We start from the raw sequence: 141,880 nt of genomic DNA, 5'->3' as shown, positions 1-141,880 counted from the left end.
GAGGGGCAGAAGGAGAAGCATCCCCCCGGCTGAGCAGGGAGGCCTGGTGTGGAGCTGGACCCCAGGTCCCTGGGAATATGACCTGAGCCGAAGCAGACTGAGCCACCCAGGTGCTCCTCATCTCATCTTGTGAATTTCTTGAAGCCTGAGGTCACTGCCAGCTCCTGTGAAAACATCCATCCCCTAAGAAGGATTCATCTCGCCTACTCTGGCTGTTCTCAGCAGGTGTCTAGGACCACCTGTTTATGGGACTGTTCTCTCTATCAGACACGGGGACTGGCACTCTCCAACCTCGCCTGTACATCTCTGTGCCTTCCTTGAGGGCTCGGACATGCTCAATCCCTATTTTCCAGAAGGATGTTGATGACCCCAGAATCCTGGCTATGGCTCTTTTCTGCATTTATCAGACATGCCTGGGGGTCACAGTCATGGCAGTGGCTCCAAGAAGAGGGAGTTTGATGTTCTGTCTGCCCTCCCTGCTGTCAAAACTCCTCTGCCACCAAGCAGTTAAAGCTTGGGTAAGTAATCTACCCGCTCTGAGCCTGGGTTTCCTCATCAGGAAGATGGACAAGTGGGCCAAGCTCATCTCTAACATTTCACCTCAGGCTAAACAATCTCCCAGCAGGCTCTCATGGAAGTAAACCAATGAATCATGGTACATATATAATTGATAATACTGTACTATATATTTGAAAGTTGGTAAGAGCGATCTTAAATGTCAGCTAGAAAAGGAAAAGTTAATCATTTGACCTGATGGAGAGTTTTCTAACCCTATTGTGGTAATCACTTTGCAATATACAAGTGGATCAAATCAACACTTTGTACACCTTAAACTTGATAAAAAGTGTTGGTAAAACTTGAAAATTTATCAAGTTGATAAAACTTGATAAAAAGTGTTGATATGGCACGCCTGGGTGGGTCAGTGGGTTAAGCCTCTGCCTTTGGCTCAGGTCATGATCCCAGGGTGCTGGGATCGAGCCCTGCATTGAGCTCTCTGCTCAGCGGGGAGTCTGCTTCCCTTCCTCTCTCTCTGCCTGCCTCTCTGCCTACTTGTGATCTCTCTCTGTTCTGTCAAATAAATAAATAAAATCTTTAAAATAAAAAATGTTGGCAAAATCAACACTTGGTACACCTTATTTGACATATAACATGATGTTATATCTCCAGGAAGCTGGAAGAATATATCACGGTGGGTCAGTGTTCGGAAGATAGAGTTTCTAAGCACCTCGCCAGTCAACAAACAGTCAAGAATGAGCAGGTCGATGGGGGTGTTGACAATGTAGATAAGACCCATTATGATCATTCATTAGGTGTTGCTGTGAGCTAGGCACTGTGTATACTCTATCTGGGATCTTCCTGATGAACCTTTGAAAGAAGACCCACTTTACAGACCGGGAAACTGAGGCTCAGAGCGGCGATGTGACATTCCCTTTGTCCCCTCAGCAATGGCCATGGCACATCTTGGAGCTGGAGCCTCCAGGCTCCCTCCCGTCCTCCTCTGGTGCATTCCAGGCAGGGCCCAAGTGGCCGGAGCCAGCCCCGCCTGCCTCCCCTCCTGCCCTCTGCGGCTGTTTCGAATCCTGCTGGATTCCTGAGGTGTCAGGCCTCATTAGAGCCCAGGCTCCTGCGAGCGCCGAGAGGCAGTTGACAGGTATACAATCTGACCGCGGCTGCCTTCAAATCATCAAGCTGTCTTCAGGCAGGAACGTGCCGGGAAGCTGGGCTGCATAATCGGATGCACATTAAAAACATCTTTCGGACGCCTTTGCCTTGCTTCACGCTCATTCTCGCTCTCTGAGCTTCTCTTCTCCTTCCAACAAAAGCTGATGAAGTTAGCCAGCTCTGCGAGCTCTCCAGCCCAAGCAAGGGCTCGATGATCAGATGCCGACCCAGGGGTGGCTGTCGTCCTCGGGGTTTGGCTGGCATCTGGACGAGAGCACCCGGGACGTCAGGCTGCATCTGGGCAACTCTGGCCAGGGACTGGGAGTCAGCTCTATTCCCTCTGCGGTTCCCGGGAATGGGTGCAATGGTATTGCATCCCTCGGCATGAAGCCTGGGCTCACGAGCATCCCAAGTGGCCTTGAGGGAGTGCTCCGTTTGGGGGCTGAACACTTTTCTGGGTTTGAAGAGCTCCCCATCCCCTCCCCATCCCATGCATGGGGAGGGGGAGGAGAGCCAGCCCTGGGCCAAGAGAGCCAATCCTAGCTTTCCCAGGGGCCCTGACAACCGAGAGGGGCCATGTGACTGGAGCCACCCAATCACACCCTCCCGCACTTGATTGAGCCCCGGGGCTGCCAACGTCCTGTGGCAGGAACCCAAGGGACAGTGGGCAGCGACAGGCGCTGGGTGCACCGGCCTGGGGGAGGGATCTGGAAACTCTCGTTGGGTGGGTTCAGGGAGCGTGGCTTGCACTGTGGCTGCCAACTCTGCCTTCTCCTGACATTTTCTGGCCCTAGATTTCCAGCCTTCCTGATTGACTTTGTGAGTGGCTACTTTTCTACTTCAAGCAGCAGAAAGGCAACTTCTGTTGTTTCTAGCTAAGGTTCTAGGGCTAGAATTCATAGTCTAGCTTATATATCTCTTACAGCAACCCTTGAGCTAAGTTTCCCTTGTTAGCTTCATTTTACAGAGGAGGGAATGAAGGCACAGAGTGATTAAGTAAGTCAAGGGCACACAGTAGGAAATACAAGGCATGCATTCAAACCCAGGACTGTGGATGTTAGAGCCTGGGCTCCTTCACTGCTTCCAGAAAGATGGTCCACCAAAGATGGCCATGTCCTAATCCCCAGAACCTGGGAATATGTTATTTTCCAATGCAAAGGGGAATTCACAGATATTATTAAGGATCTTGAGATGGGGAGATTCTCCTGGACGATTTAGGTGGGCTGACCGTAATTGCAGGGATCCTTATAACAGAGAAAGATGTAAGGACAGAGCATGGGTCAGGGAGGAGAGAAGAGGCTACATTGCTGGTGTCGGTGGAGAAAGGGGCCAGGAGCTAAGGAATGCGGGCGGAACCTCTGGAAACTGACAAAGATGCAGAAACAGCTTGTCCCCTGAAGCCTCTGGAAGAAACAAGCCCTCCCGATCCCTTGACTTTAGCTAAGGGAGACTTATTTTGGATTTCAGACCTGCAAATCTGTATGATACTAGATCTATGTTGTTTTAAGACACTGTATTTGTGACCTCACACTGGTCAGAATGGCTAAAATTAACAAGCCAGGAAACAACATGTTGGCAGGGATGCGGAGAAAGGGGAATCCTCTTACCCTGTTGGTGGGAATGCAAGCTGGTGCAGCCACTTTGGAAAACAGCATGGAGGTTCCTCAAAAAGTTGAAAGTAGAGCTACCCTACGACCCAGCAATCGCACTACTGGGTATTTACCCTAAAGATACAGATATAGTGATCTGAAGGGGCACATGCACCTGAATGTTTATAGCAGCAATGTCCCCAATAGCCAAACTATGGAAAGAGCCCAGATGTCCATCAACAGCTGAACGGATAAAGCAGATGTTATACACACACATGCACGTGCGTGCACACGTGCACACACACATTGGAATATTACGCAACCATTGAAGATGAAATCTTGCCATTTGCAATGACATGGATGGAACTAGAGGGTATTACGCTAAGTGAAATAAGCCAATCAAAGAAAGACAATTATCAAACGATTTCACTCATGTGGAATTTAAGAAACAAAACGGTGGAGCATAGGGGAAGGGAGGGAAAAATAAAACAAGAAGAAATCAGAGAGGAAGACAAACCGTAAGAGACTCTTAATCATAGGAAACAAACCAAGGGTTGCTGGAAGGGGGGAGGGGGGCACTGGGTGAGGGGCTGTAAGGAGGGTGAGTGATGTCACGAGCACTGGGTGTTATACACAGGTGATGAATTGCTGACCTCTACCTCTGAAACTAATAATACACTGTATGTTAATTAATTGAATTTAAATAAATAAAAAGACACTGCATTCGTGGTAATTTGTTATGGTAGCGGTAGGCAAGTCTATGGGGTTACAAAAAGTTTTATATCCTTTGTAATTCTTGTTGAAGGTAGGCTACTGGGAGAACAGAGCTCCACGGGAAGCCCCCTCCATTGCCCAGCACAGTGCCTAGCTCAGGACTGCTGTTCAATGTATCATGTTGCATAAAAGGACAAATGAACACAGATTCCTTGATCCTCTGGCCTGGTCTGCCAGCTGGGAAGACGAGACCAGTAATACACTACAATAGCTAAGGCTTTGGCTCCAAGACTGAGGACAAGTCCCCAGAAGCCCAACAAAGATCCGTAAGTGGAGGTTGGGACTGGCCTGGGTGCAGAGTTGAGCAGGCTACCTCGCTACTCGTTGCCCCCAAGCCCAGGATCCTCTGTGGCTCACCACGCCCACGGTGAGCAAAGACCAAGATAGAAAAAGTGAGTCAAAGAGAAGAGCAGGAGTTCTTTCTTAGAAGAGGCTTCCCTGAACTTAGGACACCCTGGTTTGCCGCCGCCCTCCACAGATCCCCCACCTTCCTCCTGAACATACCTAACTGCACCCCAAGGCCGGGAACTCAACCTCAGCAGTCTTCCTGGGGTGTCCAATCCATGCCCACCTCATTCCAAGGATGCAGGGCTCAATCCCAGTTTGGAAAACTGTGCTCTTTCCTTCTTGAGCTTGCTTGTAAGATCCCTCACTTGGGCCCTCCATGCAGGAAACGGGCCCATGGACGTGGTCTTGGCCTCATTCCCCAATATTCACCTCTTCCTATAACCTCTCCGTGGGGTCAGAGCTGGGGCGGCATGTCTGGGAACAGTTATTAGGATGAACATCTTCCGTGGTCTCTTTCCTTTGTCTTCCTTCTGGGGAAATAACACATTCTTCAGGTATGTGTTCAAAAGTCCAGGTGCCTGCCCATCTAGTTCTACAAGGCCCAGAATCTCCCCTGCCTAGAGCTAGGCCCCGACGAACTTCTATTCATCCTTCAAAACTAAGCTGGCCAAATGCGACATGTTCTCCAGGATTAAGTGCTGGATTGGGAAAACTGGTGAAATCCGAATAAAGACTGTGGTTTAGTTAATAGGGTTGTACCAATGTTAAATTCTTAGTTTTGACAAATGGAGCGTGGTTGTGTAGGACGTTAATATCAGGGGAAGCCAGGGTAAGAGTATTTGAGAACTCTCCGTAATACCCTTGCAACTTTTCTCTACATCTAAAATTATACATCTAAAATTATTCCAAAATCAAAAATGTACTAGAGGGGCGCCTGGGTGGCTCAGTGGGTTAAAGCCTCTGCCTTCGGCTCAGGTCATGATCCCAGGGTCCTGGGATTGAGCCCCACATCGGGTTCTCTGCTCAGCAAGGAGCCTGCTTCCTCCTCTCTCTGCCTGCCTCTCTGCCTACTTGTGATCTCTATCTGTCAAATAAATAAAATCTTTAAAAAAAAATGTACTAGAAAACACAATGAAGTTGGCCCAGGCGTTGCCACGAGTGGGAGGTCCTAAGGCAGGTAAGTGTCCCTGCCATGTACACTTGTGTGCCCCTTTCTTTTCCCTTCTGTGGCTCAATTCATCCGACAACGTGACAATTGTTCCCATTAGACTGGAAGCTCACAAGGGGAGAGGCTGCGTTTTATTGCACTTTCTGCACCTGTCACAGCGCATTGATGTCATACCCAGTCACTGGGTGAAAACGATTTATGCGCTCTCCATCTATCAACTCCTTGAATGCACGTGGCAACCCTGGGGGTAGGCGCTATTGTTGTTCCCATGTCACAGATGAGCAAACGGAGGTCAATAGTGACACAAGTCACAAAGCGAGGAAGAGGCAGGGCTGGCACTGGGCTTCGAAGAGATCGGGCAACCTGGTTTCAGAATCAGGTGCTAACCCCTGGGGCCACAGGAAGCCTTGGGGCTTGAGGGCTGAGTAGACCATCGGCATCCTGTGAGCATCCCAGCTCTGCTAGCTGTGTGATCCCGGACACAGGACTCAACCTTTCTGAGTTCAGTTCCCTCCTCTGTGGAATGAAGAGGAGAATAAAAACTACTTTCACGAGGAGTAAATGGGACGTAGCAAGTGCTTGGCGTGGTGCTGGTCCCATAGCAACTGCACCAATGCCGATGTAGGTAAGTGGTAACCATGGTGATGGCACGCCTAGTATGGCGATGATGGGAACGGTGACTTAAAGCTTGGTGACTCAGCAAAAAATGCAGGAAGAAAAGGGGGTTATTATCAGTTTCCGCAAGAGTCTGGACACGATCAGCTGGGTGTTTGGGGGAAGAGCGAATGGCAGCCCACAGGTCAGGGACCATCGGTCCCGACACCAGGCGGGAGACAGTGGGGTAGGAGCTCTGGTGCCAGGGAATGTGGCCAGTGGAGGGAGGGAGAGTGGGGGGCAGAGAAAGCAGTCCCACCCCTAGACCAGAGGGACTCTTCTGACTCTTCGTGATGGTGGATGTTTCCACCATGGCCTCCTGTCCCGCTCCAGTCCTCGGAAAAAGCAAGCCAATCAGGCAGAGGCCCTGGGTATCCCTGTTTCTCCTCCTGCTAGAAGGGGCTTGGCCTGTTTGTTCCAGAATTAGAAACGGGCCTTGTCCCTGCTGGAGCAGGAAGCTTTTGCTTGGCAGGAGGGGGAAAAGCCAGGCTGCACCCTGAGGAGCCCCCAGTGCCACATGTTCTGACGTCCTCCTACCGCGCCTGCCAGCGCGCAGGTGGGCGTGGGGCCCTCGGAAGCCCTCGCCACCCAGCGAGCGGGGCTCCCGAGGCCTGGCACCACTGGGAGAGGTGGCAGCTGTCAGCACCGAGCAGAAGCACATTCCAGGGCCCAAGAATAGCCCGACCACAAGACAGGGAGAGGCTGTCTCTGCAGCATCGCCCTCCTCGCTGGAGCAGAAAAGACCATATGTTAGGAGACCCTGAGGTTTTCCTGGAACTGCTAGGAGCAGAGGCTGGACCCCAGGTAGACCGGTTTCCCTGGTGGAGCCCCAGAGCCTCACAGAAAGGGGTCCCTGTCTGTGCCTGCTCGCTTTCTCTTAGACACCCTCCTCCTGCAGCTGCTGGTGGTGACAGGGAGGCAACCCTCAAACAGCCACCATTGGAAGATGGTGATGCTTCTTTTGTTCCTGGGACATGCCGGGCCACAAGGAAGTGTTGGCAGAGCCTAGATCCCATGGCAAACCCCAGACACATGGGGAGACACTCGAGATAGCTCCAGTCACACTTCCTTGTGCAACTGATTGCTTGCTTGTTAAATAAGACTTGAGTGCCTTCTGGTCAGGCCCTCTTCTGGGAACAGGATGGTGGGGCAGGGTGGAATGGCAAACAGGACAGGGAGGACCAGAGACAATGAGCAAGGACATAAAGAAAGATAGCACATACTTCCAGATAGCAACAGATGCTGCAAAGACCTGAAGTGTGGTTATGGGATGGTGTTGTCTGGGCCTGGAGGCCTGGAGCAGCTGCTCCAACCAGGTGGTCAGGGAGGCTTCCTGGAGGAGGTGACGTGAGAATGGATCTCTCAGAGATGAGAAACAGCCAACCATGCAAAGGTCAGAGGGAAGGGTATTTTGAACAGAAAACCCATCAGACTTCAAAGTCCCCGAAGAAGGAGCAAGCAGGGAAGGGCAGAGTGGCTGGTGTGAACAGGGGAAAGGGGCACCAGATGTAGTTGGCGGGGTAGTAGTGGCTGCATAGACATGGAGCCAGATAAGTCAGGGTAGCCAAGGGGAATGGAAGCTACTAGAGAGCCATAAAGAGAGGCATGGTGTGATCCGGCTTTTGTGTTCCGAAGTCCACCAGCAGTAGGAGGAACGGGGGCTGTAGAAGGGCAGTGGGAGAAGCAGGAGACTTTGTGGGTCCATTTCAGTTCCATCCCGGGGGATGATGGCACGGACTAGGGAGGCAAAGCACTGTGCAGAGTCAGGCTCTATTCTGGAAGGTTGAGCTGCCCGTGGAATAGATGTAAGAGGATGGATAAGTAGAGGGTTCAGATTTGGGGCTTGAGCAGCAGGCTGAATGCTAATGTCCATTTGCTGCCTTGGGGGTGGAGGTCAATGTAGCACCACCTTCAAGGGGAAGCTAGACCTGAGGGCCAGACTCAGGTTTCCACAGAACACTAGGAAGCTGTATCAGGTTTACGGAGCTGCCACAAAATGTGGGGAGATTGTGGGAGAAATCAAACCCCAATTCAAACACTATTCCTCTTCTACTCCTCTTTTATGTTTTTTGTACCTAGAAATGATTTCCAGTGATTCGGGAGGAAAAAAAAAAAGGCACTGGTTGAACCTAGTGGTCAAGATTACAGCTGCTGACACCCGTATTCAGAGCGGCCTATTCACGGCAGCCAAAAGGAGGAAACAGCCCACGAGTCCATTCACAGATGAACGGGGTGTGTAAGTACAACGGAATATGATTCAGTCACTAGAAGCAAAGAAATTTTGAGGGCGCCTGGGTGGCTCGGTGGGTTAAGCCTCTGCCTTCAGCTCGGGTCATGATCTCAGGGTCCTGGGATCGAGCCCCGCATCGGGCTCTCTGTTCAGCAGGGAGCCTGCTTCCCCCTCTCTGCCTACTTCTGACCTGTGTCAGATAAATAAATAAAATCTTAAAAGAAAAGAAAAGAAATTTTGATAAAGGCTACAAAATGGGTGGGCCTTGGAAATGTTACCCTAAGTGAAATAAACCAGATACAGAAGGACAAATATTGCGTGATTCCATTAATACGAGGTACCTAAAATAAGCAAACTCATAAAGACAAAATGAAATCAATGTTAGTAGGGGTTGGGAGGAAGGGAACAGTGGGGATTTTTATTTAATGGGCCTGGAGTTTTTGTTTGGGATGATGAAAAAGGTTTGTTATAGATGGTGGTGATGGTCGCACCTGACTGTCTCGGTACCTGGCCCCGGGTGCAGGCAGATCTATACCACCAAGAAGAGCGCCCCCAGGGGGAGGGAGGTTCATCCGAATTCACTTCTTTGTCTCTACCTGTCTGCCAGATGCCTTCATGGGATGTCCCATGTGGTCTTGTCTTCGTTCCGGTTGCCGTAACCCAATACCATAGACTCGTTGGCTTAAACAAGAGTTATTTCTCAGAGTTCTGGAGTCTGGGAAGTTCAAGATCCAGGTATCAAGGGGCAGGTCCACCGGATGACTGGTGAGAACTCTCTCCCTGCCTTGCAGACCTTCTCGTTCTCATGTGGCAAAGGGAGAGAGAGTGGGGGGTGCTTTCTGGAAGGACACTAATCCTATAGGTTTGGGGCTCTGCCCTTAAGACCTCCTTGAACCTTCATTACTTCCTTACTCCAAATACAGCCACACTGGGATTAGGGCTTCAAAACATGTGAATTTTGAGGGTGGGGGGGGGTCACGGCTCAGTCCATAGTGGCTTGATCCAATCTGTCCCCTTGTCCCCAGGTCAGGACTTCCTCTTTACTTCTCTGTGCTACTGGTGGCAGCTCAGTGCTCCCATTCATTCCGTGGTGGTCCTCCCCATCCCTCATCCTCATGCCCCAGCTGTCTCCTGCTGTCAGAAGGGCCTTCCTAAAACACCACTCAGACCATACCTTCTCTATGCCCATCACCCATGTTCAAACACTCTCTGTGACTCCCTGATGCCAACCAGATAACATTTAAAACTTACACCCTCATTTTCAAGGCCATCCCACAAAATGGCCCAAACCTGTCTTTCTAAGTACTCCCCTGTTTTCTAGTCAACTATTATACTCTTCCAACCCTCAGTTTCTGCTCACACCCTCCCGTCCACCCGCAGTGCTCTGCCCCCTCCTATCTATAGGATTTACATCCCCCAAGTCAAGTTCAAGCTGGACATCCTCTGAGGTATCTCTTCTGGCTATTCCGGCTGAAAGAGACCTCTCCCTCCTTGACGACTTTTGTTCCTTGCATCAGTCAATGACACCTTCGATAACGAACAACAGAAATGCAGTTCATGTTAGTGTAAGCCCCCGAGGGGAGCTAATTGGCTCACGTGTCTGCAAAGTGCAGGCTGAGAGCAGGTCCCAGAAACGAACACATTAGGACTCTCTCGCCTTTCATCGCTACATCCTTGTCTTTGTGGGAGCTGTGCCCTTATTCTTTCCTGCTACAGGGGGAGTACCTCCATAGGGAGGTGTGGGGGGAAGAACTCACTCTCAGCAGCAGGTTCCCATCATCCCAACGTAGTGGCCCCATCTGAAAGAGCCTCGGGCTACGGCCCTAGGGAACGATTCTGATTGGCTGGGTTTGCATCATGTGCCGACCCAAACTGGATACTGAGACCAGGAGAATAGGGTCCAGTGATGGCCAGGCAAGCATCACATTACCATCTGTTAGACCAGAAACCTGGCATATTGTGATTTGTATCTTGTCCATAATGGAATAAGAGAGAAAGAAGCAGCTTCCCAAAGGACGCTCTGTGTGGCAGATGAAAAACTGAATGGGCTTATTACATACGTTTTCTATTTGTAATTCTCTTTGCACGTGTCTGTGTGCATCTCACACAGCAGAATTGAGACTTTGGGGGGACAATGGAATGTGTCTTGTTTTTCTCTAGAGTCCCGCACTTGGCCTAGGGTCTGACCCAGAAGTGCTCCTCAAATGCTGCTAGCTATGCACAGAATAGCCCTCTTCCCTGTCACTGACCTTTCAAATGGTCCTGGGTGGGGGAGGGGACACAGAGCAGGGGGCTGTGTTCTTCAAATAGTGGTACAGGGTCCCCAGAGTTCTGAGACACTTCCCAGACCCTCAGAAGGACAATGAATTATCAGGCCTCTGTGTTGTTCTGTTCCTGTTTTTATCTGCTCTGCATAAAATCTGTTAGATTTCTTACAGACAATAATTTGAAGAAAGCCTTCTCTGTCTTTTTAGAAGTTTGAAAACCACGGTGCAGGGGAAGTTTCCACGAACCGCTGTTTCTCTGAGCCGCCCTTCGCTGAAGCATTCCATGGTCGAATGAGCCTGGGAAACTATAGCCCCTTTTTGGAGATTAAAAAAACAAACAAACAAAACACATTAACGTATCAAATGCTCTGAAAAGTCCTGCAGTGAACATCTTGGATTGCTTAATTCACTGATTTTCAAGATGCTTGAAATCGTCATTTGGCTGGTAGTACCAGTGCGCCATAGAAGCCAAATTGGGAGCTCCTGAGCTGGGGATCCCTAAGGCCACTTCTGGCCCTGCCCTTCTTGGTTCTATATGAGGAGCAGCTGAAGGACTTGGGGACAAGGAGCCTGGAGAAGGGGATCCATGGTCACAGTCTCCAAATCCCTGAAATGCTGTCATGGGAAGAGGCGACTATTTTGTATGAATTCCATCCCCCCACCCAGTGATGCCTGCCTTGAAAACCCGAGCTCTCCTAACTCACCCGCGAATTGGGTCAACTTTTCTTCAGATCCTTTTAGCAACGTGCCTAAAATCTGAAAAAGATGGGCATCTTTCGTTCCAGCTCTTCCACTGCTGAAACTTTATCTGCAGGAAGTAATGGCACAAACACGCAGAGGGAATCTGAACGAGGATGTTCATCAACTATTGGTGATGACCTTGAGCATCATCAGAATGTCCAGCACTAAGACCTGGTAAACAAACACTGGGGAACACGGATGCCATGAAAGCGGGACGACCACTAGGCACAATGTGAGATGGTTAAGGGAGACCCAGTATGAAGACAGGACAGGGGACGGGATACAAAACAAGATGCTTCTTAAAATAATACCTATATGTGTGTCTCCCAAACTACCTAGGCTTGGAGGACCGCTTTGTCATTTCCATTCTGTTAACAAGTCAATACTTTTGGAAAACACAATAAATACAAATGCGGTGGCCACGTCAAATCGCAGTAGAAGCTTCTCTGTGCTCACTCGTGTTTCTCGCACTTCATGAAACAGTTGGCAGACCCCACTTGGCATTGCTCTGTTTTCTGTCTTATGTAAAAGTCTGGGAGGGAATGTAACCCAGGGTCAAAATTGATTTTCTTTAAATAGTGAGTTGGGATGATAATTCTTTTTCTTCCCTGTATTTTAGCTTTGCAATAATGCATATGCATGGCTTGAGTCATAAGAGAGAAGCTGTTCTGCCCCATTTGTAGGAGACACCCTGGGTCCGAAGCTTCCTGCAGCCACAGTGGCAGCGGCAAAAGGTTCCAGTTCTCTTGGCCCCCATCCCCGCTGTCTCTGCCACTCCATCCCCATCCCCGGGCACTGAATTTTCTGGAACCCCCAAGGAGCACGTGAGTCACCTGCTAGGCGCAGCTCCGCCTGCCAGTGCCAGGCCAGCAGACATCCCGTCGGCGCATCCAGACCGGAGGCTGAGCCGCGGAGGAGGCATCCTGAGTCCAGGAGCCCGCCAAGGCCCCGGGCACCGTCTACTGACTCCTCGGCTCCGAGAATTTTCCCAGGGACCTCCACCCTGCCAGCCGCCAGCCGGAGAAGGAGGGAGGGAAGGCAGGGGCTGTACAGTTGTGGTTAGCAGGGGAGGGGGGGCTGCGGAAAAGCTCTTCCCACCACCATTCCTGCGGGGCGGAGGCAGCACTGTCCCCCAGGACAGGAGTCCGTCTTTGTTGTTGTTGTTTCCTAAAGAAAAGAAAAGGCGGAGATGAGTTTCCACATCCCCAAATGGGGAAGAATGGAAAGCCCTGCTGGGATCACAAAGCCTCTTCTTCTGTGGTACCCAAGTCCTAGGGATGCCGGGAGCCAGGGCACCTCAGCGAACAAAGCTGGCCACCCAGAGCCACCGCTCATTCTGGCCCCCAGAGGGAAGGCAGGTGACGCTGGGTGACTGTCCTTCTCTCTGTGCCTCCCGGAGGCCAGGGCACAGATTCAAGTGTTCAGACCGTTCTGCAGTTTTACACTAACTCATTGGGACATGAGTTAGTGTTAGCCTAGTTTTACAAATGTGGAAACTGAGGCTCAGAGGGATGAAGCCGCAGAGCTGGGAAGTGACAGAGCCTGGCTCAGACCCAGGCCAGGCTGACTCCGAGACATCATGCTGTCCCTGCCAGGATGCTCTGTCTCCGAAGATAATAAAGCATGTGAAGTCTGATTCTGCTTTACGCCCACACTTCTTCCCAGACACCCTTGCTCCGTCCAGGGCCCTGAACTCCTGGCATACAGTCTCTGCTTCTCCCTGGCCTTCATCCTTGGTGGAAGGTGCCAAGAAGCTAGCTGTCAATGTATTCATTGCAGCAATTTAGAAAGCTTCCACCCCAGAAAGATTAGCATTTTCAGCGGTGGACTCTGGGAAATCTAAAATCTTTAAGACCCAAAGGAATAAATGTCTAATGGTGGAATTTCAGACATAGTGGCAGGTCTTTGATCATGGGATCCTTCCTGGGACTTTTCAAACTGTCCTCTGCCCTCCATATATCTAGCTCTGTTCCCACTGACCTGTCTTGAGCTGGATCAGAAGACCTAGATCCTCACCCAAGTTCTGAACCCCCTTAGCTGTGTGACATTAAAAAGTTACCTACCCTCTCTGAGCCTCAGGAAATCGAGGAGTGTGTACCAGAAAGTGATTTAGGGCCCACCTATATCAGAATCCTCTGTAAGTGTGATAATTGCAGGTTCTTATATCCCACCCAAGCCCTCATGGATGAGTCTGCCTGGACAGTGATGCCTGGGAATCTACCTTTTAAATAGACTCCTCTGGTAATTTTAACAGCAGAGGAGTTTGGTAATCATTGAGCTAGAGGACATCTGAGGTCAATTTTCAGGCTCTGCACGTGACCATGACCGTAAGGTGGCAAGCGTTATCGTTTCTCTTCCTGCTTCTCCGCCCCCCAGTCCCACCCTAGTTTCCTGGGCTGAGAACAGGCAACAGCAGAAGATCAGGCTTGCACGGAGCTGAGGCCATCCCAGCCGCTGCAGCAGGACAGCGTTGGGTGAAGGGCCGGAGCCTGGGTGGAGTTGGAGGGCTGCCCTGGGGCCTCTAGGCTGGATCTTTGCTCTCGACTGGCTGGCCCCGGCCCCAAGTCCTGAAGTCTATGAGGCCTGGAGCCTGGGCGGGGCCACTGCTTCAGCCCACACTGTCCTGGTCTGTTTCAGACACACCTCCCTGTGCCACAGCTCCAGCCAGGGCACCCGACCTCCCAGGCTCTGGAGGGCTTGCCATGGGCCCAGGTCTCCCTGACCAGGCTTAGCTGTGCTAAGCTAACCCAGTCCTCCTTCGGAGATGCTTCTGGATGCTGTCAAGGACCAGGTATGGGCCAGACAAGGGTAAAAGGCTAGGCTGGGCCATTTCTATCTGTCTCAAACTTGGGAAATCCAGTAGAGACCAAGAATTCTGGCTGGGTTACGGGAGTATCCTGGGATTCAGGTCAAGTCCTTGGAAAGACATCAGCAACAACATTCAAGGAGGGGCGGGGGGAAAGCATCTTATAAAATAAGATTTATAGAGCAGTCCCATCTTTGTAAACACATGCCTTTCAATGAGTGTTTATGTGTGTAATTCCATATCTCTATCCATACGGACCTGGAATGGAGCCAAGCCTCACAGCTAGAAGGCACAGTCCTCCACAGAACTGTCCTCCCTTCAGACACCAGCCTCTGGTGGTCCCCAAGGCCACCTGCACCTCAGACCAGTGGGCTACAAACCTGGAGGTCCCCTTGAACTCCCCCAGGTTCAGTAATTCTCTGGAAAGGCTCACAGAATGCAGAAAAGCACTGTCATTGCAATTACCATTTTATTGCTGCAGAAGGATGCAAGTTAGAAGAGATGCATGGGGCTCAGTCTGGGAAGGTCCCAAACCCAGCACTTCCGTCGTGCTTAGGACCACGGTACCCTCCTGGCATCAGGATGTGACAGAGTACTGCCAACCAGAAACCTCGCCAGAGCTTCAGCATCCAGAGTTTTTCATGAGACTTCACTCAGTTTCCATGATGGACTCAACTCAGACTCGAACCCCCTCCCCACCCCAGAAGTTGGGCAGATATCATGTGGCTTAAAGCCCTAACCCTCTAATCCCAGGGCTGGTCTTTCAGAGGAGGCCAGCCCCCATCCTGAGTCATCCTGTTAGCATAAACTCTCAGGGGTGGTCTGAGGGACACCCCGAGAATAGTAAAGTCACTCCTAGTACTCAGGAAATTCCAAGTGCATAGAGTTTGCATCCCGGGAATTAGAGACAAAGGCTAGCTGAATGGTCTATGACACAAAATGTACATGGCATAAAAAAACGAATAGAAGGGGGTTCCTCAAAACATGAATGGTTGTTCTCAGAGCACCCAAGTTCAGGATGCAGCAGACACTGCTGTGGGCTCACCAGGACCCAACCCTTCTTCCTAACACATAGTTAGACTACGTTTCCCATTCTCCCTTGCGATGGAGATGTGGCCATGTGACCAAATTCTGGCCAATGAAATGTGAGTAGAAATCCCGGGGGGGGGGGCGTTTCCAAGCCTAACCCATAAGACACGCTGCACAATCTTTACTCTTGTTTCCACAACCACTGGCTAGAGACAAAGCACGTGGGGCCCTAGAGGATGATGGACGCACACATATGAAGATCCTGGGTCCTGAATCATCAGGAGAAAGGCCACGTATCAAACGCTGTCGATGGACTTTTGCATGAGGAAAAATAATCTATTATGGTAAGCTGCTGAAATTTGGAGGTTTATTAACAGCAGGTGGCCTGCCCTCATTAACGCATGAGCAATCTTCTTTTATCCCCTTTGTGCAAATTTTCTTAACATTCTATAATAAATACTTATTCTTTTCGTAAGAAGCAGAAGTAAACACCAAAGTTATTTTTTAATGACAACATATAAAACATTAAAATAGATGGTTAGAGTGGGGGGCACCTGAATAATTTTCAAATGTTTTTGAAGACAAATTTTAGAGAAACATTTGATAGCCCAGAAAAAAAAGCTTTGTTTTTCTGGGATCCCTGAACCCTGAGGGGCTCTTCCCATCTCTCAGTGATCCAACCAGCAGGACTTAAAGTAGCTTTTCTCCAAAAGCTACCCGCCTCTCCCCGCCCCCATTAAAAATGTGTTCCCCAAGGGACTTTTCCCCAGCCTGATTCTTGGGTTACCTCCCTGGAGCTTCTTGTGCTCCTACCCAGTCCCCTCTGCCCCTCCGCCTGGCTCACTGTCCTGCCCAGCACCCCCTGCGGCATCCCCCCAGTGGGTGCTTTGGAAATGTTAGAGCCCTAGCCCTCGTTATGCCTTATATATGAGGAGACTGAGACTAGGGACATAGGCACCAACTCAGCGGAGGACCCCAGGCTTCTTTCCATCCACAGTGTTTCTCCACAAGGCATGTACTTGTGTGTAGAGAAAGGTCTAGGCTCCTTTCAGACATCTCACCAAATTCATTACTTTGATGTTTTCCCCAAGATGGAGCTTTCTTGCCTTCTGATGGATCTGCCATGGTTTCACAAAGTAACCAGACCCAGCTCTGCCCCTGCCCCCACACCCAACACTCCAAGCCTCCCCAGGGTCTGGGGCCCCAAGGGTCTACTGGATGCGCTTCCAGTTCTATTTGAAAGAACCTTGCTGAGGATGGCTTCTTTCTTATTTTTTGTCTCTTGAGGTGGCTGGCACTGGGCATACTTTTCTTTATCAATAAACACAGGATCTGTATAAGGGTTCTCTGGAGAAAGAGAACCAACATGTATATGTTCTATATAAATGACAGAGAGACAGATTTATTTTAAGGAATTGGTTCATGTAATTATGGAGGCCAACAAGTCCAAAAGCTACAACATTGTTCAGCAGGATAGAAGCCCAGGGAATAGCCATTCTTGCAGTTCAAGTGCAAAGGCTGTCTTGTGGCAGGATTTCCTCTTGCTTGGGGAAGAGCCGTCTTTTGTTGTATTCAGGCCTTCAACTAGTTGGACAAGGCCCACCGACCTTATAGAGGGCCATCTGCTTTAGTCAAACTCCACCAAATTAAATCTTGATTTCATCCAAAAACACCCTTACAGAAACAACCAGAATAATGTTTGGCCAAATATTTGGGCACTGTGGCCCAGTCAGTTGGACACATGCAATTAACCATCACAGGGTCCTTGAAGGCCCAGCCTTTAGATCCGTTTCTCTTGACACCTAAGACCTCATACCCCAGGGCAGTCTCGGCCCAGGGTAATCACAGCCATGGGGAACAGACTGGAAGGAGCAGCCACCTGCTGAGTGCTTCCACGTACTCCTCCGTCAGCATCACCGTGTTCCTGTTACCACCATTATTATTCCTCCTCGACTGAGCATGTGCCCAATGTTCACAGTGACGCTGTGACTCTTCCTTCCATTGCTGGGAGGAGAGAAAGTTTGACTTGAACTCAGACCTGGAACCCAAACCCATTACGCCGTGCTGTCTCTTTAAGCAAACATGGAAACGTCTACAACACAGTGTGGCACTGTTCTGGGCAGCGATAGCCACTGACCCCTGACATCCCTAGGATGCCGGTACCTCTAAGAGCCCATGTAACGGATGGGAAGAATAGAGCATGGGGGGGAGGGCAGGAAACCTGGCCCACGGCAGAGCCCATAGCTGGGCCACTGTGCTAGACAGCTTCTCTCCAGTGTCCCCCTATCCTCTCCATCCCACACACATTTTTAATTAATTAATTTATTTATTTTAAAGATTTCACTTGTTTTTTATTTATTTGAGAGAGGGAGTGTGAGTGAGGGGAGGCAGGAGGGGGGGTGGAAGCAAAGGGAAGGGAGGGAGGGGAAAAGTCTCAAGCAGAGGCCCTGCTGCGTGATGCAGGGCTCGATCCCATGACCCTGTCACCGGCCAGGTTCCTCATATCCATGGAGTCAACGTGCTGCCACCTCCGTGGCACAGTGTCTCCCGACTTGTGGATTTCCCCCAGTTGTTTGCCAGCTCCCCGAGATTGCTGGGAGGGGAGTCCCTAAGAGGGAGCATTTCCCAAGAGCCAACACCAGGCCAAGCCTGGGCTCCTCAGCCCCTCTAGTAACTCTGTGAGGCAGGTGCTTCAGCATCCCCATTACATAGATGAGGCAACCGAGGCACACAGACATTAGGGCCGTGGCCAAGGCCATGCAGCATCCCCACCCCCCTGAGTGTGGCCCAGCACAGGTCTGCCTGATTCGACAGTGGGAGCCAGTCCTGGAGCTTGCCAGGTGGACTTTTCGGAGACATGAGCTGAGCTCCTACTGTGTACCTGGTCTCAGTGTGCGCTGGGAACCCAGATGGGAGTGAGATGCCGGCCCTGCTCTCCTCCACTCGCAGTCCGGCCAGGCAGCGCACAAATATCTTATCTAACAAGCAAGCAGCTCGCCAGGACCCCACGACACAATCCCTGGCCAGCCTCCCGGTCGCAGCTTCCCAGCCTCAAGCTTGCCGCCCCGTGCCAAGGCCTGGCCTCCGCCACTGGCTGGTGGCATCTGCTTCTGCTTTGCTTGGGAAAACAGCTCCGTTTACAAATATTTGGACCATGGAGCTTCTATCCCCTCTCAGCCTCAGCTTGGGCCTCAAAAGGAAACCTTCCTGAAGGGGACCTGGGACCCTACAGACGGGGCTACAGACGGGGGAAAGGGGAGCTCTCCGCTGAAATCATCATTTTCCCTCATGGTAACTGCGCTCCCCAGCTCCCCAGCTAAGCAGGACTGCTGGTGGTCTGGAGCCCCAAGGCGGGGGGGGGGGTGTAATTTCCAGATAGCAGGGCTGTGCTGGTGGGGGTATGTCCACATTCAGACCCCGGACCTCTCCCCGTGGCACCTCAACAAAAGGCCTTCGACTCCCTTTTCCAGTAACTCCCTCCCTGTTCTCCCTCCCGCCCTCCTGGTTCTGGCAGCCATTTTGGCCCTCCCTGGAGCCCTGAGGCCTGGAGAGCAGGTGACCTGGGAGTAAGGGTCTAGCTGCATGGTGACCAGGATAGTTCTTCCGGAGGGGAGCACCAGCTGTGTCTCAGCCAGGAGTCTCCCTTGAAGACGCACAGGCAGGAGGCAGAGCAGTTCAAAGCTGCCAAGAGGCATTCATAGCCAATTATTGAGCTCCTATTCAGGGCCCGCTCAGAGCTAAGAGGTGGCGAGAAATCACACTGATGGGTGGGAATTAAAACCAAGAGAAGTACTGAGGAGAAGAGGAGTTTGATTCTATGATGCTTAAAACAAAGAACCAGATGGGAGTCTGGGAAGACTCCCTGGAGGAGGTGATGTGTCTAGCCTGTGTTCTGTCATATGAGTAGGAGTTAACCAAGAGTGAGAATCCCAGGTTTGAATGGGCAGGGAGATTTGGAAGAAGTGAATGAAGTTCTAGTTGATGAGAGGACAGGATCAGGGAGGATGGGCTAGAAAACCATGGAGGAGGGATGGGAGAGGCAGATCAGGCTTTGAAAGATGTGTTAAAGATCTGGGTCCTGACCACGGCAGGGCTCCCAAGCTCTTCATCTTGGGTCCCTGTGCCTATTGGGCAACTCGCCTAATGCCCAGTGTGTCTAATGTCCATTCCTCACTTTGACATCCACACAGACACATTATCTATTTAATTTTATTTTGGCCATTCTTTCAGTGTTCTAAGGAGATGTTAAATAATTTAGCCAAGTGGTGAAAGTTGTTGAAAAATAGAAAAATGTTTTAAAATACAACGATTTCTTAAAAGCCTATTGCTGAGAAAAGTTTAATTATGAAACCACTATTGAGTCTAAGAGCTCAGAACTGGCAAACTTGGGTTTGAATCCCAGGTCTGTCCCTGGTAAGCAGAGTGTCCACTTCCCCTTTTCCCAAGTTCTGTTCTCACCAGGAAATGGGAAAGTTCTATTTCACAGGATTATTGATAAATTAATGGAATGGATGTAAGCAAATACAAGTACATTGTGTTCAATTAACTGTAGTTACGGCTGTCATTGTTGTCATTCATGAACTTTCATTTCCCCCGCACCAAAAACATGTCCCGGCTTCTGTTATTTTTCATGTGGAAAAATAACCTCACCACTTAACTCATATTGTTCAAGCCAAAAATCCAGGAGTCACCAGTGAGTGTCTCCCCCTCCCCCCCTTTTTTTTGATAGCTCACTTCTTTACTCTCCAGGGCTGACCCATGTGCAAATGGCACCACTTCTTAAATCTGCCGCCATGTTGGCCCGCCATGTTGGCCTGCCATGTTGGCCATGTCGGCTTTCCTCCCCTCCTTCCAATTCTCCATCATCACCCCCTCAGCTTACCGCATGCTTCCTAAGAGGTCTCCAGCTTGCCCCTGTCCCCTACATCCCCCTCTCCATAGCATGGCCACAGTGAGCCCCCCTCCCCTCTCAACTCTGGCTCCTTCTTAACAACTGAGCATACCTTAAATTTCAGTCCCTCAGGTGAGCCTCTCCTAACCACCTGTCTTAAGTCACCCTTCCTAGGCCTCACTTTCTATCCCTTTATCTTATCTATAGCACTTTTGACTATTTGAAATGATCTTATTCATTTGTTTATTTGCTATTGTCTAGAATGTAAGTTCCTTTAGGGCAAGGACCCCTCTGGCTCACCCCCATCCCCAGCACAGGATAAGGGCTTGGTTTTCTTAAATGAAGGGATTAATGCCAATACTGGTCATATGGAATTAATTTGGAAATGCCTCAGATGTCACCTCCTCTCTGAAGCCATCCCTGAATTCCCAGGACATTTTGTGCTTGTGCCTCCCAGCTAGCTGCCCTGTGGTTGAACTGAGTTTAAGCAAGTAGGTCCAGAGCAGCTGGTAGGAGCTATAGGGTTTCTCTGAGAGAAGAGCTGAGCCCCGTTGCCTTAGGGGCCTGGAAATCCCACCCAGCAATAGGCCGACACAAGCAAGGAGCCTCCATCCCCACCTTGCAGCTGATGGACCAGGCAACAAGAGGTCAGGGCCAAAAACTAGCAACATTTTTCAAAAGAGGGAGAAAACTCCAACCACCAACCACAGTGTAATGAAATGAGAGAGCCACCCAGAGAAAATTTGCATTGTAAAAACTGCGACCTTCTAGGGTTTGGTCTTACCAACTCAGTGTCCGGCTTCCGACCCGTAACTCAACTCCTCACCCCATACTTGGAGCCTGCCCAGATGGCTCTGCCCTGCTGGTCTGATATCCTGAGGGCTGCCTGGAAAGTGGGAGCCCCTGACTTCCTGGGCTGGATGAGTCAAAGGAGATGCAAAAAAGAGAAGGCAAACTCGGGTGAATCTGGACTTGGGATTTGGAGGTTATTGCATGGGGTTTGGAAGAAGGAACGGATTTCTACTGGGTTTACTCCCATTGCTATGGGAGTAAATGGGCAATGGAGTAAATGGGCAATGGAGTATGAGGCACTGGATTCAAATCTTGGATCTCCCCACAATAGCTGTATGACTGTGGGTCAGTTGCTCAGGCTTTCTGTGTCTCAGTTTCTCCACCTGTGAAATGGGGCTGGCAATGGCACCCACTTCGCAGAGCTGCTGGAAAATTCAACGAGACAATGTATATAAAACACGTAGGACAGGATCTAGCCACAGTTTCCGTGCTTGCTTTAATACTGTCCTTTATCCACAAGGATGGATTTCCCACAATATGATCCTAAAGCAAATCATGACAAAATTTGATCTCAAGGAATTGCAGATTCATTTCACCACATTGCCATTGCAGCAGGCAGGCCATACTTCTGGGTTCTTGTCAGCTCATCTGAAAGTTTTCAGTCCTAACAGATTATAAGAAAGAAGACATACTTGATATACTAGCCCACTTAGGGCTAAGGCCCCACCCTGTGTCCCCATCTCTCCCACTCCAATTTTTCCTAAAGAACGATCTTTCCAAAGCATAGATCTGAGAGGCAAGAAGATTATTTTCATCCACCTACAAAGAGCAAGATAATTAATGGAAAACTGTTATAAACAATGGAACAACTTGGTACATTGTGTAGTTACAAACTAAATGTATAAAACTCAGTAGCTTTCTTAGATAGCAACAATAACCAGTATAATGGAAATTAAAAATCCGTTCACAAAGGTAAGAGTAACAATAATAATAAATGAAATGTTGGGAATAAATTCCATTAAAAACTTGCAGGTTTTTATGAAATGTGTATTTATATATTTATAATATATATACATACATATCTATAATATATATCATATATACATCTATGTATGTATATGTATAAATCTATACATATATTTATAAAATGTACATATATATTATACATATAAAATATGTAAATATACATATAAAATTATATATATTTATTATATATATACACGTACATATATAAAATCCCCAAAAGTATAGAAATGAGGACTTGAGTAAATAGACACATACAATATCTTGTTCTTATCCAGAAGGACACAAAATTGTATAAATGCCAATTTTCCTAAAATGTATTGAACAGTTCAACCCAATCCCAACCAAAATTCATGGTTGTTTATTTCTGGAGCTTGACAGAATGGTCCTGAATTTCATCCGGAAGAATAAAGAGGAGAGAACAAATATCTGGGGCAAAAAGAGGTGAGAGGGAGAAGTTACACTCACAGATGTTGAAACATATTACAGAGATGGAATAAAACGGATGCTTGCATATAGGATGGAAAACAGGCAGGTCAGTAGAATAGAGCAGAAAGTGTGGCTTCGTTCAGGAGCTCGGGACACTGGAAGAGACTTCTAATCAGAGGCAAGAGACATATAAATTAATAGATGATGTAGGCAACTAGCTAGCCAGTTGGGGGACAAAAAAGATGGATTCATACTTCTCTCGCCAGAATCAATTCCAGATGGAATAAAATTTAAATCTAACAACCCAAACCATAAAAATATTAGAAAAAAAACTATGGAAGAATATTTTATGAGGATAAAGCCTTTCTAAGTGGCAAATGAGACCCAGAAGCCATAATGGAAAAGATAAGCAGTTTGAGGTTTTACAGACTTTAGAGTAAAATACATTGCCAATGAAGTTGAAAGACAAGCTTCGCTTAGGAGAACATACAACAGAGGTAGGTTTACTCTCCACGAGATAGAAAGAGCTGCTCCAAATCGATGAGAAAAAAAAGTAAGGAGCCTGAACAGCATTCAAAAAGATGATCAATCTCTCTAATAATAAAGGAAATGAAAATTGGAACAATGAAATGTATTCTCCCCACATCACACTGACAGTTTGCAAAGATCAAATACTCAGAGTTGGCTAAGAGGTTGGGAAATCAGCATTTTCATACACTGCTGGTAGAAGTATAAATTGGTTCAAGCTTTTTGGAGAGGAATTTGGCAATATCAACAAACATTTTAAATGCGCAAAATGTGTAGAATACATTGCTGTTCTCTTTTAGGCTCTTAATACAGATCTTTTCATGTAAGAACAGCTGTGGCGTGGTGCGCGCTGCGGTGAACTGAACAGGGCTCCTTCCCGCTACTGAGAGGATTGACAGCTGGGGGCTCACGGCTGCCTCGTGCCCCCACCCAACCACCCAGGGATTGCTCTTGGCTGGAAAAAAACATCTTGCCTGAGGTCGTGCCTGCCTTCTGGGGCAGCCTATAGCCAATGACTGGTTAACGGAGGTACAAGAAGACCCAACCTTCTCACCCCAATCTGGAGCGACTCTGCAGGGTCGTTCTAGCTCCAGAACTCCTTGCGGGATGGTGTGTCTGCATTGTGGCCCACCCTCTCCCTGTGCTCACACATGCTTCCTACACACCCTCTCAGACCTTGATGTTGAGAACATACCCCAAGAAACCTGCTACAAGCACATCCCAGTCTCGGAGTCTGATTCCCAGGGCACCTGACTCGTGATATGGGGCGCCATGAGAGACCCAAGAAGGCAGACTTTCAAGTGGGGTTTGGAGTTGGATTCTTCACTGCCTGAATGGCAGCGGGGGGCCCATCACTGTTGGTTTGTGCAGTGCTGACAATCACTTGACCACGGTAGCAATGACATCACCAGTCTTTGGCTAGTGGTGAAATGAGAGGACTCGTGATTGGAAGGAAATGACGACTGGACCATGCAATGGGGACAAGTATGGGGAAAGTCGTAATTCTAAGGAAGATGGAATTCAATAACTGTTGCTAGGGGCAATAGATGGACTGGAGATAGACAAGGGTGGGCTGAGGGTGTTGAACCAGCAATGAAGAGCTAAGTGTGAAGAGCTAGTGTGAAAGCCAGAGGGCGTCTTTGGCAGCTTGAAGGCCAGAAGGAAGAAAAGCTGAGCATCTGGTCCAGAACATTTATGCTTAAGAGTAGAAGAGCTCCAGGAAAGGAATAACTATGGAAAGTCAGAGCTTTAAGAAGGAGTAGGACCCTGAGATATGAGATGGGGGTATCTGGGTTGATACACTTGAAAATCTTCTGTCTTCAGATGACCTTGATTTTCTGGTCGTTGCTTATAGACAATGCAGACTTATAGACATATAGACAATGTCTGACTTACAAGGCAATATATACCTTCCTTGGGATGTGCCTCTACCTACCCTCCTGACCATCAGACCGATAACTAGGACTGATTCACAACATAACTCAGGCAGGCAGGGGAGGGGTGCCGGCCCTGCCGAAGGAGGGCAGGGACTGAACTTTGAGGGACGAGAGCCAGCCAGAGTTGGCTAAGAGGAAACAGCATCCCTGGGGTTGGGTGGCCCACCACCAAGGGTATGTCTTAATCTACACCATTAAATTAAGTAATGAATAATCAGGAGTTGAAGAAAAACCACCTAAATAAAAAGCCACAATTCCTTGAGCAGTTTCTGATCCTGAGCCAGTTTCCAGATCTAGAGCCCACTGGCTGAAGAAGAGCCTGGGTGTCCAGGGGGAAGAAGCCTTTATTACCAGTGCAGGCAGATGTAATAAGGATTTCCCCAGTCCTTCCACCAGAGGGACCTACAGCCATGCACTGGGGTAACTGGACACCAGAGGAAAGGTTTGAAGACTAAACATTTTGAGGACTATGATGCCCAGGGCGTGACACTGACATTAATACTTGGGGACTCAGAGCATCATCATGGACTTTCCATTAGGGTGGGGACATGTGGGAGCCAGGTCCAGTCTACATGGGTCTATTGCCTTACTCAGATCATTTGCCTGGCCCCCACATTTATCATTAGAATGTCTATGCTTGGAAGTGGGCAGAACACTTTGGTTCCTTGGCCTATTGCGTAAGATCCAAGTGTAAACATCTGAAGCTGACCCCCTTACCCTGACCAAGATAGTAAATAGTAGTAGTAGTAATAATAATAATTATTATTTTATATATATATATATATATATATATATATATATATATATATATATATAAAATCTCAGTGTTGGGAAATGGGTGTGAGAGCTGGCAGCAATCAATTCCACTCTAAAAGTTCTGCCCCCACAGGAAAGCCAGGAAGACCCTGAAGGGTGACAAGTGCCACTGTGTTCTTCACCACATGATCGCTCCTGGTGCTGTGGTATCAGATGTGGCTTCTTTGTTAGAGCAGATCAGAGTGGGCTCCAGGAAATGATATATGACCATGGACCCAGTGAATGTGTTATTTTCCTTCTATTAAATAAGAAGGTCAGGAGCAGTTTGCATTCACTCAGAAGAAGCCACAGTCTACAGGCATTGCCTTGCCCTCTGGGCTATGTGAATGCTGCCATAGTAGAATCTGGAGGCACTGGGCCTCCTGCAGAGCCCTGCATCCATCATCCATGCTGATGGCATTGTGTTCATCACACTAGAGGTACACTAAGTAGCAAATAGCCTGGAAGCCTTGGTACAACAGGCACTCTGGGGAGCGGGAGGCAGTTTGAGAAAATTCAGGAGCCACACTAGTGAAGTTTGGGGGAGGCAGTCTGGTCCTGATCTACAGCATCCCAGGACATTCCCTCTTAAGTAGAAGTCACAGTATTGCGTCTTACACTTATCACCACTAAAACAGAAGTACAGGGTCCAGTGGGCCTCTTCAGGTTCTAGAGACAGCATATTTCACAGGTGTCCTAGCCCATATGTTCTGATGATAGGAAAAGTAGCCAGCCTGGAGCAGAGATGTATCTGCAACAGATCCAGACATTAGTGCAAGAAGCCCAGCTTCTTGGGCCATGCAACCGACAGACTCGTAGTGTTACTGGAGCTCTCCATGGTGGGAAAAAAAATGCTGTGTAGATTTTAGGGCAAGCTCCAGTAGGATACTCTCCTTGTAGACCACTTTGAAGTTCTGGAGTACGGTTGTGTTATCTGCAGTGGAAAACGATACACTTTTCAAAAACAGTGCCTGAAAGGATCCTGGGTGTTAATAGGGTTAGATCCCCTGACCGTGGACCATCAGGTCTCTGTGCAGCCAGAGCTGGCCATCGTCAGCTGAGTTCACACACTACTGCAAAGCCGTGAGCTTGGGTAGACCCAAAAGGGCCAGAGGGTCCAAATAAGCTGACCGAGCTGATAAATCAGATCCCCACATCAACTAACACTGTCCTACTGACTCTCACCTCTCACCCTATGTCTATATGTGGGATACCTTATACACAACTGACAGAGGAGGGAAAACATTCATAGCTGGGGTAGTTGGACGTGTGCAAGCCGCAGATAGATCCCATCTCCATGTGGCCTCACTCAGAGTTAGTGCTGAAAAACAGTGCTGAGGGGTATTCTCCCCTGGGCAGTTTTGGGCAGTGACCTGGGGATCCTCTCTGTGCAGAAAAAGCAATGGCCCATGGTGAGAATATACATGGACTCACAGGCAGTGGTGAATGACTTAACTGGTTGTCCAGGAGCCTGGAAGGAGAAAACTTGGAAGAGTGGGAACAAGGAAGTATAGGGAAGAGATATGGAGATGGATTTGAGGGCATAAAAGGTGAAGACCTTTCCATCCCGTGTTAATATCCACCAGAGAGCGTCCATTTCAGATGGAGCACTAAACAATCGAGCAGACAGAATGACTCAGCCAGATGATGTCAGCCAACATGGTATCAGCTCCCAAAGCACTTGACCAGAGTAGTCATGGTGGCAGGGCTGGAGGGTGTGCGTGGGAGGGACCCACTTCTCAAGGCTGAACCTAGCTATTGCCTCTGCTGAACAGCCAGCCTCCCAGCGATGGGGCCAGCGCTGAGTCCCTGATGAGGCACCGTCCCTCAAGGTGACCAGACAGCCACTCAGTGGAAGTGACTTCGTTGAATCCCTCTACCCAGGAATGAGCAGATCTGTCTTCACTGAAATTAGTCTGTCTATTCTGCCACAGGGCTTTGGCCAATACCTACGAGTCTGCAGATTCTAGCTGTGTGTTCGTGTACACCCCCCCCCCACAGGACCCAGCACACTACTGCATGGGACCAAGCAACCCACTTTACAGCAAAGGAAGTACACCCTCCTTCCTTCACTGCAGAGTACATCTGTCCTGTCTTTGTTTCCATCTTCACATTTCTCCAGCTCTGACCATCCCGCCTTCCTCTTGTGTGGACTTGAGATCACCTTGAGCCCACCTTGATAATCCAGGATTCTCCCCCCATTTCCAAATCCTTAAGGTAACCACATCTTCAAATTCCCCTTTGCCACATATGGCAATATATTCATGACAGCCAGGCATGAAACCCTGCCTATAGTTCTTTTACACACTGTGGTTTGCAATCTAGTGAACTGGTCTACTTGATCTTGGCCAAGAAAGAGGACAGAGCAAGGCCATGTTGAACTTTGAGCCATCGAAAGGCTGATGGTTTGATGAGAGCTGAGGGGCAGTGGTGGCGGTGATGCTGGGCAGGAAGGTTAGCCGAGGGTTTCTGCACAGGGTGGCGATGGAGACAGTGAGATGCAGAACCTGACAGGATGGAGCTGTTGTGTTGGTAAGACAGGCGTCAAGCCAGAGTCCGTAAATAGACCCCGGGTGCCTTGCTATCACAGTTAGAACACAGGAGAAACTGCTGCTTCCGAGACCAAGAGGTGCAGCAAGGGCCTCCTTAGCTGGAAGGAAGATGGGGTGATGCACATCCATGAAGGATAGGTATAAAGGGCATCACGTGGTGCCAGGCATGCAGCTGTGCTCAGGGAGCACCAGACACTGAGATGGGGACAGCCATCTTGTCAAGCCATCTTGACAAGCCATCTTGTCCACCAAGATTCATGCTGTCCTCCCGGAGTACACAGTCATGGTAGGCAAACAGCAGCCCAGCCACATCTCCCAGCCACCTTGCATCTATGTGCAGTCATGCCGTTGTTCTAGTCAATGGAATCTGGGGAGAAATGATGAGTTTCTTCCAGACTCAGCTCATACAATCCCTCTTCCATACTGTTTCTCTAGGGTCTGGTGGCTGAATGTTGAGGCCCAGCATGACCTTTGAACATAGGGGATGAAGATAGCAGGACCTCCATCCGCCTGAGTCCCTGAGCACAGAAGGTTAGCATCTTCTTGGTATCTCACTGCCATGTTTCTATTGTTAAACCACTAAGATCTTGGGGAGCACTCATTGTGTACCTTAACTGATATTGTTGACAGTGATTGTTTGGCCATCTGGTCATCCCGAAGATCCGACTCAAGATATAAACTTGGCATGAGGCTCAGAGAGAAGCCTCAACAGATCTGAAAATGAAGGAGGGAACAGTGCATTGATTACAACCTTCAGACCCCAGGACTGACCCTTCTGGGCAGTTTGGGGCACACAGGCTACATGCCGTGCCTGGGGTAGATGGACCTGTTCCTCATGGACAGATCCAAGCCATTAAGCACTTCTTATGTGCTGCTTCTCAGATGTTCTGTGATTTTCTAAAGGTTGCACTGCTGGAGAGCAGGGGAGCTGGGATTCAAGTCCAGGGCACCCTCCCTATGCCCAGACCCCCTCCATATTGAGCTGGTGGGAGCGAGTTGCTAGACTCATAAGGAGATTTCTAGTTTCAATCATGTCCAAGACATAGCTAAAGCCATCACATTAAGATGCTTAGAATCGGATCCGTATAATCAACAGAAAAGTCCTCAGGGGAGGGCTTTAGTTTATGATTCTGGGGCCAAGAAGTCTACAACATTTGGGTTAGAAGATCTAGAAAGAGAGAATGACCTGGCCTGTTTTTCCCCTCTCACTTCCTCTGTCTGGCCAACATCATTAATGTTTCTGGCATTTTTATTCTTGGCTCTTTACCTCAAACAAAACAAAACAAAACAATGAAGCTTATTTATTATATTTTAGATTTTGAGATTTATGGGTTCACAGTTAAATAATCTTATGGGGATTAGGACAAGGGTGAACTCTCATTACAAATGTCAATATCTTTGGGTCCCAGATCCCTTAAGAGTCATCTGAAAGAGTCTGCATTTCATAAGCAAGCATTAGGAATATGGCATATTAATATCTATATTTGTTATCTGTTGCCACAATAATGCTGAATTATGGCCACAAAGACCCAGGGGTACACACCAATAAGCGTGTATTTGGCTCAAGTATCTGTAGGGTTCTGCTGATCCGGGGCTTGGCTGGACTTGGCTGACCTTGGCTGCATTCACCCATGCCTGTGCGGCCAGGTGTGGGTTGTCTCGGTGGCTCTGCCGATCTTGGCTAGGTTTGCCCACCTATCTGCACTTGGCGAGCTCTCAGCTGATCTGGGATGTTCTTTTCCCTGATGGTGAACCGACTCAGCTCTGCTGCACAAAGCATGTGCTCCACTAGAATAGCTCAGACCTATCCTCATGGCAGGTGCAGAGGAGGAAGTAGAAATATGTAGACGCTTTTCTAAGTGTGCGTCTCTGTCACATCCGCTAACATCCCATTGGTCAAAGCGAGTCCTATGTCCAAGCCACCGGCAGAGAAGAAGGACACTAAAAATGTGTGTGTGTGTGTGTGTGTATGTATATATATATATATATATATATATATATATATATATATATATAGGGAGGGGTAAAGAATTTGGCAGTAGAGCATGGGGAGGAGATCTACCGCACATCTGACCATTATTGTGTAATTACTCTGAGCCAGGTCCCAAGTCAGGTCCTTTATACATATGACCTCCAATACTCAGGCGTATAATCATTCTGTCTCTTACAGCCTCAGAGAGGTGGAGTGACTTGCCCAGGGTCACACAGCTGGTGAAGAGCAGGGCTGAGACTGGGATTCCAGGTCTGCTGACCGCAGGAGGTGATCTTTCCAGAGAAGCCCATGGCTTGGGTCGAAGCCTTTTTTTTACTGATTTTGAGGATGTCTCACACCCTACCTGTCCAGATTTCTAAGTGAAGCAGAAGATCAATGTAGAGGGTTTGTGCCTTTGCTGGTTTGTTCGTGTGAACCCTGTGAATATAAAATTTTACTATAAAATGATTTCTCCCAAATAACAAGAATAACAATGGTTGTAATAAAAACCTAACGAGAACTTCCCGTGTGACAAGACCTAAGAACTGTCTGTACATTACACTTCATTCAGGCCTCATAATTACCTTATAACATCTATCGGTTCTCCCTCACTTCACAGATGCCAGTAAGAGGGAGGTCCTGGCTATAACACAGGTAGGATGGCTGGTTCCAACCGTCACGCTAAATGGCTTCCTTCCTCTGTTAGGTAGAACGCAATGTGTTTGGGGCCCCTTTGGGGACAGTCAGCCATGGCCGCACAAGCCGCTCTGCCTTCACGGTGCCCCTCTTTATCTCAGGTGATTGATCTGCTCAGGCAGGGATGGGCCAAACCCGGGGAGGGGGTCAGGGTGGGTGCAGGGGAAGTTTCCAAAGCTGCGGCCAGGAAATCGTGTGGGGGTGGGGGGAGGGGGGGCCTCTGCACCCAGCAAGCAGGCACTGGCCACCAGGACCTGGCTTCTTGGCAGTGCAGCCTCCAAGATGGATGGCCATGGCCTTCGGGGCTGGACACCCTCTTCTCAGGCCTTTGATGCCGAAAGCAGAACAAATGGGAGCCGGCCGCCCGGCCGCAGCTGCCTCTCATTAGGGCCCGCTTCCTGCGGCCCAGGACAAGGTGGACCCGCGCGGTGAGCCGGGGCAAACAGCAGATGTGTCTGCCGGCTGCAAAACCTTACTCTTGACTCCTCGCCCCCCGCCCCTCACCCAGTGGACCCCCAATTCTTCCAGCCAGGTTCTGAAGTCTGCCTGGCCCCTCCCTCCCTGCGACCCCCACTTTCTCCCACTCGTCCAACCCCGCGCCAGCTCCGCTTTCGAAATATGTCCCTGTCGAAACACTCTCTCCACCTCCACGTCCACTGACACCGCCTGAGCCAGGCCACATGCGATCTCTCCGGAATATTGCAGTAACCTCCTGTGATGGGTTGAAAAAGTCAATAATTTTAAATTCCTGTGTCGAAGCCCTAGCCCCCTCAGACCTCGGAATGTAACCCTTATTTGGGAGTAGGGTCATTGCAGATGTCATTCGTCATGATGCGGTCACCCTGGAGTAGGAGGGGCCCCGAATCCAATATGACTGGTGTCCTTATAAAAAAGGGAAATTTGGACTCGGGCAGGCACGCTGGGAGAGCACCTGGGGAAGAGGAGGCAGACATCAGGGAGGTTCTCTGTAAGCCACGGAATGCCCGAAGTCGCACGGGCAAACCACAGGAAGTTAGGGGAGAGGCACGGAACACGTGCTGCCTCCCAGCCTCAGAAGGAACCAGCCCTCCGACACCTTGATCTCGGCATTCCAGCCTCCGGGATGGCCAGACAGTCAATTTCTGTTGTCTGAGCCGCGGGCTGGTGCTCCTTTGCCATCACTAGCAAACCAGAACATCCCTGAATTGCATTCTCTGCTTTCTCTCTTGCTCCTCTCCTCCCCACCCACAGGTGCATCACACTCCAGAGAAGATGGATATTTTAGAATTCCAGTTTGGGCCCTGTCATGCTCCTGCTTGGCATTCTGCAACAGCCTCCCATGGCCTGCGAGGCCCTGGAAGACATGCACTTCCGGGCTTGGCGACTTCCTCTCTTCCCTCCTTCTCCCCGGCCCCCCACCCGCCACTCACGCCGGGCTCCACCATCAGTTTTGAGAGCACTGAGTCCCTCCAACTAAGGGATTTTGCACATACTGCACCTTCACCCCCATTCGGAGTCTTTGCATGGTCACCTCAGTTGAAAAGCCCCGGGGGGACATGGACACCAGATGCCATCATCATAAGGGGAGAGGAGGATGCCGATAGAGAAGGGGAAGGGGCAGGGAAGGTTTCCGATGGAAAGCTGTCCAGCTCATAGCTCTGAGAGGAGAGTTTCGTTTGCCAAGGATTTTCACCTTTTGATAGGAAGACCCAGACTCTTACCTCTTTTCTTCTCTAGGCACTTGTGTAACCTGGTGTAGTAAGTCTCTGGTGGAGTGGTGTGGCCTCAATTTACCCATCTGTAAAATGTATCTGCATATGACCTCATTTAATGCTCCCCCAGTGTTTGGTAGGTGGTATCTCCCTCAACAATCAATGCTCTTACTATATTCATTTGGAGGAAGATTGGAAAACAGGCTGAGAGTGACAAAGGAACTTGCCCAGCTCGAAGAAAGTCAGAGCTGGGATTTAAATCTGACTGTCTCTGGCTCCAGAGTTCACATCATTTGTCATGTTGCTTCAGGGCCTCCAAGAAGCTGGACTTCTGACTGTCCACATCTGTGAAATGGGCCAGTATCCCCAGAGGTGGGGTTATGAGGCACTGGGGATATCTGTCCTTGTGTGATTCCATGGAGTCTTTCTAAAAGGTCAACGCCCTGCAGGTATAACGTGAAGTGAAAAATCGCCCCACAAGGACCCTCAACGATAGATGATGTACACATGGGGCACACTGTGTGCTATCTACTCTGGGGCTTAAATAGGAGAGAATCCCAAGGGAACAAGTCACACGCTGTGGGCTGCCCCCAAAGGCAACAGTCACTGCTCTTAGGGAGGGAGAAGCGGCTGGAGTAATCCTCTGAGATGTTCATTAAGATGGGGATGTTGCCACTGGCACACCGGTTCCATGTTTGCAACCTTACACCAGGTCTGAGCTTAAAAAAAAAAAAAAATGCATAACCAATATCACAAAAAATCTATAATGCTGTAGCAAAATTTTAATCTATGTAAACAAGCTGTTCTTAAACATTCTTAATGCAGATTGCACATTATTAGTGGGAAGTCCCATCCATACGCAGCTTACCTGTCACATGAGTAGCAGTTACTGGCCAGAGCCCAGCCTGTGTGGAGGGCTGAGCTGGGGGCTAGGACCTTTACATGCGGGCTCCCCGCATGTTGCCCCCACACAACGGTCAGAGATAGATGGCAATGTTGCTGTACCCATTCTACAGAAAAGGAGACTGAGCTTCAGGGATGGTGGACAGAGGAGCCCGTGCTATTATCACACTGGGATTGTGGCAGGCTAAGAAGTGATGTCTTAAGTAACGTATTTTTCTTTAACTTGAATTTTCCTTAACTACGTAGTAACGTAGTGATCCGAAGGGACACGTGCACCCAAATGTTTATAGTAGCAATGTCCACAGTGGCCAAACTATGAAAGAGTTGGGATGTCCATTGACAGATGAATAGATAAAGAACATTTAGTATATACATATAGATATATATATATATATATATATATGATGGAATATCGCTCAGCCATCAAAAAGAATGAGATCTTGCCACTTGCAACGACGTGGATGGAACTAGAGGGTATTATGCTAAGTGAAATAAGTCAATCAGAGAAAGGCAATTATCATATGATCTCACTAATATGTGGAATTTAAGAAACAAGGCAGAAGACCATAGGGGTAGAGACGAAAAAATGAAACAAGATGAAACCAGAGAGGGAGACAAACCATAAGACACTCTTAATCATAGGAAACAAACTGAGGGCTGCTGGAGGGGAGGGAATGGGGAGATGGGGTGGCTGGGGAATGGACACTGGGGAGGGTCTGTGTTGTCATGAGCACTGGGTGTTATACGCAGCTGATGAATCGGTGACCGCTGCCTCTGAAACTAATAATACACTCTATGTTAATTAATTGAATTTAAATTAAAAAATAAATGAATGAAAGAAAAAATACATATTTTTCTATGTGTGACAGTGACCCGGGGCAGGGGGGCTGTGTCTACACCACACCCCCCCGCCCTGCCCCCAGCAAGCAAAGTTTGGAGCCAGGGCACAGAGCTAGGTGTATGCGGCGGGGCGGCGGGGGGCGGGGGTTGGGAGAGATGTCTGGCTTGGCCCAGAGTGTGGTGGCAGAGCTTCCAGGTGGGGATCTGTAGACACCTCCCCCTGCCTCCATGGGGCTCAAGTGGGTAAAATGACAGAAAGGTGGGGAGATTGGGAGAGCCCCAAGCTAAGGAGGGCCTGGCAAAGAGAGGCTGAAAGGAGGCTGAGCTGCCCCTACCAGCGGGAGGGGTTGAGCGCTGAGAGTTGCATCAGAAGGAAGGAAAGATGGGGGCCAGTGGCCAGAGCTGAGGAATCCCTGCTTCCCGCTTTAGCCCAGTAAGGGCCCCAGAAGCTCATTGCTATCGATGTGTGGGGGTGACGAAGTTTTATTGTGTCTGCAGAAAGAGGGCTCCTGGTAAATGAAAGTTTGTCCGGAAGAATAAATTTTCCTGTATTAGCACGTGGGGTTCATAGCCTGTAAAACTTAGACCTGCCGGGTTAGTTCATCTCGTGCTTTCAGTTGGTTCCTGCTAGAATGTCCAGCTCTCTGCACACCCACCCAACACACACACATACACACACACACACATATGCACACTCAGGAAGGTCTCTCCCTGACCCTGTGTGATGGGCAGAAAATGCTTCCCTCCCCACATAGGTCCATGTCCTAATTCCCAGACCCCGTGCTGTGTTATGTTCCGTGATGGGGAGAGTAAGGGTTGTCCTGGTTCAGGTTGTCACAGAAATGCCCTGGGCTGGGGGGCTTACACAACATGAACTTGTTTCTCACGGTTCTGGTGGCTGGCAAGTCCAAGTTCAAAGATCCTGTGGGTCCAGGATAGAAGGCTCAGGCCTTGGTGGCACTGTGAGTGTGAATATCTGAAAATAAAACTTGAACATAAAATGATGACTCCCAAATCAAAATAGTGATGGAAAACAAAAACAAAGACAAAAACAAAAACCACAAACCCAGCATATACCAAGAACTTACCGCGGGGACCGGTGCTGTGCTGAGAGCTTCCGGCTTCCCGACTTGGAGGCAGTCACCTTCCGCCGTATCTCACCCAGGGGCGAGGGACAGGGCTAGCTCTCTTTCCCTTTCCCTTTTTCTAGGAACACGGTCCTGTCGGGGGCTCCATCCTCAGGACCTAGTTGTGTCCCAAAGACCCCACTCTGAATGCCATCACGTTCTGGGGGATAAGACATTCCGCCTGTAACAGGGTTGCAGAAGGAATTAAAGGAGTTATGAATCTGCTAAATTTAGAGGGGGAGATTAGGCCGAATTATCCACGTGGGCTCACAGGAATCTCAGGGGACCTTGTAAGTGAAAGAGGGAGCTGGGAGAGTGAGCATCAGACTCCCGGAGACATCTGCGAGCAGGCTTGGACGGCTGCCTTTGAAGAGGGAGGAGGGCCCTGGGCCAAGGACTGTGGGACCTCTAGGTGCTAGAGAGGGCAAGGAAATCGAGCCCTGCCAACACTTGATTTTAGCCCAGTCAAACCCATTTTGGACTTCCGACTTCCAGAACCATAAAATAATCTGTGTTGCTCTAGCAGCCAACTTTGTAACGGCAGAGATAGGCAACTCGTAAACCTGCTTCCTTGGGGCATCCCTTTCCCTCTGCTTCCTTCCTCCCTGCTGCTGTTCCCCTCCTCCCATCTGACCACCATTCCCTTATTCTCCTGGGCCCCAAGACAATTGCTCTCCGTTCCTAGACCTCTAACCCAGCCTGGAGCGGGGCCCGCTCCCGGCACTGGGCAGATCCCCAGTTCTAGTTCCCATGGGGCGAGGTGGGAGTGAGACATCTGGGGCGGAGGCCTGGACCTTCCTGGGCCTCTGTAGTCTTTTCTGAGTCAGGGCCAATGGCCCCCACCCCGGCCAAGGGTGAGAGAGCAGACCGCGGCTCCTGCTGGAATGAATGGCTCAGTGTGGGCCCGGAGCAGGAAAGGGGGTTGGAGGGGCTGCTGGAGGTGAGTGGAGGGGGTGGGCAGGAGGGGGGAGGGAGGCCTTTCGAAGGTACCAGAGTGTATCACACCTCGTAAAGCAGTGCAAACCGGAGCGTGGAGAGGGACTGGCCTCGGGACTTTCATCTCCTGTCAGTAAAGCCTGATCAGCACTGAGCCGGGTTTTCGGCTCTTAATTCCAGATGTGGCCCAAGGCCCATCCACAGCAAGGGTCCTTTTCCACAGCCCTCTTCCCACCGAGGCCGAGCAGGGCAATACCGGGCTGGCTGGAGGGGGACGAAGGCCTTTCGGGACTGTGTTCTGGGCTTCTAGGAGCCAGGCCAGCCCGGCCAGGCTGATGGAACTTCATGGATGTGTAGGCAGCAATGAGGCCATGAGCAAGCTGGTACTGCCTCCCCCAAGACTGAGTCTGTCCGGGCTGAGATGTGGGGGGAGGGCACACTCTCGACTGGGTGCTTGGAGGCCGGGACTTTGGAGGTTCAGGTCCTTCTCCTGAATGGCGACCTTGGGCAAGTCAATTTCCTTTTCTGGTCTCAACCGTCTTGGTAAAATGAGGAACTAGCTCTAGCTCCCTGCATTAGTCAATGATTATACACGAAGCCTGTAGTGCAGGCTGCTTTCTGTTTAGTCTTGGGAGATGCAGGAGGACAAAGGGCAGGTCTCTCTGCTTGAACACATTACCTATTCTAGTGGGAAGAAGCAGGAATCCCAAATAAATACACAAAGAAACAAAATACTCAGACCATGAGAAATGCAGTGAAGAAAGGAAACGGGATGGTGTGACAGAAAACTTTAAAGGAAGGACCTTCATGAGGAAAGTGATCAGGGCCACTCTCTCTGAAGAGGGGATGTTTGCGTGGAGCCAATGAGACAACGCGGAGGAACAGCATTCCAGGCTCAAGGAACAGCAAGTGCAAAGTCTCCAAGTGGGGACAAGTTTGAAGCATCAGAGGAGCTGGAAAGCCACTAAAGCTGGCACGGAGTTAGGGAGAGGGAGAGGGATAGGAGGTGAGGACAAATGGATAGTCAGGAGTCAGATTCTCTAGTCTTAATAAAGATGAGGTCGGATGCATGGCAAAGTCTAGAAGTACATAGTTTGGAGCTGGTGTGACACTACACAGTGTCTGTCCCCAGCTCCTTCCATGTTGTTACTCCACATTCTCAGCACATGACGCACTTCTCATGATCCAAGATGGCTGCTGGAGCTCCAGACATCAAGGACACGTCCCAGTTATCCAGAAGGAGGAATTAAAAACAAAAAGAAGGCAGCCTTTCTTCTTTTTAGTGCACTGTGCAGTAGTTAACCTGACCTTTCCACTTACAACTTATTAACAGGAATGCTGGGAAATATACTCTTTATTCTAGGTGGTTACATGCCAACTAGGAATCAATGGAGGAAGAGGAGAGTAGGTATTGGCTTAGACAACAAACCACTCAACCACCTGCCTACAAGATAGAGAGTTCTCATCCAGAGTCCTCCAGCCCAGCTGCTTCTACCTCTCCAGCCCACATCCAATAATAAACTAATCACTTACCCCATCAACCCGGTCTTCCCCATCTTAGAAATTGGTACCATCCATCTGTTGCCCAAGACAGAAATTTGACAACTGTTCCCCCACCCCTCACTGAGACCCACATCCAATGTGTCACCAAGTTCTGCCCATTCACACCTCGGAATAGGTCCTGAATCCATCCTCTTCTTTCCAGCCCCCTTTCACCATCTTAATCAAAGTCTCAGCTCTTCCCTTGCCCACTGTAGTGGCCTCCAAATAGTCTTCCTGCTTTGCCACTATCATTTATCCACAGAGCAGACATAAACATCAATCTAAAAAGTCACTGGCTCTGTCCCAAGTCCTTCAGTGGCTTTCAGGATAAAAATAATGAAGTCCCAAATCCATGACATGATCCTGTGATGACCAGGCTCTTATCTTGTCTCGTCTCTCTCTCCCCCACAGTTTTCCTCTCCCCTCCTGTACAGTGGCCTTCTTTCAGTTCATCAAAGACCCCAAGCTCCTTTCTGTCACAGGGCCTTTGCACATACAGTTGCCTCTGCTGAGAGTACCTCTCCTGCCTCCATTTTCATCTGATTAAATCCCATGTAAGAGGGCCTTCTTACCACCACCCTACCCTAGAAGAGATCATTTGCTCCCACACTGCCCTGTGTATCTCACAAATAACATTCATCTCATTTGCAGATGACCTGTTGTTTCAAGGAGTCTCTCTGGCCAGAACATCCACTCCCAGGGGCAGGAAATGTGTCATGTTCACTAAAAGGGTGCACAGTAAACATGGGTTCAACGAATACATTGAAACTCTCCATCAAACTCTGCACTCAGTCTTGGGCCAGCTGAGTCCTCTCAGTTAAAGAGGGATCCCCAACATCCCGCCGTGGAGGAATGGTATGTAAGAGTAATGAGCATGTCGCTTCTACTCTGGGCCTGCCTCAGTTTCCCCATCCACGAGAAGGGGCTGAACTATTCAGAAGGTCCTGAGAGTCCTTGCTGTTACTTCTCATGTTAATAAAAAGAGGAGCCCTTGAGTAGCTCTGAAAAATGTAGGAGACTTACTGAAATGTGAATCTATTAAGAGAGGCTCGGCTATGCTGGGCGCTGATAAAGCCTGACATCTTGGTGGTGTACCGCATTAACAGTGTATTTCTCGCTTGCATAGTGCCTGCTGTGTGTTAGCTGTGTCATCTGGAACATGTGGCCGCTGAGGTCCAGAGCAGGGAAGAGAAAGACGAGGGAAGGCACAACGGCTCTAACTGCCTTTGCCTGGAAGGGACAGCACGGTTTCCATTCAGAGTCCACGGGCCCAAAGAGTCCTGTGGCCCCATCCCAGCTGCAAGGGAGTCTGGGAGATGGGAGGAGCCCTTTAACTATTTGGTGGGTTCCAACTGTCTCTGACACACTCCATGATGTGATGGTGTGTGTGTGTGGGGGGGGGACTTTGTATCACCCTCCCAGCGCAGGCCCCCAAGCAGGCACCCAAGCCCTCTCTCTCTGGCTCACATCCGCATTTCAGCTGACATTCAGAGACCCCGCCTCTGCTCTATACCCCTCACCCCTCCGCCGAACATCCAGCTCCTCTTCCAGAAACATCTGGAATTCCTCTTTCCCAGTGGGAGACCTGGAGCTGACCAGAGATGGTGTCTCGCCAATTCTGGGGCATCCTTGGTATGACTAAGGGGACATCTGTTCTCCCTTTGTCTCCCTTTGTATGGTCAACGTGAGTGAAAATGGAGAGTGGTCATTGCACCGATGAGAACACACTTGACATAGCTAACTTGCTCTGTCTGCCATTCATTCTCCTACCACAGAGCCCACGCCCCCATCCATTCAGTTGTTCCGGACTCATTCGTACCAGATCCTGCTATCCCTTTGGAGTGCAGAACCCCTAACATGTGCAGAGGAGAGCTGAGGACGCACGAGAGCACAGTATAAGGGACCCGCCCTCAGGAGCAAGTCTAACGGGCTTGGTGAGATGAAGAGTCGGGAAGTAACCATGACAATGACAAGAGTGCTGAAGACCATGGTGACAGCTGCCATTTCCTAAGCGGTTGTGTGCCAGGCACTGGGGCACTGTGCTGAGTGCCTGACTGATAGGATTGCCTTTGGGCCTCAAAACTATCCCAGGGTAATGAAAACTATTATCCCCACCCCACCCCCTTTCTCAAAGGCGGTTGGTCCAAAGGCAGTTGTGGTTTTGCTACGCAGGGAACGTGGTGGTGTCTCCACGGACCCGTAATACAGTGTGATTGAGAGTGTGGGTCCTCATGGCCTGGGCTCTGAGTCCGGCTCTCCAGCCCTTGTCTGTTTCGAGTAGCTCCGTTTGGTTTTTGTTGCTTGCCACCAGGAGCTCTGTGTAGTTGGCATCAGCCGGTGGGTAAATGGGCCAGTGAATACAGGGGGAAACCCACCAGTCCTCCCACGGTGCCGACTTTTCCTTCCCCTCTGCCTCTGCCTGGATCCAAGGCCACATCAACTCTCCCTGGCTTATTGAGATGGTCCCCTATATGGTCTCCTGGGAGGCTCCTCTGGCCATCATTCATATGGCCAGCAGAGGGCGCTTTCCCACGTGGATGACCCTCCCACCCCAGCTTCCTTGGGTGGTAACCTGTAGGACCAAGGCTCCCTCCACCACCAGCCTTCCCGGCCCTTCAGATCCGCCACGGCTTGATGCGGCCCCGGCTCCAGCCCTGCCTTCTCCTGACACCTCCGGACTGTTTTCCAAATGTGCCGCTGACCCTCAGAACTCTGAGACCTTCTTCACCCTGCCCTACCCAGGAGATAGTTGAATATGGAGCCCATGGCAGTCTTGTCTGCATCTCCAGGGTCTACCCAGTACCCGGCAGGTACCGAGTCCCTGGGAAATGGTCGTTGAATTAACTGAATTAAAATGGGACGGGACCCTGAATGATCATCTCATTGAAGTTTCCAAGCGGGTGGTCCGCAGGCTGGGTTCAGCCAGCATCATTTAAAATTCAATTTGAAGCAGCTGTCTGCATTTTTAAAGCAGGAGATCGCTCTCAGGAGTGAACCCCAGTTTCTGACTTCTCTTCAATAAGCAGAAGAGCTGCCCCCCACCCCCTTCCCAGGACCAACTCTGACAACGATCAGTGGTTGGAGCTGGGTGGCGGCTGCTTCCTACACACGAGGCGAATGCTCTCCGTTCTTCTGCAGCTCCTACCTAGCTTACTTCTGTCATTTAGGCAAAATGTGTCCTGGGCTTCTGTGGGCCCTGACATCTTCAGTCCCTAACCCATTTTACAAAAAGACACAGGTGCCTGCCGGGGGTGATGCCCGGTGACATTTAGTGGCAGAGGGGGGCTAGGTCGCAACCCCTCACCTCACCTTCTCTGGGCACTGCTCCCGGTGCAGCGCAACTGGCCCAGCATGCACCCCCCATGTGCTTAGAATCTCCGTTTTGGATTTGCCTTAAGCTCCTTTTGCTACAAGTTTGGGATGTTTCAGAGCCCTCCTAAGTCTACCTCGGCTCCTCCCATTACCACCCCCAACGAGATGCTCCGTGCCCCTGAGCTGGGCGTCCAGAGCCGCATCCATCACGGACACTGGGCTGTCAGCACGGACACGTGCCCCACTCAAAGGCCTGAATCTAGAATGGATTTATCCCGGGGGGAGCCCTGGATGCTTTTATGTCTTCAATCCATTAGATTTTCTGTCAGCAGCATAAATCAGGGCTGGACCCTCTTCTCACACACTCGGGAATGGGGAAGACACGCAGGGAACCGATACGAAACGCCCAGAGGGCTGGACGTGGCAGATGGTGATTTTACAACTTTTCTATTTATCCCTTCGGTTTTTTCTTTTTTTTTTTTTTCTTTTTTTAAACCGGAAAGAGATCTTAAAGAGATCCTTTGGGGGGACAAAGACGGGGAGGATGGTTGAGGAGACTGAGATTGGAATTGTTCCTTTTTCATAATTCCACTAGATTGCCCCTAGTTTCTTCCAATTCCGTAGTCAAAAAAATCTCCCTTTTTATTCTGCTCAAGTGCTCCTAAGAGAAGTGGTCATCAAAATACAAACAAACAAATAAACAAAAGCCAAAATCATATTCAAGTCATGAGTTTTCCTCACTGCAATTAGTACAAAATCCAAACTCCGTACCCAAGTCAAGCAGGACCTTAGTAGTCTGAGCCTCTCCCTCTCTCCATCTCATCATGTACACACCTGCCGCCTTTGCTTCATAAGCTACAAAAACACTTTCATTCAATGAATGTTTAATGTGTACTTGCTAGGTGTCAGATACTTTTTTTCTTTTTAGATTTTATTATTTATTTGGGATAGAGAGTGAGAGCATGAGCCGGGAGACAGAAGGAGAGGGAGAAGCAGGCTCCCCACTGAGTAGGGAGCCCCACCCGAGGCTCAATCCCAGGACCCTGGGATCATGACTTGAGCTGAAGGCAGCCACTCAAGCAACTGAGCCACTCAGGTGCCCCAGGTGTCAGACACTTTTATAAGCTCTTGGATTAAAGGAGGGAACAAACAGACAAAAACTCCTCCCCTTACAGAGCTTACATTTTTAGTGGGAAAGAGGTGATACTACAAATAAACAACCACATATAATATGTCAGTCTGTTGTAAGTGTTATAAAAAGAAAATGAAATAAGGGATAGAGCATGAAAGGGGAGACTATTTCAGATGGGACGACCCAAGGAGACCCAAGGAGGCAGTGCCATTTGGGTAGATACCGGAGTAAAATGAGGACATGAGCCAGCAAGACAGAAGGAGGGAGAGCTCTCCAGGAAGCCATACAGCAAGTGCAAAGGCCCTGTGGTAGGACCACGCAAGTTGTTCAAATAAGTACAAGAAGGCCCATGGGGCAAAAGTGAAGTTGGAAGAGGTGGCCAGAAGCTCATGCAGGGGCTGTTGGCCATGGTAGGGACTCTGGGCATATTCTGAGTGTGATGGGAGCTCTGGGGGTTTCGGCTGGGGAGTGACATACTCATCCTTACATTTTAAGAGAGTTACTCCATGTGCTAGCTTCTGATGGGACAAACCATGGGAGGCCTGAGGGAGTAATCTGGGCAGGACCTATGCTAGGGAAGGGAGACTGGGGAGGGAGGAGTGGGTGGGGGATTCTTGGCATCAGAAGAATGGAGAAGGCAGGCCCCCCTCACCTCCAGCACCTTCACCCAGAGCTTCACCATCCCATCCTTCCCAGATTCATATGTTGAAGCTCTAACCCGCAGTGTGGCTGTATTCAGAGTCAGGGCTTTTAGGAGGTAATTAAGGTTAAAGGAGGTCAGGAGGATGAGGTCCTAATTCAATAAGGTGGGTGGCCTTATAAGAGGGGAAGAGACTGAGCCAGCTCTCTCTTCCCTGCCCCACCCCCACCACAGGCACACAAGGCCATGTGAAGACTCAAGGAGAAGGCAGGTGTCTGCAAGCCAGGAAGAGAGCTCTCACCAGGAACTATATTGCCAGCACCTTGACCTTGGACTCCTCAGCCTCCAGGACCGTGAGAAATAGACATCCGCTGTTTAAGCCCCCTATCTATGGGGTTTTGTTAGGGTGGCCCAAGCAGGCTGGAACAAGGGGTCTCTTAACTCTTGATCACGTACCTCTCCCCAGCAGTAGAAACGCTGGGCATTACCTCTTGCCCCCGTGATGTATAGCTACTTAGAAATGTCATACATATGACCCATACTCCACCATCAGTCTGTATATTAAATATACAGAAAATGTCAGTTTCTCATTTTTAAGATGGAGAAACAAAAATAAATCGAAGTTTTGCTCATCTCCTCTCAGACCCCATTGGATCCTCTTGACCCCACTTTGGAGAGATTACTTTAGAACTCAACCCCTGTTCTTCAGGAAAGCCTTTTCTGACCTACAACTCATTCATCCATCCATCCATCCATCCACTCACCGAACAAATACTCATCCAGGACCTACTAGGAACAGAGTCAACACACGGGCACATCAAACAGGGTTCCGCTCCTGGTAAGCCTCCCGGTAAGGCAGTCTCTTCTGTAATGGGCTGTAATTGTTTAATTACCTGTTTACAAGACAAGACATCCACCTCCCCTAGCAGAGGACAGAGGCTGTGACTGTCCTCACTCACTGTGGCCCCTCTTCGGGGCTTGACATAGAGTGAGCCTTCGGTAAACAGCGCATGGATGAACCATGAATGAACCACCGGAGGAAAAGTGAATGACGGAGTTCACTCTCCCTTTTTGCTCCCTTTCCTCCGGTTGGTCCTGCCCTGAAAGCACGGTAGAGTAGCTCTGGGGCAGGGGGGCCAGCCAGCGGAGTGGGAGAAGGGAGGGGAGAGAGATCTGCGAGCGGGAGGCCAGGTTAGCAATGGTTCTATTACATCCCATTAAGCATATGGTCATGATTATAATAAGCGCATGAGTTATGGCGAGTGACATATGTTTCTTAAAAAGGGGGGAAAAAAAAAGGAGCCAGGAGGAAGAGAGAAAGAAACACGGGAAGCCCCAGAAGCTGCCTGGCCGGCTGGGCAGGAGAATGGCCGGGAGGGGGCCTGCTTCGCCCTGGGTTTTAACCCCTTCACATCCTGGGCGTGGTGCACAGGGAAAGAGGGACTCCTGGGGGCCAGTGAGGGTTGAGGGCCTCCAAAGGGGATCTTGCCCACTTGACTGAGAGCCCCCAGAGGATGGGGATGTGGTCAGCTCAGCGGGGTGGCCCCAGGATCTGGGGCGGGGCTTGACCCCAGTAGACATTTGGTGTGGGTGTGTGTGGCAGGAGAGAGGGAGAATGGACAAAGGAGAGGAAGGAGGAGGAAAGGAAGGAAGGGAAGAGGGAGGGGAGGGAGGAGAATGGAGTTTCTCAGCTTTTGAATGTTCCTTCAGCAGCAAAGCTCCATGCTATACTTGGCATGGGGTAGCTGGGGAGCCCGGGGCCACGGTCCTCCCCGGGGTTCACCAGACACATCCTGTGTGGTCATGGGAAAGTCCCTTTCCTTCTCTTCATCTCACTGGTCTAGGGAGGTGGTCACTCAAGTGTCTCCTGGCTCTGACCTTGTGAGGGCTGCAAACCCCTGGGGAGATGGAGGAAAGTCGCCCTCCTCCTGTCCCAGAAGTCGCCCTCCTCCTGTCCCAGAAGTCGCCCTCCTCCTGTCTCAGCTTTCGGAAGCGGCACACCCAGTCCTTAACTGGGCAGGTCCTAAAAGTCACCTAATTGCCTTCTTTCTCACCCATTTTTCAGGAACAATGACCTGGTGTCTGTGCTGCTTGACAATGAACCTATGAGTTTTCTTCCACCTCTCTTTCCTACCTTCCCCTTGCCCCAAGGTCAAAGGGGATTATAACCAGAGAATCACAGACCCAAGCATCTTTAAGCCCATCTTCTGAGACAGAGGAGAATTCCACATCTGGGCAGCACAGAGGACAAAGGCTCCTGTTCTGGAAAGCTCCACCTCAGACACCGGTGGCTGTTGATGGAGGGTATGGGACTGGGGACCTTGATCACCCCAAACCTGGGCTGCCAAGAAGTGCCAAACCCCGTCTCTGAAAACGTGCCCACAAGCCAGCTCTCCCCTTCAGAACTGCTCCTAGACTCACTCAAATGGTTTCATATCCTCTTGCCAGACGGGGAGGGGAGTGTCACAGCAGCAGGAGGCAAAACCAGGCTGGGACCCAGGCCCACCTGACTCCAAAGCCCGTACAAGTGTCCTCTTCCCCAAGGCCTTTACATCTTTGGAGGAGAGACTGGCTTCTCCTCAGCCAGTAGGACCGTGGGTAACTCAGGCTACCTCCATAACACTCGATGTCCCCACCTGCAGAAGAGGACCACCCTCAGAAGATGGCTGGAGGGGTAATCCCAGCGACATCAGACACAGAGCTGGGGCGGCAGCGTGGGGCTTGGGGCTGGACCAAATTAGAGTTTCCCGGCCTTTTCCCCAAGGAAGGCTGCTTTTACTATCCTGTGTTTTGAAAGATCTTATCTCTTGAACAAACTTTGTTTTAAAGCAATAATTAATTTATTTCCCTCTACTTATCCCTCCAACATGCCTGTGGTCATCCTCTGAGATGACCGCCAAGTCTATACTGGGCTGTCAGAATTCCAGGCACCTCCAAGACAGGACGCTCTCTGTCCAGCCAGGAGTCCCCGAGAGGGGGGGCTCTAAGGATCTCGGATCTGTGGGGCCCCACTGTTAGCACCCCTCTGAGGACCCCCGGCTGAAAGCCCCTGAGAGGTGATGATGATGACAAACACAGTCACAGGTCACTGTGGAACTCACCTTCTGTGCGACACATGGTTCCAGGAAGTCACCCCACAGGTTCCATTACGTGTCCTCATTCTACATGGGAGGAACCCAAACTCAGAGACGTCAGTAGCTCCCAAGGTCAGGAGCTGGGATGGGGAGAGGCCGGGCTCAAGCCCTGTCTGATTCCAGAACAAGCCCTCTGAACCCTTCCCATGCTTGAGTCTGGGATCCTGTGATTGGGTGGGGGTGGGGAGGCACCCTGAGTCTTGCCTGGAGAACCTCCTAGCCCAGCAAAGGTCACCAGACATGAATTGATTTGCCCCAGCCTGCAGGACAGCAAAGCACAGGCCCCACCAGGCCTTGCCTAATTTGGCCAAACGCTGGCTGTTGGTACCTGTAGCAAAGCCAGGCAGCCAGGAGAGCCCTGAACTGAAAAGCTTCCTTCTCTGTGCCTGTTTCCCCCAGTACACAGCACAGATGCTAATGCTTCAAAAGGCTCTTGCAAAGCTGCCAAGAGCTAGAGGCCAGAATGCCCAGCCAGTGTGGCCTGTGGCTAACAAGAAGGGCCCTGGGCTACAGGCCTTCTCTGAGCCTTGCCACCTGGGGGCGGGAAAGGAAGCCGGGGGAGGAGCGCATTCTGGGGGCCTGTCCTGAGAACCGGGCCGTCCTGCAGAGTGATGGCCACAAGGGGACAGACCTGAAGATAAATAAGAACAGTCCGCGTGAGCCGGGGCTCATCTTAACACTAAGCAGAGGGCCCGAGGCTGGACTTGAAAGCCTCCGGGGGAGATGGATGGGCTGCTGCCGAGGCGGGGGCGGCCGGGCGTGGGGGATGAGTGATGGGGTGTCGGGGCGCTCAGTCCCCGCCAGCCCAAGATGCCGGCCTCTGTCCGGCCGCTGGGACATGTGCGGGGGCCCGCCCCTCCCACCGCTGGTGGGGATTTATGGCTTCGTTAGGGCCCGGAGAGGGGCTGCGGCCAGGCCTGCGGTGGGAGGGTTTGATGTCAGCCCGGCTGCCCCTGCTGGATTTCCGCCCAGCGCGGTGGAGGGGAAACCGGGCCGGCCCCCGAGGGGGGTGCAGTGACTCGGGTCATGGACGGAGAGGGCGAGGCCTGGCCGCCTTCCTTATGTCGGCTGCCCCAGAGGGCGTCAGGGTGGAGAGGTGTGGGGGCCTCCAGGTGACACCCCTGGGCTCCTTGCTTTGACCCGCGCAGGCGCCTCTGCCTGGAGTGCGAGCACGGGCTGCTCGGTTGGGAGTCCCATCCGGCCTCGCAGCCTTGGCCTCTGTGCCACCTGCTCTTGGAAGGCCTCCTTGGACACCCCGGCTCCAGTCAGGAAGGCTTGGGGGGCTTCCTTCTCAGGGCTCTCCCCCCTCCCAGTCCCCACCAACCCCTTCCACAATCACTGGGTCTTTGTCCTAAACGACCATGAGGTTGAGGGCTGAGAGCCCATGTTTCTTCCCCTTGACACCTCCAGAACGTGCTCAGTGACATTAACCAAACTACCATTTCTTGAGCTCTTCCTGGGCACCCTCGGCTGTGCCCAGTGTTGGACAGGCACGGAGACTGAGGCTCAGAGCATCATTAGCCATGAGTCAAAGAGTTGGCCCTGTCCTAAACACTGGCGCTGACTACTCAGCTAAGCACCAGCCTGGGGGGGTACTCTGCCAACGGGGAAGGAGGTTTCTCTTTGCCTCTGAGTGCGCCACCCAAGGGCCACTGTTGCATCTGCGTGACAGTCCAATTTGGCATACCCTCTCCCACTGATCCGTAGAGCAGTCCTGTGAGGTCAGCCTATGACGTTCACCCATCTTACAGATTGAAAAAACTGAGATGCAGAGAAGGGACGCGTCCCACCAGGGTCACGGCCCCAGCCAACGGCTGGCTGAGCCAGGGCTACTGGACGTTTCTCTCCCGCCCCACACTCAGGAGGGCCAACCCGGGGGGCATGCAGGGACTCTGCAGGTGGACTCTCAGCCTTTCCCCTGGGGAAACAGAAGAACCTTCCAAAGTGCAGGCCTTCACTAACACCTCCCCTGTCTGGGAGGGACGATTCCCTTCGGTGGAATAAAATGTCTGGCCAGCAGCCAGCCTGTTCTCTCCTGAGTCCGGGACACTCCCCCAAGCGGCCCTGACTTCCTACTCACCTTCAGCCCTCTGTGCTGGGCGGTGGGGGTTGTGGGGGGTGGCACTGCCAATATTCCCCTTCCTGTCCAGGCCTGCTGCTCCAGAGTGAGCACAGCTGGTAGGAAGCAGCCCTCTCCTACCACCTTGTCCTCCCCGGTGGGGGTTCTGCTTCGAGCAGGAGTGTGGGTGATGGTCCACGCAGGCTGTCGGGGACGAGTGAAGCCAGGCAGGCTGGCTCTGTCTCTAGTCTCCCCCTTCACCCTCCACACCCCCATGGCCTCGCCGCTCGCTGGCTCTCATGTTTAACAAGTTGGGACTCTCAGCACCTGTCCCAAAGGATTAGTCAAGATCCCATCCACTCAGCTACTTAGGAGGGAAGGGAGGCTCCGAGGAGGAAATTGACAAGCTGCAACCTCTTGGGGATGGGAGAGCGGCCAGAAGTTGGGTCTGCCTCCTTCATCCATTTAACTACCTGCCTGTTCACCCACTGTGTGCAAGGTACTGTTGGTGGAGGACATACTGTGTGAGGCCCTATTCTGAGCATCGAGATGCCATTATGCACAAGACAGCGCTCACAGAGCAACAGTCTGGCAGGACATGAGAGAATAATCAACTCCAGCTGTGATAAATCACTTCCCCTCACAGCTCTGCTCAAATGTCACCTCCTCAGAGAGACTTTCCCTGACCTGCATGTCTAAAATCCCACCCTGTCAATCACCGTCCCATTTCTTGATTACTCAATAGCGGCATGTGTTTTTGGTGCTCTGTATTTCTCCATATGCTATCTTTCCCATGCTCTGTCTTCACCACCTGGCAGATAGTAAATGCTCGATAAATACCCTTTGAATGAGTGATGAGTGGATGAATGAGCGGAGGCAGAGGAATGGCAGCTCGTGCAGCTCATGAGGAGCCCAGGATGCCCAGGAGCACTGATAAGGTCCCTTTTGGTGTTCTCATAGTCCCTGGAGGCTGTCCGAAGGGTCCTTGGGCAGAGGGAGGGGGTGGGGTGGCGTTTTCCCGCAAGCCTTGATGCCACAAGGGGCTTTAGATTTTAGGATTAAATCCTAGATCTGCCACCTGCTCTGTGAGCCATCTTGGGGAAGTATTTAACCTCTCTGAGCCTCGGTTTCTTCATCTGCAAAATGGGGATGAATAGAGCAGTTACCTTGTGGGGCAATGGTGAGGTCACATGGACAAGCATCTGCAGGTTTTTGCAGACGAGAGCTGCCCCGCGATGTGAGGGCTGTGAATCCCGGCTGTTGTCACCCAGTGCTGCCTCTCTGGTTCCACGTAAAACTGGGCCACGGCATTGAGGATTTTTAAGAAGTGGGTCCTGATTGGCTTCAGTTTAGGAATGACGGGGGGGAAGTTGAAAGCACGGAGTGTTAGTCCCTTTCCAGTCTCCCCCTGGAACACATCAGCTGCCCCTCAGCCTCAGTGTCCTCATCTGCTCGAGGAGGCGTCAGCCAGCTTCTTGCCAAGGCTGAGGCTCCTCCCCCAGCCCATTTCCAGCCAAGCTCCCTGTTCCCCGAGGCTTTAACTTCCCGTCAGAGACCTCAAGGCCATGCACAGCCAGGCCTTCACCTCCTGCGTGAATATTTTGCACCTTCCCCCAGCCAGATGTCCTGGAGTCTTGCCTCTTTGGCTCTCTCTGGGCCTGTTCTGGGCCTGCTCTCTGTCCCTGCTGGCTCTTACCCAGAAAGCCACTGGCTGCTCCCCATGCCCCTAATGCCTGCCGGGGGGCTGCTCTGCCGTGAAAAGCCCCCCAGAGCCCCCCCGGACCCCACATTCCCTAACTCCCATCCACCTTCTACAGAGGAGGTCATGCCCGTCCTTGCGGTAATTAATTTTAGGGGGTTGACTCACAGTGTGGGTTGGGGGTTCCTTAGTTTAAAGGGCCTTAATTACCCTGTACCTCCTATCTTGGGGAGACATGCCCCAGGAAAGTATACACACACACACACACACAGCCTCAGGAGGGCTGCAAAATCTTTCCCCTGAGACAGAGGGCTTGTTCCAGAAACTCAGGACAGTGGGAAGGGGTGGCCAAGGGGTAGGCTCTGGCTATAGGCCCAGAACTCTGGTTTCTGATGCTGTGGCTGCCTGAGGGTTGGAGGGGAGCTGGAGAAGGGGGAGGAGGGACGGAAAGAAAGCGCTGAGTGTGCATTTGAGCTGTGATGTGGAACATCTCACAGGGCAGACACTGGGGCCAGATGACCCGGCTTCTCCTAGTTTGGTGACCCCAGGGAAGTCACCGTCCTTCTCTAGGCCTCTTCTTACCTCTGCAAAATGTCAGTCGCAGACCTTAGGCAACATGTGGCCATGCAAAGAACAAGCAGACTGAGGACCATGTGGCTGCGGCAGAAAGCTGTACCTTACCTTCGAACTGCCATGAGGACAAAAACTAGTGTGGGGCCTTTGTTCACACACTCTGCCCTTGCAGCAGTGACTGCTGTCTGTAATTCTGTATGTACTTATGGGATGACTGGATGAATGCCCTTCTTCTCCACTGGATTATAAGCTTCTTGAAGGCAGGGACCTGAGCGTGGCCCACTGTAGGAGGTCAGGAAGCCAGAACAGGTATTTCAACGAAGGGAATTTAACACAAGGCACTCATTCTGAAGATGCTAGAAAAGCTGTAAGGCCTGAGCAGGATGGTGAGGCATCCAGAGACAAGCAGCAGCAGCACCAGACCGCCACATCCTGCGACCCAGGGGACCAGGGAAGAAGTGATCACAGCAGAGCCTGGAGGAGGTGGGGTGGACACTGGAAACACAGCTGTGCAGGGATTGCCCAGAAGAGCTGGGACTTGGAGAGAGGGCCTGTCCCGGGGATCTGGAACCAAGGAAGTGAGTTTTTAAAGCCACTGCCCAGGATGCCAGGAAAGCAGGTGTTGGGGGTAGAAGTACCCTGGATCCTGCCCTCTGGTTCCCAACCTGTCCTTCCCATTGTACCTGGCTAACAGGAAGCCAACGGCAAGGGAGTCTGGGAGATGTAGTTTGGCAGCTCAGTCCTGAGATACAGAGTAGGACAGAGAGCAGGGGCCAGATCTGAGAATGAACAGACAAACGGCAGGCCCGTGCCCCAACTCCTTTATCCGCTCACAAATGCTTATATAGTATTTACGAGGCACTGGGCCCTTGCTTTCTGCAGAGATGAACTCATTTCATGAGCATTTGTGTAAAGAAGGAACGGGAGACACACAATAAGTGTGGATGGTCCTTGTTGGCAGCGCTGCTATTGTCCATCGGGCCCTGATGGGCTCAGTCCCCCTGTGATTCTGGGATTTTCCTGACTCCAAGACCTCCACCCATGCCCTGGCCTTCTTGGGCCCAGCGAGGCGGCACCCAGGCCCCAGCCTCCCCCCGCTGAGAGCAGAGGAGGAAGGGCAGAGCATGGAACCCCTCCATCTCCGCCCTGGGCTCCACAGGGAGTCTGTCAGTCAAAGCCAGCCTCTTGGAAGTTCAAGCGTGGCCAAAAGGAAGCAGATTTCAAAACACACCTCTGCTTGCCCCCCTCTCCTTCCCCCGCCCCTCATGGTTGCTGATCTGGGCTCCCCGGGGGGCTCCCTTGCCCCCGGCCTGTCCCAGGCAGAGCCCAAAACATACGGATCTGGGGCAGAGGCCCAGGGCGGGCTAGGGGCGAGGAGTGAGGGGGACAGGCTTGGGCCCCATCCCTGGCTGTGGGCTGTTTCCAGGGATGGGTCAGAAAACAGAGGCAGATCTGCTGCCCCTTCTTTAGTGAGGAGGGACCATGGGGATGGCCAAGGAAAGGGGCTTGAACCCTGAACACCAAAGAGGCCAAGGGCCTTATTGTTTTTATTGCTCTATCTCTGTACCAGGGCAAGCCTTGGCTTCTAGAAGATTCTGCATACTTTTCTGTTGAATAAATGAATGAATGAGTATATCCCCTAAGGAGTTTACTTCTTCCAACTAAGAAGTTGGCCCCACATTGACACTGAAGGTAAAAGGGGGGTGTCGGGCTAGAGGGGCCTCCCAATTGTCCGCCAAGAACCAGAACCTTTGTCTCAGCAGAGAGTGTTGGGTCAGAGCGTTTGGGACGCCATCTTGACTCTGCGGCCTTCTCGCTGTGTGACGTTGGACATACCTCAGCTTTCCTCACCTGTAAAATGGGGAGAGACCTCCCTCCTCCAGAGCACGCTGGGAGGCCCCAACTGAATGAAGTCCTGCAAATAAATTCTAACACAGCCCCCGGGGCGCAGTTAAAGGCTTCACGGATATCAATGACCTTTGGACGTCACAGAATGAGCCAGAATGTCCTCCTGTGGGGTTGTAAATAGAGTTAAAAGCATGGCCAAGGGCTCTAGCAAATAGCCATTGCTTCTTGTAATTTCTTGGCAAAAGCCGATGAAAATGAACCAGTGCCCAGTCACGGAGGCCTGCTCTAGAATGAGCGCCCTGACGGTGGGGGTCTGCCCTGCCAGGCTGGTGGGTCAGGCTCTCGCATGTCTTTTCGCCCCCAGCCCGCCCTCCCTGCTCAAAGCCCAGCCAGGAAAGCAGGGACAGCTTTTCTTTACTGCCCTGTTGTTTTCCATTTGCAAAGTCTCTCTCCAGAACGGGCTTGGAAATTTTAAAGAAGTGAGTTAATATATTGATGATGTCTTTATTGTCAGGACACTTCCTGAATTAGACATAAAAGACTCTGCTGAATTCAGTAAAAGGACGTGGAGGGAAATGGTCCCCCCCGCCCAGAATCAAAGCCCTCTTTTTGTGGCTAGCTTGAGGGACCAGAGGTGGGGGTTGGGGGGGGGCCTTCCAAAGTTCAGGGCTTTGCCTGGAGATCCCTCTGATAACTCAGAAACAGGCTGGGCATCAGCTGCTCAGCTTCCCTCAAAGGCAAGGCAGAAATTCCTGCTCTCCCCCGAGCAAAGAGCGGGGCCTGTGGGTGTCCAAGAGGTGGGCTCCCTTCCGGCCCTTCCCTGGCCTTGGCAGGCCCCCCCTCTCCCTGAGACACCCCCAGCCTAGGACCCACCCGGGAGCATAGTGCAGACCTTTCCGTCTGCAAAACTGGGAGGTGACAAAGCCTGAAGAGAACGCCTTCCCTTCCCCAGGCCCCACCAGACTGCACCCTCATCTCTGTAGCCCCAAGGCCCACCCTACCCCCACCTGATTGATCTTTTGAGTCTGAAGTCTGTCTAGGATTCCTTAGAAGAGGCAGACAGCAACATGGTCTGGAAAGACAAGGCCTCGGGGGCTCACGCAGATCTGGACTTGAGCAGGTATCTTCACCTCTCTGTTTCCGTTTTTGCAAGTGATGCGAACAGCCAGCCCAGGGCCTGTGGGGACTGCGGCTACTTAGGCATTCCTGAAGGTCTCGTTATTACTAGGGAAGAAGCAAGTTGGAGGAGAACGAGTCTACCGGGTATTGGCAATGCCAAGAGCTGGCTAGCAGAGGTTTCCTCCGAGGAGAAACAAAGGAGGGGAGGGCCATTTTAAAGAACACCTGCCATGCGTCAGGCATACAGCAACCTTACCCCACAGAATCAGAGAGGTTAAGTTACCTGCCCAAGGTCACACAGCTAACAAGACACTGAGATTTAGAGCCGGTCTGTCAGGATCCCAGGTCATGGTTAGTGTATTCCACTCTTAAGAATGTCTCCCCAGGAGCCCGGCATGGGAAGGAGTCTTGAAAGGCAGACTGTGACGATCCATGGATCCAGGAGTGGGCAGCAGAGGAAGTCTTTCAGGACAGAATCCTGCTGTGAGGGAGGGTACGGAGGGAGAGCAGGGTCAGGGTCAGAGAGGCCCCAGCAGTCACCCCTCCTCTCGCAGCCCTCGCTGCCTGGGATGAGGGATTCTGTTCCCACACTGTACCAGGCAGGACTGAGTGGTGCCATTTTTCCCTGAGGGAAACCCCCAGTGTCCTGGGAATAGCTTGTTCACTCAGACATCCGAGTGGCGTCTGTTTCCCAGGGTCCCAGTGTCTCCAATTTCAATTCTCGTGTCTTGGTGATGGATTTGCCTGTTCAACCTGACTCCAGACACTCTGAGTCTCTACAGTCTGCCTTCCCAGCCGCCATCTTGGTCCCGGTTAGGGCAAGCTCATTGGGGTCCAGGACTCAGAAACAGGGAGCTGGGGAGAACCGCATTCATTGGCCAATCTTCTCTGCATGGGGTGAGGGCTCCCATGGTTTGGAACTCCTGGCAGGAAGGAGGCATGTTAGCTGGGTGGGGAGACAGTCCCGGTCACCCCTGGTCTGCACAATCCTCAGGGAGTCACAGGGTTGGGCTGAGGAGGGCACACTTTGGCCATAGCTGCACCTTAGCCAAGGACAAGAGGGGCTTTCGGTCCCATCATTCTACCCCACTCTCATTCCCTCCAGCCACCCTGGGAAGGAACAAAGATACCACTCCCTTTGCTAGAAGTCTCTCCAGCTGCTGTATTCCTTGAGCGAGTGAGAGCCTCACTCTGTACCTTGTTTCCCCCGAGCGAAATTAACAGAAGGAATGACACCCTTCCTCATACAGTCCCCACCCTGGGACGGTAAGACCTTCTCTACCTTCAGTGTTCTTATCTTCCCCTAAAATAAGATGACATCCTGCTTCCTCTTCCCTCTGGCAAGCCAGCTCTGTGTTGCATGAAATCTCCAGCTAATCTAAGAAGGCATCCTGCGTTCCTGTGCTCACCCGTCCTCCCTGAGGCCTCCCTCCCCAGTTCTGCCGAGAAGGTCACACCAGTCTCACGGTGAGGCCAGCGCTGGGGTCGCACCCCGACTCTACAGCCCCCAAGCCAGCGCCCTCAGGCGGGGGGTGTGTCATGCTCCCTGTGCGTGTGTGACAGTGATGACCGCCGCTGGCTCACCGGGCTGTCTGGTGTATGACCTGAGCTACCATGGTCTGTGTCACCGTCTTGACCCATCTGGCCAAGAGTCAAGTGACCAGCCTTTAGGTTTCAGACTGAGTTGCCGTGACACGGGGTAGGCAACTCCACGTCTCTGTGCTTTGGTTTCCCCATCTGAGCAGTGAACACATTCCTCCTCCCCTCCGCCCAGCTCTCCTGTTGTCCCAGACACCCTGAGACGCCAGCGTGGAGGGTTTCTGGGGCCGCCGCCTGGGGAGGAGCTGCGGGACCGGCATGGGGGCCCAGAGGAGGCTGCAGAGGTGGGAAGGGGGCGCCCCTCCCAAGCGCTGGCCTCCGGCACATCTGCAGTCCCATCTGGAGCAGCCGGGCCCCACCCGCACACACCGTCCAGCGGCCAGACCTCCAGCATGTCTCCCCCACCCCGCCGCCTGGCTGCCTTTCCCACCACCCCCGGATTTGTACCCATAATCTGCATTTTTAGCAGTTCACCACATTGGAGGCCAAACCATAAATCCTTCTCAGGCGGGGCCCTGGGAAAGAGCGCCCCGAGCTTCCGCAGAGCCCTAAGGCCCTGCTTCTGAGACCCTGATCCCTGGGTCTCCAGGCAGGCGGGGGGGTCAGCCGAGTCCTCAGGTGTCCCATTGTCTCCAGAGGCTGAGCCAGGCGGCTTAGGAACTAGGAAAATCCAAACAGTGGGAGGAGGACTGAAAGGGAAACATTCCACTCTCAGGCACTGAGTGAGACAGACTGGGGCGTACCTTTCTGTCCTTCTGCAGAGAGGTAAACTGAGGCCCGGGTTTAGTCTTGAGTCATTCAGGGCCAACTCAGCAACCATGTCAGGATGACCTGGCATGTCTCGATGACCTTGCATGCCAATGCAAGTGTGTTTCTAATTCTTGAATCCGGAAGCAGCTAGGAACTATGGGCAGAACACAGAGCAGCAGCCCCCTCCCCCAACACTTGGTCTTTATTTCCAGCTCTGCCCCCAACCAGTCATGTGGTCATGGCAGTGGGTTTGACCCCTCTGAGACTGTTTCTGCCACTCTTACTTCTGGGCTCTCTCTAGCCTCCTGAGTGAGCCTCTCAGCCTCCCTCCTCCTCCCCAGCCCCAAACCCAAAGAGACCGGACTTTTAGTGTCACTGATTCTCCTCAAAAAAAAAAAAAAAAAGGAAACAACAGTCTCAGAAACTTGTTACCAAGAAATATTCATAGCAGACATCTCGGTGTCCCTAACCCATCCGTGAACCTGAGCCCTGCCCTAAAATGGTAGCTATGAGCAATTTCTGAGCTCTGTCTCTGGTCCCGATGGTACAGTATACACTCTCTGGGGACTTTCTCACTTAGTCCTGACATCAGCCCCTTGGACAGGCAGGAAGATGATGAAGATGATGAAGAAGACGGTGTTGCAGAGACGGGACTCCAAGCAGAGCTGTCCGTTAAGGAGTCCGAACCTTCACTACCTCCCTGTGGATACCGCGGCCGTGGGTGACCTTGGCTAGCATGAACCTCCACTTCCTGCTCTTTGCTGTTCCCCTCCACCCCGTCAGCCTCAAGGGGCCCGACCTCCCTCCGTCCCAAAGGGCAGGCTGAGCCCCCTATTCTCAGTCCTACCACCTGCACCCACCTTCCACTTCCGCTGTTCCTGGGACAGCTACTCGCAGAAATTTATACCAACAGGTGACCTCCACCATCTGACCTGCTGCTGGAGACTCGGACTCTCCCCCCCAGCAGCCCTGGGTGCTCCTCAGAGCAGGACTGGGGGTTCCAGAACTTCTGCTCTCTATTCCATTCATGCCTCTAACAAGGGTTTGTCAAGCTCCTGCCTCATGCCCGGCACCATTCTGCTGATGGAAATAAAACCTTTGAAAAAAAATGTCCTCTATCTTACCACCTTTGTCACAGGCTGCTCCTGGGCCTCCCTTAAGTGTCCACTGAGGGACGGAACCAAGAATTTATAAGAGAATTTACAAGAGAAATTTATAAGAGAAAAGCCATGCCTGGAATTAGAAGACCAGGGTGGAAGTGTTCACTTTGCCCTTAACTTGCTGGGTGACCTTGAACAAGTCTCTTGGCCTCTGGGCCTCAGCTTCCCCATCTGTCAAGTGCGAGACGGGGACTCTCGCAGCCCCTTGATTGAGTTGTTTCGGGTGCCACCGTCTCAACTTTTGCCATGCCCACCTACCACTTATAACTCTATTAACTGAATATTATGCTTTAAATAAAGGTACTTTTTCCAATTAGATGAATTTATTTTAAAAGGAAATTTTAAATCAGTTCCACACATGAAAAAGCTCAGTAACATTTGCCATGAGAAATAAAAGGTACCCAGAAAAATAAATACAATGAAGACAAAATAATGTTATTAGCGTCATTGGAAATTATTCCCTGTCAAAAGCTGCAGTCCCAGCGCTCTGTTCTCTGCTTTATTCATTCACTCGACAAATGTTCCTTGAGCCCCTTTCCTGTGCCAGGCACTGTTCTGATGCCAGAGATAAAACACTTAAAAGAAATAGGCCAAGTCCCTGCTTGCCTGGAGCCTAGGGGCTGGGCGATGGTGGAACCCATGCCGTGGAAGAAAGCAAACAGAGGAGGGGTGGCTTCTTACCCAGGAGGGGCAGAGAAGGTCCTCGTGTGAATTTGAGTAATGCTCAGAAGGAAGCAAGGGCTCGAACCATGAGGGTATCTAAGAAAAGACCATTCGGGTGAGAGAAAACAGCAAGTGCCAAGGTCCTGAGGCAGGAAGGTGCTGGTATGTCAGGGGAATCACAAGGACCCCAGTGTGGAGTGAATTGGAGGGGAACAGTCAGAGCTGAGCTCAGAGAGGTAACAGGGAGGCTGCTGGGAGCAAGGAAAGGTAGGAGGATCCAAGAAGGGCTAAGTGGGGGGGGCGCAACACACAGAAACGGTCTCCCTGGCTTGATGAGAAGGAGAGAAAGGAGAAAAGGAACAACTCTCTGGGCCCGTGACTCAATGTTGGGAACTGCTGGGTCTTTCTAGGCGTCTCAAGTCACGCCATGGAGCTGCTGGGATGGCCTGTCCATCGCATGCGTGCCCACTTCCCAGCGAGCTCACTTTGGGGCAGTTGGAGTTCTTTCCTCCCCTGGAGGTTCATGATTCCTCATGCTTCTAGGCTGGGCACAAGTGAGTTGAGGTCTACGGACCCCCAGGAGCCTTACTTTCCACCTCATATTTGTATTTCTGCCCTTCGTATCTCTGACATTCCTGGACAGCCAGCTTCCAGACTGCTTAATTCCAAGTAAAGTACCTGGAAACCCTCTGTGCCAGAGACCCCATGAGCACAGGAAAGGAGGAAGGCCCCTGATCAGGGAGGTCCGTCCATGTTCTTCTTCAGTTAATCCTTATAGCAACTCCAGACGGGCCGACTGTTACTCCCCCATTTTATGGAGGAGAAAACTGAGGCATAAGGAGTCAAGACAGGACCTCCTGCTAGGAAGTCATGAGACATTTGGCCACCTAGGCTGGACAGGTGGGACCCCTAAAGCTTGTCCTTTTCCTCCATCCTGTGTGTCTCGCCCTGACAACAACACTGGTAGTGAACTACAGAGGCTCCTGGTTGAGAAGAGAAGCTCAAGGTTGTGGGGTGAGGGGTTTCTGAGGCCAGATGGCACCAGATACATGCTCAGAGAAGTCAGAGGAATCGAAGTCCGAAGCTCCCCTCTCGGGCAGCCATCAGCATAGGGAGACAGTGCCCAAAGCCCTCTTTCCAGAAGGATCCACACTGGGGGAGGGGAGGCGGGGGGTCAAGGGCTGGAAGGGGATGAGGCAAGTCAGCACTCAGGGCACAGAGCGGAAGGAGCACTCCCTGGAGAGTGGGTACCTACACACATGGAGACAGGTGTCTCCTTACACTTTGCTCCCTGGTGTCTGCCTTGCTTCAGCCCAGTCCTGCCCTTGAACTGGTGCCCTGTCCCCCAGCTTCACCCAGGGCAGAAGGAACTGCCCCCGCCCCCCACCCTTCCCAACAGTCCACTGCTTAAGAGTTGCAGGCTTAGGGAGTTGACACTGCTCATGAATCAGATTCTGCCTCCTACTCAATAGGATTTGAGGCCAGCCCCCCTTTCACCCTGAGCCTCAGTTTCCCCATCAGGAAGAGTGGAAAGTTGAACAAGATAATACCACCAGAGCATCAGGACTACTTGCAATGAGTGCAGGGGTGGGGTGGGGGAGCCCCCGCAGATTTCAGGGTCCTGCTTGTAATGTACTAAACCAGAATCTCAGGGTGGAGGGGCCCAGAAATTCCTCTTTTAAGTCTGATGAAGTGCCCGGTCTCTGAGCTACTCAGACCTTTCCAGCTCTAGAGAAAAACGGCAGCTGTGCATGCAGGCAGGCGCTCATCCGATAAAGCAGCATGGATTTCCTGAGTGGCTAGAGCTGTCCTAGGTTTACAGCCAGCAGGAGGCGGCGACCGCAGTGCTGCCCTCACGGGGCACACACCAGACGATGAGGTGAGAGACAAGAAACAGGACGAGATGGTTTTAGAGGATAAGATCCTGGGGAAGAGACACTGTGGTGGGAGGGGGGAGGGGCAGGGCCCCATTAGCATCTTTAGAGATGCCTCTTTGAGAAGAGACAGTTGAGCTGACACACCTGGACGCTGTGACACTCTGGAGAAGGGGTGCTCCAGGCCAGGAGAACAATCGGTGCAAGGGTCCTGGGGCAGGTACAAATCTGGTGCGTGGGAGACAGAGGGTGGCCAGTACAGATGGATGGTGGTGAGGGGAGGCGGGGAGTAGGTGACAAAGGGGTGAGGAGAGCAGGGCCCCTGGGCGGGGAGGGGAAGGTGAGCCTGGGTGAGGCATTTGGCCAGTTATAGTAGAGTGGGATCTTCTTCAACAGATGGCCCCGGGTCCTGGCCAAGAATGGACTGGAAGGGATGCCAGAAGAAGCAGGGAGGCAACCTTGGTTGTCCAGGTAAGAAGGTCTGGTGGCTGGGGTGGAGGTGGGACACAGGGGAGGGAGGTCTGATCAGGTACCCTTTTGGAGGGAGGGGTGATGGAAGTTCTGGATGGACCTACCTGTGCTCCTGTGGATGGATGTCTTGGGGGGTCTGAGTGACTCAAGCGCAGGGTGGGTCTTCCTGGCTGGCCCCTCCAGAAGCCAGGCCTGTTGGGTGTGTAAGAAAGTAACAAAATAGATACAAGCCCAGCCGAGCCCAGGTAATTCCCAATGTGCCCACAAGATGGCAGAATCCCAGCAAATTCAGGAGAAGCTGACAGCCGCCTCTTCAGGGCAGGGGGGACTCGGAGGCTGGACCAATGGGTGACCCAACTCCAGGGGGCACCCCTCACACTGCATTCCATGTGAATGGTGCCACCTGGGGTGGCACAGTGAGCAGCCCGTCCTGGAGTCCAAGTTCTGGTTCACCCGGTGGCGCTAACCAGTGAGTGGAGACCAAGCAGGACCTCACCTGGCTCCCCGCCCAGAGTGACCAGCACCTCCTCAAAGCCCAGGCTTGAGCTGTCCTGGCTGGGGCTGGGGCCTGGCTCTGCTGGGTTCCAGACGGGACCCTGGAGGAGCTGCTTCCTTTACCCGTGCCTCGGTTTCCTCATCTGCACAATGGGGAAGGTGACAACCCCCACCTCACCAGGGTTGCTGGGCAGATTAAATGAACTGATACATAAAAAGAACTTGGGAGAGGGCCCGGCTCCTGTGGGGTCCTCGAGACACGTGAGCATCTGTGATAAACGCCATGGCCATTACTATTCCTTTGTTTGGGAATTGATCAGGGAGGGAGTTTGGCTCAGGCAGGACAAGGAGTGAAGAGGGAGGGTATGAGCGCAGTTGGGAGACGGACACCACCTGCTGGCCGGGCCCTGGCTGAGCTGGACACGGAGGGTGCAGACGAGACCTGCTTGAAAAGCTTCGGTGCAGAGAGAATGTTCTAGCCAGAGAGAATGTTCTAGCCCAGCAGGTATTTGTAGTGGGTATTTGCTGAAAGAGCAAAGGGGCAGGTACCTGAGGAGGGGTGGTTGGGAAGGTTGGGGAGGAAGGGGAGAAGTTCAGACAGAGGGCTTGGGGACAGAGTGAAGAGCTCGGAATGCTGAGAAGTGAAATTTCAGTTTTTCTCACTGGGAGTTCCTGGAAAAAAAAATAATAAAATGATCTGCTGGTGACATATAATGTGTCCGGTGTTTACACACCCCCTATATTCGGAATGATCCTCTTGTTATCAACAGCTAGTATTATCTGTTAGGGATGAAGACCCTGAGGGCCAGAGACGGGTAGTGATTTACTCAAGGTCATACAGCTGGGAAGTGGTAGAGGCAAGAGCAGAGCCTTGGCTCCCCCTCTAGGGTACCCTTCCAAGGGTGAGAAAGGTGGTGTGCTGGGCTGAGAACTGGGGGCAGGTCTACTGTGGCCTTGGCCTTGCTATGTGACCTTGACTCAGAGGATCCTGCTCCTTCTGTGGGAAACGAAGGGGAGCTGAAGGAGAGGCAGCCGGGAGCGTTGAGAGATGGGCCTGGAGGAGAAGCAGGGGCTGGTGGAGCCAGGCTGTGACCTAGGCAGGCGCCAGAGGCTGGGTTCACCCTTGCTCTGGAGAGCGAAGGTCTGGTCTGGTTGGGGCGAGGTCCCAGCTCAGGAGCGTCCTGGGAGCTGTGGCAGGCCTGGCCTGGAGTTAATTAGCCCCTGGAAGGGGAGTGTGCAGGCGGTGACCTTCAGAGGCGCTGGCCTCCTGCTGGCGCGACACCAGGCCAGCACCCACGCTATCCGGCCCACTCTTAAGCGGGCCCGAGAGAGGCTCCACGTGAGGGACAGAGGTGGGGTCCGGACTGGTGGAAAGGGCCTAGCTGTAGCTTGGGAGTCAGGGGACCTGGCTTCCAGCCCCGGCTCTGCCCCAGGCTCTGAGGACCTTGGACTACTCCCAGCTCACCTCTTGGCCAGTTTGCCACCCACCTATGAAAGACGACGGATGCAGCCGTGGACTCCCTTCTGGGGGCCTCCTCCTGAGCCTGTGAGTGTGGGGAGAGGCCAGGGAGATGGGAAGTCCCTTGAGGGTGGGGCTGTCTGGGCTGTGGGAGGACCTGCAGAGTCATCAGACTAGCACTGGGAGGGGACTTTGAGGAAATGGCCTGTGCTTTGAGCCCTTTGAGGTGCTCAGGGCCAGTGCTCGAGGGGCAGAGCTCCTGGTCCTGCCGTTCCAGACCCCCGGTGGCTTTGCTTTATCTGCTTCCACGCCTGACTCCCACAGGAGATGCGGCGTGAAGCAGGCTTCTCCTGCTGAAGTCAGCTTGAGAACTCCGGACCCAGCCCCTCCCATCTCACAGAGAGAACAGTGCAGAGAGGGGAAGGGACTTGCTGGAGTCACACAGCCGAGGAGGGGACAGAGGCGAGAGAGGAGCGCCAACCCCACCTCCCTTGTCCCGTTTAATTCTAGCATGGTTGCCCCTCGAGAGAGTCCCTTACTCTATCCGGGTGGGCTCATGCAGGCACAGAAGTCACCCAGAGGTAGGGCCCACCTGGGCCACTGGCTCTCCTGACACCTTTAGGCAACCCTGACCATCTCATTTATCCCTCATTCTTTGTCTTTTCTTCCTCAGAAATCCGGGCTGGTGAATTTTTCGTTTCGTTTCCATGCAGAAAGCCAGAATTGGTAAAGGAGGGAGGTCTGCACGTGGCCACAGCCTTCGCCAGCAAATGCAGGGGAAAGGTCAGCTTAAAAACAAGCGACAAGAAGGCAGACCAAACCCTCACCGACTATCAGGGGTGGCCGGGTAACCTACCTGCGTCCAGTCATAGCATTATGGCTCCTACCTGGCGGATGAGGAAACTGGGCTCAGAGAGGTAGACACCCCCTGTTCCCCCGCCGGGACCAGAATCTGGGGCCTTGAGACTCTACAGCGCATGCCTTCCAGGCTTCAGAACGACTTCTTCCCGGCCCCCCATCTGCTGGGCCAGCGGCATCCTCAGGTGTCACCCGCCCCTAGGTGAGCCTGGACCTCAGTGCTCAGGACCCAGAGCTGCTCCATTTCAGAGACACGGGCGACACCTGGTGGGCTCATGTGAGCATGATACGCTGCTTCAAGTTAGCGGAGTAACCCCACAAGGGGCCTGCGCATGCTCACTCCCATACTTCCGCCCCCATTGCCTATTTGTTGAAGCCGTACTCTGCGCCAGGCAGTGTACGGTGTCAGGAGCGTAGAACTGTCTAAGTGGGATCTTTAATCTAAAAAAACAAAACAAAACAAAACTCCAACATAGGAGAAGATACCTTCGAGAAACTTCCAGCATGTAATATTGTTGTATATCAATAAACAAAGTATGAAAACCAAGTTTCACATTTTTCTTTCCTTTTAATCAGAGCAAATGAAATCCTACATGGGAGTGTAATTTACTAGCCAACACTTTAATAGCCAACACTCACCGAGCATTTACTAAGCGCGGGACACTGTCCTCAGTGCTTTGTGTGAACAAACTCATTTAATTTTCCTGATGACCCTTAGGAGGCAGGCACGATTATTATCTCCATTTTTACCAACTACACACCATATCATGCACATGTTAATAATAGCATTAGCTCCATTTGCAAACTGGTGATCAGAGAAGGTAAGTAACCTGCCCAGGGTCACACAGCTCAAGAGATGCAGAGTCAGGATTTGAACTCAGGCTCTAGAAGCCTCAACCTTCACTTCAGTGTTATACAGCCTCTGTGTAGAGCTGATAGAAATGAGGCTTCTCTGGTGAAAGGGAGGGGGATGATTTAGGAGTCATGCTTGTTCAGCCCGTCCTTTACCTCCTCTGGATGCCCAAGGAGCCATCAACAGCTGTTGACCTTGGTGTGGAAATCAGTGCATCCCTGATGTGGAGACATGGACAGGTTTTAAGTGAAGAGGAGGAACAATTAGATTTTTGTATTGTAATTTGGGTCTTCTCCAGAGTGGAGCAAGGGGCTCAGGACTAAAAGCTGTGATTGCAGTTACTGGGCTGAATTGGGGCAGTAGCCACAGGCAGAGGGGGCAGGAGGGCAGAGGTGGGAAGGTGATCTGTCTTCGTCGCAGAATCATGTGGACACTAGTTTAGCTCTTCCTTTACTAAGAAGGAGGGAGAATATGTTTCTCGTTTACTTCATGAACCAATCCATTCATTCACAACTATGTATAGAACACCTGCTATGTGTCAGTCATTGTTCTAGATGCTATGTATAGAACAACTATGTATAGAACACCTGCTATGTGTCAGTCATTGTTCTAGAGTGGGAAACAAGGATGCGAGGTCTTGCTCTACTAGAACTGAGACTATAGTTGGGGAAGTCCAGCAATAATCTAAAAAGTAAATAAGATAAATGCAGATGGGTCATATAAAGCAGGACAGTGTGTTCAGAAAGACAATATTTGTAGCAATTCAAAGTAGAGACTTTGGAGCTAGACCTGCTGAATTCTCACATTGCCACTTGACTCTGCAGATCTGGAGACAGAAAGTTTCTAGCAGAGGAAGCAGCAAATGCAAAGGCCCTAGGTGGGACGGTGTTTAGGATATTAGAGAAACAAAAGTATGACTGAAGCATGGGAGTGGGGGGAGGTCAGAGAGGTAGGTCAGGGTCAGATCCCACACATGGTAATAAGCTTGGAGTTTGTCCATGGTGACAGGATACCATAGGAAAGTTTGGGCAGTAACAGGACATGCTCTGATTTGCGTTTTTAAAGAACCACTCTGACTGCTGAGCAGAAAAAGATTACAGGGTAGTAGGAGTGGAAACAGGGAGTCCAGTTAAGAGGCAACTGTTTTCATCCAGGAGGGAGATGTATGGTGACCTGGAGTAGAGTGGACATGGCAGAGATCAAGAGAAATGGAGGGATTCAGACATATTTGGAGTAGGTTTGGCTGAGCTTACTGATGGGTTATAAATGAGAAGTGCACAGGGAAGGGAGGAATCATAGTTGTGTTCCAGAGGTTGGACTATGGACGATTGGTGCCATGATTTGCTGAGACAGGGAAGCAGAAAGAAGAGGTGTGCTGCAAGAGACTGAGGAGAACATGCATACGTGTGGTCCCGCAAGAAGAGATGAGGCAGGGGCGCCTGGGTGGCTCAGTGGGTTAAGCCTCTGCCTTCAGCTCAGGTCATGATCTCAGGGTCCTGGGATCAATCCCCGCATCAGGCTCCCTGCTCAGCAGGACACCTGCTTCCCCTCCGCCCCCGCCTCCCTCTGCCTACTTGTGATCTCAGTCTGTCAAATAAATAAAATCTTTAAAAAAAAAAAGAAGAAAAGATGAGGCATAAACATACAGATGCAGGAATCTGGAAACGATTGAACAGATCACATCTGGAATTATGTATTGGGCTGTCATTAAGAAAAGTCAATCCACGGACTGGGAGAAGATCCTCACAATTCTGTCTGGGCACATAATACATTTATCAATATCACTGTTAATACCACCAATGTCGATACTAGACCATGATCAATGGAAATGTTAGTACATTACAGTTATCAGTGTCATCAACAATTACAATAACCATCACCACCATCATCAGCATCATAACCATCAATGTCACCACCATCACCACCACCACTCTCAATTTCACTGTTGACACCACCAGCAACACAACCATCCTAACCATGCCATCAGCATTACTGTAATTATGACTATAATCAGCTCTGTCTCCAGCATGCCCATCTGTACCACTATTGCTATCACCAGCACTCAATCACATGACCTTCACCGGCAGTAGCAGCAGCATATCACCATACCACCTTTGCCATCAATACCAGCATCACCATCATGATCCACATTACCTCACACCATACCACCACCATCTTCCTCCTCATCACTATAGCCTGTATCATTACACCATCATTACTGCCATCCCCACCATCACCCCCTCCATTGCCATCAGTGTCACCATGAACACGACCAATAACATTGTCCTCCTTATTATAACCCTACAGTTGTCACCTCCATCCTTATCATCCCCACCATCCGCACCATCCCCACCATCCACTCCATCCCCACCATCCCCACTATCCCCTCTATCTCTACCATCCCCTTCATCCCCTCCATCGCCACCATCCTCTCTATCCCTTCCAACCCCACCATCAGCGCCATCCCCCCATCACCCCCTCCACCACCACCATTATCCCCCCCATGACCATCACTGTCATCCTCAGCATTATTAGCTCTTGAATTTCACTCTACCATTTAAGCCAAAAGCCCTTCATGTGTGATCTCACTCATCTGCCCTATCCTCAGTGATGTTGAGCTCACGCTTCCTACTTTGCAGATGGGGGTGAGGGGAGACTCAAGCAGGGGAACAACCTTGTTGAGGACCAGCTGTGGAATAAGAGACGGGTTTTACTTCTGGCAATGTGGATTTGAGTAAGGGGTCCTAGAATTTGAAGATGAGTTTGGGGAAAAGGTTATCCTCAGAATCCATAGACACTGAACAATTTTTTCTAAGACAAACTTCAAAGATACAGATAATCTGCTGCCAGCAGGACTCCAAAATCCAGTGGCATCAGCAAGATGGAAATTTATCTCTGTTTTGGGCCAGGGTGGCATGCTGCTCCAGGTTGAGGGGGACCCAGACTTCCTGTCACATTTGTCCATCATCCTCAACCTGCAGCTACCATTTACAGCCCAAGAAAGCTTCCCCAGTTCTCACTGCTATGTCCACATTCCGGGCAGTGGAAGTAGGGGACGAGAAGTGCATTCCCATCTCTTGTGGAGACACGATACAGAAGTCACATACATCACTTCTCTGCACACCCACTGGCCAGAGAGACAGAGAGAGGGGTCTCCGTCTACCCAGAACATAATTTGGATTCTACTGATACTAGTTATCATATTAATAAAATCTGTTGCTTATCTGGTAACTACTAAATGTTAAAGTTATTGCCAAGAATGTCACACACACCCTTTCTAATCTCATGCAATAGATCCTACTTTTTTTTATGTGTGAGAAAAATGTTGCTCAGAAAGCTTAGGCCTGTTGTCTCTGACATACCTTCAAGGCTTTTCTTTTCTTTCTTTTTTTAAAAATTTATTTATTTGACAGACAGATCACAAGTAGGCAGAGAGGCAGGCAGAGAGAGAGAGAGGAGGAAGCAGGCTCCCCGCCGAGCAGAGAGCCCAATGCAGGGCTCAATCCCAGGACCCTGGGATCATGACCCAAGCTGAAGGCAGAGGCTTTAACCCACTGAGCCACCCAGGCGCCCCCCTTCAAGGCTTTTCTCTGGATCAGGGAGCAGGCTGACAGTAAGACATCAGCAACCTTCACTCATTCATCAAACGGAGGTCAGAAAGCCTGGATTCAAATGCTAACTTGATGACAGTAGTGAAGATGATAAATGTGATGGGAGGGTAGTGGTGGTTGGGAGGGTGTTGTACTGGATTGTGGTCGTTTGGGCGAGAGGTGATGGTGTTGGTAATGACATTGACGACATTAGTGGTGATGCTGGAGGTAGTGATAGTGGCGGTGGTGGTCCTAGTGATGCTACTGCTAAAACAGATTTCTCTTTTGTGTGAATGTTCAGGTAGGTGGGCCCAGCTGAGTACACAGTTGAAACCCTGGTGCTTTCTGTCTTATTATTCAGCACCCTCAACATTCAACTGTTATCTTGAGGTCTAAGATGGCTGTTGCCTCTCGAGCCATCACATCTGTATTCTAGCCAATGGGAATGCAAGGAGCAGAGGCGGGAGAGGAGGAAAAGCTAGTCTTCTGGACTTTTAAGGGCACAACTTGGAAATCTTTGAAATAGAACTCAGAAAACATTCTTTTAAATATAGCAATTAAGGATAAAGTTTATAAATGGCTAGCTCCCTATGCATAAAGACCTGCAAACGAATTCCTCTCAGATCCAGAAAAAAAGTATTTAAAGCTTGTTTTGTTTTGCTTTGTTAGCTTTTAGATTCCAACATATAAGAGAGATCACACAATATATGTCTTTCTCTATCTGACTTATTTTATTTAGCATAACGCCCTCAAGGTCCATCTATGTTGTCACTACTGAAATGGCAAATTTTAATTCATTTTTATGGCTGAATACTATACCATCATGTAATTATACCACATCTACTTTATCCATTCATCCTTCAATGGACACTTAGGTTGTTTCCATATCATGGTTATTGTAAATAATGCCATGATAAACATAGGGATGCATATATCTTTTGGAGTCAGTGTTTTCATTTTCTTCTGATAAATGTCCAGAAGTGGAATTTCTAGATCATATGGTAGTTCTGTTTTTAATTTTTGAACTACCTCCACACTGTTTTCCACAGTGGCTACACCAGTTTGCATTCCCCCCAACAATGCAAGAGGGCTCCCTTTTCTCCACATCTTTGCCAGCACCCTGTTACCTCTTGTCTTTTTGATGATAGCCATTCTGACAGGTGTGAAGTACTATTTCACTGTGGCTTGTTTTGCATTTCTCTGGTGATGAGTGATACTGAGCATCTTTTCATGTACCTGTTGGCCATCTGTATGTTTCCTTTGGAAAAATGTCTATTCAGATATGCTCATTTTAAAATCAGATTGTTAAATTATAATAACATATTATGAGCAACTATATGCCAATGAATTGGGTAAGGTGGAAGAAACGGATGCATTCCTAAAAAGTATAAACTACCAAAACTAAAACGGGAAGAAATAGAAAACCTGAACAGACCCATAACCAGCAAGGAAATGGAAGCAGCAATAAAAAAAAAAAAATTCCCAACAAACAGCTTCAGAAGAATAGGTATTAATTCTTCTTTTAATGTTTGATAGAATTCCCCTGGGAAGCCATCTGGCTTAATACCTATTCTTCTGAAGCTGTTTCAAAGAATAGAAACAGAAGGAAAACTTCCAAACTCTTTCCTTAATGAGGCCAGTTTTACCTTGATCCCAAAACCAGACAAAGACCCCACCAAAAAGGAGAATTACAGATCAATATCCCTGATGAACATGGATGCAAAAATTCTCACCAAGACACTAGCCAGTAGGGTCCAACAGTACATTAAAAGGATTATTCACCATGACAAAACGGGATTTATTCCTGGGATGCAAGAGTGGTTCAGCATCCACAAATCAAGCAATGTGATACACTATATTAATAAAAGGAAGGACAAGAACCATATGATCCTCTCAATAGATGCAGAAAAAGCATTTAACAAAGTACAGCATCATTTCTTCATTAAAACTCTTCACAGTGTAGGGATAGAGGGTACATACCTCAATATCATAAAACCCATATATGAAAAGCCCACAGTGAATATCATCCTCAATGGGGGAAAACTGAGAGCTTTTCCCCTAAGGTCAGGAACACAGCAGGGCTGTCCACTCTCATCACTGTTGTTCAACGTAGTACTAGAAGTCCTAGGCTCAGCAATCAGACAACAAAAAGAAATAAAAGGCATATGAATCAGGATGTCAAACTCACTCTTCACAGATGACATGATACCCTCTATGTAAAAGCCAAAAGACTCCACCCCAAAACTGCTGGAACTCATACAGGACTTCATCAAAGTGGCAGGATATAAAATCAATGCACATAAATCAGTTGCATTTCTATACACTAAAATTGAGACAGAAGAAAGAGAAATTAAGGAGTTGATCCCATTTACAACTGCACCAAAAGCCATAAGATATCTAGGAATAAACCTAACCAAAAAGGCAAAGGATCTGTATTGTGAAAACTATAGAACATTCCTGAAGGAAATGGAGGAAGACACAAAGAGATGGAAAAACATTCCATGCTCATGGATCGAAAGAACAAATAATGTTAAAATGCCTATGCTACCCAGAACAATCTACACATTCAATGCAATCCCTACCAAAATACCATTAACTTTTTTTCACTTTTTTCATGGAGGTGGAACAAATAACCCTAACACTTGTATGGAACAAGAAAAGACCCTGAATATCTAAAGGAATATTGAAAAAGAAAACCCAAGCTGGTGACATCACAATTCCAGACTTCAATTATATTACAAAGCTGTAATCATCAAGATAGTATGGTACTGGCACAAAAACAGACACATAGACCAATGGAACAGAACAGAGAATTCAGAAAAGGACCCTCAACTCTATGGTCAACTAATCTTCGACAAAGCAGGAAAGAATGTCCAATGGAAAAAAGAGTCTCTTCAACAAATGGCATTGAGAAAATTGGACAGCTACATGCAGAAGAATGAAACCTGACCATTTCTTACACCACCCACAAAAATAGACTCAAGAGGAAATAAGAGAGGGAGACAAACCATACGAGCAAACTAAGGGTTGCTGGAGGGAACAGGGGTGGGTGTGAGGTAATTGGGTGATAGACATAAAGGAGGGCACATGATATAAAGAGCACTGGGTCTTATATAAGACTGATGAATCATTGAACTCTACCTCTGAGACTAATAATCAATTATATGTTAATGAATTTGATTTAAATTTAAAAACAGCAAAAAATAAAATAAATAGATTGTATTGCATATTTATATATACACATATATAAATATGCAATCATATATATATATATATATATTTGCTATTGAGTTGTCTAAATTCTTTATTTATCTTGGGTATTAGTCCCTTATCAGATATGTGATTTGCAATTATTTTCTCTCATTCATCAGTTTGCCATCTCATTTTGTTGCCTGGTTTCCTTTGCTGTGCAGAAGTTTTTATTAGTTTGATGTGGTCTCATTTATTTTTGCTTTTGTTGCTTTTGCTTTTGGTGTCAGATTAAAAAAATCATTGCTAAGGCCAATGTCAAGGAGTGTACCACCTACGCTTTCATGTAAGAGTTTTATGGTTTCAGGTCTTACATTCAAGTCTTTAATCTATTTTGAGTTAATTTTTATGTATGGCATAAGACAGATTCTTTCTTTTGCCTGTGGCTGTCCAATTTTCCAGGCACAACTGACTGAAGAGATCGTCCCTCCCCCACCGCATATTCTTGATCTTTTGTTATAAATTAATTGGCCATACACACATGGATTTAATCCTGGACTCTCTATTCTCTTCCATCAATCTATGTAATCTGCAGCTTTCCTTTCCTGTAATGTCTTTGTCTGGCTTTGGTATTAGGTTTATGCTGGCCTCATAGCATGAGTTAGGATGTATTCCCTCTGTTTACATTTTCTTTTACTTATTATTCATGGCTAAATTTAGAGCACACACCAATGAATATAAAACTGTGTATGTTCATTATAAGGACAATGTTAAAAACAAGTGTCTGTCTACCCAAGCCAGGACTTGTGACCTTGGGTTAATGATTCGACCTCTCTCTTCATTTTCCTCTTGTGTCACCTACCATCAATCAGGATAAAGAAAAAAATCTCACCTACATGCCTGTTTCAAACATGAAATAAATTACACGATAAAAACTTGGCACAGTGCCCTGGACAAGGGAAGTACTCATAATACTCATTATCACTACGACCAGGTCTATAGTTTTGTACAGAGAGGTATGCCTCAGTGTAAAAATCTGATCCATCCCTGAAGTGTTAGATAGTAAATTTTGCAGAGTGAGGCACTATACTCTTTTTAAGTGGGAAAAAGAATGCATTCCTCACCCATCCAAAATTCCTAACCAGCTCACCAAAAGTTATGTGAAGATACATAATAATATGTATAACATAAAGCAGCTAAAACAGCTATTGCCTAACTGTTCAACCTCCAGTGGGTCCATTAGTCGGTCTGTTTGTTCACACGGCAGGCGTGATGTCCACCTGGTGCCCAGGGCCTCCTCGCTGGGTGGAGGTCGTGGGTCTATCACTCAAGGTTTTTCAGAAACACCATGTCATACTCAGGAAATGTGGTAATGCATCTCAGAACCAACTACACTTTTATAATTGTCTTTTCCTTTCTTATATATGAAAAAAAGTAAATGCAGTAGATGGAGGCAGATGTGTGGCCAAAGGAATGGTTTCAGCCTCTTGTTTCCTTCACTACCAGACTTTTCTATTAGTAGATTAGATTTTCTAGGTCCCTTGGCTCACCTCCTCTCTTCACAGGCTTTTCCTCGCTCAGGGAAGACATTTATACTTAGTAATGCAGGGTTGAAGATCCTGGTGGCTCATGACTCCTTGGACAGTGTAGACACTGGCTAAAGATCTCTGGGAAGAACTGCGGAAATGCTGTGGGGACTCACGTGAGTCTTCTCACTGATCCACACAGCATACACATCCTGATGTCACCATTCTGCAGACTTATTAGAGCAGGCTGTTTGCTCATTAGGCAGAGAATAAATGTGGGGTAAACATTTTTTCAAGCCTGTGTGCGCACATGCGTGCACATGTGCGCGTGTGCCGTCCTCTCTTCTGAAGAAATCCTATTCTGATATCTACGAAAGAGTGGAAAGCAGGGCCGGAGGAAGAGGGCAGTGGGCCTGGAGCCCCTCCCCACTGAACCACTATAGCGGACTCCAGGTACATCCTCAAAGACATGAAGCTGATCATCACCATAAGGCTCGCTCTGGAAAGCATTGACCCCAGTTCTTTCTCTGATTCCAGCATTGCAGGGGCTAAAGTGTGGTCAGTTTGGGGCTCCCCTGTGGGAGCCGATGCAGAATTCTGCTGTGTGACTTGCTTTAACCAGTGGGATGTGGGCAGAAGGGACACACGTGACATCCGAGCACAAGTTATGGGATCCATCCTGGGGCTTGGCCATGAGAAGAGCCTGTCCCAAATAAGGGCCGATTTTTCATCTTGAAACTGGGAATGACAAAGACACAGGCAGCAGGGGCCACCTGACCCACAGAAACCTTCAGCAGTCATTCACATACAAGGGAAACAGATTTTTGCTGTTGTAAGTCAATGAGATGTTCGGGGTTCTTTGTTCCTATAGCATAACCTCAGAAAAGCTGACTAATACAGCGGTGGGGGGTGTTAGAGAAATATTTAGGTTGAAGACCCTTCTAGGCCCTCATTCTAGACTCCCTGGTTCATTCTCAGTAAATGGACGTGGGTCCTGAAAAAGAAGGCACTGAAAGGGGGCTGTATAGCATATTTTTTAAGTTTTGGAATCAGGCAGTCCCTGGCTTGCCACCAGCTTTGCCACTTACCAGCTGTGGGATCTTATTTGAATGAATTTAAACTCACTGAGCCTTACCTTTCTTCTGCACGAAAGGGATGTGATGATGTTTCCACCTGAGGGGGACGGAGTGTGGATGAGAAGAGGCTAGGCCCAGGGCCCGGACCACGCCCAGACCTTCCGTTGGGCAGAGCGTTGGGCTGAGAGGTCTGTTACTCTCACAGCTGCCCTGCACTGTGTCTTTTGAGTAGTCTTTCTATATTTAAGGAAATTCCCACTGGACAAGTTCTACCTCCCAAAGTGAGCATCAGAATTCCGGGCTCTGCCAGGGGCTCGCGTGCTTTACTGGACTGACTGGGGTAAACTGCAGGGGGGTGGGGGGGCGGTCCTCCCAAGGGCAGCGAAGTTGAATTCCTAGAGCCTGGGGGGCATCGGATAGAGCATGGTGACAGTGACAGTTGTCCTATTAGGCCGGTTCTGCAGTGGGGTTTGAGCCTGACTCTCCAGCCAACCGCACCCCTCCCTACAACAATTAGGGGGCTTGGCGAGTGCCTTCGAGTGAAGTTTTCTATGTCAACAACTAGATCCCACTTCTTGTGCTTACAGTGACTGCTGTGGTTAATATTATTTTGTCACCATTGTTAAACCAGAGTCACCAGGTCCTCGAGGCCTTCAGACACCAGGGGGACTGTAAGCCCCCAAGAACCCCCTCCTGAATCCCACACCCCACTTCCTTTGGTGGGACGGGTGGGGAGTCTGTAGCTGGGGTCTGCTGAGGAGACCTAATTTCATGTCTACCCTAGCCCGGCCCTCATGCCAGGGCGCCACTCTGCTCCTGGGGGCCTGACTGAACGGAAGCCAGGAGCAGGTGGGGAGCAGTGAGAACATATCCCCCACTCCCCCACCCCTTCCGTCTCCAGGTCTCTCTCCTGCCTCTCCGGATTGACTGCACTGAGCAGTGTGGACACCAGGGGGCAATACATGCTCATTTTGGAGGGAAGGGTGTGGTGACATTTTGTTTGTATTTTCTCTCTCCACTTCTGTGGGCGACAGCAATGACTTGACCATGTTACAGCGCTAAGGTAGCTAAATGCTGTGTGTGTGCACCCTACAGGGCAGGAAACGGACCGGGAGAGGTGGAGAGGGGACGTGTGCCTCGGGTCTCAGGGCTAGGAAGTTAGCAGAGAGGGGCACTGGAGCCTGTGCCATCTCTCCCAGGGGGCCCTGTGCAAATCCTGCAGCTGTCCTCGGGAGGATGGTGGAGAGGAGGGGAAAACAGAAGAGGGTGTCCTGGTCTTCCTCAAAGGTCTCTGTGCTGCCCCTACTCAGGAAGCTCTCAGTGTGAACAACAGTTCAACCAGCATCTGTCCTACCAGGGATTGCAAACCCAGCTGCCCGCAGAGCTCACAGAAACAGGAGAAGCGGGTTGGGTAGGCAACAGGGAGTGGTGGGGACTGCGGTCAGCTCCAGGGTGTAGATTATAAGTGAAGGGGGCTGCCACACTCAGGCCCAGCCCGTTGTCCCCCTGTCAGAAGGTATATCAGGGTGTTCGGATTTTCTTATTTTTCAACAGAAGCTGTCAATCTACATGTTATGTGAAATTTCCCAATTTTGAAATGCTGGTGACAAATTCAAAGCTTTTTCAACTCACCACTCTGAGCCTTGGTATTCTCAACCGTACCAGGGGGAGTGTGTCTACCCCACTGGCTTTGTGGGCCCGGGAGTGTTCTCTTTGACCTCAGCCTGACTCAGAGAGGGATCTCACATGGGTTTGGTGCAGCTCTACCCAGTGGTAGGTGTAAAATGGCAGTTCTCCTTCCTGAAGCATCTCCCCATCCACCTGAGGGACTCGTAAGTATCTGGAGATACCGAAGTTAAGGGTCACCCCGAGGAACATTCTCCGTTTTCTGCTCCAGCAACTCTTAACTGGGCGTGAGTGGGCAAGGAGGCCGTGATAGCTGGACTCCAGTGTGAGCTACTGGCTTGCAAGGGAAATATAATTGAGAGAGGCTTATCATTCTTTATTTTTATTTTTGTACATACTTAGTATTTTAAATATTTTTTGTCTCATATGTTTAAATTTTGTTTCTGTGTATGGATCAAAATATCCAAAATGGCTAGTGAAATTGTAATATGTCTCAATAATAAATCCATAAACTAACATACGTTGGGGCGTGGGCTCAGGACTGTTTGGGGTGCCCTACACCCTGCCACAGGGTTGAGCCGAAGCCTGAAAGGGGGGACAAACAGGTATCCAGGGAATTGTGGATGGGGAGACATCACTGACTCATTTCCAACAGTTAAAAAAAAAAAACTTTATAATATGCAAAGTGCTTCGCAAATGCTAGCTATCAAATTAGTTAAATATATTTGAAGTCATTTTTTAAATGTCTGGTGCAATGTGACAGCTTACCTGAAAAATGAAGGTTGTTCTTTTTTTTTTTTTAAGATTTTATTTATTTATTTGACAGAGAGAGAGATCACAAGCAGACAGAGAGGCAGGCAGAGAGAGAGAGGGAAGCAGGCTCCCCACTGAGCAGAGAGCCCGATGCGGGGCTCGATCCCAGGACCCCGAGATCATGACCTGAGCCGAAGGCAGAGGCTCAACCCACTGAGCCACCCAGGTGCCCATGAAGGTTGTTCTTACTGGTTTCCCCTTGCAGTTCACATTGTAAGCTTACCGTGCACCCCTGTTTATGCCTCAGCTTCCCCACCGTACCAAAAGGCCCTGAGACCAGGGCTGGGTGGCATTAACCTTCAGACCCTGCGTTGTAGCAGGAGGCCGGAGGTGGGGATCAGAGCAGGGGTCTAAATGCTTTTTGTGAAATGGCTGAGCTGGGAAGGAATCCGTGGGTCTGTGTCTCCGGTGGGAAGACAGGCCCTCCCCAGCTACAAACAGCTATCAGGGGCTTGGAGTTCAGATCCTCGCAGAGTCCTTTGGAGAAGCTAGTAAAGGTCCGTGGCCCTACTGGATGCATTCAAATGAGCTCAGGTTTCAGAAAGTACTATTAACTACTTCTGAGGACAGATATTGGAGCAAGACTGGTGCCAAGCGAGGTCTACAGCCTAGTGTTCCGGGGAGCGGGGACTGGCATCCTTTCCGCTTCTTAGGCAGGAAGCAAGGTCCCTTCAAGGCCCTAGAGGGAGTTTTGTTGTTGTTGTTGTTGTTGTTTTTTTTTTAACCCATTTGTGAGTCTTTAGGGATGGCCTGTGTGGTTCAGGGTTGGGTGCTCAGAATTTGGGTATCTGGGTTCTGCCCAACTTGGGCTTCTCCCCCAGGCTCAGTGTCTGCAACAGCAAACTGGGTTGGTGACAAACTGTCATTTCTCTCTCCTCTGTCACTGACTAGCTGTATGACCTTGGGCAAGTTACTTACCTTCTGAGGGTCTCTATTTCCACATCTTGGAAATGGGCATCAGATCTCTGAAAAGACCGTGGAAGCTATTGTTAAGAGGATCAGATGAATGGTGTTTACATGTACGGCTTTAAAGAGACAGTGTAGATGGTGAGGAGTCTTACCTCTATTCTGAGGACTCTCGGAAGAAGAAAGATCCCAAGTAAGCCAAGTGCACCAGACTCATTGTCCACCAGCCTTCTTATCCATCTGTGCATGAGCGCTTGTGCAAGAGACCTCATATACCTTTCTCTTTAAATCGGCTTAATTCAGACACTCAGTTCACACCGGAGGAACTTCTCCACTTATTCTGAGGACCCACTCGGTGCAGACTGTGTTTTCCAAAGATGGCTGTGACAGCCTCTTCTCTTCAGCAATCTCTTCTAGAACTTTGCCACCCTGTCCTCAACAGAGGGAGACTATGTCTCCTCCCCTTGAACCCCGGGGGCCTTTGCGGTTGCCTGCACGAATAGAATACAAAGGAAGTGATGCCACTTGGCTTCGGACTGAGGTCCCAAGATACCATGTGCTTCTACCTTGTTCTCTGGTTGCTCTTAAAACCCAGTTGTCTGGCAGTGAGGAAGCCCCAGCAGCCTGCAGAGAGGCCTCGTGGAGAGGAAGTGAGGTCTTGGTCCGCAGCTCTCGCTGAGTTCCCAGCTAGCATCTAGCACCTCCCAGCTAGCATCTAGCACCAACTGGCTAGCCATGTGAGTGCACCATCTTGTGAAGGATCCTGGACCTCCAACTGAACCAGCAGATGTTGCATAGAACAGAGATAAGTCTTCCCCAATGAACCCACCCCAAATTGCAGATTTATGAGCTACATAAATAATTGAGTGGTTTGCTACATAGCAATAGGAAACAGATACACCACTCTCCCTCCTTCCCTCCTCCCAGAGTTGTGTCAAAGTCTTAGGGTCTTACCTAGGCCTAGGTACCTAGGTACCAACAAGACTCTGACACCTATGTTCTTGACCATAAGGACCTTCAGGTCTCCTGCTCTGCAGCTCCTGTGCCCCTTTGAGGTGGGGGATTCATCTGAGAGACTGGGAACCCCATAGCCATACCATACCCCCCCTTTTTTAAGAGAGAGCACAAGAGGGGGAGAGACGGAGGGCAGGGGGAGAGGGAGAGAGAGAATCTCAAACAGGTTCCATGCTCAGCATGGAGCCTGACATGGGGCTTGATGTCATGATCACAGAGATCATGACCTGAGCCAAAATTAAGAGGTGGACACTTGACTGACTGACCCACGCTGGCGCCCTTAGCCTTTTAAAGTCTTGCCACACCACCATCTCCCCTACTTCTAAGCTTTCCATCTGATACCTTCTCCCAAGTCTTTCTAGAGTAGTTCTTCCTGTTCCTTTTCCCAGCTCCCAAAATCCAGGCTTCACTTCTGGAATGGCCTGAAGAGTTTCCCGAAAGAAGGAAGTCATCTCTCTCACTAGAGGCTGCCCGGCAAAATGCCCCGAGTAGATCATGACAGAACCTGACTCTGGCTGGAAGAGAGGAAACACTGGGGGGAGCCAAGCCAATCTGATATTTTAGTAATACTTCAGACACACATCTCCTCAATGACTTAAGCTTCCAATAGGTAGCAGGCCGTGTGCTAGGTGCTGGGGAGACAGGGACAAATACCGGGGCCACTCACAGACCCAGGCAAGAGGGCCACCTGTGTCCACTCAGAACCTACACCTCACTGCCTTCCACAGTCATGCTTCAGATAGCCAAGATCTTAGAAACCTCTGCCTAAATGGTCCACAAAGCAAATTCCCCAGGTCCATCCTTCCGAGGGTACGGAGCACTCCTAGAGGGGTGAGTGAGGGATAGCTGTAGATAAGAAGTGTGGACAGAGTTGGGGCACATGGGCTAGGGTGTGTATGTGCCCAAGCCCTAGGCCACATGTGTGCACAGGACAGACAGGGGGCTGGGAAGAGAATCTGAGCAGATGGGTTGAGGTTTGAGGGGTCAGGGCTAACCCACTCCACACTGCGATGTTCCTACAGAGAATTCTAAAGAGTCCAAGAATTCTAAATTCAAACATGGCCCTCTTGGTCATGATAAAGAATATTTCTTAAACATTTTATTTGTGTGGGCCTCAATTTTCATATCAACATGTTAGGGGAGTTCTGTGGCATAGGACCGATAGACTCTGAGCTCCTCTAGAAGGACCCTTTTCTAGGGGGCTCTAGAGGGTGGTAGGGGTGTATGGCAGAGATTCTAGAATCTGCCTGCGGATAGTCCCTCCATGTTGCCACAGCTGCCACTATCTCTAATCTGGAGTGACAGACCAGAAGGGGTAGCAGATGGGACTCATGTGACTGAAAGTCTGCCTGGTGGGGAAGGAGGGACGGATGGGATCCAGCTGTTTTGCTAACTGCCAATCGCCATCACACACCCCCAGCCTGAAGGGAGGGGCACGGAACAGGGTAGAAGAGGAGGGTATTTTTATGCCCATTTTGCATGGGTTGGCTAGAAAGTCAGTCCAAGATGGAATAGCACAGAGGTTCTGAAAGTGGCCGTGGGACCACCGGCATCAGCATCATCTGAGAGATTACGCTGCTGGCTATTTGCAGGAAAGATGGCATCCCTCTGTGGGAAGGACAACAGAGTGGACCCTGCTGGGCTTAAAGACCCCCCCAGCCCCACTCTCCCGACTTGGTGTGGAGATTCTATAAAGGAGAATTTTTACTGGAAAGAGAACATTTACTGAGCATGCACAGTGTGCAAGAGCGGGTGAACATTTCATGAACATTATCACACTTAATTCTCAACAGCCACCCTGGAGACTGGTGGTATTATTATTCCCCTTGTATGGGTTTCTCCCAGGGAAGTCGGTACCTTGCCTTGGCTTGCCTTGGGTCACAAGGCTCCCGAGATGCTCCCTGTCTTCGTGGTTCTCACACCATCCTGCCTTCTTCGCCATTATGCCTGACGGTGGTTCTCAAACTTGCTTATGATTCAGAATCACCTAGAGACCTTGTTAAAACAAATCGCTGGACTTCTACCCCAGAGTTTCTCATTCAGTCGGTCGGGGCCCGGGACTCCAAAACACTTACATTCCTAACACGTTCCCAAATGCTGCTGAGGCCACTGCTGTTCCAAGGCACCATGCTTTGGGAACCACGGTGCTGGGCTGGGATCCAGCTCCCCGCCCTACTCCACCCAGGCACAACGGGCATAATCATACCCTCCCCACAATGGCGTCCTTGTGAGATGCCAATGAGATAATGGGAGTTAGAGAGCTTTGTCAGCTGCAAGGTGAATGGTCCTGGTCATAGTGAGGAAACCTGCCTGGGGCTGATCCCTGGGCCTGGGAGTGCGTAGGGCTGGGACACAGGTCCGGGCACCACGGCTGTCTGGAGATCTTTGCAGTCCATCTTAATTCTGAGTCACTTCTTAAGGGAGAAAACCAGCTTCTGGGGCTCAGGCCAGCAGCCCCTCCTGCTACCAGCCTCCTCAGCCCACGCCTCCTCCCTCACCCCTGGCAGCCTGCTGAGCACAGCCCCAACAACTGGCTGGCCTGGGTCACTTTTCAGGAGCCAGTCCAGGCAAGCCGGGGTAGCACTGAGCTTGTGATTCAGGGCTTGGGGCCGGCTCCGGCTCCTCTCCAGCGTGAGACTCAGAGGCCACGACTACCCTTCTCCCAGCCTCAGTCCGTTCACCCGTGAAATGGGCGCAACAAGAGTACCATCGCATAGAGTTGTGTGAATTTAAGGGCCAGTCCTTTTAACATGGCTTGGCGTTGAGCACGGCCCCTGGCGAGGGTCCAATCAGTGGTTGTTAGTATTTTCAAAAAGCGCCTGGGCCCAGGGCGCCTGCTGATAAGGGCTCCAACTTGGAACGCAAACCGCTCCCACGCCGTCCCCAGCCGCACCCGGATACACCCGCCCTGGAATGCCAGCTTGGGGGCCGAGGCCTGCCCGCCCCGGGTTGGGGCTGGCCGGGCAGAACAGGATTAGGGAGGCACTGAGGCAGGGAAGGGCGAGCCTGGGGCGGGGGTTCGCCCGAGGCGGCTGGGTCAGGGGGAGAGGAGAACGTGACCCGGGCGGGGTGGCGGGAGAGTCTGGGGGGAGTCTGGGACGGACAAAGAGGGCCCAGAAGGGGCGGGGCCGCTAGGCAGAGCAGTGAGTAGGGCTTCCCCCCAACCAGCAGGGCTCGAGCGCGACCCGGGTAGGGCTGGGAGCCAGGATCCAGCCTTGAGGGGCCGGGCGGCAGGAGCGGCGCAGAGTACATATCTGAGGAGGCGTGGCGAGGAGGCGGGCGCGGGGGCGGGGCTGGTGGGTGAATTAGGGAGGCCACAACGGGAGGGGCGGGGCAAGAGGAGCCCCTCCCACCCCCAGGCTGGGGGCGGGGCTGGCGGGTATCTCCTAGGGAGGCCTGGTGGGGGCTCGGAGGCAGCAACATTCCCGCAGCGCGGGGGGCGTGCCCAGGGCGTGTCCTCCGGGGGCGGGGCCTTCTCCAGCCCCTGCGTTCCCCGAGGGTCGCCGGGAGAACTGCAGAGTGACTGAGCCCAGAGCTGCGCAGTCGGACGCAGGCGGGCGCGAGCGGGCGACGCCGGGCTTGCAGCGCCGAGCAAAAAGCAAAGCCAGAAGGTGAGAGGGGCAGGGGGGAGGCCGGCCGGACCAACAGCAGCAAAGTTAGTTTTCGTCTCCACTTCCAGAGCCCGCCTGGGCAGCTTTCTCGGAGCAAGTGACAGCAGCAGCTGGTGGGTGAAAGGAGCCTAAGTCCCCGAGTCCTGACCCCCAGTTTTCCGGCTGTATCGTCTACCAGCTGTGTGGCCCCGGGCCCGACTCCCCCACCCTGCTCTGGGCTTCTTGGGTTCCGTAAACGGAGTAGGTTGAACCAGGTGAACTCCGTGCTCCGGTTGCCCTTTCTCACAAAAGCCCTGGAAGGCGAGGGCTGGCAGGTGAGAGCGGACTGCAGTTCAGCCACCGGTGTTCACAGCACGCTGGCTGGCTCTCCCTGCGCGGTGGCGCTGGGCCAAGGGAACGTTCCCCTAGAGTTAAGCGAAGTACTTTAAAGTTCACACTAGTTTCTCTGACGGGGCTTGAACCCACAAGCCCCGGGGAAGCAGCGTAAAGCAAGGAAACGTCAGTCTTGCCTTCCCCCCAACACTGAGATCCCAGTAATACTTCAGACCACATCCTCAGCAGGGGCTTTTGTCCCCTTCCTGGGGCATTTCCAGGTGACCTGGCCTGGGAGGCGGTGGTTGGAAACCAGGGGACAAGTTCTTGGTGGGGCGGGGAGAGAAGGGGAAAACCCCTACAAACTTTGGGTCCAGAGTCAAGCCTGGGGCCCAGGGCTCTTGCTGCATGCTCAGGGTTAGTTCATTGGCCTGGAGGTTTCTGTTCCTGGTGCTAGTGGGTGCTCTGTGTCAGGGCCATAGCAGCTGGGCGGCCTCATTCAGTGGACACGATCTGAAGCTCTGGGACCAAACTGATTAGGATTGCACTTCCCTCCAAGCTTCAGCTTCTGCATCTGTAAAATGGGAGTCCTGGCAGAATCCCAGGGCAGTGGCGAGGACTAAAGAGAGTAATTCATATACAGTGTTTAGCAAGGCGTCAGGCACCCAGTGAGCCCTCGCTATATGACAGCTGCTCTGAGGCAGGCAGGCAGGTGATGGACTGGCTTCCTGCCTGGGAATGAGCCTGTTTTTGGAGAGCAGGCTGCAGCCATTCTTGACCCTGTGAGTGCCAGAAATTGCCACCTGCCACCTGCATCACTTTGTCCATTTCACGTTTGGGGAGTGTGTCATCTGCACCAAAGTGTGGCTGAGTTTTCTGTCATAACACTTGGGGCTGGTGGTTGTCCAGTCATAATGGTTACTGAGCACCTACTATATATGAAAGGGAGCTAGGGGATACAGAGACCACCTAGACAGACCTGGGCTCTGTCCTCATTTGGGGCTGCTGACAGTAAGGCTCCCCCACCCCCATCATGCCCCTGCTGGGGAAGATAACACACGCCCAGGGCCTGGAGCCAGATGAGATTTCATGGGTCTGTAATGCTCTGGTGTCTGGAAGCCAGCTATTCCACTAAACACTTGGCTTGGGGTGAAAGTGAGGGTCAATGTGGGCACTTGTTAACCTGTTCAGTCAAGGCTGGGCACCGAAGGAGACCGGGGGTGCTGCATGTCGGTTCCCTGAATGTCCTGGGGAGATGAACCCTGGAACACTCTGGAACCAGCTAGAAAGTAGTATGGGACAGAGTGTGACTGAAGCCTGCTCTATAGGGAGGAGACAGTGTGTGTGCCTTTGGGAGCAGAGGGTGCTTAGAAGCAGTGAGATACTAGAGGAACCAGGGCAGAGGGTAAGGGGCTCCTGGACTCCCAGGAGCCAGTCCCGATTGGGCTTGGATCAGCTTGGGGCCTCAGTCTCCCCTGTCCAAGTATGTGAACAGCCCAAGATTAGAGTGTGGTGTTGTGGGGGAGGAAGAGGGTCACTGCGTGGGGCCTATGGCAGGGGATGGGGGGGGGTACGGGGTTGGTGAAGGAGAAGATGTTCATTTCAAAGAGTAGTTAGGAAGCAAATACTGGAAGTCTTCCCCGCCACCCCTCCAGCCCACATGACGCATGACAAAGGATGACACACTGCCCCCATCTTCAGTTGCTTACTGTCTGGGAAGGGATACCAGTGACCCTGACAGGAGATCAATGAAAAAAGTATTACAGGGAACTTTCATGGAAGAGGTGGAATTTGGGGTGGATCTTAAGAATTGGGAAGGTTTCCCCTGCTGCAGTGACAGTTTTGGGCAGAGGAAAATACCTAAGCAAAAGCAGGAGGTCACCGTGTTCAGGGACTTTTTAAGAAACTGCTAGTTTGATCAGTCTGGCCAAAGAACTGGGACTCAGCAGGGCTGTGAAGGGGGGGATGGTAAGCTGGATCAACTCATGGAGGGCCTTCAATGCCAAGGTGAGATGTTTGGATCTGATTTGCAGAAAGTGAGAGCCACTGAAGGTTGTTGAGCCGGGGAGTGACGTATTCAGAGGGGCGCTTTAGGAAACCAGTTTGCCAGATGTGCTGGGGTGAGGGACTCAGTGGTCAAGGGAGAAGGATCCCAGGGCTGTGGTAATGGGGAAGGAGGGACCTGCGGGCTTTTGGGGATGTCTGCTGCTGGGAGTGAAGGACAAGGTGCCATCAGAGGGGTGGGAGGGGAGCCAGGGTGACTCGGCGAGAAGAGGAAGGATCCCCATGTGTGCCCTATTTTTCTTCATATTCCCCCACCTAACCTCGACCCTGGTGCCTAGCAGGGGCTCAGAGTGCTGGGGAGGGTGAGGCGTGCTATGGAGTGGTAGGGACGAAGCTGCCCAGTAGGCCCTGTGCTTGCCTACGGGGCGGGGGGTGGTGGGGGGGGGACATCTGGGCAAGTGGTGGGAGCTTGCACCAATCAGCGGTGGGTTTGAGAGCAGGGTGGATGGGGAGAAGTGCCTGGGGCTCTCCCCCTCCTGGCTACAGCCCAAGGAGGGCTGGGGTGAAAGGTTAGGCGGTGGGAACACAAATTTCCCACGTGTGGGGGTGTGGATTTTGGTTGGCTCTTCTCAAGTTTCTGCAATGTGGGGCAGTCCCGTCTCTCTCTCTTCCTTTCTCTCCTCTCTCTCTCTCTCTCTCTCTCTCTCAGCTTCAGACTTTTGAGCCACTGCCTAGAAGCTCTCCCTCCCCCTCATACCTCCCCAGCCTGAGGACCCAACCCTCTTCCACCTGAAGACCAGACAGCCCCCTCCTGGCCCGAGGCTGAGCAGACCCAAGCCTCAAACATTCCCGTGGATTTGGAGCACCTGGGGCCAGCTGGCACCCCCTGGTTTTGGCTTGGCCCTGACCCTTTACTCCAGACCGTTATAACCACTTCTTCCACCCCAGGGGAAGCTGAGAGGGGGCGGTTAGGGTTTAATCAAGAGCATCAAACAGTCAGGAGTTGGCTCAGCGAGAGGTGGGAGGGAGGCAAGAGCCTGGGCCCCTCTGTGGGACAGGATGGGGCCAGGGCTGGGGGGCCTGTTTCATCTCAGCAGGAGCTGCCCTGCCCACCGGCTTCCCCTCCTCTAAGCCTGGATCCAAGGAGCCAGGAGGGAAGCCCAGAGGTAAACACAATGAGCACTGTGGTATGTGTTGCTTCCCTCCTCCCCTCACCCTATCCCCGATGCTGCCTGTGAGGAGGCCAACCACAGGCTCGGGGCCTCTGTCACCGGCCCAGTTGGTGTCTGGGGGCTGGCTGGTTCCTGACTCACCCCTGGGGTTCCCCCTACACGTTGGTTTTCCTGTCAGCAGCTGATTCACTCTGTGCTGACATGGAGAAGCAGCTGAGCGGGAGAGAAGAGGCCTTGGGTTCTCGTTCTTGGAATTAGTTCCGGCTCCTTTGTTTATAGGCTGTGTGACCTCGGGTAAGTTCCTTCTCCTCTCTGGGCTTCCCTTCTCTGTGGCGCTTTGTTCCTTTCCTTGGCTTTTAGGAAGTTCTGCGGCCTGGAATCTGTTGTTTGTAAAGTAGAGCCCATGTGAGCACATGTGTGCGCGCATGCACACACACACACACACACACACACACACATCAGGTGGACTGGGTGATTCCTCTCACACAGACGAGAGCTGAGACCACCTCCTTACCTTACCCTTGCTTACTCCACCTGAAGCCGCCTTACCTACCTTCTGCCTGTCTGCCGGATCAGGGAGATGGTAGAGCATGGTGACAGCTGGACTCTGGAGCTAGAATCTTGGCTCTGCCCTTCCCAGCTTTGGACCCTCTCTGAGTCTCAGTTTCTGAATCTGTAAATTGGGTAACGGGAACAGCCCCATAGGATGACATGAGCTTAGAACAAAAAGTGCATTCCCCGGGGCATGTGCCTCCCCAGTGCAACCCCAGGCTTTCTGAGGGCAAGGAGGTCTGAACGTGGATGGCAGCTTTTCTCTAAACCCTTCCTTTCCCTCTCCCTTCCTCTGTGCTTGTCTGCACTGAGTATTTTACTCTCCTGCTGCTCTTTGGTGGCATATGGAGTGACTCCATGAACCCTCGCAGGCAGGGATTGCCCTGTCCATCTCTGTATCCTTGATTCCTGGCCCAAGACCTGGTACACAGCAGGCTCTCAGGAAATGGTAGTTGAATGAATAAGTAAGTGATTCTCCTCGGGATGGCCCAGCAGGACCCAGCTCCGTGCCAGATCCTTGGCGACTCCTTGGGAAAGGTGGAGCTGGGAAGCCTGGTCTAGATGCCCATGCCTTGCCCTTCAGGCCTGCCCATCATGCTCCTGGAACCTGGGACCAGGGAGGCAAGAATGGTTTGGCTGGCCTGGGACTGCTTCGGTCAGGGCTTCAGCTTCCCTTGTGAGGCCTGGCCTTTCCCCTCCTGAGAGGGGAACAGCTCAACTTCCTCTAGCTCCAGCCTGGTGAAGGGTCCACTTTGGCCCTTCGTGAACCCTGGCTTGGCTGCGTTATTTGTGGAAGGTGCTACTGTCCTCTGAGGGCACAGGCTCAGGCTGGGGAAATGGGAGGCCTCTGGGAGGCCCATCCCTGATCGTCTCTTTGCACACCACTGGATGTGTCACTCTGGGAGGCCCCTCACTGTCCCCTCTGGCTTCTTTCCCCACAGTGGGGGCTTCTGACTCTTCTTCGGGCCCTGTGCCTGACTTTCTTTGTTGTGCTGAGGGGGGATCCGGGAAAGAAGTGGTTGTTTCTGAACCTAGGCTTCTAGAACCAATGTAGGAAAGTGGACGAAGCGCTGGAGTCTGTTCGGAATTCTGGGTTCACATCCTGGATCTGATGTGAAGTTGCAGAGTGACTTTGTCTAGGGAGGTGAGCCTCTAAGGTGGTTTTCTTCTTCAGGCAGTCAGTGCTCCAGAAGCCTGCCTGGGGACCAGCTGGGGTTGGCCCAAGTTGGGAAGGAACCGCAAGTGATGTCCCAAACCTAACTGCCTAAAGGTGATTCTTGCCTTTGCTACTTGCTTGCTGGGTGAGACCTTGGGCAAGTGTCTTAGCCCCTCTGCACATCCGTTTCGGCCTCCACAACGGGGATCATAATAGTATTTACCTCATAGGGCTGTTGAGAATGATGTGATTTTTTTTTTTAAGATTTTATTTATTTATTTGACAGAGAGAGACACAGTGAGCGAGGGAACACAAGCAGGGGAAGTGGGAAAGGGACAGGGAGCCCGATGCGGGGCTCCATTCCAGGACCCTGGGATCATGACCAGAGCTGAAGCCAGACACTTAACGACCGAGTCACCCAGGCGCCCCAAGAATGATGTGAATTAATATATATGAAGCACTTATGACATGTGCTTGGCACATGGCGAGTGCTACATATATGTATTTCAGCTGGTTTTGGTAGTGCTGCTATTATTAAGAGGAAGCAGGATTTCATTCTTTGGGGGTGAGCAGGAAAGCTTGGTGAATAGCCTGAGTGTGGGGATCGGGAGACCCTAGCCTGTCCTTTACTTGCCTTGTGACCTTGGACACGTCACAGCCTTTCTTGGGCTACAGAACTAGAAACTGTTATCCTGCATTTGCTGCAATTGACTTTTGTAAATGAGGCACACGTGACGTCACAGCCGGCAGTCTCAGGGATTTTTTTTTTTAAAGACTTTATTTATTTATTTGACAGACAGAGATTACAAGTAGGCAGAGAGGCAGGCAGAGAGAGAGAGAGGAGGAAGCAGGCTCCCCGCTGAGCAGAGAGCCTGATGCGGGGCTCGATCCCAGGACCCTGGGATCATGACCTGAGCCAAAGGCAGAGGCTTTAACCCACTGAGCCACCCAGGCACCCCCAGTCTCAGGGATTTATTCAGAAAGAGGACTCTGGGTGCCCAGTCCATCTCCTGTACCGAGACAGCCAGCCACTGTAGGTGGGCAGGTCCTGGTTCCCCCATGGGGGCTCTGTAGACACAGAATAGCAGAGCTTCCCCCACCCCACAACTGTACTCCAGGCTGAAAAGTAGATGAATAAGTACATTTAAATATATAATAATGGGATTATACAGATCAGATTACAGACCTTTATTTTTTCCTCCTTCCTCAATTTTCTGAATCTCCTGCAATGATTCCATAGTCTTATGCTCACGAAAGAAGGAATGGACTTATACAGTAAAGCTATGGAGAAACTTACTATACATATTTAAGCAGAAAGATATTATTTGAACTCGGGATCACAGTCTGGTTTTTTTTGTTGATCAATCATATTTGTACCCAAAGGGGTTGGGTGTTGGTTTGATGTGAGTATCAATTGCCAAGCCTTTTATCAAAAGATAGAGGGAGTGTCTGTGGAAGCAGTGGCTATGTCCACTGGCCTCAGAGCCTGGGAGACAAGAGTCCGATATAGTTGGGAGTGTCATCCCAACTTCCATCCCCGGGGGATACACCCTGAGCGCTGCCTGCCTAGAAAGCTTTTCAACAGTCCTTGACTCCAGAGGGCTTAATTTCCTCTTGTATAGAATAGAGATGATAATAATCTCTAATTCGGGGCCACGCTATAAGGATTAAACGATCTTAACATATGCTGAGGTTTTAGAGAGACCCCTTCTTCTGAATTTGGAACCAAATGGAAACAGATGACAGAGATGGGGCTCGGACAGGAAGCATCAACACTGAGAAAGCTGGCCGGAGAACACGGCTTTAGATCCGGGGCCCAGAGGGCTCTCCAACCGTCTGCCGCCGAACTGGCAGAATTACCTGTCCGGTCACAAGCAGCGCTGGACAGAGTCCAGCCTCCCTGCAGGAGCAGGTGGTAGGAGCGGAGGACAGCCGGGATGGAAGGCTGCCTGCCCCGCCGAGCATGCCCAGTGCGTCTTCGAGACGAGCCAATCACAGAAGCCTCTGTTGGGGTCCAGGAAGTAAGGGAGGAGGCGGAGCGAGACTAGAGGTGTTCTCCTGGTAGAGGTCCCTCCTTAGGGAAACAAGTGGAGAGGGCAATATGCGTTCCACTGATAAGTAGAAGGCACTTGGAATGATGTCAGGTAAGCAGTAAGCACTCAATAAGTGTTAATTTGTCATTGCTAATAATAATGGTAACAATGAATAATTCTACTACGGTTGGAAAATCACTTTCACAGTCACTGGTTTAGGAGATGGTTTATTGGAATGTTGTTGCCGTGGGACCCGGTGAGATGCTGTGGTGTGTAGAGGAAATAAAAAGTCCGTGGGGCTGCAGGAGGATTGGTTTGTCTGAGGTCCTGTGTGAGTGAGTGGGCGGCTAGTCCTTGGGTCCCTGTGGGTCACGTCGACAGCTCACCTCCCCGACCTCTCTGACCACACAGCGGGGGAGTAACTGAGGCAGGCAGGATGTGTGGGTCTACTTGCACTGAACACTGAGAAGCTCTCGGCAAGGCCCCCTGATCCCCGTCCTCTCTGCCCACGCCCTCTCCTGGCGGGGTGAGCGGCAGGCTCCTCTTTTGCCACGACACTGTAGAGCGTGCTTTTCAAACCCTGCGTGTCAGAAGTCCCCCGGGGGCAAGCTGCAAGTAGGGCACCTAGGTGTGGGCCAGCTCTTCCTCCCAGCATCTGCTCACCTTTGGGCAAGTTTCTCAACCGCCCAGAACCTTGGTTTCCTTATCCGTGAACTGGGGAATGATAGCGGTACCTCTCCCGTGGCTTGCTGGCGGGAGGGTTACATGAGGTAATGGGTATGGGTGAAAGGCCTAGCAGCGGGCTCAGCACAGAAAGCCCCCTTAGTAAAAGCCAGAGAATGGTAAATGAAGGCTGTGCCTGCCACTGCTATAGAGAAATAGTCCTTCTTCCCTGCACAGATCTGACTTTTTTTTTTTTTTTAAGATTTTACCTATTTATTTGAGAGAGAGAGAAAGCGTGAGAAGGGGAAGGGTCAGAGGGAGAAGCAGACTCCCTGCCGAGCTGGGAGCCTGATGCGGGAGTCGATCCCAGGACTCCAGGATCATGACCTGGGCCGAAGGCAGTCGCTCAACCAACTGAGCCACCCAGGTGCCCCAGATCTGACTCTTAAAAAAAAAATGCTATAGAATTTGAGCAAACCTATCCTCCCTTAGCTTCCACTTATGGTCCTGATCATGTGCACTGGGATGACATCCACATGGAATGTGGACATCCCTGGGAGAGGCCATGTCCCCCTTGTAGCAGAGGCCACCCAGACTGGTGGTTCTGAGGTAGGAAGGCTATCTCTCTCAACTGTTTAGAAACGTCTTCTCCATCCGAACCAAATGGACGGGCACACACACACACACACACACACACTTTATAATTACTGACATAATATTTTTTTGTGGAAAGCCTTAGAGGTTAAGGGATCGATGTAAAGGAAGCAAGAACCATTCAGAAATACGTACTGGGAACAGTTTGGTGTACACACAGACACACACACAGACACACAGACACACACACACGGTTGGGATTATACCACACGAACCACTTCCTGTGCTGCCACAGTGGGTTAACATTGTAAAGGGAGGATTGTTCCATGTTATTCAATATTCTTCCTCAGCACGTTTCCCAGCCCTGTAGTATCACACTGTGTGGATCCACCATGACCCAGTTTCGCATCCTCCTACTGTTGCACATTTCGGCCATTTTGAATTTTTCATTAGCTCCCACGTCGCTAGAGTGACTGCCTTGTTCATACATATATCTTGTGCTCACATCTAATACTCTCCACGGAGTAGATTCCTAGTGGCTTTCTAGTCAGCTGGTTTTTAAACTCATGGTCCGAGGGACCGGTTCTCAGGGAAAAATCCTTTCCCCCATACCCACCAGAATGTATCTCCAAACTTAGCTCTAGCCCCACTAAGGAGAGAGAGTACTGTGTCCCTAGGAGCTAGGTAGCGAACACATAGAAGGAAAGGGGCCAGTGCTTGGGATATGTGTTGAGGGCAGGGGCGCGGGTAAGAGACAAAAGGAAAAAGACAGATATGGGGAGCTGTTCCTCTTCAACTAGAGTCTGAATCTGACTTTTGACCCTCCTCCTGTCTCCCTTCCAGGAGCCTGTGGTGTCATTAACTAATTATGAGATCTCTTTAGTATTTAATGACCTCTCTCCATGGTGACTCCTTCCTTCTCAGCAGCCTTCTGGGAGCCAAGGAATGAGAAGATGAGTCCGTGGGAGGAAGTGTGTCTGGAGTAGGAGGTGGGTCATGGAGGGGGGCGGTCGTTCCCAAACTCTGACATATGGCAGAGTCTCCTGGAGGGTTTGTTAACGCATAGTTCATGCCCCTAAGTCCTCTGATTCCATTGGTCTAGGGGGCAGCCCAGGAAAGTGGACGGCTAATAGGTTTCTAGGAGATGCTGCTGCTGCTGGTCTGGGAACTACAATTGGAGAACCAATGGAGGCGTAGAATGGGCCACTGGAGGCTGTATGGTGAATCTTAGCTCCCAGCAGGAACCCATTGGTCCCATCTGGTAAAGGCTTGCGCGAGGCCTAAACTCACCTTCCCCCTGCCTCCACCTCGTCAGCTTTTCCAGGATGTGCAATTATATATTTATGTGCAAGAGGATAAGATGCTTATCACCATCCCCATTTTGTAGGAGGGAGAACTGAGGCTCTGACAGGGAACCTAACATGTCCAAGTTAGCCCTGAAAGCCATCAGAAACCCCGGCCTTGTCACCTCTCCATGCTCCCCCTCAACAACACCCCCCACCCCAAACTATATCATATACTCTGGGCTTCTGTCATGAGGGTCTGGTGCGGGGGCAGAGGTGCATTCTGTGAACACTGAGGGGGACCCAGAGGACCCCAAGTGAGGGGGCTGGGGAGGGAGGGTCCCCCACACTGTCTCTGAACCAGGGTCTTGCTCTGCTTTTTATTCTCACCACCCCCCCCCCCGCCACCTACTAGCCATTCAGTAACGTGCCCTTCTTCTAAGATCTAATGTTTCCAGCCCATTTATATTCCCAGTTATTGTTCGGGGCATTTTTCTGGGAAGCCGTGGAAACGTGTGCCTAAGCCTGGCTGTGGTCAGGCAGGCACAGCAGAGGAAGAGGAGAGAGCCCTCCTCTGTTGGGCAGCTAAGATGTGCCAGGCCCCACCCTGGGCACTTTGCAGCCATGGTGTCAGTGACCGAGTGGCCCCCATTTTACAGATGAGGACGTGGAGGGTCCCAGGGCTGTAGCAATGTGCCCAAAGCCACAGCTGCAGGGCTCAGAGCTGGGCTTCCGTTCCCAGAGTCCCTGATCTAGAGTGGCAGCAGGTCCTGGACTGAAGGAGCTGGGGTTGGTGGGGCTGGGCTGCACCCATCAAAGAGGGTCCACCAGAGGGGTACGGCTGCTCTGGGACTCGCAGTCTGGCTGGGGGAGGGTCCTGGCCTACCCATCTGGAGACCCAGGTCACACAGTGCTGTGCTGCCACCTGGCTGTGTGACCTTGGGGAAGTCACTCCCCTCCTCGGGGTGTTGGAGTTCTCATTTCTGCTAATGATACCTTACACGCTTTATAGCTTTTAGCCGTGGACATTTTCTCACGTACTTTTCCCCCACAGGCCTCCCCACACCTTGTGAAGTAGACAGCAAGGGTGTTATTTCTGAGCCCATTTTACAGATAATGACAGGCTGTGGGTGACATGCCTGGGATCCGACAGCTAAGGAGGTGCTGGAGCCAGGACTGGAACCCCTCTTACCTTTTCTCCCTGTCCTGAGCCTGGCCCATCGCCCCCAAGCTGCCTCCTTAGAGAGGAAGGGGACCTCTAGCCTCCTCTCTATTCTCGGCCTCCGCTTTGAAGGTCCCGGGGTCTGGTGGATTTGGGGTGCAAGGGACTCCAGAAAAGGAATGCACTGGGATCCTCGCTCTGGGCCACGAACCTGTGGAGGGAAGATAGGGTGGTTCGGGCCATCCCTGTTACGGGCTCCTGCCTGGGCATTTGGGACCCCTGGTGGTGATGGGCCCCAAATGCCCAGGGAGAGGGGGTCAGGCCCAGCTATGCCTCCTACCTCAGCCCTTGTCTTCCTCTCTGGATTGTGTCTGCCCTCCCATACTCCCGAACAGTACAGAAACTTCCAGACTCCCAGACCGAGGTGCCTGGGCCCCGAAGCTCCATCTGAATGCCCTCACCTCCTCCCCTGTCCCCTGACCTGAGTCTTCCTCATTCTCTGAGGCCCGGCTCTGGCCACCGTCTTCCCTGGGGCCAGCCGTGGCACGTTGGCCCAGCCGACTCCGCTGTCTCTGGGTCTGTCCATTGGGTGAGCTAGTTAACCAGCCCCCAGAGCAGGGGCTGTGGCTGCTGTGGGTCTGAGCCCCCCAAGGGTCTGCCAGGCTGGCAGGGCTCAGGGTGATGGGTCTGTGTGGGCTGGGGATGGCTGACCCCCTCAGGGTCAGCCTCAGACCTGTGGCTTTCACACTTTGTGACCTCGAGCAAGTCTCCTCTCTTCTCTGTCCTCTGGCTTCCATCTCCTAAAAATAAGAACACAACTTTCCTCACTGACCACTTGCGAGCCTTGCATGAGATAAAGCGTGCAAAACACCAACCCCTGATGTCTAGTGGGTTCGAGGCACTCAGGAAATGCCTGTCCCTCCCTCCCCTGCAGTCAGCTCAAGCTTTGTTCTGCCTCCACCCTCCTGACACCCTAGAGCAGGTGTCTGGTTGGGCTTTGGTCTAAGGCTTGCATTATATCTGCTCTAGCCTGGGTGGTGTTCTAGGCTGATAAAAGGGGACAGATTGGGCAGAAGGACAGAATCAGCTGCAAACAAATGTGTTTAAACAGGCTCTGCTGGTTCCAAGTTGTGACCCCAGGCACAGTACCTCCCTGAGCCTCAGTTTCCCAATCTGTAGAAGGGGGATACTCCTACCTTCTCTGTTCTTGGGATCCCAGTAGAGGTGGGGTAGGGGTGGGAATCCCAGTATCCCGAAGCCCCAAGGGCTGCCTCCTAGGAGCCTTGAGTCCAGCCTGCCGTGGCTGATTTATATGTCTGCTTTCCTACTGCATCACAAACAGTCCCTTCTCTCTCTGGCCATCTGGAGGCTCACCAGACCTTTAAGCCCTTGGCTCTGGTGCTGGTGTGCTGGGTCACCTGGGGGAAGCAGCATGCCTGGGTGGGGGGGGCCAGGCCTGAAGCCCTGCCTGACTGCCTGAGACCAAGGTGGTGTCACTGCAGGTCCTTATGCTGAGAACTCTTGGAATGCCAGGGGCCCCTAGGGCCCACTGGGGACACAGACCCTTTCCTGTAGTGCCAAACACCTTTCCTTTCCATGTCTGTCTATCTGTCTGTATACCCCTCCTCCCAATTCCCTGTGGCCCGGAACCTTCTCACGCTGATAATAAATCACGTGCTTCCCTTCATTGTGTTAGAGCATTTTGATTCCTCAAATCTCCTACCTCCCTGTAAGGTAGGAATGAACTGTTGTTAGCCCAGAGAGGGAAGGGGGCTTGCCAAGGCCCACAGCTGGGACTCATGACCTTTCCACCCACGCCCATTCCCCACCTCTCGGCTGTGCTCACATTCTTGGCTAAGTTTTGCCTTGCAGAGGCATGCCCTAGCATGGGAGTGGGAAGCAGGTTGAGAGGAGGTGGAAATGGCAGAGCCCTAGGTCTCCAGGGTGAACGGTCCTAGATTCCGGCCCCAGGAACTCTGGGAGCTGGCATAGGGCCTGCCCCATTGCACAGATAGGGAAACCAAGGTTTAGGAAGGGGCAGTGATTACAGAGTAGAGCAAGCTGGGCTCCTTTGCTCTCTTCTGCCTCCCAAGGGCCCTGGGGACTCAAGTTAGGGGACCCCATGGGGCTGTTTGGGACCTGGGTGTTCATTTGGGCTGAGCCGCTGCTGGCTGAGGTCAAGTCCTCTGCCTCCGTCGGCAATCTGAGGGGTCCATGAGTGGCTCCAGTGCTCCTTTGGGTGATTCAGACCCAGCCTGCTCAGAAGGGGTGATCGGGGGGGGGCGGCAGTTTCCACCCAGGGCTCTGCCTGGTGCTCCCAGAATCTGGGGGAGGCCAAGGCTGTGGAGAATGTGCTGGGGAGGGGATGGGCCATTGTTGATGACTGGTCGGGGGAGGACAATGTGGGTAAGAATGGGAGGGTGCCAGTCTCTCAGGGAGGCCACAGGGAAGGCAGGCTCTCCTGGCTACAGAAGAAGGCGAGGGGTGAGCAAGGGGGAGGCGGAGCTGGGCTGGCTCCCAGGGCCAGATCCTGCCTGGGTGAGCAGGGCCTGCATTCCTGGGTGGCTTTTGCCTTAGACTCCCCTGGGGGCTTCCTGTGCAGCCCTGAAAGGGCCGGAGGCCCGTGGGTTGGAGTTGGGGATACCCAGGAGGCTCCCTTCACCTGGGATCTCTCTCTGTGTTGCCCACCCCTGTCATTCTGTCTCTCTTTCCTTATGTCTGGGTCACTGCCCTTTCCTGCTACTCTTTTTACTCCCCGCCCAACAACAGCCTCCTACCAGTCAACCTCTGCCTGCCCTCCAAGTACCTCTGAAGCCAGAGTGTCTCCAGAAGTGCTGAGACCCAAGGGCACCCTGGCTGAGGCTGCTCAGGCCCTGATCCTGGGCAATCCCAGAGGACCCGACAGGCCTGGAGCCCTTTCTCCGTGGGGATGGAAACCCATCAGGCTGTGCACCAGCTGTTAGGTATCTGGGCTGCTTCAGTGTCCCCTACCCTGCCTGGGAATCTAGGCCTTAGATGCCCACAGCCAGCTGTGGAAATGGATTTCTCCAGGCCACTCCTCCCTGGAGCTCGGTGCCTGCCCTGGGGAAGGCTGACTAGGCTGGAGCCGGGGGCCTGTGTGCTGGCCAGTTGCCGTGGGACATCCTGGATGTCAGAAGCTCTCAGGATGCAAGAGGAGGAGACTTGAGAGCTGGTCTTGGACACAGGGAGGAAGCCACTGGCAGAGACAGGGATGTATACAGAAGGGAAGAGGCAGGTGGGGGGAAGGACTGAAGGAGAGAGTATGAGACCCTAGAGAGCCCTGACTCAGAAAAGTCAAGTAACAGGGGCAGACAGAGCCAGGGCTTGACCCCATGTGTCTGATGCCCACCCTGTCTGATGCCCACCGTAACTACACATGCCAAGAGAATTAGGGCCATCAGACAGTGCTCTGAGAGAGTCTGTGCAGAAGAGTCTTCTGGGAAGGCTGCTGGGAGGAGGTGGCCTCTCAGCTGCTCGTTCTCTTTCTTCTTGAACCCAGTGCCTCGGGAGAGGATGCCATGATTGAAGGGCCTGCCTGATGCCATGTGGGGTTCCTGATTAGAGCCCCCTTCTTCGCCCCAGTTGCCTCCCTGGGGCCCACAGTTAGCACCCACCCTCAGTCTTGGGAACCCCAGCCCTGGCCCACATGTTAACCCTTTATTAACCACCAGCTGCCAGGCTCTGCGATGGGTATGCAAGCTGACCCCTGGTGCCCCGTGTGGTGCCGGAGGTCTTCAGTGGGCTGGGCTTAGAGACTGGGCTGTAGAACCCAATGAATGCAGTCTGGGCCTTGGTGAGGCTATTTTAGTACCTGACCATTTGTAAACTGGTTTCTGCGGGCCATGTCATGTAACAGCAGAGGGTCGGACCATGGGGTTCAACTCCTAGCTTTACGGTCTTTGTGACCTTGGGCAAGTCCCTTTCCCACCCTGAGCCTCACTTTCTTCACCCATAAACTGGAGATCAAAGCAGTCGTCCTCTCGTCGGCTCATTGCAAGGATGAACCGAGCCACATGAAGCACTTACACAATCTGGCCAGTAGTCATGGCCTAAGCGCTGGCTATTGTTATTGTCCAGTACCAGGGACTGTGTTCTCAAGCACCTGTCTCATCCTGGAGGGAGAGCGGGAGGCTGGGTGCTACTTGAACGTGATGTTGGTGTGTAATTGCTCCCTTGCAGGGCTCTGTCCCTCCAGACGGGGCACTCCCTGAGGGCAGGGACGGGGTGCGTTCATCTGTTCCCATGTCCAGCTCAGGGCCCGCCTGAAGTGGGGATTCCACGCACTGCAGTGGGCTTGGCTTGGGGTGGAATCTCTGAATTGAAGTGACCACTTGGGAGCTCTGGGAGGGCAGCCCCTCAGGCTTTCTGAGGTCGCCTGTGCTGATCAGGCCCAAGTCCATGTCCTGGTGTTTCAGTCCGGCCCTGCAGGCTAGCTCGGGGTCTGGATTCTGAAACACTTGTGCATGAAGCCTGCAGGTGCCTGGACCCATCCTGGTGGCTCTGATTCCATGAGTTCAGGAGCCGGGAACTGCCGCCCTCACGCCAGGCTTTAGTGACCCCATGTGAGGAGGCTTGGCAATGTGGAGCAGGGTCACAAAGTAGGCGGGACACTGGACTCCAGAGTCAGAGGGTCTTGGGGGACACAAGTTGGACCCCCATCTGCCACACGACAAGGGCAAGTGCTGCCCCGTTCCTGAGCCCCGGAGATCCTGCTTATAAAACAGGGACGTTGAAGCCCTGCTCTCTACCTCACAGAATGTTGTGGGATTCAATGAGGCCAGATTCGTGAAGCCGCGCTAGTATGGGGATGCTTCCATAAATTTACATGAACTTCCATGAATGCTCCCATTCATCAGTCCTCCCTCTGCCCGACGTCGGTTTCAAGTTCTTGGGGGCAGCAACTTTCCGGGGACAGTTTGTAGGAACCTCTGTGTGTCCTGCATCTTAAGGGACCTCCTGTCCTGTGAGTGGGGTAATCGTTTTGCCCGACTCCTCCCCCCACAGTCTCATGTCTCTGTATGCCTGCCCCCAAGGGCATGGCAAGCTGATTCCACCTTCTTCCTGGCCAAGCCTCCATATCCGCATTTGATGCCGAGGCTTGGAGTGGGTAGGCAACTTGACAAAAGTCACACAGCTCTGTGCAATGGGACTGGCATTTAGGTCTCTCAATCCAAAGGCTGTACAATGACTCAGTTCATCATTGTTTCCCCTGCTGTGGGGCTGGGGAGGGGTCTGGGAAAGGGGGCTAAATTCTGAGGGCCCACCTGGGAATCAGGGTCTTCCTGCTGGAGGCCCTGGAATCTGGGGCTCCTGGACAGCCTCTTAGCCAGTTCTAAATATTCCTCTAACTTAGGGCTTCCCAACCGAGATGCTGAATGTGCCCAACACGTTAGGATGGTTGGTTATCTTCTCAGCCCCTGGGAACAGGGAGAGCCCTGGGCTGGTCACTGTAGACCAGGCATGTTTCTGTCTGTCCACCTCAGTACCAAACAAACAGATATGCTTCTCTACATGTATCTCAAGGTGAAACACAGATGGCTCTAACCAGTCCCCTCCCTGTCCCCACCATACATACTCAGCACATACCTTCCCCCAAAGGGTGGGGCCTCAGCCTCTTCAAAGGAGAAATGGGGATGAAGTTAGTGGTGTCAAAAGCATCCTTTTGGTGCTATGGAGTTTGTAAGCCCTAGAACCGGCGTTGGGAGGGAGTAGGGTCTGCAAGGGGCCATGGAGAGGGAGATGTCTGAGGCTATGGCTCAGCCTCAGTTTGAGTCTTTGGCTGCATGGTGCCAGGTAGAGAGGCTGGAAAGCTCAACGTATCGGCTCTTCCCGACACTGCACCCTCTGTAGGAGTGGCCCCTTCTTTGTGCCAATGGCCTCCCAGGCTCGTTGCTTGGTTTTGGAGCAGAGCCTCCTAGGAAGGGTCCCATGGAAGAACATACTGGCCTGGATTGGTGGGGTTCATCTTTTCCTTCCTGACGAGAAGCCAAGAGTCAGCCTCAGAGCTAGGGCAGGATGAGGAGCAGGCAGGCAGGCAAAAGTGCAGAAGGGTGGGCTGAGCTGGCTCTGCCATCCCCTTCTTTCACTTAGATGGTAGGTGAGGGTAGGGGGAGCTCTGGTCTCAGGTCCCAGCTGAATTTTAATCAGGGCTTAGCCACTTACTTGTGTGGCCTTAGGCAAGTCACTGAACCTCTGAGTCTCTTGTTTCTTTATGTGTTAAATAAGGATAACGGTATCTTGGAGGGTTGTTAGAGAGATTAGATAAGAGACAGTGGAAATGGTGTGGCTCCAAACTCTAAGGTCCTGTTATTCCTCTGCCACAGTCAGGCCAGGAGGGGGTCGGCTGCTGCCTATGTTCCTGGGTACCCCTGGCCATCTTCCCTCAAATGCCAAATGTCAGTCCCAGCTGCAGGTAGTAAGTAAGGTCCGCAGGAGAACCAGAGCCTCTCACCCTGGCTTGTGGGATCGTGTGGCAGTAGTGTTTCTTACTGGGCGTTGGGTTCTGCATTTGTAAGACAAACAGTAGGGCTTGGGGCTTCAAAATCCTCTTGATTCCTGGGAGAGTCTGATCTGGGCGAATGTTTACTGACCCAGGCTGGCAGAGGTGGTGCCCCCCCGTGTAAGAAATGAGATTTGGGGGCTCAGAGAGATTCAGTAACTCCCTTGTTCAAGGTCACGCAGCTAATAGGAAGTGGAGCCGGGATTCAAACCTGGGTCTTGAAGGAAACTTGAGCCTAATCCCGTTCTATGGCCTCGTGATCTTCCCGTCGCCCAGAGAAACTGCCTTTTACTTTTTCTTTTCTTTTCTGTTTTAAACAACAGCAGCAAAAGGTAAGAGACGAGAATGGAAAATAAGATCATGATGAGGTCAAAAAGCCAGCCCCCAGAGCTAGCTGAGGGTTCAGGAAACATATCACCTGTCACACGTGAAAACAAACACAGCCACCTGTGACCAGCCTCTTTTTATGGATGACCAGGACAAAGTCCAGAGAACTGGAGAGCTGAGCAGCTAAGAACTAGCTTGCCCATGCAGAGCCCCCAGATAGGCAGGCTTCCAGAGCAGAACATTCGGGCCAGACTTTCTCATTCTACTTTCTGCCCGAGCAGGCTGACTGATCCCACGTGGTAAGATCAGTTGTCAACTCACCAAACCGGCTCGATCTCCAAGCCTCAGGCAGGCCCCTGGGGCACAGCCAGAGGCCCGGAGACAGAGGCTCTGCCCATGTGCAGGGCAGAGGCCCTGTTCCTTAGGCTGCCCAGGCCTCGCCCTGCTTAATCCCTACTCTCTGGCCCGTTCCTGCCCTACTTAACCCCCACCCTCTTGCGAGGGAGTGGCAGTCATCACTGGCATGGAGGCCTCCAGGCCTGGCATTCGTTAGGAGACTAAATTAACACCCCCTGTCCCCGAGGGCTTTGGACTGTCGGTCAGGCGGTCAACAACTTCTGGATGGTTATTGTTCTTATGATTGGTAGCATATATTTGACACTTCCTGGGTGCCAGGCACTTTGCAGAGACAAGCTCTTGTGCATCTTGCCGTAAATCCAGTAGTAAGTCCATTTTACAGGTGGGGAAGCTGAGGCACCGTAAGGAAGTGATTGCTCAAGACCACACAGCTGGGGCGCCTGGGTGGCTCAGTGGGTTAAAGCCGCTGCCTTCGGCTCAGGTCATGATCCCGGCGTCCTGGGATCGAGCCCCGCATCGGGCTCTCTGCTCAGCAGGGAGCCTGCTTCCTCCCTTCTCTCTCTGCCTGCCTCTCTGCCTACTTGTGATCTGTCTGTCAAATAAATAAATAAAATCTTTAAAAAAAAAAAAAAAAAAAAAAAAAAAAAAAAAAAAAGACCACACAGCTGGTAAAGATGGGGTGGATTTGACATCTTTGGGCAGGGAGAGTGGGAGGAGTGGCCAAGGGGCCCAGCGTGGAGCCCTACTCCGAACTAGCCTGATCGTGGTTCCTCTTCTTACCTGTCCGGGCTGGTTGTGGGGGGAGTGGTTAGTGCCCTCATCTGCTGAGAAAGGCAGCTCCACAGTGTCTCCCGGGTTATGGGGCTGCTCTGGGGCAGCTCTGGGGGTGGGAAGGAAAGGTTGCTCTGTGATTCTCCTGTACCTCTCTGTGCAGAAAAAAGGCCCCGGGGAGCCAGGGCAGGGCAGCAGGTGCACCGGGGATGGCCAAGTCTTCTGCTGTGTGTTCGGCCCTGATCTTACTGTGTGACTTGCAGACTCTTGTTCTCGCCACCCCCTCTGAGAAATGCAGTGATCTCGAAGGTCTTCAGAGTAGATATTGCTCCTGGAGTGAAGAACCCTGGAGGGCGTGAGCCTCTGGGAAGCTGAGGTTGGAGCAGAGATGCTTCGAGCTTCATGTGAGATTCTCTCCAGCTGGGCCCTGCTACCCTGGGGACCCCAGACCTGCCTGCCTCCCCCTCGGAACAGAGGGGCCAGGCCGTGCTGACGACCTGGCCTAAGGCAGTGGGTCTCAACACATTAGAATCCTCTGGAAAACTTTAAAAAGATCCCAATGCCTGGACTGTGCCCCAGACCAACTTACTCAGGATCTCTGGGAGGGGGGCCCAGGCATGAGCAGTTGTATAACTCCCAGGGTAATTCTGACATCGCTGAGATTGGGGACCACTACTTGAAGGCAGTTGGGATGGGAGAAGTAGGAACCTCTTGGCATTCTAGGGTTAGTGATTCCCCTGAAACCCAACGGAGGCATGTGCCTGCCTGTCTGCATCTAGGGAGAGGGCCCACAGCTCCCACCAACTTTTCTGACCCAGAGGAGAACAAAATCCATTCTTGGGGAATAAGCAACCACCCCTTCCCGTAAACCAGCAATGTCATTTTAAGGACCAGAAACCCCCAGTTGCAGGATCAAAGTTGGTTTGTTCCATCTCCTCTAAGAATTCCTTCCTGATCTCCCCAGACACCTCCTTCCCAGTCCTTCTTTCTGCAAATACACACCATGTGCTGAGCATGTGCTTGACACTGCTCTAGGCTCTGGGATCTAGGGTGAATGAGACACAGACAGCCCTCGCCCGAAGGACTCAAGTTCAAACCGGGCTCTAGAGGCACTTGTGAACCAGTGAGCTAACTGCAGTGAGTGGTCCATGTGGCAGGTGCACCCTCCTGACCCCCACCACCCCCCATCAAGGGTGCTGTTCTGACAGTCAACAGAGGAACCTCCCCCCTACCCCTGAGATTCTGATGGATGACTTGGTCGGGGCAGGGACGGGAGCTGGGTGTTGGCAGGCTTTGATTCTACTGTGCAGCTGGAGGCTGGGCCTGCTGTGTAGATCAGGTATTTGGGGAAGGTCCCTGGGAGGAGAGAACTTGGCCTATGGGAAGGGAAAGAGCCAGTGGATGGGTCTGAGGGGACCGCCAGGGCAGAGGCACTGAGCCGGTCAAGGGCCTGGGGTACTGGCACGACACAGAAGCGTGGCCTTGGGAATGAGTGTGCGTATGGGAAGCAGGGGGTGTGCCAGGGGCAGAGGAGGGGCAGGGCAATGCGGGCAGGGCTGCCTCGGCTCCAAAAGAGCCTGGATTTTGTATGGACTTGTGTGGCTGTCTCATGGTTACAGGACTGTATGTAGAGGAGTGACCAGGTCTGGCTTACAGCTTTCAAACCTCTTCCTGCGGTGTGGATAAGGGCTTGGGGAGGACAGAAGGGGAACCCGTGACCAGCAGGGAGCCGTACTGGGCCAGGCGGGAGGTGAGATTTGGGTCGGGTGAGGTGCCGGACTGGAGGAGACACTTCTGGGTTGTGGGATGAGAGGGAGGAAGGAGAGGGGGTATGGGTGAGCAGGGCTCCTAGGTGTCTGGTCTGGGCCAGCCCCGGGGGGCAGGAGGGGGAGGGGAAGGGGAAGGGCCATCCCCCACCTGTCCCTATCCCCTGCCGGAAACGCTGTGGCACTGAGACTCCTTAGCACCGGCCCCCAGGTGCCCTCGAGAGCCTCTGGTCGGGCCTTTCCTAAGAGGTGCTCCGTGCGGTATTGAGGGCTGTTAAGGGAACAATGGCTTCAGCTCGGCCATGCTTGCTGCCGGGCGTCTTGGAGAGGTGAACAGCGACGTGCAGGTGGCTCTTGGGGAAAAGTGGCCCTCCACAGGGCGAGTGACCGCAAACCCTCCTGTCCTCAACAGCGCATCTTCTGGGACTCCTATTCTGAGGAGCCACTCCTGAAAACACTGCTCTGGCCCCAGCCAGTCCTTGGCCCAGGGAGGGCGGTCCCTGGGCTGGGTCTCATCCCTTGTGTTCTGCCGGAGCAGGGGACTGAGCCTGCATCTCCCTACTCTGGGCCTGCATGTCCCCGGCCTTCACGTAGCTCCCTTACCCCAGGCTCGGGAAGGGGAGTCTCAGCTGTGAGTGTCAGACCCGTTTCAGGTGGCTCGAGCATATGACAGTCCTGGTATTTTATGTGGAAGTCTCTCCTCCCTTCATCCCTCCATCTCTCCATTCTGTCCATCCATCCCTCCTTCCAGCCTCCCTCCACCCCTCCATCCCTCTATCTCTTCATTCCTCTGCTCATTCCTCCGTCCCTCCATCGATCTACCCACCATCCCTCCCTCCCTCCCTCCATCCATCCAGTTATCCCTCCACCCCCCTCCCCCCACCCATTGCTTCATCCAGCCACCCAGCCCATCTTTCACTAGGCAACGTTGCTGGGAGCCTTCTTTGTTCTCGTAAATAATACATAGTCTTTCCTCTCGAAGTGTCACGGTTCACAGGGAAGATGGGACAATTTAAGTAGAGAATTACTGTACAGCATCAGGGACGAGGATAGTAACCTCCATTTATTGAAAGCCTACTACATGCCAGGCATTTTATCCACATTATCTAATTTAATCTCTGGACAGATCTTCTAAATAGGTTTTCTTTTCCTCCTTTCACAAATGAGTAAGGTGAAGCTCAGAGAGGGTAAGTCGTTTGTCCGAGATCACACAGCTAGGAGGTGAGAGAATTACATTCGTACCCAGGCAGCCCAACGCCCTAGCCTGTTCTGGGAACTGATCCAGTATCCAAAGCTACTAGAAGGCGGCGGACAGGAAGTGTGGCTAACCAGCATGCCTGTCGGCAGGGCCAGGGTGATGGGGACGAGGCTGGCTGGAAAAGGAGGCTTCCTGGAGGTGATCTCTGAAGTCAGTCCCGAGGGATGAGTAGGAGTTAGTAAAATACCAGCGCAGTAATTTCATTGTATGAATTGATTTGGCCTTAAATGATATATTTGGTCAATGTAAATTGTAGCTGCTTAGAAATTACCAATTTACCTACTATAAAGTATAACATAAAATCGGGACCTCCTTCCTACTGCTCAGACGGTTGCCAGCGGCTGTTCTGGAATTTTCCACTCAGATATGCGTGCGTGTCATTCCCTTGTGTTGTTGGCGGTCTGTATAGCTCACAGAAAGGTACGGGCTGACCCTCCGGTGTTTACAGAAAGTGTATACCCGGAAGCATAACGTTGGGAGACATTCCTTTTGTTTAATTTCATCTGCGGATGAAACCCTCAGGCCTTACTGGTTCCACAAGTGCTGAGAAGGGTCTGCCCCACACCCTGCCCACTGTACCCTGACCGTACCAGCTACCGACCTCACTGTTCATAGCGGCGGGTTCATTTAGGACCGTCACTCTACCGGTGAGGGGGCCGAGGACCTTCAAGGCCCTTCCCTGTCATGTGCTGGGAGAGCCAGCGTTTGGACCGTTATCCGGGACCCTTTGTCTTCTCTCTCCCGACTGAAATTCCTTACATTCACTTCTTGCCACCAGATCGCTCACCCCCAAAGATCTCAAGCTAATGGCGGTCCTGACCCTTGCTGCCTCTTACAGACGTGCGGGTGTATGTCATTGGATCCCCTGCACTGCGGGCTGGCAGACTTGTTCCAGAACAGGCCAGGGAGTGGATGTTCCAGGAGGGTCCAGTGGCCTCTATCGTGATGTCCACTCTGCCACCTCAATGCCAGAACAGCCAAGACCTAAGCCGGGGGGGCATGGCTGTGCAACTTTGGTTAGGGCCATTAACATGTGAATTTCTTGTGCTAAAAATATTTTTTTTCTGACTGTTTAAAAATGTAAAATCTGTTGTTAGCTCACAAGTTGTACAAAAAATAGGTGGCAGGTTGAAGTTGATTTAAAGACCCTGTTGGCTGGGGCACCTGGGTGGCTCAGTGGGTTAAAGCCTCTGCCTTCCGCTCAGGTCACAGTCTCAGGGTCTTGGGATGGAGCCCTGCATCGGGCTCTCTGCTCAGCGGGGAGCCTGCTCCCTCCTCTCTCCCTGCCTGCCTCTCTGACTACTTGTGATTCCTGTCTATCAAATAAATAAATAAATAAAATCTTAAAAAAAAAAAAAAAAGAAAGACCCCGTTGGCCAACCCCTGCCCTACACCAGCCCTTATTGCCACCTCATGGATGAGAAGACTGAGGCTCAGATCCCCCAGGCCATCTGAATCCAACTTCGGGCAGGGGCGGGGTCCCTGAAGTTGACGCCACGCCCCATCGTGGTGCCACCAGGCATGTTCTCAGCCTGAGCTGACCCCCCAGCCTTCTTGGAACTGCCCATCGTCCTCTCCGTGTTGTTTTGAGGGGGAAACATCTGTACTTAGAGGGAAGAGAGACTGTAAATCCTTGGATGTTGGCCAGCATGCCTAGGAGCTGTGACCCCAGGCTCTGGTTCTCAGCACCTTCTCCCCCTCTAGGTGGTTCCCAGGTGGCCTCTGGACCTGCCGGGATTGGCTGGACTGTCTGCCAGGCATGGGGCTGCCTCGACTCCTGTTCTGGCATCAGAGCTCACACAGATGCCTCCTGGAGAGGATCGGGGAGCCCAAGGGGCTAGGCAGCCTGGGTTCTGTCCTCGCTGGTCCATGTACTGCTGATCTGGGGCGAGCTCCTTCAGCCCTCGGTGCCTCAGTTTGCTCATAGGACACTGAAGGGCTTCGCCCGATGCCTAGGACAATTTTTGTGAGTGCCTGAGGCCAGAGAGGTTGCTCAGAGTCTTGGAGCATCAAGGAATAACCGCTTGGCAGCCTCTGCCTCCTTCTTTCCCACTAGGGAATCCCAGCCATCCCTGCAGATCCCTTTATACGGTCAAGATCACTCTCTGGAAGGAGGCACCTCCCGGTGGACAGACCTCGGGCTCTGGAGCCCACCCCTGCTTGCGAGCTGTGTGGCTTGGATGAATTACTTCACCTCTCTGAGCCTCGGCCCCCAGGGATAGGATTACCTCCCTCACCTCCTGGGCCTGGGGGGATTGAAGGGGATGACAGACGGATTTTGGTGGCTGCCTGGAGTCCCTCCCATTCACCGGCAGCTACTCCTCCCTCAGGGGCCCCAACCGAATCTACTTTCGTCCACAAACTGCCCGTTTCTGAGCATCCCCAACCCTGCAAGGCTGCCCTGGCTGCCCTGGCTGGCCAGCCTGAGCAGCGGATGTGGGAGGGGAACCTGTAGAAACTCCCTTCCCGTACTTTCTAGAAGCAGGCAACGGTTGCCAAAGACCGCTTGCGTACTTTTCCAGTTGCACAAGAACCCAGCTCACGCTGTCAGGGCCTTGGCTGCCCCTAGAGCGTAGTCAGTGAGGTTCTTCCCAGTAAAGGGGTGACCTTTGTGTAGACTGGGGTGCAGCCTGAGTCACCCTCTTGGGGCCTCCCGTGTCACTTACTGGGAGGAGACCCGGCGAGGAAAGCCGGTCCAGGTAGGAATGAGAAACGTGCCCCCTCGGTGAGAGGATCTCTCCTCTGCTGCTGTGCTGTTCTGTGCAAGTGTACGCAGAGCCTGTGGTCCGTCCAGAGCTGTGTTGGGGGAGACCAGAAATGCTCCTTTTTATGCGGACCATTCGCTGCAGGGCTCCCTCAGGCCAGCCTGGGTTCAGGATCTCCTGACACAGGTTTGCCCTTGTTTGCCCCACCCTGGGTCTGGGGTCAGACCCAGGTGGACTTACCGAGGGCAGACTTTCCTGGCTCCCGGAGTCCCTGGTGTCCCTGCGTTTCTTGGACTCAAGCCTTGGACCCTGGTAGACTGGAAGAACCATTCAGTCTAACGTCCCCAGGTAGCACTTGAATCCCCGAAAGTATTAACTCACACTTTGCTTCCATGCCGGTTGTGACAAGGTGCTCACTACCATCCCAGACAGCCTTTTCCTTCTTTGGACAGCTTTGCTTCATGTTGTGCCCCAATCTGACCCCCAGCAAGGCAGCTAGAGAAAATTCTCCCGAATTGAGATGTCAGAACCCTGAAATGGACTGCCTGGGAGGTAGTGAGCCCTCCCCCCTTCAGCCCTCTCCCCTCTCCCTGGAGGTATAGAAAAGTCAAAGCTGAGCTCCTCCTGGCAAGGATGATAGAAGGTGATTACTTTCAGAAAAAGGCAGAGGGGACTTCCTTATGGGCAGGGGAGATTCACATCGCTTAGGACTGCCTTCTACCCTTGCAGGAGGAAGAAGGGGTGAAGCCGACCCATTAGCTCTCCTTCTTCTGCTTTGTGCCCTGCTCTCCCCCTCCCCCGACATAGGGCCTGTGGGAACAGGACTGGGCCCGATGCCTGCTTCCCCGCCCCCAAGCCCAGCTCTGCCTGAGCAGCTGTCCCATGCAGCTGTCCCGTCCCCAGCTGCCCCGCACTGGCTGCTGTCACCCCACAGGGTCCGAGAGCTGGCCGCTGTCATTCCAGGATTGTGTGGCTTCGGGGAAGGGATGAGGGCAGCCAGCTTCCCTCTTCCTCCCTGAGTTCTGCCCTGGCTTGGGGTCCGTCAGTGTGGAGAGAGACACCAGTGCGCTCCAGCATGGTCTGCGCCGTTTCAAAAGCACGAGTGTGTCACGCAGGATGACAGTGAAAAATGGGCAACAGCCGTGTGTCTAATCGTAGAGTACTGACTACATGCTTTGGGACAAATCTGTATCTGGGACTTTAACCCTAGGATCTTTGGGGGCTTCTGAATGGGCTTAATGGGGCCTCTGAACCCTCAGACATTATATGTAAAATGCTGCCCATACCTGGATTTTCTGGAGGAAGCTGACCCTCCAAAATGTGAAACAGTCAACAGGATGGAATCCTACGCAGCAGGTGAAGTTACGTTGTGGGACATTTTACCAGCACACGCAGAGTGTGTTGTCGAATGAAAAAAGCAGGTTACGAATCCCTCTATACGCTAAGAGCCCAGTTTTGTTTAAAACCATCTGTGAAACACACATGCTGCAAGTTGAGCTACTAAAACGAGGACAGTTTTTATTTCTGGGGTGAGAGAACAATTTTTTTTTTAATTTGTGTTCACTCTGTTGAATGTTCTGTTCGGTGGATGTTCGACAATGCACACTTGTGCCCTTTGTGAAGAGATGGTGCAGGGAGCTCTCGGTCCCTTTTCTGAAAGGCTGGAACTCTCCTCTCCCCCAGCAGGCCCCTGGCCCCGGAGAGGGCTACGGATCTGTGCCACAAGCCACTGTCTCCCCTCTGGGTCTCCAGCAGTCCCCCGCTAACTTCCTGGCCTCCTGACTTTGACCAGCATCCATCTGGGTATTTCCAAAGCCCGAGAAGGTCTTATGTCATTTCCCTCCAGGCCCTGCCCAGTCGAGGGGCCTGTCCAGACTCACAGCTGTCAAACATCAAGCAACCGAGATGGCCTATAGGCCTACACTGCCTAGCTGTGTGGCTTTGGGCCAGTCATCTAACCTCTCTGGGACTCCGGGTGCCTGTCAGCTTTGTTCCCCTTCCCTCCTGGCCTTGACCTACCTGCCTTCTCTTCTTCCTGCCAGGGAGCTCCAGGACCATCAGGATGGGGTCAGCCTGTATCAAAGTCACCAAGTACTTTCTCTTCCTCTTCAACTTGCTCTTCTTTGTAAGTATGACCTGCACCAGCCCACTGCCTCCCACAGAGACTCTCCCCTGGGGCTGCCCAGGCTCAGACCCTCCAGAGATTCCAGGCCCCAGGGTGGTGGTCAGGGGCGGTGGGTGGGGGCTGAGCACAGACCACGGTGAATGGAACCGGGTGGGGCCAGCCAGGAGATGGCCTGCTTTCCAGCTGGTTCTGTGGCAGAACGCTGGATGCCCATCCCTGCTGTCCCTTCTCCTGGGGCACTGAGGGCTGGGCTGGTCTGGGTTGGAGGTGGGCATGGGTGGGGAAGAGCCCCCCGGGTGTCCCCTAACTCATCAGCAGAGACTTCTCTGTGCCGGCCCCGAACCTTCTGCACCCCCTCTGAAGATCTTGCTGTTACAGCTGTCACCCCTCCCCCACCCTCACACCCACTGTGGGGGATGAACCCACACCCCCCAGAGGGTGTGCAAGAGACCCGCAGGCTTGGGGCCAGAGTGGGGACACACCCCCCTCCCCCAGACCCACCCTGGCAGGCCCCTCCTTAGGTCCCTGAGCATAGGGCTGCCCAGATGTGTAAGGCAGGTGCACATCTGAAACTGGTTTTCCTGCGACCTCAATTTTCCTCTCAGACCTGACACTGACTCCTCTTGCTTGGAGTTTGTGTGTGTATGTGTGTGGTTGTGTATGTGAGTGAGTGTGTGTGTATGAGTGTGTGCGTGATGGGGCAGGGGAGGGTGTGATGCGTGTGTGAGTGCACATGTGTGAATGTATGTGTGTGCATGAGCGTGTGTGTGTTGGGCGAGGGGGGAGAGTGTGATGCGTGTGCAAGTATGCATGTGTGTGAATGTATGTATGAGGGTGATGGGGTAAGGGGAGAGTGGTGCATGTGTGAGTATGCACGTGTGTGAATATGTGTGCATGAGTGTATGTGTGATGGGGCAGGGGGAGTGTGATGCATATGTGAGTGTGCACATGTGTCAATGTATCAATGGGTGCTTGAGTGTGTGATGGGGCAGCAGGAGAGTGTGATGCATGTGTGAAGTGTGTGAGTGCATGTGTGTGTTTGATGGGGCAGGGGGAGCGTGTGATGCATGTGTGAGTACACGTGTGTGTATGTGAGTGTGCATTGGTCTGTATGTGATGGGGCAGGGTGTGTGTATGCATGCATGAGTATGTCTGTGTGTGAATGTATATGTGAATGTGTGATGGGGCAGGGGGAGCATGTGAGGCATGTGTGAGTGCACGTGTGTACATGTGAGTGTTCATGAGCGTATGTGATGGCAGGGAGAGCATGTGATGCATGTATGAGTGTGCATGTATGTGAATGTATGTGTGTGCAAGTGTGTGATGGGGTAGGGTGTGTGTGCACATGTGTGAATGTGTATGTGCATGAATGTGTGCATGATGGGGCTGGAGAGCGTGTGATACATGTGTGAGTCTGCACATGTGTGAATGTGTGTGTGCATGAGTGTGTGTGTGTATGTGTGAGAGAGACGGGGCTGGGGGAGATCCTGAGAGGCCTTCCTGGGTGCAGGGTGCTGCTGGGGGCTGTCTCCTCTGGGTTGCTGTTTACCCGCTACTGTTAGAAAATCAGGCTGAAAAATAGGATGTTTATTATGATTCAGATTTACTCTTAAAAAGTGCACACATGCATGGATATTTTTGAGAGAAGAAAGTGCCTCTGAATGTTCATTTTGGGATTCCTGAGAATTTGGATTTTATTCTTTATGCTTTCCTGCCCCTTTTCCAAATTTTCTACAGCGGACACGGATTCCTGGGGAAAAGTTGTTCTACGTTGCAAGTTACATAGGGTCGTAGACAGTTTGGGAAATAATCATTCTCAATTTCTCCTCCTAACTATGCCCCAACACACAGACATGAGTGTGTTCCCAGCACTCCTATGGACCCCTGAGGTGCCCCTGCCCTGCCGCTGTCCAGCCCTGGCTCTAGCCCTGGTACCCTCTTTGAGGACCAGGCCAAGGCCTTGCTGTGGCTCTCATCCTCTGTGGACCGCAGCCGGGCCTGGAAGCTCTGCTGGGGGCAGGGCACCTGGGCTTCCCCAGCCAGATAGTCAGGTCCCTCCTGGCTGGACCAGGGCTCTAGAAAACAGTGGCCATGCAGCCAGAGCCAAGCCTTTCTTGGCAAGTGCTTGGCTCCTGGGCCTCCGCCCAGCTTCCAGGGCCAGCTGGCCGGGACTGGGGAACAGGAGGGTCGCAGTGCCGTGCTTCTGTTCCCAGGGACCCTAAGATCGGAGAGAGGCGGCTTTGCAGTCCAGGGGCCCAGACAGCCAGCTCACCGTATGTAGCGGGAGGGAGGGGGTGGAGACTTCGTGGAGAAAGGAAACAGGGTTGATGGTTTTGGCCAAGGGGGTCCCTTCTCCTCCGTGGAGCCAGAGACTGGAAAAGCTGGTCCCTGGCCAGAGCTTTGGGGGCTGGCTGGAGTCCGGTGTTAACTCCCTGTGTGCTGGGGCCAGAGATGGCCCACCAGGATATGGGGAGGGGTGGGCAGGGCGAGGGGGAGCTCTTATCACAGGAGGGTGCAGGGAGAGGGGGGCAGGGACAGTGTACCTTGGTTGGTTCATCTCCTTGTTCACTCACCACTAATTCACCAAGTGGGTATTTGACCCTCTGTGCGTGCAGACCCCGGTTGCGGGTGCCAGGCAGATACTCACCAACAGGGGAGTTATGCTTTTTGCTCTGGGGGCTCTGTTTGGGGCAGGGGATGGGTTCTGGTGGCTGTGCAGGGTGCTGGGCATGAAGGTTATGGCCCCCCGGAGAGCAGGTTATAAGGCAGCCGACCTTGTCGGGATGGTCCGCAGAAGCTCCCTGGGGTTAGAGGCAATGGCGGTGGGGGGAGTTCCAGCAGAAGCATCGAAGTCCAGTGTCGGGGAGTGGGGCGGAGTGTGGGGCTCCGGGGTGCCTGCTGCGCCGGCCTTCCAGGAAGAATCCTGCTCTCTGTTCTACGCACATCGGGAAGCAGTTACGTGATCAGACTTGTGGTTTGGAAAGTTTGCTCTGGCGGCTGTGTGTGCTTGCGTATGCTCACATGTACACGTGTACATCCTTGCCTGCAAATTCCTGGCCCTAGACGCCCCAGAAAATTACCTCGTCAGCTTTTCTGAGGTTCACAGAAATCCAGGAGCTGCTGAGGCTCTGCTGTTCCGGGGGAAGGACACCGGTGTGAGGGTCCCAGCTCCTGGCAGAGCCCTGTCTGGAGATTCTGGCGGAGCTGGGGGGCAATTTGTGGGCAGTGGGGCGGGGGGTGCCCCATAGTTCCAGTCTGGGTTCACAGAGAAAGAGGGGGCCATGTGCCTCCCCAGTTCTGGCTGGCCGCCTGACTGGGCCTCTTCCTGGCTGGCCCACAGACTCGGGGCTGGTCCAGCCACTCCAGATGGCAATCTCTGGTTGGGAAACCTGCAGAGGCCCCCCTGGGTTCTTGCTGGGGACTTCCTTCGTGGGTGCTTGGAGACGAGCTGAGGAGGTTAGCTGGGCAGTCCTGGATTTCGATCTCCTTGGGGTTGTGCTTACCCAGAGGGAATTTTCTGTCCCGCCCTCGCAGGAGGTGAGCAGGTCAGGTGCTCTGCTGCAGGGTTCTGGGGGCACAGAGCAGACCGTGGGCCCAACGCCTGGCCACTGGCCAGCTGTGCCGTGACGTGTGGGCTCGGGGTGGGCAGGGCCTCAGGAATCTGGGAACCAAACTCCCTGGTTCTATGAAGTCCCCCTTCATCCCAGCAAGCTGTGTCATCTGAGACACGCCCACCCAAGGGCCGACCCTTCCCCTCAATGACTCCTCGGTAGCCTCCCTGCCCCCAGAGACTGGCTTTCCAAGTGATGTCCCAGGACGGGTCCAAGTATCCTGCAGCTAGTGTGAGCCACTGTCTGGCCTGGGGTAGTAGTCAGACCTGGCTGTGAGCCCCAGAAGGATGGAATGGGTGACCCTTGGCAAAGTCGGGGCCTCTGTGTCCCCATCTGTAACGTGAGGATGATAACAGGGCCCACCTGGCAAGGAGGGAGGAGGGGACAGGTGGCCTGCTGGGCGACACAGGGGAAGAATGTAGGGTCATCAGCTGCCGCTGTTGTCTTTAAGGGGGCCCAACTAGGGTAGGGTAGGGTGAGTGAGGTCCTCGCTTGGGGATGAGGAACAGCATTGCAATGTGCCTATCAGGGCTTGGCTCCTGGAGTGGAGCGGGTGAGCACAGGACAGGGCCAGGAGGTAAAGTCATGGGGTACCCCTGGGAGGAGGCTGCACCCCTCAAAGCTAATAAGTTTTGTTTGACCATGTATGGGGGTGGGGTAGGGGAGATGGGAGGCATGAGGGACTCCCCACACATGGCCTTGCTGTCTGGATGGCTGGGACTTGGGGTGTGGGGCCTGAGGATGGAGGTGGTACACCCCCCCACCCCCGGATCCTCCTGGCCTCGTGCAGGGGCAGCTGGGCAGGGGCCCCCACAGGCCCCCACTGACTGCACCTTCTCTTTCCAGATCCTGGGCGCGGTGATCCTGGGTTTCGGGGTGTGGATCCTGGCCGACAAGAGCAGTTTCATCTCTGTGCTACGTAAGGGTCCCTCCCACCGATCCCCCTGCCCGGCTGGCCCTGGAGCAGTGGGGCCCTGGAGCGGCCCTCAGGGCTGCTCACAAGAACTTGAACCTGAAAGCGGGTTGCTTTTCCAGCCGTTCTTGAGGCCTCGCCCAGGTCCTGTGCTGACCACTCTGCCCTGGGGCTCCCCCTCTGCAGGGGTTTTTGGGAGGAATTTTCTCTCCCTCCCCACACAAAGCTGCTGTTGTCCGGAGAACACTGGGGGTTGAGGGAGGCTTGCTGTCCCAGCCTGGACCCCTTCCCTCGGCGCTGACCTTGAGAAAGCCTCTTATAGTTTCTGTCCCTCCATTTGCCAGCTCAGCGAGATGTGGGCTACACTCCTTCCCTGGTCAGTTCAGAGAAATGTAGGAAAGGCCAGGAAAGACAGATTGTCAGGAGTCCAAGATATGTCTGCTGTGCCTGGCATCAGCTAGGTTCTTTGGGCCTCTGGACTGAGGAAGAAGACGCGGACATAGCACCCACGGTCTGGGCTCATTATGGGGCCGGCAAGGGGCCAAGCATTTAGCCCGTGAAAATTGCCTTGATCCCTCGACCGCCCTGTGAGGTAGGAACTGTTCCTGTCCTGCCTGACAAATGAAGAGACGGGGCTCAGAGAAGTGATGTCCCTGGCTCACGTTCCCAGAGCTTCCAGTGATAGGTGTGAGACTTAAACCCCCAGAGCTTTGATCCTAAATGCTGCCCGTGGTAAGGGGAACCACAGCATGGAAGCCCCTTCTCTCACTCTTGAAGAAGGAGGAAAGAAGCCCAGGGCACTCCTGCACAGATGGTAAGAGCCCTTCCCGAGCTACCCCCAGCCTCCTCCAGGAAGCCTGCCAGGCTTTCTGCACTGACCTCATGGATGCCCTTAGGTGGACGGGAGGCACAGCTGAGGGCCCCAAGTAGCACAGTGATGCCACTGCCCTCAGTGAGTGTGTCCTTGGCTCAGTTCCCTCCCAGCTGCCGCTGAGGCAGCAGATTTGGACCCAGGCCCATGACAGCTGCTTGATTTGAATAAAGCGGAACCAGGCTGGGATGGGTGATAGAGAGGCCACACCTGTCACTGTGGCCCCAGGGGGCTAGGCCTCCCCTCGGACCTGAAAGGAAGCAAGGATGAGCCACCCTCCAGCCACATCCGATGCAGCCTGGGGCTCTTGGCCCTGCCTCCTGCTGGGGGTTGGGGGGCTGCAGACTGTTCCCCTGTTCTGGGGTGAGGCTCTGCATTTCCCACCCCAGTGGGATGCCCATGCTCCCCACGCCTTCCCGGCCTGGGATGCACCCTCCTCTGCCCTGATTAGGCCCCAGCTCCCCACTTCCTGTCCTGGGCCACACCCAGCAGGCACTGCGCCAGGGGGCAAAGTCTCGAGGCCCAGCTCATCCCCTGCATATCTGTCCCCTGCACCTTGCCCCAGGCTCCAGGAACCTCTTACTGCTCCTCCTACCTCCTCCCTGTTCAGTTGGAAGACTCTCCAGCTGCCAGAAGGCAGAGGTCCCCTAGATACACTGGTAGATGCACCCAGAATGTTTTCACAAATACAAGAGTCCCGGGCCCACCCCAGGGGATCAGACTCCATTGGTGTGCGGGTGGGGGCCTGGAGCATTGTGATTTTTAAAAAGGTCCCCGGGTGATTCCCTAGGCTGCCAGGGTTCTGAAGCACTGATCTAGCAGAGAGAAGACTTGCTAAGAATCACACAGGGCTGGGACCCAGGGCTCTGACCTACTACAGACGTTCCAGGCCCACGTGACACAGCTCTCCCCTCAACCTAATTGGTGAGGACTCCCTAACTGGGAGTCCGCAGGGCGAGGTGTGTCTGTCCCGATTTTACAGTGGAGGAAACGAAAGCACAGGAAGGGAAGTTAACCTGTCCCAGGACACTCAGCCAGGAGTGGGAGCTGGGATGTGAACAGGGGCATGGCTCCTGAGCCCCCATACCCCAAACCCCAATATACTGCAGGGTTTTCACACTCGCTACGCAGTCCTGCCTTAATCAGACTTTGCTCTGTGGTCAGGAGCACAGACTCTGGAGCCAGGCTGCCACAGTTCAAATCCTGGCTCTGCTACCTCCTAGCTGAGTGATCGTGGGCAAGTTACTTCACCTCTCTGGGCCTCTTCATCTGGAAAATGGGGATAATCATTAAATCTATGTTATAAGGTGGTTGTGAGAAGTGAAAAGTGTTTAGAACAGCTCCTAGTAACTAGTCAACCCTACGGAAGTGATGGAGTTGGTAAGAACATCTTGAAGAAATAGGATTTAGTTCCATTTCACAGATAAAGAAACAGAAGCCAAAGGATGGCCTGCCCAGGCTTAGACCCTGTTCGCAGCAGAGCTGGGATGGGAACCCCTTTCTTGTTGCTTCCAGTCCCTTTCATTAGGGGCCACTTCTGCCTCTCTGGTACCTGCCAAGCCCTGCAAGACCCAGACGTTTCTGCCGTGCACAGTGGAGGGCCTCCCCAGAATGTCCACTTGGCCCCTTCCTAAGTCAGGGTGCTCAGATCGGGGCCAGCCTGAGATCCTGGGTGCGGTCAGGGACTGGTGTCCGCTGGATGTTCTGAGAAACTGAGACCCTGCAGCTGGGCTGGCCTCCTGGGGGAGAAGCTGAATTGGGGAGGTCTCAGCCCTGGGTCTTGGCCTGCTGGGCATCTGGGTGACCTCTTAGCCTGGCTGGGCGTCAGGGCCCTTGGGGACAAATCAGGATGTAAATCCACCCTCATGGGCCTGGCGTGGACACGAAGCGATGTGGAAATGAAGGGATGATCCGGATAAAGAGCCTTGTTCTGGCAGGCACGCGGTGCATTCCAGACTCTGCCAAATTTCTTTTCTCTGGGAGTCATCCCTGGGAGGAGCCAGGAGCCCCCCATGCTCACCCCAGCAGGGGCACTGCTTCCCCACTCCCCTCCCTGCCCCACCTGCCTGGGGGCTCCTGTGTGGAGCTGGGGGGTAGGCAGCCCTACCCTGCCCCCTGAGATCGAGGTGGGCTGGCCAGGACTCCTCCCGAGCTCCAGAACATTTCTGTCTGTGACCAGGAAGTGGGGCTGAATCCGGCCGTCCTGTCCACCCACACTTCAGCTTTGTAATGATTGCTTAAGGGTGCTCAGGGGCCCTCAGTGGCTGGGGTGGGGATCTCAGCTTCTCTCAGCCACCACCCCCCCCACCCCCAGGGAGCTGGCCAGTGCCCTCCCTGCTGACAGCCACTTGTGCCAGCTCTGGCCATGCCTTGCCTGGCACATTAAAATTGCAGGTTCCGGGTGGCCTCCCAGGAAAGTCTGTGCAGTTGTGACGGACCCAGGAATCTACTTCCCTAACAGGTTCCCCTGATCCAGTAATGCACTCCAGGCTGCTCGCCAGGTTTCTGGAAACATCCTGCCCCTGCTGCCTCCTGGCGAGTGCAGGGGCTTTTGTCGGAGGAGTCTGCCGCCCCTGCCAGGGGGAGGCCCATCCGCCCTGGCTCTTCTGCGTCTGACAGCCTCTGGGTACAGGGCATCTGGAGGTGGGCGTGAGTTGCGCCCTGTTCTCGCAGGCGATGTGCTGGGCTTCTTGGGAACTGCTAGACCTTTGCCCACAGGGGCGGCCCCAGAGAGGGTCTCTTGTCATCAGGCACCACTCTCTTTCTCAGGCATATCACAGGTCAGACTCACACAGGCCCACTCTGTCTCGCCTTCTTTAAGTACATCCTAGCTCCTTCCTCCTTGCTGTTCCCACCCCGCCGCCCCTCCCTCCCCTCCCCGCCCACCTGCAATGCCTTCCCCTCTCAGAGCTTCACTAGGCTGCTTCTAGGTTCTCCTCTGCTCACACCAGCCCTTTCCCAGCCACCCAGTCCACTCCCAGCCCCATGGTTGTCTACTGGAGCTAGCCTCCGTGTCCCTGTGGCTCTCCCCACAACTGGGGGATCTGTGCTGTGTATTGTCCCTACATCCCGCCCTACTGCGTGGCAGCTCCTGGCCATGGGGACCTCAGTCGTCTGACTCCTGTCTCCCCAGCAGCTAGCACAGTGTCTGGTGGGGGCTGAGCCCAAGGGGAGCAGTGCTCGACCTTCGGCCTTCCCCCCCGATGGTGTGCTTAACGAGGGTGAGGCAGCTGGGCCCGACTGAGTGTCCTTCTCTCCATCCCCAGAGACCTCCTCCAGCTCGCTCAAGGTGGGGGCCTGCGTCTTCATCGGCGTGGGGGCCGTCACCATGTTCATGGGCTTCCTGGGCTGCATCGGTGCCATCAAGGAGGTCCGCTGCCTGCTGGGGCTGGTGAGTGCCGCCGGCCAGCCGAGGGGCACCTGCGTGCTCCCTGGTTCCAACTACGGGAGCGCCTGCCTGCAGGGGTGAGCAGGGGGGGTGCACCCCGGGGGACGGGGCGTGCAGCTGACTCCTTGCTCCTCTGTGTCCCCAGTATTTTGCCTTCCTCCTCCTGATCCTTATCGTCCAGGTGGCCGCAGGAGCCCTCTTCTATTTCAACATGGGCAAGGTAAGCACTCTCCTGGCCCCTGGCTGGGCTGGGCTGGGCTGGGCCTGTAGGGGGATTGGTCCCGGGGGTAGGGGAGAGACCAAGGGCTTCTCAGCTGTTTCAGACAAACCCAGAAGGTCCGGTCCCTGCGATCTCCTAGTGAGATGTAAGGGGACAGCATTTTGGGCAGGGTCACTATGGGCCTGAATGCAGTTCTACCCCAGCACCTTGTAGCTGGGGGACGGTGGGCAAGCCGCTTGCCTCTCGGGGCCTGTCTCCCCTTCTGCAAATGGAGGGCAATAATAAATTTAGCTTCTGGTTCTGGTGAGGATTCAGGGGGATTATCTTAGTAAAACACAGCATAGTGCTTGGCATGGTCAACGCCCAATAGATGTTGTTCTTCTTGTTTTTATTCAAGCACCTCAGCACGTACTAAATCCATGCCACTCATCCATAGATGGGGCCCAGGGAGGAGGCTGTCAATAAAAAAAATTAGTTTTGCGTCACAGGGAAGGCACTCAGCTTTAAGGAATAGAAGATCAGGCTGACATTCACTATTGACTTAATCAGAAGTCAGGCTGGAATCAGAGACAATGCTTCTGGCTGTCTGTTCAGCATCCTCACCATGCCACTCACTAGATCACTCCACTCACCTCATGGTCACAAGATGGCTGCCAGAGCACCATCTGTGCAGCTGTAGCCAGAACAGAGGGAAACGGGCAGTGCCAGCCCCGAGCCATCCCTTTGATCAGAAAAGCAAGTCCTCCAACAGTCTTCTCCAGATTGGGTCACAAAGGCACCCTGGCTTCAAGGGGACTCGAGCGACACAGGCACAAGGGAGAAGGGAAGCCAGGAATAGCTGTTGGGTGAGCCAGTTGATTGTGACTATCAAAGTTAGCACTTATGGAGCACCTACTGTGTGCACACAGTATCTTCTAGAAGCTTTACACACATTGTCTTGTCCTTCCGGCAGCTGGGTGCTGTGTTTCATTGACAGATAGGGGAGACAGGTATTCAGAGAGTTGTCAAACAATACTGACAGTAATACAGGGACTAGAACCCCCGGCGTCCCTGCGGTTGGTTCAGCACACACCATGTACTACCATACGATGCTGGCCACTTTGCTTTCATTCTTTCACATGCTCCCCATGCCTTCCCTCTCAGGGTAGCATGAGAATCCCTATCTGACAGATGAGGGGCTGGGGCACCCAGTCAGCCAGTGGCTGGACCACACAAGGACCGAGAGCTCACCCCAGACCCACTGCACATGGCCGGTGCCTCGGATGCCCCTGGGGGCCACCACTTTCCTCCAGCACTACAGTTCTTACCCAGCGATTGGGGAGGCGGAGCTGGTGGCTCGTGGGCTCCCAATTTTACCACTCAAAGGTCTGGTTGCTTCAGATCGCTCTTCGAAGGAAGGCAAGAAAACATTACACCAACATCAACAACTAACACTTCATGAAGCCTAGAACAAGGCTGCCACCCCCTGTGGCGGGCAGACTGTGCTCACTGAGTTTTTCCTCCCTGGGGTCCTGTGCGGTCATGGGCATGATACCCTCATTTTCAGATGTGGAAGCCAGAATGCAGAAATGAGGCCCCTTGATCAAAGGTCACATGGCGAGTAAGCGGCAGGGCCAGGCTTTGAACCCAGGCGGCTCCTGGTTCATACTGGTGTGATTTTTCATCGCAGTGGCTCCTACCTGAGTCTGTTTTACTTCTCTATAATCCACTCCTAGCCTCTTTCCCAGAAGTAGGGTTGAATTCCAACACAGGCACCGGGTAACTAAAGTCAAAACGAGAGGGACTGGAATGCACATTGGAAGAGGAAAAGCAGTGGCCCTGATGCCAGGGCACTAGACACAGTAGCTGAGGGCTCACTTGAATACTGACCTTCCCAGCAGCCAAGGCAAAAGGGGAAATAGTGGTTTCAGCAGATGAAAGGAAGCTCGCTTGGCTACCAGATGGGAAGGCAGCATTTAAAGGAGGGCAGCTCTTTTCTCAGTGAAAGGATTGTAAGATCTGGTCTTTATTTCTGCCCTGTGGCACCTGGGGCTTCTCTGGGACCCAGTTGGAGGTAGGTCATAATCAGGGTGGATAAGAACTGGGCCCTGGTGAGCTGGGTTCCATGACTTAGAAGGCGGTCGGCTCTGTAGGGGTCTCGGCAGTCTGCCTTCTCACTGTCTGAGTTTCCCCACCTCACAGTAATAGTGATGGCCCCCATCTCTGGCCCCTGTTGAATGCCAACCACATGCCAGGAGCTGAGCTAGTAACTTGATACACACTTCACTTTTACAAGCATTTTCCAGTTTTAAGAAACTGAGGCAGAGAGCAGCAAAATGACTTGGCCACAGCCACGCATAGCTCAGATGCTTCAGGGTGGAGAATTCCATCCCCATCCCTCTGACCCAAGGCCCATGCCTCCCTTTCTAGCACCCTGCCTCCCTGCAGGCTGGTATGATCTCCGCTTGGCTGACAGCCAGCAGCTACGCCTCAGTGGCGTCCCACGGCCCCAGAGCAAGGCTTGTTTGGAGAATCGGGACTCCTGACTCCAGTCCAAACTGTCCGTCCTACCCCGTGATTCCCTCCCCTGCCTCCCGCTCCTCCTCCCCACCAGGCTCCATACCCCATGCCCCCTGGTCCCGGCCCACCTCACCTTGGTCCACCTCTCCTGCGAGCAGAGGGACATTTCCTGGCTCTGCTGGGGACGTTCTGGCAGTGCTCTCTCACTCAAGTTAGAATGAATGATTTATTTTTTCTTTCCCAGCACATTGTAAATCCCGGTGGAAGACTAAACATGTCCTTGATGATGTTTATTCCTGCCGATGAGGTCCAGCTGGGGAGGTGGGCCTTGTTGAGCCTAGAGGAAGAGAACTTCTAGAGGCAATGGGCTGTCCTTTCTCTCACTCTCCAGGCCTCCTGGGCAGGTGGAAGGGACCAAGCCACTGGGGTTCCCCCCGCCTCTGCCCGAAGTGGTCTCCGGGGATGCCGTTTGTCCCTCCTGCCCTGAGTTCCCAGCAGCCACGGTTCCCGGGGCAGCAACAGGGGAGGCTGGGGGCCTGGGGCAAGGCGCATGGCCTCTCGAGCCCGGGCTTCTGCCTCTCTAAATTGAAGGGAAAACGGCTGGGCCCCCACTCCCACCCAGAGTTGAAGGGAGCACAGACCACAACACTTTTATAAGATAGGGAAGGGGCCAAGGCCTCAACTCCAGGACTCAACCACCAGTGTTGGAATCGCTGCTCTGAGGCCCTCGGCAAGTTACTCAGCCTCTCTGTGCTCCACGCATGTCACTGGTCAGACAGCGGTAACAACACAGGTCCGCTCCCCTTAGCTGCAGTTCTGAAATCCGAGAACCACTCTGAAAAGTAAAAAATGCCCTTTGCAGCTCATTTGGAGGCAGAATCAAACCCGAAGAGAAGCCAGGCTATTCGTGGCCTCTGTGTACCCCATTCAGGGGGCCCTCGGGAATTATGAATGGGAAAGAGCGTGGGGTGTGACCCAGACCCCAATCCCTTTCTAAAATTGGAACACTGCTCAGTGCCAAAGCACCCAGGCCCCAAGGCCCGTCTCTCCAAGGCCATCTCCTAGCGCTTTGCTGAGGATTTGAGAGCCCCGCCAATGGGAAGGGCCTGAGTAGCGCCTGGCCCGGAGCAGACACTTCCTGGACTCATTGGGAGGGCTCACTGGTGGTCACCATCATTAACTTCATTAACGCTTAGTAAGGGCTCAGTAAATGGCAACTGTTCCTGTTGTCTTTGGTGTTAGTCTTAGCAAGAGCTATGGGCCAGGATTTGGGAGTGGATATTCCTTTAGCTCTTTCCTCGTCTGACCATGTGTATCCAGCCCGAGTTCGTTGGGCCCGGCCCAAGTCTGGGCTTCCAGGGCCCTATGTTCTCGGCTGGGGTCTGCCTCTGGCTGCCCCAGGGGCTTGGACAATTTGCTCAGCCTCTCAGAGTGCCAGCTGACATCTCGGGGGCATTTCCCAGCTTTGACGCTCTGGGATTCTGGCTTGTCCTCTCCAGGTAGTGGAGAGTGGGAGAGGGTCACGAGGAAGAAAGGGAGCCCTCTCTGCTGGGACATGCCGGGCGCTGGCCTTGGCACACTCACGCAGGCCCTGCTGCCCCCCTGCCCAATGGCCCACAGGGGTGAGGCCACTGAGGCTTCGGTGGATTATGTCAGGGGGCTGAGCAGAACGCCGGGGGGCTGAGGGCTTGGAGGGGAAGGAGCTCGAGTGGGGCTGGGTGGGGGCTGGGGATTGGGGTTGGGGACAGTGGCCCAGCCACACTGCTGTGCCCTTCCTCACCCTGGGGGAGGCTGGGCAGGAGTACGGTGATGCCCTCTGCCCTGTTTCCCTTTCCTACCGAAGAAGCTCAGAGGAGCCAGTGTGCATATGTCCCAGCGCCCTAACCTATAGGTGGTAAGACGGGTTCCCCGAGGACAATGCTGTTCTGTGAGATGCCTGCACCCTGTGATGGAAACTTCCTGATCCCCTGGCCCGGGTTGCTACCAGCCTTGGGGGTGGACAGCTGGAGCTAGGACAGAGACAAGTGACCTTTGTCTTCCCTTTGGGGAAGGGGAAGAAGGTGTCCAGCGTTCCTTCTGGAAGGGGATCATGGAGAGCAGCGGGATGGAGTTTCTTCTTCTTTTTTTTTTAATATTTTATTTATTTGACAGAGTGAGAGAGGATAAGCAGGGGGAGTGGCAGAGGGTGAGGAAGAAGCAGGCTTCTGGCTGAGCAGGGAGCCTGATGTGGGTCTCCATCCCAGGACCCCCGGATCATGACCTGAGCCGAAGGCAGATGCTTAACCGACTGAGCCACCCAGGTGCCCTGGGATGAAGATTCTTAAGGCACTGGGTGCTGGGTGCCTGTGTGGCTCCTTGGCTCTGTGGCAGTGGAGGGTGGGGCCTGACTCAGACCCTGCCCTCAAGGAGCTTACTGAAGCCTGGGGAGTTCTGGGTTGCTGGTTATGTACTTTGCTGCCCGCTTTCAGGAGAGACTCAGGTGTGGTGACTAGGAGTAAACACACCACCCCCCTCTGCATCTACCACGACCATCAAGGGCCCTCATTTCTTACTGGGATCCCAGGCTGAAGCCTCAGACCCGCTGTGTCTGCATTCTGGCAAAGCACCTGGCAACATGTCCTGTGGGATCCCCGGGAGAGGACAGGAAGATGTGGGTCCATTTTGTTGCCTGGGGGGAGCACCTCGTTCTCGAGGGCAATTTGATGCCTAGAATAAAGAGCATGGAGAGAGGTCTGGACACCATCCCAAGGAATGGTTGGAGGAGCCGGAGAGGAGAGGGGGTGGAGGGAGACACAGTCTGGTCTTGAATATCCGAATGGTTTCTCCTGGGAGAGAGTGATCCTGTTTGTTTCAACTGGTCCCCTCTGGAACTTAAAATGAATTGCTTGTATCAAGAGCCTCCCCACCCCTGCAATGTGCCATTCTTTGGGGTCCTGAGTTCCCCATACGGGGAGAATTTAAGTAAAGCCCAGGAAGGTATGGGAAGGGCTCTTACAGAGGTCTCTTCTAATCCTGCCTCTGTGTGAAACAGCAGGCTGCAAAGTGGAGTTCGAGCACAGCCCGGTGGTAGTGGGGAGCTGCCCCAGAGGGGACAGTGGGATCTGGGGGCAGGGGGTGTGGAAACAGTGGGGGTCGGCCGCGGTTAAGATCGCAGGCTTCTGGGGCCTCCCGATCAGGGTTACAGTCCCATCTCTGCTGCTGGCTAGCTGTGTGATCTTGGCAAGTCGTGCCTCTGGATCTGTTCTCTGTTCTGGGAAATGGGGAGGAGGGACCGGGCAGCTTTCCAGGACTGGCCTCCTAGGCGTGTGACCTGAGTGGTTACACAGGGCCCTCCGCTTCCAAGGGTCCATGCTTGGTTTATACTCTGATGCTGCTGTGTTGAAATTCATAATCCTTTTTAAGCAAGGGACCCTGCATTTTCATTTTGCTCCGGGCTGTAATTAATGCTGCTGGTCCTGGGAAGGACTGTTTTTTTTTGTTTGTTTTGTTTTTTTTTAAATCCTGGGCACAACTCTTCATTGCATAGATAGTAACGCGATGGGCCAGAGCTGTCTGGAGGCTCTGCGGGATCCAGATTTCTGAAGGCTGCCCCTGGGACTCTGTCCCTCTCCGTCCCTTGATCTAGCTCTGGCTCTTCTCTGTCAGCTCCCTTCTTGGGCAGGCAGTCCCCGTAGGCCCTCGTGTTGCCGGATCAGCAGAAAGAGAAGGTCACCTTGGGTGACATGCCCATCCTTGAAGCACTCCCTGTGCCCAGGGTGGGGGAGGTGGCCAATGGCAGCCTGGGACTTGACCATGGCAACGAGAGGGGCAGGGCTTCCTGGCTCATGAAGGGATTGGTGGGGTTACCCCTAAGGAAAAGAAGTGCTGTTTCTAGAAGGGAGAATCGGGTGCAGTGCAGGGAGAAACCACAGAGGCGGCCTCTACAGGGACGAAGGGAGAGGGTGGGCATCTTACCCCTTCCCCTCCCCGCTTGCTCTTGTCTCAGGCACGACCTGGTTGCCAGGGTGACCGCCCTTGAGCTCCTGACTTGGCCTCCCGGGCATGGGGATCCCAAGGCATCTGCTGAGAGCTGAGCCAGCCCCTGCGGTGGCTGTTGTCCCTGTGGCCTTGCTGGGTCTCTCAGCTCCCTTCTGGGCTGCAGGATGAGGTGGTGTTTCCATGGAAACCACCCAGCCTCGGTGGAAACCACTGGGCTTCCATCACTTTTCTCATATCAGGGGACCCGAAATAGGGAAGTCTGGGCTGGGGTATAAATAAAGACAAGGTCGGTGGGGGGGGGGGCAGGGAGGGCAGGTAGGACAGCTGTGGGAGAAGCAGCTGTCCATGCAAATGCCCCTGGGGACAGTCCCCTTCATTTCCGGATCATCCACCCACACCCCCCGGGGAGAAGAGGCGGAGCAGAGAGGGTCAGGGCAGAAAGACCCAAGCCGTGCAGGAGCCAGCCCCAGCTGTAGGACAGGAGCTAGCCGCTTAGCTTCCCCAGGCCGCTCCTTCACACGCTCGGACTTCCTTCAAGCTGTGGCCAAGTGGTTTCAGTGCTGATAGAGCTTCACGGGTCAAAACTCGGGTTCCAGGTCCAAATCCCAGCTCTTCACATGTTGGCAGTGTGACCCATGTTGCTGTGTAATCACTCTCTCTGAACCTCATTTCCTGCATCTCTAAAATGAGGGAATGAGGTAAATCCCTAGGTCTGCTCTGAGGATAAAAATGAATTAATGCGCAAAAAGTACTTAGCATGGCTGGTTCCTAACAAGTGTTTGATAAAACTTAGCCGCTGTGATTCATTGCTGGTGGGAAGGCTTTGTAAATCCTAAAGCTCAGTGTGAGTGAAACAAAGAGTACCACGCTGGGGATTCTGTCAAGAGGGAGAGGGGCAGAGAGGGGCCTGGGGAGCGGGGCTGGTTTCCCAGGGCCATGAAGGGAGGGGCAAGGAGCCAGGGCCGAGGGTCCCTCCAGAGGATGTGGGTTTTCTGAGCTGCCTGTGGAGAGCTGAGGCAGCCCAGTCACTGCGTGGTGAGCTGGGCTCTGAAAACCCCTGCAGGAAGTGTCTGTCCCCTATCCTAATTCCCCTTTCTCCAGAACCGAGGGACAGTTTTGTGGCCGCCCCCTCAGTACCCTGGCCTCTCACCCTGGGCTTCTGTGGTGACAACAGGTGGCTGTGACTCGCTTATTTGTGCTGGCGTGCCAGGGAGGCCCCTGGACAAGGTCCACGGGAGAGGCCAGGCGGGGCCAGGCTTGGTCTGGCTCTCAGGGTGGAGGGGAACGGGGGGGGGGGGGGCCTTGTTCCTACCTGGGGTGCGGGGCCCTGTTCTCAGAACTCAAGACTGGTTTCGGGTTTGCCTCCCTTTGCACGGCTGACTTGTTCCTGAAGAGCTGCCTAGGTGCGATCCTCTGTTGAGAGCCACCCCTGGGGGGCCTTTGGGACTGAGTCCTTTTGTTCCTTGTGCCCCTCATCTGCCTTCTTTGTAAATCATTGTTTCCTTGGTGGTGCTGAGAAAAGCAGATGCTTCTCTCCCTCACCAAGGGACCCTGAATTCCCCCACACAGTCAGGATTTGGAATTCTTGGGGCCACGGGGCCGGCACGAGGACTAATGGGGAGAGTATGTGAGTACTGCCCCGGGGTGTGGCATTAGGCGGTGAACGTACAGCCGTCCGTTATTCAAGTACGGCTCACGTCTGACCTGGCCAGGCCTCACCAGGTATGGTCCTTGCTTCCATGATTCTGACATTCTAGTGGAGGGGAGACACAGTACATCCTGAAAAGGAATGAGCTCGTAATGACAGTGCTATGAAACAGCATGCCCACCCTTGCAGGTTGACGACGGCCTGGGAGGGGGTGCTGGAGGGGATGGGGAAGGGTTATATTCTGTAGGATGGTCCAGGAGGGCCTTTCTGAGGAGGTGACCTTTAAACAGAGCCCTGGAGGAAGTGGACCAGTGAGCCATGTTAATATGTGGGGGAAGAGGATGACAGGTGGAAGAGGAAGTGCAAAGGCCCTGAGGCACAAGCATGCCTTGCAGAAAGGCAGCAAAGGAGATCTGGGTAATTGAAGCAGAAGAAGGTAAAAACCAGAAAATGGTTTGGGAAGAGCAGGGGACGAACAAGGCTGGGCCTTGTGGGCCACTGACAGGATGGCGGTGTTCTTCCTGAGAGGGATGACAGGCCACCGGAGGGCACTGAGTTCAGAACAGACTACACACAGCAGTGATAGGCCCCGACTGCCCCGGGCTTCCTGTGGTGGCCAGCAGGGGCCTGGCACCCTAGAAGCACTAGAAAAGCAGCTGGTATGAACAGTAGGATGCTTTTGAGTGTAAGCATGTCCCCAGGGCTGGGGTGGGTGAGGAGAGAGGCCGTTTAAGTAGATGTGACCAAAGGTGGGGAATGGGTTTCAGGAAATCCGACCTTGACCCTTATTCTCCCCTCTGTCTGCAGCTAAAGCAGGAGATGGGCAACATTGTGACCAACCTCATTCAGAACTACAAGGACAGTCACGAGGACAGAGTGCAGGAGGCCTGGGACTACGTGCAGGCCCAGGTAAGGTGACGGTGGCGGGGGTGGGGGTGGCGTGAGGGTCCTGGCCCAGTGTGTCTGAGTCTGGATGTCATCTGCCTGACTGAATATTCCAGCGAGTTTGTATATGAGTGTGTATCTGTTGGGGGCATAGGGCCTCTGAGTCGTCCCCCTGCCTGGCACCCCAGCTACCACCACAGTCTCTCAGGGGGCCCAGGGTCTTGGAGGCTGCCTGGGGCTCCCTGTGCCCCCGGTCTATGGCCAGAGCGGGAGGGCCCTCCTCTCAAGCCAGGCTGGAGAGTGTCAGGAGTCCGTCCTGAGGGTTAAGGAACTGGGTGCCAAAGCTGACGTGCTGACACGAGTCTGAGTGGAGGCTTCCTCTGGGAGGGTATTGGCATGGGACGTGCCCATGGGAACCTTCTGGGGTGAAAGGAATGTTCTATCCAAATCCTGATCCAACTGGCAGTCATGTCATTCTATGTGTAAAACTTCATCAAACTGTACGTGTGCGTGTGTGTGTGTGTTCCACCTCAGGTAAGTGAGAGAGACAGACTGACTGAATGAAGGAATGAGAGAATGACTGACTGACAGATTCCGTGACTGACAGGCTGAAGGAATGAATGCATGAATGAATGATGGACTGGCGACAAAATGACTGGCTGACTGAATGAATGAATGAATGAATGCATGCATGAATGATGGACTGACCGGCAGACAGAATGACTGACTATATGAATGAATGAGTGAATGAATGAATGGCCAGCTGACTCACTGACAGAATAACTGACTGGCCCAGTGGGTTCCCAGCATGCCCTGATGGCGAGCCAGTGACCACACCCACAAACGGACCTCGGGGATCAGGTCCCAGAGGCTGTATGCCCTTGGTGGGGACCCAGCATCTCTGGGCTGCAGCTGCTGCCTCCTGTCTCCCGAGGGGGCACCGGCCACAGCGGTCACTCAGGGCCTGCCTGCAGCTCTGACTGAATGCTGCCTGACAGGGGGCTGTGGGGTGTGAGGGGCAGGGCAGCAGGAGTAGGCCTGACTCCACGGCACCAGGAGCGCAGGGTGTCTGGAGACGGGACTCTGTCTAGACCACATGGGCGCATCCCTTTTCTGGGCCGTGAAGAGGGGAGGGTAGTGTTTCCTGCCTCACAGTGTTTGGTGAGGAGGACCAGATGGAGCTGGATCGGGGGGCCTGTGTCCGCTGGGGGACTCAGTGCCTGTGGGATGTTTTCCTCACACGTTCAGTTTGACCCACAGTTGCTGAGGTTGGGGGGGACCCTCGTGTCCCGGGATGAACACGTCCCTCCTTCGAGGAGCCTGGGGGAGAGGCGGGTCCCTTGAGAGATGGTGCGCACCCTGCCGTGGGAAGCACTTGACTGGTTGGGGGATTTCTGCAGCTGGTGAGGCCTCTAGATCATTCAGATGTCTGTCAGATGCCGCTTGACACGGTGGTTAAGAAAGCTGACTGAGTCAGGCCCCTGAGGCTGGGACTATCAGCTCTGCGGCTTGCAGGGCCTGGGTCCCCGTCTGGCAAACAGGGCCTTGGACCCGAGCTCATGTGAGAGGAGTGTGTGAAGCCCATGGCGCTTACACAGCGCTTTGGTGGCCTGTTGATGATGAGGGTTTATTGGTCCCACGCAACCCCTGAGACGCAGGGCACGTGGTGGCCGGGGACAGATCTTGGCAAGAGGCGGGGTTGGGGACTCTGCCTGGTGTGGTGGCCAAGGAGCGCTGTCACCTTTTGATGAGGGTATGAGGGCCTGGGTGCGCCCCTCAGCAGTGCTGGCCTCTGGCCCAGGCTGGAAGCCTATGAGAGGAGGACAGAAGGAAGGAACCTGTCCCAGCAGCTGCCTGAGCTTGGCTCGCCCCCTGCTGGTCACCGGGGTGCTGGTCAGGGACCCGCCACCCTGAGCTGGGAGGGAAGCAGGGAGGACCACCCACGCACCCATCCGGGGACATGAAGCTTACCCTGCGGGCCCACTTAATCCTCCCAGGGACCCCGGCAGAGTGGCTCTCGCTATCCCCTTTTCCACGAGGAAGCCGGGGCTGGCAGCTGGCCTAGGCCCTCCCCGACTCGGTTCCACCTTCCCATGGGCCTTTCCAGCACAGGCCTAGCTCCTCACATCCCAGCCCTCTCAGGAATTCAAGCCCAGATGTGATCCACAGCCCCTCAGGGTCCCCTTCGAGAGCCTCGAAAGGCCTTCTTCCCCTCTGGAGCTAGAACCTTTTCTCTTCCAAAAGGCAGAATTGGCCATATCTCCTTTTTCACCTTGACAACCAGGAAGCTCAGAGCCAGATCTCAATTCTAACATGTACATAGCACCTAAAAGTGGAGCTGGCCTTTCCTGAGCGTCCAGATCAGAGCCGGAAGCTTGGCCTGTCTCGTCCCGGGGAGTCCTCCTAACAGCCCTTTGAGTTAGGAACCTTTGTTACCCCATTTTGCAGATGAGGAGATTGAGGAAAGCACTTTAACCAAAGTTAAGCTGCTGGTAGGTGGCAAATCTGGGATTTGAACCCAGTAGCTGGACTCTAGACCCCACGCTCTTTTTTTTTTTTTTTAATTATTTCAAGTAGGCTCCATACACAATGTGGGGCTTGAACTCACGACCCAGAGATCAAGAGTTGCGTGCTCTATGGACTGAGCCTGCCAAGAGACCCCACACTCTTAACTGTGTGTTGTTTGCCCTGCTCTGTCCCACTTATCTGTGTCCTGTCTTTCAACTTGAACGTCCCTCCTGTGCTGCTTTGTATTTCTACTGCCCCTGACTTTTTGTCTCTTGCTGTTTTAATGTTTATGGTGTGTGTTTCCTGAACGCCCCTTTAAATTCCCTGCGGCTCCCAGAAGCCAGAGCGAAACCTAAACTGATCCCGGTGGTTTGCTGGGCCCAGGGAGGGGTCTGAAAGTGGTCGATCTGAGCCTCCGTCCTGGGAGATGCCGCCTCCCCCTGGAGGGCCGCCTGCCTGAGAGCTGTGGGCTTGAGCAGCTGGTCTCCCGGCAGGTGAAGTGCTGCGGCTGGGTCAGCTTCTACAACTGGACCGAAAACGCAGAGCTCATGAACCGCACCAACATCACCTACCCCTGCTCCTGCGAGGCCAGGAGGGAGGAGGAGGACAGCTTCATGGTGAGGAAGGGCTTCTGTGAGGCTTTCGACAGCAACAGGACTGAGAGCGGGAACAACCCCGAGTACTGGCCTGTGTACCATGAGGTATGTGGACGGCTGTGGGGCCCGGGCTGGACTTGGGGCACCCTGGGGTCTGGGTACTCAGGCCACTCAGGCTTGCCTGGGCGGCTCCTTAGCTCCCATTTTTTTCCAGCCTCCCTCCCTTCCTCCCTTACTTCCCTCTTTCCTTCTTTCCATCCTCCTTTCTCCCTCCTCCTCCCTCCCTCCCTTCCATCCATCCATCCATCCATCCATCCATCCATCCATCTTTCCTTCCCTCCCTCCTCCTCCCTCCTTCTTTCTTTCCCTCCTTCCCTCTCCCCTCCCTTCCTTCACTTAGCTGTTCCTGCCTTTGATTCACCTGTTTGCTTGTCATTTGTACCTGCATCAACATGTTTGTTGGTTTACGCAGTCAGGGAACACACAGACCCCGCTCTGCCGGCCCTCTGGGCCAGGTCGAGGGGGCCTCCCGGCCATTGTGCATGGTGGGGTGAGGCTGCATGGTGGGGTGACGTGGTCATGCTTTCCCCTCATAGGGCTGCATGAAGAAGGTGCAGGCCTGGCTGCAGGAGAACGTGGGCATCATCCTAGGCATCTGTGTGGGAGTCGCTGTCATCGAGGTCTGAATCCCTTCCCCTCCAGCACCCCCGCCCTGCCCCCACCCCTACCATCCCCGCTGATGGCCTCAGGGAGGCCAGGCCGGCCTGACCACTGTCCCCTCTCTGGGCGCCTCTGCTGCTGGAGCCACAGGCTGGTCCTGAGGCTTTAGTTGTGGGTCCACTCCATCCTGCTCAAGCCCCAGGACCCTTGCCAACCTGCTCAGTCAGATGCTGCCCTGGGTCCTCCCTCTGACTCCTGCCCTCTGCCCCGACAGCTCCTGGGGATGCTCCTGTCCATCTGCTTGTGCCGGCACGTCCACTCTGAAGACTACAGCAAGGTCCCCAAGTACTGAGGCGGCTGCTGTCCCCCACCTCCCTGCCAGTCCCCCAGCCTCCAGGCTCCTCAGGGTCTCCAGGCTCTGCTCTAGGCTCACCGCCCACCTCACTCCCCGTGCCCGTCCTGTGCTGGCTGGAGAGGGGAGGCTTTCTGGGGCCTGGACCCATCTCCCTACCTTTCTGCCTCCAGACTTGAGCCCCAGCGGCTCCGTGGCTGCTTCGCTTCTTGCCTGCCGGGATTCGCGTAGGCTCCCAGAGAGAACGCTCCCGCAGCGTCCCTGCACAGGCGCCACGGGGTCTCTGCCCACCTTGGGAGCTGTGTACATGGGGTGGGGAAAGGTACATTGGGGATGGGGGTGGGATTTGGAGAAGGCACCAGGGGCTGCCCACTGCGTGGGTAAACTTTTTTTTTCCACTATCAGGCTTCTATCTTTGGTTTTCACATTTTCATTGAAGGTAGTGGGAGAGGGTGGGATTTACCTCACATTCTTAGGAGCAGCAGCCCATCCCCAGGCCAGCTCAGATCAACCGAGGATGAGGCTCTGAGCTGGACCGAAGAAGGGGCCCCCTGGGTCGGGGAATCTGGACTGGCTCTGGGCTGCTTAGGGAATCGGGGGGATGAACCCTCGGGACCTGACACAGAGCTGGTCCTGCATTTGCCAGGATCCCAAGCTGTCCAGGGAAGGCAGCGGGGAGGACGCTTTCCCTGGAGAAGCTAGGCGGGCCTGTCCTTTGCCCCCAAGGGAATGGGTGGGTGAGACTGTGCCTTGTGAGGGAGTGGGAAGGGGCTCTGTGCACAGTTCTATAAAACATGTCCAAGATTTGACAAGTAACATTAAAGAGGATTTGTAATGATCCCGCTTGCTGCCTGGAGGTGCTGCTTTTGGAGTCCCGAGGACAAACTGGAAAGAGGTGGTCTACCCTGAAGTGGGGCTGGAAGGGGCACTGGTTGGGAGGTGTTTCCACAGGGCCCACCAGGTGGCGCTGCTGCCCAGCCTTGGAGCCTGGCAGAGCCCAAACTCTGGCTTCTCCAGGCTCCTCGCCAGCCTCAGCCCTGTGGGTCTCTCACTCCAATGGGAGCGCTGGTGAAAATGTAGGTTCCAGGCCTCGGGGATTCTGATACAGCAGATCTGGGCTGGGGACAAAGAACCTGCATTTTCAGCAGCTCTCCCAAGTGACTCCTGAATCATGTTGCTTTTAGATTCTCTGGTCTCAATAAGTTGTAGCTATAGAGGCTCCCCCAAGAGAGATGGGCAGGGCAGAGGAGGGGCACGCAAGCCAGACAGCCTTGTCTTCACTGAGGAGGTGGTGGTGGGGCGCATCTTAGGAACAGTGCAACTGTTGATCCGAACCTAATTAATTTCTTGCAAGAGACTTTCTGTGGCTGACACTCTGGCCTGCGAAGGACATGGGGTCAGCCCCAGGGGGCTGAAGAACCCTTAAGCTCCACGGAACCTGGTCTCTGCTGCAATCAGAGGCTCTCAGCCTGCACAGAGGGCTGAGGGCTCGGAGGGAAGCCATTCCAGCTTATTTCCTTTATAACCTGCCTCATTCTGTAGGCAAGTACATGTAATAAAACATGAACCGTAACAGGGAAAATATGAGCTTACGAGGAAGTGCAGACATGGGTGAAATGAGGCCAGCCGACTTGGCCAACCTGGTGATGGTGAATCCACGCTGTGCACATCCTGTGTTCTTCACTGCTGTACTCGCAGCAGACATCACTAGTTGATCACCGTTCTCATTTCCTTAGCCCAGAGGCACCCTGGCCACGCTCCAAGCTGGTGTTACTCATTGCAGCCTCAGGATCCTTACCAGTTCAGTACTGTCCATCAATCCAGTTGGCCTGGGACATGAAAGCAGTTGCCATCTTTGAACTGTAGTTGTTCAGTTGAATTGAAGTAATTTTCTCTCTGAGCTTCCTGGAGGCCAAAGCAAAAAGGGAAACTTTGTCATTTCTGTAGCTCTCATTTCCCAGTGCTTCCATAGCTTAGCTACTAGGAAGATTGTGGCTGGTTGGAATCTAGAATTCAAGCCCACCTTCAAACACACAAACTTTGATATCCCTTCGTGACTGGAGCAGAAGGCATAAACAAGCCCCCTGTGCCTGACCTTGTGCTGGTTAAGGGCAGCAAGGACAGAAGCTGTGCATCTGCCAATGAGGAACCAGGAAGACCCATTGAATGCCTGCAAAGTGATTGGATGACAATTGTACATAGTAATTGGGGCCTGAATAGCATTTGCTCGGTTCTAGTGCCCCTGACTGTCAACTGACTGACTCCCTATAATCCTGGGAGGCCCATGTTCATTATCCCCAACTTACAGATGAGGACAATGAAGAACACATGGTTAACTAATTTCCTCCACATTTTGCTGCTGCTTGGGGAGTTGGGAGCCGTCCCACATTTACTGTCTGCCTCCTCTTGCCCAGGGGAGGGACCCACATGCCACCCTTGCACCAGTGATGGCCTTCCAGAGGGAGAAAGGCTGAGTTAAGAGACAAGCCTTGGTCCCTGGCTGTAGGCCAGGCTCCCCAGTCAGATAAGGAGACTCCGGGGCTTCAGCTAGATGAGGAGCTGCGTGGGGCGGGGACACAGTCCAGTTCAGCTCGGAGGTCCCTCAGTGCCCACGTGACCATTCCCTATTAGCAGGTCTCGGGGAGGGCTTCCCTGAGAAGGACTTGGGCCGTGATGGGGCAGGAGAGTGTAGGCTACCAGATGGTGGGGTTTTCCTGCCACTCCATGATGCCTGCTGTGGGGAGCTCCAGGCATGAGACCTGGGGAGAAGCAGGCACCAGGGAGCTTGTGTGTTCCAAACTGTGGTCTCTGTCCACGTGGTCTCTCAGGGTTCCAGCAGGCCACTGGTGTTGGGTGGGGCTAGCAATCATGAACACAGAGAAACTGGGGGCCCCTTCCCCCATGTGTGTCTCCCCTCCTTACTCCCTCTAGGCTGGGGTGGGGGAAAGAAGGGGATGCCAGGATGGCCCAGAAAGCTGAGAACTCCACCCAAAGAGCAGGGGCGGGTGTCGGCTGGCCAAGATGCCCAGGGGTTTGGGGCTGAGGCTGGGAGTCTCAAGGATGGGGGTGGGGGATGGGGTGGCAGGCAGGCAAGGGGGACCATTGTCCCAGGCCACCTGCTGGCCCCCAAATTAAATGGGACCAGCTGTGGGTGTCAGCAGCAGATCCCTTCTGTGGCCTTGGGTTGCCTCCCTGCGGCTGGGCAGGTAGGAGAGAAGGTAGAAGGTTCTACCCAGCCTTTGGTTGAGGGTCCTGCCATCTTAGTGGGGGCCTCACATCTCCACCCTTGGGGAGGGTCCATGTTGCTTCTCAGGTTGGCTCTTCAGAAGAGCAGGGAGTCCGGGGACCTGGGTTGGATCTAGCTATTCCTCAGTCTTCCCATGTGACCCTGGGTCACGGAGAGCAGGGGTGAGCTCAAATCTGTGTTTGCAAACTACTTTAAAGAAAGCTGAGAAAATGTCAGAAGTTATTAAGAAGATGGGCTGAACCCCCGGCCAGCTTCCTCCTGAGGCTTGTCCCCTGTGCCTTGCAGCTGGAAAGTACCAGAGCCGGCCCTGGGACTCCATGGATCTGACTCAAGACTTCCTCCTGCCTCCACCGCCTCCCAGGCTTCCTGGGACCACCCCCAGGCTGGGCTGTGTTGTCAGACCCAGACCTCGGCATGACTTCGGTGACATCTGGTCATTGCGAGCACTGAGTCTGCCAGGTCCCTCACTCCTACCTCGGGGGAGGGGCCAGTTTCCACTGCCTTCCTTCCCACCCACCCCCCACTGTCCCCAGGCCTGTGAGATTCCGTAGGGAGGGAGCAGAGTCCGGCTTCTCTAGTTCCCAAGTTGGCTCCTCCCTCCCGACCCCCACCTGGGGCTTCCATCCTTCTTGCCTCCCTCCATGGGCTGCTGGACCAGCTGAGGGGCTGTGAGGCCTTCTGTGGGGGTGAGGGGCACTCCGAGGCTGTCATCTCTGCCATGAATGTCCTAGCCAAGGGACATGTGGCTCAGGTGATGGCCACAGGGTCCCCATGGTGGCCTGGTTGCTGGGACACAGGGCAGGAAGGTGCGAGGATGCCCCTGGGTAGAGCCCACCCATGGCTCCCTGGGATCAGGCAGGAAGCATGGGGACAGGATACTGCTTGCTCTCTGGGTCCTTTGGGGAGTCGATGACCGTGTCCAGGAAGGGGCTTGGTCTGGCACAGACACTGACTATGGGCATGGGAGCCAGACTGGAACCGGAGTAAGTTCCTTCTCTGTGGATAGGCAGGAGGTGTGGGGGAGACTAGAGGGTGGCCTGGGGCGGACAGAAATATTCCAGTATTTTTGTAACTGTTATGGCTGTATAGGCAAGTACTGCCGGATGTCAGCCCAGTGTGTGCATACACACACACACACACAAACACACACACACACACACACACACACACACAGGCCCTGCCACCCCCTGAGCACTCAGTCCATTCTTAGCTGTGAGGGAACCCAGATCATCTCCTCCGACTAAGCTGTGGCCAGCGTTGGGCAGGCAGGAAAGGTCAAATGTCTGCCAGCCTGGAATGTTCCAGACCTGCCCTGGCAGACCCCCATCCTGCCTGTTTCCTGGCAGAGTCTCCTCCAGCCCCGTCCCTGGGGTCTTCCAAGTGAGTGGGTTTCCTGGGCCGAGGAGCCAGGTGCTGAGGGTGGCTAGTGTCCCTAGTGACAGCCTAGCCCCCAGGGCCTCTCCCAGGCCAGGACTGCCACCACTTCCTCCCCAGCTTGCCACACTGCCTCTGGTCAGGTATCTGGCTGCTCTCTGGAGTTTCCGGAACCTGTGGGCTAAGCTTCGTTTGCTCACCGTCTGTTCGTTCATTCATTCAGTCATTTGTTCATTCATTCGTTCATTCATTCGTTTGTTTATTCATTTATTCATTCCATGAATACTTAAATAGGCACCTCATCTGTGCCAGGCACTGTTCTAGTCTCCCAAGAACACAGCAGTGAAGAAAAGCAGATCCTGGGCTGTATGGCACCTGTATTCTGGTGAATATAAGGGATCACCTACACCCCTAGACGTGTGCACACATGCCGCCCACACACGCCGCCACCATCGCTGCCTCCAGCTTGGTCCGTACTGACTGCTGCTGAGGGACCCCCTGGGGCCCATCCAGAGCCTCTGTCGTCCTGTGGAAGGAAGTAGCATAATGAACAGCGAGTGGACAAACAGGAAAGGGTGCGGAAGCTCTCACATTCAGCCCCCTTCCCCTCTGGCCACACTCCCGCAGGAATCACACCCTCGCCCCCCGCCACCCCCAGGCAGCCCCTTCCCCACAGAAACAAACTGGGCAGCTCCTGCTCCTGGGCAAGCAACCTCTCAGACTCAGCCGTGACACGGAGGCTGTCATGCCAAACTCCCGGTATTATCGTGGTGGTCGCATGAGTTAACAGACACAGTGATCTGCTTCCCCCAGCAGCCTCTTCCCGTGACGGCTTGGAGCTTCAGCGGAACCCCGCATCCCTTGGCACTGGCCCTCCCTGGACAGGAACAGGCCAGTGGAGAACATTGGTGCCGCCAAGGCAGGAACTGCGGATTGGTCCAAGAGGCTGGGACTGGGGCAGGAAGCAAACTGCGGCCAGCCCGAGAACCACGGCGGGGCGGGGAAGGCGGGGGGGGGGGGGGACCTCCTTGCTTCTGGGGAAGGTGCGGTGGGTGGGAGGTGGGAGGGGCCGTTCGAGGCCATCTGAGCTGGGGGTACCCACCCCCACACCCAGCTGCCCCCTCTGAACTCATTTCCACCTTCCCCACCCCCCCACACACACCTGCCTTCAGGGCTGGGGCGATGTCAGTTCCAGAAGCAAATTCCTCCCTCCCCCCTCCAGTGTCACCTCAGATGCCTCAAGTAGGTCCTCTGGGAACTGGAGTGGGCTTTCCTGCAGGATGCTGGGGGTGTGGAGCTCGACAGAAACAGTGGAAAACGCAGAGAGGCTGCAGGGGAGGGAAGGATGGAAGTTTGGGTTGAGAGAGGCCCCCAGCAGCCTCTTGGAGGGTGGAGGGTGCTGGTGGCAGCTGACCGAAGTGAAGAGGTTTAGCCTCTGCCCTTGTGTCACACATCTGGGTGAGCCCAGCTTGGGGTTTCCAGGGTGACAATGACCCTCTCTTCCCACTAGTCAATCCTCCAGGTGCTAGTTTACAGAGGACTCTGGGCCTTGGGGCCAGGAAGCCTCCTGTGTTCGCTGGGATGGGAGGAGAGAGCCCCTTCCCCAGAGGGGCCCGGCTCCAAGTCTGAGGGAGCCCACAAGGAGGAGGGAGGGGGTGCCAGGGTGAGATGGATGCTGTGAACAGGACCCCAGCCAGAGGGCTGGGAGCAGGAGATAGGCCAGCTCTGCAGGGTGAGGCATGCCTTGGGGAGCAGACGGGGGCGGTGGGGGGAGTGGAGGAGAGAGGGTGGGAAACCAGCAGGCACAGGCTGGTGCCTCTCTCTGGACCCTGTCCCCTTCCCAGTCAGCAACATCATTGTCTTCTCAGCAGCCATCATGTACATAGTGTTAACTTTTAACTTTCCCCCCACCCAGAAGAGGAGACACAATTGCTACCCCCTGGCCCCCATCAGGTGTGGAAACAGGTTTGGAAAAGCTACATGGTGTGCTGCAGGCTGCCCCTCTGCCCCAGTCGAGGAGGAAGAGTGGTTCACGCTGTGGTCTGAAACAGCTCCCCTGGAGTTGTCAGTGAACAACCAGAACGACTGTACTTGACGACCACCCAGGGGAGACACTGGGATTGGCTGCTGGAGCCCATGACTCTGCATCCTTTTCCTCCTCCACCGGGGAGGCCAATGGGAATAAAGACAGCTGGTTCTAAAGGGAGTGCTCAAAGGGATGACCCTTTTTGAAGAGGCTTGACTCAATGACATCTGACATTTCATCCATTGATCTGTGCAGTAACTATTGGGTGCCCACTGAATGCCCGGCTCTGTGGAGGGAATCCGGGCTCAGCCAGATGAGTGAAGTCCCTGGTGTCACGGAGCCGGCAAGCTAGAGGGGGAACATAGGCAAGAGCCACAAACTTAAACGGAAGAGGTACCCTGTGTCAGAGACAGACACTCAAGTCAGTCCCTACCCACCAGTCAAAGCACAGGAGATGATGGAAGAAGCCTGTCCCCAGTCTGGCCGTTGTCACCTGCTGTCCTCACTGCCAGGGGTACCCTGAGAGCTGCCACTCCACCAGGAGGCTGGCCAGCCCAGGGTTCAAGAGGAGGCACAGGAACAATCAAACCGTGAATGTGAATGTCATGGCCTCTCGTGGATTCCACATGGACAGAAAACCTTTTCCCAGGTGGCCGAGGGACACTGTCTAGAGCTTGTGATGGTATAAAGACCACCTCGTCGGGATAGTTCAATGACTGACTTAGTAGATGGCTGGGGCAGCCCTGTTGGGGGGGGGGGGTTGCGGTGTCTGGGTGTGTGTGTGTTTCCTTCTTCTGAGGACCGAGGGGAGGTGGCCATGAGGTCCCCGTGACTCCGTGTGTGGCGTGTGTGTGGCCAGCCGTGTTTGGACTCTGGTCTTGATCTCCTGAGGCTCAGAGAGTTCGCAGGTGCCAACCTGCCTCTGACTGAGGGTGGAAAATGGAGTGGCCAAGCCATCGGGAGAGCAACTGTCTTTGCTGCTGGTGTCACAGGACAGAGAGGGCTACTGAGGTGGGATCATTGCCCTGGACATCCACAGACCTGGTTCCTGTCCCAGCTGTCCCCTATGGTCTCTTGGTCGGTCGTTGGCAGAAATGGTTGTTCTCTTCCCCTCCTCGTGTTAATGCCCTCGGCAATGTGACTGTATAGTCAGCTCTTCGCTGAATCATGGCTGGCCTTGTGGCTTGCCGTGGCCAATAGGATGTGGGAAGGGGACAGTGGGCCAATCCTGAGCCCAAGCCTCTAGAGGTTTCATAAGTTTCCACTCTCTCTGTCTCAAAATTCTGCCACTGCCCGTGAGGAAGCCCAGGTGAGTCTGTTGGAGGATGAGAGGCAAGTGGCCAGCACGCCCTCGGACACAGAGCCACCCAGCTCACCCACGGCCGGCCACAGATGTGAGAGAGGACCCAAGGACCACCTAGCTGAGCCCAACCTACATTTTTGACATGCAGAATCATGAGCTAAATAGATGGCGGTTGGGGCCCCTACATCTGGGGCTAGTTGTTACACAGCAGTAGCTAGCTGATACAGTGTCGGCCTTAGGGAATGATGGCAAAAATGACAGCCATCTTTTGCTAGGCCCAGTTTCGAGCTCTAGGCAGAGATCACCTCACTTAATCCTCCCAGTGGCTCTGAGAGTTGGTCCTTGGATCCTCACTTTATAGGCGAGAAAATGGAGGGCCAGGGAAGATCATCCTCACCTCTGGCCCCATGAGGAGTCAGGGGCAGAGACAAGATTGAAACCCAAGTCTGTCTTCAGGAGCTCAGCCCTGAGTCACCTTCGCAGACGAGCCTCAATGTCAGCGCGAGTCAGCAGCAAGGAGAGGGTGTAATGTATTCTGCACACAGGGGTTGACGTCACTGAGAATGTTCTCAGCCTTCCGTTCCCCAAGAGTTATGCCACATCCCGCCCTGCTCTTGTCTCTCCCCCAGCCAGTGGCTCTAATTCCAGTGTGCTTTTAGAAAGAGAGACAAAAGCACAGATGTGGGGATCATTTATCTCTTTTTTCATTCAACCTCCTATTTAATCAGCAAATATTTCTTGAGCACCTGTCATAAGCCCCTTTCCATAATGTTCTTTCTCCCATGACATTTCCTGGGCCTGTGTCATGTGCCAGCCCCTCACTCAGCACAGGTTCTCCTGCTGGCGACTCTGTGGTCATTGGGATCACCCCCCCCACCACTTCACAGATGGAAAAGCTGAGCTTCCCCACCCCGTGGTCAGTTGAGGCCACCTAACTGCTACGTGGCCAGGGCAGGATCCCACTCCGGGTTTGACTGACTTCAGCAGGCCCTCTGCTTTCTCCGTCACCACAGCTGTGGCTTTTCATAAAGGGATTTTGAAATTTCCACTGGGATCTGTATATGGCAGATAGGGGCCTGGAGGGCCCGGAGGAGAAAGGGTAGTGGGGTGTTGGCAAATGTTCCCTGACTTCGAGAGCTGGCCTGTGGACTGCCGTGGGCACAGCAGGTCTGGGAAGAGGGGTCGTGTGCCGGGAGAACCACACGCTTCATCCTGCTTCCCCTGTGTCTAGCAGACAAGTCCCCGCCATCCTTGGTCCCCGCCCGCTGGCCCACCCCTCTGCTTTGCTGCTGGACCGTGGCCATCTGTCTGCACCAGGCGCTGGGCACAGTGCCCTGCCCCTCCTGGCTGACCTGTTTACAAATGGGGAGTTCAGGCACAGTCTGGGCTGGAAGGAAGGCAATCCCTGGGGTAGGGACTTAGCTGTAGGCCTCCCCAGTTTCTCAGAGCCCAGCCGCTGTGGAGGCTGCCTCCTCCAGGCTGGCATCCAGCCCCACCCAGATGTCCTGGTCAATCAGAATCTAGCTGCAAGGAGCCTTCTTATGTTCTGGGAGCTATAGCAGGTGTGTGTCTGGGAGCGGGAGGGCTATAGAGGTGATAGGCTAGGAGGCCCAAGGGTCTTCCAGGCAATGGGGGGAGAATCTTATCCCCTGAGGAGGTTTTGAGCCGTTAAGGAGCTCCCTGGGGTCACGCAGCTGGTAAGTGGGTGTCCACAGGCTGTTTGAACCCAGCCTAGGGGCTCAGATGCACAGCTGCTGGCCTCCCTGCTTGGGGAGCTCACGGTGACAGGTGCCTGGACGCCCTGCCAAGTGCCCCAGCTGCCGGTGGATCCTGATGTCGTAGAGCAAGTTGCCAGCCTGTGTGCCAGACTCCCTTCATGTCCTGAACTCCTCTGTTCCCGCTTGGAAATGAGTCTCCCCCTGTTCTCCTGGCTAACCCCATTTCTCCCTCCCATCAGCCTTCAGGGAGCTTGCCTGTCACATCCCATAATGACATGGTGGCCTTGCTGAGTCCTCCCGTGGCCTTCTTCTGAAGCATCAAGAAAGGATGCCACCTTGCTGCCCACATACGGGCCACAGGTTCGAATCCAGACTCTGCCCGCCCGAGCTGTGCAAGCCTCAGCAAGTGGGTCATTTTCGGTTCCTCCTCTCAGAAACGGGCACAGTCATAGTCTCACCCTCACGGTTGCTGCAAAGGCCAAGTAAGTTAGCACACGAGCAGGCTTAGCCAGCTGCCTGGTGCGGAACGAGCTCTCAGCACCAGGCTCCCTGCTTCCTTTCCCTGTTGGGGTGACCTTTGGTGACTATGAATTGTGACTGCTGGTTAGGGTTTCCGTCTTCTCCCCAGACTCTGAGTTCCTCGGGGCAGACAGAGCTTCCGACTTGCTCCTCACCTTGCCCCCAGATTGAGCACAATGCCTGACCCAGAAAGAGCACTTAAGATGTATTTGCTGAATGAATGAATGAATGAATGAACGAGTGAATGAATGAATGGTTAGGTGGACGGATGAATATAATGGACCCCGTTCTCACTGCCAGAATGAAATCAGGCAATGGAAAAATAACTCAGGCAATAGTGCTTAGAGTGCTGGTCCACAGTTGTCTGATTTAACCACCACTTGAACCCTAATTTAGAGATCTGGATTCGGGGTCCCATCCCTGGACTGTGAGGGGCTCCGGGAGCCTGGACTTCATGTACACAGGCAGTTTGAGAAATGTTGGCTTAGAACCAAGCTCAGAGAGGAAATCCACAGAAGAGGGAGGCAGATACACTGTTAACATGGCCTAGAGGCTTGGGGCCAGGGTTGTCCTGCTGTCTGAGAGGATGGGTGAGGGAAAGGAGCATGGAGGGCTTCCTGAAGGAGGTGGCACTGGGGCCAAGGTTGAGGACTGGGAATGAAGATACAAGGGTCAGGGGTCTCCAGTTCCCTTCCCACAATGACCCCATCTAGAAGATAGAAGAAGGTATCAGTAGACCCCCTGTGGGCCAAGTCTGGGGTTCTAGGAATTGGGATGCCCCAGGGGAACATCCAAGTGTGATGTCCCATCTATCCTGTTTGAGAGGGAAGGGGGTCGGGGGCAGCACTTTCTTTCTTTCTTTCTTTTTAAAAAAGATTTTATTTATTTCTTTGCCAGACAGAGATCACAAGTAGGCAGAGAGGCAGGCAGGGGTGGGGGGTGGCGGGAAGCAGGCTCCCTGAGCTGATGCAGGGCTCAATCCCAGGGTCCTGGGATCATGATCGGGGCTGAAGGCGGAGGCTTTAACTCACCGAGCCACCCAAGGCAGCACTTTCTAAAGGAAGCTCAATCAGGAAAAAGCCCCAGGCCAATGGGCCTTGCCTGGAGGACGTTCCACGAGCTCTGGAAGGACTGCGAGGAGGGTGCGAATGGGTCATGGTCAATAGTCCCCACTTCTATCATGGCCCATCTAGAGCTATATAGCAGGCACTAACACCAGAAGTTGGTGAAGGGGTTGGGATCATATCCTGGACACAGGCAGGGTGAAGAGAACACCTGTGTTGGGAAGGCAGTGGGAAGGGCATTTTTTTAAAAAGATTTTATTTATTTATTTATTTAACAGAGAGATAGAGAGAGAGAGAGAGCACACACAAGCAGGGTGATGGGGGAGGGAGGGACAGAGGTGGAGGGAGAAGCAGGCTCCCCACTGAGCAAGGAACCCGACATGGGGCTGGGCTCGATCCTGGGACCCTGGGATCAAGACTTGAGCAGAAGGCAGACACTTAAGGTGCTGAGCCACACATGTACCCAATGGGAGGGGCATTTTATTGTTGGATGTTGGCCACGAAATTGGGCCTCCTGAACTGAAATCCAGCCCCTGGAAAGCCACTGTACACTGAGGTCTCTATCCAGGTCTGAGTCTGCATGCGAGTGTGTGCAAGCATGCACGTGTATGTGTGCGTGTGTGTGTTTCCGCAGGTGCACTGTAGGGCTCCTGAACGTGTATAAGGCTCTCATAGATTCTTTACTGCTGTATCCCGAGTGCCCACGACAGTGGCTGCACGTGCTGGGTGAACAAGTGACCCATCGTCTCCACGGACGTGTCATCAGCACAGTCCAGGCTCAGACGGAAGTCTGGGCTGTAGGACTCACTGAAGCCTTCTGAGCGCTCCAGGCAGGACAGGACCTGCTCAGATCTTTAGAGTTTGGCTGTTTGGAGAGACAGGGAAGGACACACGGGCAGGAGACAGGGACCCTCCTTGACGGGTCAGGGTTTCATGGGAATGAGCAGCTGCTGCCAGGTGCTGGCGGGTGGAGAAGGCAGGGGGCGCAGGCTGAGGTCTAGGGGTGTGAGACAATCCTCTGGGAACTGGGGCCCGGAGGGCACAGGTGTGGAGACTTCTCTTTGAGAAGTCATACCGGTTGCTGTGAGGAGAAGTCACACCGGTTGCTGGAGGGGCTTGGGTTGGGGCACAGAGACCGCTGTTGGAGAGAGGGGTGTCTCGAACCGGACCAGTTGCTGCAGGGGAGATGAGGAGGGTGCCTAGGCCGCTGCTCTGCTGGGGACTGAGGGATTCCCCGGGACACGGAGCTGTTGGCTGGGACACCTGGAAAGTCCCTGGCAAATCCGATGGGGTGGTTCCCCCGAGGGTGGGTGGATCCTCAGAGCAAGGG

The 141,880-nt window shown here is 53.0% G+C and overlaps 1 protein-coding gene across 2 annotated transcripts; it reads left to right on the top strand.

The window, feature by feature from the left end:
- Positions 1–80,168: 80,168 nt before the first annotated feature.
- Positions 80,169–130,137, top strand: CD82 (CD82 molecule). 2 transcript variants are annotated; one of them, XM_080816426.1, is made up of 10 exons: positions 80,316–80,410; positions 89,821–89,885; positions 107,088–107,170; positions 111,628–111,700; positions 115,832–115,956; positions 116,099–116,173; positions 125,106–125,207; positions 128,186–128,392; positions 128,884–128,967; positions 129,222–130,137. In XM_080816426.1, the coding sequence occupies exons 3-10, from the start codon at positions 107,108–107,110 to the stop codon at positions 129,297–129,299; spliced, it is 807 nt and encodes a 268-aa protein (XP_080672552.1). In that variant the 5' UTR covers positions 80,316–80,410; positions 89,821–89,885; positions 107,088–107,107; the 3' UTR covers positions 129,300–130,137. The 2 variants fall into 2 exon arrangements, with proteins under 2 accessions (XP_080672551.1, XP_080672552.1); XM_080816425.1 differs by lacking the exon at positions 89,821–89,885 and having other exon boundaries at positions 80,169–80,410.
- The last annotated feature ends 11,743 nt before the right edge of the window (positions 130,138–141,880 follow it).

The sequence above is a fragment of the Martes martes genome, assembly GCF_963455335.1.
Source record: "Martes martes genome assembly, chromosome: 10".
Taxonomy (NCBI): domain Eukaryota; kingdom Metazoa; phylum Chordata; class Mammalia; order Carnivora; family Mustelidae; genus Martes; species Martes martes.
The sequence above is the reverse complement of the archived record's forward strand: the minus strand, read 5'-3'. Positions and strand labels throughout refer to the sequence as shown.

Excerpts from the sequence above, each read along its gene's own strand:
- CD82 (XM_080816425.1), top strand. The coding sequence starts at position 107,108 with ATGGGGTCAGCCTGTATCAAAGTCACCAAGTACTTTCTCTTCCTCTTC. Across the intron at positions 116,174-125,105 it reads TCTATTTCAACATGGGCAAG|CTAAAGCAGGAGATGGGCAA; the intron begins GTAAGCACTCTC and ends CTCTGTCTGCAG. Across the intron at positions 128,393-128,883 it reads ACTGGCCTGTGTACCATGAG|GGCTGCATGAAGAAGGTGCA; the intron begins GTATGTGGACGG and ends TTCCCCTCATAG.